The sequence below is a fragment of the Salvia miltiorrhiza genome, chromosome 6 (assembly GCF_028751815.1).
Source record: "Salvia miltiorrhiza cultivar Shanhuang (shh) chromosome 6, IMPLAD_Smil_shh, whole genome shotgun sequence".
NCBI lineage: Eukaryota > Viridiplantae > Streptophyta > Magnoliopsida > Lamiales > Lamiaceae > Salvia > Salvia miltiorrhiza.
In genome coordinates, this window is record NC_080392.1 from 4,497,046 (window position 1) to 4,610,978 (window position 113,933).

The 113,933-nt window shown below is 34.1% G+C and overlaps 10 protein-coding genes, 1 long non-coding RNA gene and 2 pseudogenes across 23 annotated transcripts; 6 read left to right on the forward strand and 7 right to left on the reverse strand.

Moving 5' to 3' along the window:
• Nucleotides 1–1,989: 1,989 nt before the first annotated feature.
• On the reverse strand, nucleotides 1,990–3,848 carry LOC130988082 (uncharacterized). The gene is made up of 5 exons (XM_057911839.1): nucleotides 3,398–3,848; nucleotides 3,199–3,328; nucleotides 2,788–3,111; nucleotides 2,581–2,664; nucleotides 1,990–2,502 (listed from the first exon to the last, which is right to left on the reverse strand). Exons 1-5 carry the CDS (start codon nucleotides 3,817–3,819, stop codon nucleotides 2,098–2,100), a joined length of 1,365 nt encoding a protein of 454 aa, XP_057767822.1. The 5' UTR covers nucleotides 3,820–3,848; the 3' UTR covers nucleotides 1,990–2,097.
• Nucleotides 3,849–5,597: 1,749 nt separating this feature from the next.
• On the forward strand, nucleotides 5,598–6,480 carry LOC130988083 (early nodulin-like protein 12). The gene is made up of 2 exons (XM_057911840.1): nucleotides 5,598–5,832; nucleotides 5,905–6,480. The coding sequence occupies exons 1-2, from the start codon at nucleotides 5,667–5,669 to the stop codon at nucleotides 6,273–6,275; spliced, it is 537 nt and encodes a 178-aa protein (XP_057767823.1). The 5' UTR covers nucleotides 5,598–5,666; the 3' UTR covers nucleotides 6,276–6,480.
• A 4,408-nt stretch (nucleotides 6,481–10,888) lies between these two features.
• On the reverse strand, nucleotides 10,889–12,893 carry LOC130988084 (protein PELPK1). 2 transcript variants are annotated; one of them, XM_057911842.1, is made up of 2 exons: nucleotides 11,355–12,795; nucleotides 10,889–11,306 (listed from the first exon to the last, which is right to left on the reverse strand). In XM_057911842.1, exons 1-2 carry the CDS (start codon nucleotides 12,597–12,599, stop codon nucleotides 11,070–11,072), a joined length of 1,482 nt encoding a protein of 493 aa, XP_057767825.1. In that variant the 5' UTR covers nucleotides 12,600–12,795; the 3' UTR covers nucleotides 10,889–11,069. The 2 variants fall into 2 exon arrangements, with proteins under 2 accessions (XP_057767825.1, XP_057767824.1); XM_057911841.1 differs by having other exon boundaries at nucleotides 10,889–12,893.
• A 916-nt stretch (nucleotides 12,894–13,809) lies between these two features.
• On the reverse strand, nucleotides 13,810–18,344 carry LOC130988086 (transmembrane 9 superfamily member 9-like). The gene is made up of 7 exons (XM_057911843.1): nucleotides 17,946–18,344; nucleotides 16,141–16,305; nucleotides 15,872–15,981; nucleotides 15,683–15,788; nucleotides 15,477–15,589; nucleotides 15,249–15,399; nucleotides 13,810–15,155 (listed from the first exon to the last, which is right to left on the reverse strand). The coding sequence occupies exons 1-7, from the start codon at nucleotides 18,066–18,068 to the stop codon at nucleotides 13,998–14,000; spliced, it is 1,926 nt and encodes a 641-aa protein (XP_057767826.1). The 5' UTR covers nucleotides 18,069–18,344; the 3' UTR covers nucleotides 13,810–13,997.
• Nucleotides 18,345–34,469: 16,125 nt separating this feature from the next.
• Nucleotides 34,470–36,108, reverse strand: LOC130990072 (sucrose transport protein SUC2-like; annotated as a pseudogene).
• Nucleotides 36,109–41,278: 5,170 nt separating this feature from the next.
• LOC130988087 (transcriptional regulator STERILE APETALA) lies at nucleotides 41,279–47,670 on the forward strand. The gene is made up of 3 exons (XM_057911844.1): nucleotides 41,279–41,720; nucleotides 45,050–45,584; nucleotides 46,753–47,670. Exons 1-3 carry the CDS (start codon nucleotides 41,532–41,534, stop codon nucleotides 47,337–47,339), a joined length of 1,311 nt encoding a protein of 436 aa, XP_057767827.1. The 5' UTR covers nucleotides 41,279–41,531; the 3' UTR covers nucleotides 47,340–47,670.
• Nucleotides 47,671–49,063: 1,393 nt separating this feature from the next.
• On the reverse strand, nucleotides 49,064–53,354 carry LOC130988088 (leucine aminopeptidase 1-like). The gene is made up of 10 exons (XM_057911845.1): nucleotides 53,121–53,354; nucleotides 52,251–52,662; nucleotides 51,966–52,160; nucleotides 51,594–51,819; nucleotides 51,348–51,474; nucleotides 51,125–51,220; nucleotides 50,269–50,346; nucleotides 49,932–49,992; nucleotides 49,507–49,694; nucleotides 49,064–49,396 (listed from the first exon to the last, which is right to left on the reverse strand). The coding sequence occupies exons 1-10, from the start codon at nucleotides 53,352–53,354 to the stop codon at nucleotides 49,268–49,270; spliced, it is 1,746 nt and encodes a 581-aa protein (XP_057767828.1). The 3' UTR covers nucleotides 49,064–49,267.
• Nucleotides 53,355–53,628: 274 nt separating this feature from the next.
• On the forward strand, nucleotides 53,629–56,146 carry LOC130988089 (uncharacterized). Of its 2 annotated transcripts, XM_057911848.1 has the most exons (5): nucleotides 53,629–53,769; nucleotides 53,935–53,995; nucleotides 54,516–54,620; nucleotides 54,860–55,187; nucleotides 55,722–56,146. In XM_057911848.1, exons 1-5 carry the CDS (start codon nucleotides 53,629–53,631, stop codon nucleotides 55,741–55,743), a joined length of 657 nt encoding a protein of 218 aa, XP_057767831.1. In that variant the 3' UTR covers nucleotides 55,744–56,146. The 2 variants fall into 2 exon arrangements, with proteins under 2 accessions (XP_057767831.1, XP_057767830.1); XM_057911847.1 differs by having other exon boundaries at nucleotides 54,860–56,146.
• Nucleotides 56,147–61,593: 5,447 nt separating this feature from the next.
• LOC130988090 (uncharacterized) lies at nucleotides 61,594–64,581 on the reverse strand. 8 transcript variants are annotated; one of them, XR_009089972.1, is made up of 7 exons: nucleotides 64,440–64,581; nucleotides 64,101–64,241; nucleotides 63,542–63,619; nucleotides 63,388–63,471; nucleotides 63,198–63,304; nucleotides 61,995–62,515; nucleotides 61,594–61,911 (listed from the first exon to the last, which is right to left on the reverse strand). It is a non-coding gene; the product is annotated as an uncharacterized LOC130988090 (long non-coding RNA). The 8 variants fall into 8 exon arrangements; XR_009089977.1 differs by adding an exon at nucleotides 63,767–63,828 and having other exon boundaries at nucleotides 63,542–63,647; nucleotides 64,101–64,455; XR_009089975.1 differs by lacking the exon at nucleotides 64,440–64,581 and having other exon boundaries at nucleotides 61,995–62,084; nucleotides 62,356–62,515; nucleotides 64,101–64,433.
• A 472-nt stretch (nucleotides 64,582–65,053) lies between these two features.
• Nucleotides 65,054–67,178, forward strand: LOC130988091 (uncharacterized). 2 transcript variants are annotated; one of them, XM_057911850.1, is made up of 5 exons: nucleotides 65,054–65,747; nucleotides 66,009–66,066; nucleotides 66,215–66,268; nucleotides 66,345–66,486; nucleotides 66,695–67,178. In XM_057911850.1, exons 1-5 carry the CDS (start codon nucleotides 65,597–65,599, stop codon nucleotides 66,947–66,949), a joined length of 660 nt encoding a protein of 219 aa, XP_057767833.1. In that variant the 5' UTR covers nucleotides 65,054–65,596; the 3' UTR covers nucleotides 66,950–67,178. The 2 variants fall into 2 exon arrangements, with proteins under 2 accessions (XP_057767833.1, XP_057767832.1); XM_057911849.1 differs by having other exon boundaries at nucleotides 65,069–65,747; nucleotides 66,185–66,268.
• Nucleotides 67,179–69,246: 2,068 nt separating this feature from the next.
• On the forward strand, nucleotides 69,247–71,428 carry LOC130988094 (probable purine permease 5). Of its 2 annotated transcripts, XM_057911856.1 has the most exons (3): nucleotides 69,288–69,445; nucleotides 70,157–71,218; nucleotides 71,321–71,428. In XM_057911856.1, the coding sequence occupies exons 1-2, from the start codon at nucleotides 69,421–69,423 to the stop codon at nucleotides 71,212–71,214; spliced, it is 1,083 nt and encodes a 360-aa protein (XP_057767839.1). In that variant the 5' UTR covers nucleotides 69,288–69,420; the 3' UTR covers nucleotides 71,215–71,218; nucleotides 71,321–71,428. The 2 variants fall into 2 exon arrangements, with proteins under 2 accessions (XP_057767838.1, XP_057767839.1); XM_057911855.1 differs by having other exon boundaries at nucleotides 69,247–69,445; nucleotides 70,157–71,428.
• A 751-nt stretch (nucleotides 71,429–72,179) lies between these two features.
• Nucleotides 72,180–73,875, forward strand: LOC130988093 (probable purine permease 5; annotated as a pseudogene).
• A 4,227-nt stretch (nucleotides 73,876–78,102) lies between these two features.
• Nucleotides 78,103–81,292, reverse strand: LOC130988092 (probable LRR receptor-like serine/threonine-protein kinase At2g24230). Of its 2 annotated transcripts, none has more exons than XM_057911853.1 (2): nucleotides 81,141–81,292; nucleotides 78,103–80,961 (listed from the first exon to the last, which is right to left on the reverse strand). In XM_057911853.1, the coding sequence occupies exon 2, from the start codon at nucleotides 80,833–80,835 to the stop codon at nucleotides 78,259–78,261; it is 2,577 nt and encodes an 858-aa protein (XP_057767836.1). In that variant the 5' UTR covers nucleotides 80,836–80,961; nucleotides 81,141–81,292; the 3' UTR covers nucleotides 78,103–78,258. The 2 variants fall into 2 exon arrangements, with proteins under 2 accessions (XP_057767836.1, XP_057767837.1); XM_057911854.1 differs by having other exon boundaries at nucleotides 81,145–81,277.
• Between the last annotated feature and the right edge of the window lie 32,641 nt (nucleotides 81,293–113,933).

Genomic DNA, 113,933 nt, shown 5'->3' on the forward strand with positions numbered 1-113,933 from the left:
TATAAATAATAAAGTTTAGTAACTTTTTAAGAAAGTAATTAGTGCCATATAAAGATTTACTCCAATTTGAGCGGATTTTAAATTTATTCGAGGTGGATATGATCATGTTTCGTGTGTCCCACTTGTTCCTTAATAAAAATGTCTGATTTTTGGCTTTAAAAATAAATAAATAAATAAATCCGTGCGTTTGAAATTCTTTAACCCAAATGCTAAATTCAGCGTATATCGATCATCTACACTACGTTGATCCAACTCATGCAAGAAATGAGCCATTAATGCGCCTACATACTGTGATTCGTATACTAGATTACTTGAATTTCTTACGTGAAGAAATTAATTATGGCAATTAAAGATATTTCTATATTTATCTTTTTCTTTTTTGGATGGTGATTTTGATTCTTTCATGCTCAACATTATGTCTATTAACGTGAATAGACAATTATTTTAAGTCGTGTACTTGAATGCGTGCTTGTATTGGCCTAATGATAAAGTGATTGATATATCTAGTCTTAAATTCGAGAATATACCGAAAAGTTAACAAATTAAAATATCTTCTTTTCATTTTTTTATCCCACTTCAAGCGTTCTATTCCATTTTAGGAAATTAAGAATAAATTTGTGAGGACGCATGGTGACTTCATCCTAATTACTCCCTCCATCTTCAATTCAAATAAGTGTCATTTTGTGAAATTTTAAAATAAAGTTGAACTAAACTTTCAATTCTACTCATATCTTAATATTAGAACTAAATGCATTCTCTTTATTTTCTTCTCCATTTAATATATGTAAAGAGGATCTGAAAGAGTAAAAAATTAAAATCTTAAAATTAGGAAATATAAGTAAGGGTATAAAGGTAAAATATATATATATATATATATATATATATATTTATATTTTACATAAATAAATAAATAAATTTGAAGACCGCATGACGGAGGACTCAAACCCAAGACCTCAAGTATTGGGCATTAACCTCCTACTACTAGGCCAACTCACACACAGGTTATATCTTCTTTGGTATGTACATCTTGTGTCTAAAATCAATAATGTAACTAATTAATTACACTACAAAAAAACACACGATTACCGACGACATTTTGCCATCGGTAACGGGGACACGGCGGTCGGCAAGTGGCGTGCCGACGGCATTACCGACTGCAAAACGCCGTCGGCATACGCCTCGTCGGTAAACACGCTACCGACGGCGGTCGGACGCCGCCGGCAATACCGCCGCCTTTTCTCGTCGGAGTACGACGGAGCTTCACTGAAACTTTACCGACGGTAAGAGCCACCGCTAATTAGCAACAGTGTAATTGACGTCGGTAACACTCGTCGAACGGGGGCGGAGCACTCACCGGAAACCACCGTGACTATCGCCGTCGCTAATTAGCGGCGGCACCAATGCCGTCGGTAACACGCTGGATGGTCGCCGGAGACTCGCCGTTGAATTTCCGACGGCGATACGCCGTCGGTAATATTAATTATTTTATTCTATTTATTTGTATGTCTACAATTTTTTTTCCGTACTTATACAGTATTGCATAAGTTAGACGAACTTCCGAATCGGTCACCCAACTTCCCAGTGGGTCACCCATTTTACTTGTGCTCTGTGTCAAGCACGCTTAACTTTGAAGTTCTTTTCGAGTGGTCACCAGTACAGAACACTCGTATTATTGATATATCTATACCTATTAATTCATTTAAAGGCTATATACTCACTCATATATTCATAATCTTAGAATATGTGGAGATACTACCTGAAAGATGTTGTTAATTACTAATCGGGTTCGTTCCGTCCTTATTTTTATTGTCGGTAAAACATTTATTTATTAATTAATTACTTTTTTTTAATTTTTTTTAAATTAGTGTAGTTTATACACCAAAAGTATTTTAATTTGGTAAGTGTAATGTGATTTGAATTTATTTGATTACGTTAAATTCAATCATCATCATCGGCATAAATATATAAAACATAGTTAAAATAAAACACTTGAAATATTTAGTTCAATAAAACATAAATGTGAAAATAAAGTGCAAATGTAATTTTGTTCGAAAATATAAATATAAAAGTCTAGCATCATCATCATCGGAGAGAGACCTAAGCAGCAGCATCATCATCATGATGACGATGAGTAGGGGATGGAGCTCGATGCGAGCTCCATCCATACAGCTTCATTAACTGCTCCATTTGGGCAAAGCGCTCCATGAAGGCTTGACGTTCTGCTTGCTCTGCAGCCAATCGTGCCTCTATTGCAGCCCTCTCTACAGCCCACTCCTCTTCTTGCTGTTGCATGCGCTCCTCCAGCGTGGAGATCCGTGTCTCATAAAGCTGTTGAGACACCGCAGAAGTGCCCGTGCTGCGGGTAGACCCCCTACTAGCCTGGCTCTGCCCGACACTTCCGACGCCGTAGATCCTTGACCTGTCCGACTGTACCACCTCCAAATACACCTCATCTAGCCGGTGCTCTCGTCCTGTGGCAGCGGCAAGTCGATGAACCTCGTGCTAATTCATACATAACAATGCATAATTGTTAGAAAATAAATACATTCACTAAATATTTGAATAAACTTAAACACTTACATCAATTCTTGCGTCTCTCTCCGACGTATAACTTCCATCGGCGTACATGTGGAGGCGGAGGAAGGTGGCATAGTTCGGCGCATCCTGGGGGAAGTCAGGCTCCAAACTCTGTTCATGCATGTATTTAAGATAAATAGTAATTATATTATTTGCTATAATATATATATATATACATATATATACATATATATATATATATATACTAACCATATACTGCTGTAGGATACGAGTCGACTGAGATCCGTCCACGTGCCTACTGACCCCTGTACCCTGCCCATCGTGCTCGGACATCCGGTTGGCACGTGCTCGCGCAGAAAGTGCCTGAGCCTCGGGACTCTGCCAGTATTCCTGGAGTCCTGTCCAGAATTCTGGACTCATCCAGGCGGGTCTAGACATCTCTTTCCCTCTGTCCAGGCTCTTCATGAGATCTGACTTGTACTCGCTGATCATGTCGAAGTACCTTTTGCGGGCATTTTTCTCCCACATGTCCCTCACTTCCTTCTCATCCTCGGGCGCCCAAGAAAACTCTTTCTGTTGAAAGAAAGAGACTTAATTTAATATATAACATTTGAACAATATATAATGATAAATTTATGTGTACAATAAATTCAATTATACCCGTAATTCATTAAAATACGCCGTCTTAATATCCGGGTGCGTCTTCTTCCATGTGTAACCGCCTGGGTTATCAAACCTCTTAAATGAAGCAGTGCAAGCTTTGGACAGGCCAAGCGGCTCCATCAATTTACTGTGACAAAGTAATTTGATCAATTAATCATGTTATACGAAAAATATTATTTTTCATTAAAATACTTACCCAGTAGCATCCCTCTCGAACCAAATCCTCCCTCCGTCTATAGCCGATCGGGCTCTGATCTGTGTAGCTGTAGGGCCCTTGGGCCTTTTAGCCCGTGAAGTAGTACCAACCTCTAGAGTCTCGGGAGTCCCAGAAACAAGCGGTCCGGACCCATCCGCTGTCGGCATATACAGTCGTGCTTCCCCGTGAGAAACCCAATTTGTGTAATTCAGAACAAATCCACACCTACCAACATGTTTTCTGACTGTAGGTACATCCAAATACGCTTGATTCTTGCACTTCTTACACGGGCACCTAATGTTACCCTCTCCATCTGTGTACGCCGTTTGATTTCTTGCGTACTCAAGGAAAGTCTCAAGTCCCATTTCAAATGCAAGACGATCATTGTATCTCGCGTACATCCACATACGATTATCACTCATTCTTGCAAATTCTAATTGAAAAAAACAAATAAAATATCATAAATTAAGTTTGTTGGGAGAAGATCCTTAAGAAATAATCAATTTATATCCCAAAGGGAGAAGATCCTTAAGAAATTGATTAAATCTATCCCACAATATATAATAACATAACATTTCATAAACACATAGCATATTTAAAATTCATTAATCATACTTTAATTTAACAAAATTATCCAACATATATAAATTATTCTAACAAATTCATTATATAGTATAAATTAACAAATTAAACTAATTGATTAAAATTAATCACGCTTTATAATTAATAAATTACATTAATAATTTAAAATTAATCATGCTTCATAATTTATTATGAACTAACAAACTTAATCATTCTTCATAATTAATTAACTAATCTAACAAATAAATCTATCTAATTAATATAAATAAATAAATAAGAGAAAAAGAAAGCGTACGGTGGTGGTTTCCGGCGGGGCGTCGTGAAGAAGGCAGCGTAACGGGGTTGTCGAACTAAGACGAAAATTAGTGAAAATAAATTAATTAATTATATATATAAAACGAGAGAGAGAGAGAGAAATACCTGGGCTGGGCGGCAGTCGGCGGCGGCGGCGGCTGGACGGCGACGGGGAAGGGAGGAAGGGGGAAGGGAACAGCAGCGGGGGAGGGGAGGAAAAGAGGAGATGCGGCGCAAAAGAAAACCTCCAACCTAATTTATTAAAACGCTACCGACGGCACTGTGCCGTCACCTTTACAAACAAACAGATTTGAAGTTGAAATTATGTGATAAACGTTCTTATATCCCCGCAAAAGATTTAGCCATTAATTACTTATTCAGCAATAATGAGTTTCATTGAATTGTTAATGCTCACTTCAAGAATATATATACGCATACACACATATGACATATATATTTGTAAAAAAATAAAACTAATTAATAGTACTATTTTTATTTAAAACATAAAAAATTAAATACATGAGTTTTATAAAAAAAATTGGCATATTAATTATGGCTGGCAATAATATGGCCAAACAGATGCAATGGCCGAGTAATAATGGTCATTCATGAACGTTTATCGTTCATTCCCAACATTTCGAAGTCAAATTTTCTTGGAAATATTTATCTTTCAACATTAAAGGCAATTAACATCCTTAAAATTTCAATAATGCTAAATGATTACCCGAAACGGCTCGTTTATTTTCCCTAATTACAAACCAACAATTAAGTACTATATACATATCCCATCCCATCCCATAAATCAAACGATAATATTATGGAAAATAATAAATCTATACAACCACATCGTGGCCATCTACAAACTAGTTAAATATAAAAAATTTGATTTATTTAATTTGTTTTTTAAATAAAAATAGAATTTAATTATTTTATTGTATTGTTTATATTGTACATATGTTTTTTTTAAAATTTATAAAAATAATATAAGAAATAACTACAATATGAGCAATGTATAAATAACTAAATATTTTTTTTATTTAAAAAAATAAATTTAAATAAACCAAAATTTTCTCAATTTAATGTACGAGTGGCCACAATATAGCTTTTTAACATCACTATATTGAAAACGAAAAAAAATTGAAATACTTACTCAAGATTGTGAAATGAGAACTATATATAATGCAACCAATATAATAATACCCCTCATTTTAGATTTTATAATATCAATAACACTAATAATAATTGAACACGTGGCCGCATTTACATATTTGGAGAAACCCTGCACCGAACCAAATTCTTGCTTCTTATAAATGGGGCTATCCTTCCTCAACAACTTCAACCCCATCATTTTGCTCAACAAATCATCTCTCTCTCTCTCTCTCTCTCTGTAGAAATGGCTTTCTGGAAAACCCTAGTTCTCTTCTTGGCTCTCCTTCATTCCTCTCAAGCTAGGGAATTTCACGTCATCGACGATAAGGCTTCATGGCAGATTCCCTCCTCCCCCGACGCCTTCGACAAATGGGCCCAAAACAACCGTTTCGAAATCGGCGATTCCATCGGTAATTAAACACCCTAATCACTTCTTAATCATCACTTTAACTAATTACTTATGCGACTTTTTCTGGTTCTAGTTTTCAAGTACGACGGCAAGGCAGATTCGGTGGTGGAAGTGAGCGAAGCAGACTTCAAAACATGCAGCGCTTCAAATCCCATCAAATCCTTCAGCGATGGAAATACCGTAATTGCCCTCGACAAATCCGGCCCCCTTTTCTTCATCAGCGCCGCCCCCGCTCACTGCCAGAAGGGCCAGAAGCTCCACATTAGGGTTCTCTCCGCCAACCACCACCACCACCACCGCCCCGCCGCCGCTCCCGCCCCGTCGCCAATCGCTCACCATTCCCCCGCCCCTGCTCCCGCGCCGCACAACGCCGCCGCCGTCGCGCTGCGAGCTGGCTTTCTGGCCGCCGCTGCGATGGCTTTAGCTTCAGCTGCTCTTGTTTAGGGCTTTCGTTAATTTGATGCTTAATTAGTTGTGTGCCCTATTTCAACATTAGTGCTTGTATTTCGTTTCTAGATTATGCATCGCATCTTATCATTTGTTGTTAATCTAATTTTTTCTTAATTTCATATTTCTAATTAATGTGCAATATATGCGTCATGCGCCACATTATTTTGTTATTAATTCAGTTCTTAAGAGGACGAATTATGTATTGTTATGTGTTTTCAATATTACTACAAATTTGGAGCTCATGAAATTTGCATATATATCATATACATAACAAAAAATAAAATTTGATTGTGATAGCTATGACGTTAAAAATGGACAGCAAAATTATATTTTTGCTTGGGTATAAATTTGGATAGAATAAACGATAATTTTATATATACAGTATTTTCAAAAATACACAAAATATATAATCTAAATAGAAGATTAAAAAATTATCTAGATTACCGTCGTTTCGTTTGTGTAACTTAAAATATGATATTTACTCCGTTTTAACAAAAAACTGTCAAATTGTGGATGAGACTAGTTTTGATAAAATATGAGTAGATTTGTTAGTATAGCAAGGGTTTCATTTATATCATTATATGTGAGTGGAATTGTGTGGACTCTACTTCTATAAATGGAAGTGATAATTTTTTTTATATATACATATATATGACTAACTTAAAATTGTAAAACTGTAAGAAATGAAATAAAATTAAAACATCTAATTTTATTTAAAATTCAAATTTCGAAGTCAGAGATTGGATTCAAGCTGTGGACGAGTTGGAAAATTGGAATATTAGTTAGGAGTTGATAAGAACAAACGTTAACTAGTACATGCCAAATTTAATTCAAATTGATTCTTATCTCTACCACGGAGATTTTGCTTTAAACATACAATCATTTTGCATTGCATTTCTCATTAACCAGTAACATGCCGTCGCAAACTCACAATTGACATTTTTAAACAAAAGAGATAAATATTTAATTATACATCTATTGAAATGAAAATACATGACTTTGGATATTATCATCTTTTTCCACACAAAAATAGAAGAAAAAATAAATTACGTACCTGCTATAAATGTATTATACTATACATTTTTAAACAAAAGAGATAAACATTTAATTATATATCTAATAAAATGAAAATACAGTTTGGTTATTAGTATCTTTTTCCACACAAATTAATATAGAAGAAAAAAGAGAATTACATACATGCACATGTCACATACTTATTAAATTGAGGTTTATTATAAAGTGAAAAGGAAAAAACATCCCTTGAAATCACAAGATGCAGACTAAGGGCAAAAAGCTTAAAAAGCAAAGGAGAACAACTCAAAAAGGAAAGTCAGGATCATTATCCAAATCATCCGACCAACGCCTATGGACGACATTATTCATTGCAATCATACTACGCCTATGCACATGTCACATACTATAACAATATATACTTGTTATAAATGTATCAGTTAATTAATTAAAGATGCACCCTGGGGTAGTAGGGTGTCCTTGTGCATTAAATTTTTCTTTTTTTGAAAACTAGTGTATTAGATTATTAGATATTATTAATACTAGTTAATAGTACGTAATATGTATATATGTCTATAGGTTATCATATTAACTAGTACAATTTTTTATGAAAATGTGAAAAGTTGTATCCAATATATAAAATTATTAATGTATTCGTCGTAAAAATAATTATACTAATAAATAAATAATTTTTTTCATCTCACATGAGATTCGATCTCAAGTGCCATTATCCATCAAGATAAACATTCACCGTAAATCTTAACGATTGAAAAATTGAAAATGGTTTTTCATTCTCACAATAATTATGATCAATTCTCGTCATTTTCTTTCTAATATGAGTGTTGTTGGAAATTTGAGTGAATAATAGTTATGTCTGACTATATATACATAAAAACTTGGGTGCAACCGGTTGCACCGTGCAATCGGGTTGCACTCGGACCCGCATCTTGACCCAAACTGTGTAAATAATACTATTCGATTACACAAATGACATTGTCTATAATTGACAATATTCGATTATACAAATAACACTATAACATTTTAAAATGTCATAGTGTTATTTGTATAACCAAATAGTGTCAATTATAAACAATGTCATTTGTCTAACATAATAGTGTCATCTGTATAATCGAATAGTGTCGATTATATACAATTAATGTCATTTACAATGTTATAGTATCATTTATACACAATGTCATTTGTGTAATCGAATAATATCAATTACAGACAGTGTCAAAATGTGAATTTGGGTCAAGGTCTGGGTCAAGGTGCAACTCGATTGCACGATGCAACAGACACGCAAGACCACCTCCTATATATATTGTTATTATGTTTTCGTGTATATTATTGTGTCGAACACTTTGAATCTAAATGTTTATAACTATGGAATAATTCACATTTGTACATTATTAAAATAAATATATAGTACTCCCTCCGTCCCCAAAATAAGTTCCTCTTTGGGGACGGCACGGGTTTTAAGGAAAATGGTAAAGTGTATTGATAGTGGTAAAAAATATGGTATTGAGAGTGGTGAAAAGGTGAAAAAGTGTTATAATTAGTATTGGGAGTGGTGAAAAAGTGAAAAGTAAGAATAAATAAAGTATTATTAGTGGTGGGGTAGTTGTCCAAAAATAGAAAAAAAGAAAGAGGAACTTATTTGGGGGACGTCCCAAAATGGAAAAAGAGAAACTTATTTCAGGGACGGAGGGAGTATATCAGAAAACATATGGCTCTCGTAGTCTCGTGAAGCTTCACTTCAAAATTCTTTTCTCCTAAAGCTTGTATGCTACGGCCTCAACGAAATCTCACTCATACAATCCCTTCTCCAATTCATAGAAAATATTTTTACTAAAATAATTTTTTTAAATACGTTTATTAAAAAAAAATAAGTTGCAAAATGTTTAATTTTAAGAATTTATTTGATCTTCACTGAAACCTCCAGAGTTATTTTTATACTGTTATCCATTGAATTTTATAGTATTTGTTAATTAGGGGGGAAAAGGTGCTCTTTTTTTTTTCAAACGACGTTAGAAAAACCATCTAATATTCTAGGGGATCTGCACTATTTTTCGTATATCAAGAACAAAAATGCATAAAATATATTGGGAATATTTTAGCTGTGCTTGACCATTAAAATTTTATCCCAGCCTACGTACGTCAATAGGACATAGAAAAATAATACTCCCTGAAAAAATAATACTCCCTCCCTCCGTTGTTTTAAGAAAAATTATTTATATAGTTAATGAGTAGAGAATGATCCCATAAATTAGAAAAGATTGAGATAATTAGTGAGATTATTTTTAAAAGTGATGAAACTATTAGTGCTCGTTTGGTTCAAGTAAGAGGAATGGAATCAAATAAATGAGTAAAATGATAACAATAACCATTACTTTTATTGTGTGTTTGGTTAAACAATGAAAATTAATCATTAATATTCTCTTTCTTTTGTTTTTCCACTATTTTGAGGGGTAACAAATTGGGTGATTGAGTTACCCTCAAATAAGGGTAATGGATTCAATTAATTGAATCCATTTTCAACCTCTAAAAATACCCAATTAAATGTGGGCTTAGTGACAATGTATGTAAATATATGAAAATTGTAAAAGTAATAATTAATGAAATTATTTCTAAAAATCGATTAGTAAAATGTTTTGTGGATGGAAAAAATAGGAGTACGTAGAGAATATTAAAATGGAATATATAGTGAAGAATTTGTGGAACCAGAACAAATTGGGGAATGGGGAGTACTACTCATCAAATCATAACAATGAGTTTTTTTGTAACTAACTAATTATTGTTTACAAGTATATCACTTTTTATACTAAGCGTGCATGCGCTTTTACTCAAAAGAAACGACTATCAAAATGTATATGGATCATTCAGTTTCAAGGAAAAATGAACGGTGCAGATTGCTTGGCTCTGTTACGCTGCTCCTTTATATAGCAATATGAATATATGATTCGATGACATGAAAGGTTCTACTCTCTCTCTCTCTCTCTCTCTCATACAAACACAGCCATCTCTCCGAAGCCGTTTAGATGATATGGCAGTGAGGTCACGGCATGCGCAGCTTCCACATTTACATTTTGGTTGAGTATTTTGCAACAATGCTATACTCATACTCTTCTTTACTATTGTGTTTTACTGCAAATTTTGAAGCTTCAAATCACGCCATGTATGTTTTCTTAATGAAGAATTAGGTTGTGGATGTTTGGGGCTCAGTTTTTGTAAGCTAGAGTTGAAAAATAGGGCTAGTTTAATGGGCTGAGGTGAGGGTGTGTTATTTTTATTGTATTTCTTGTTTCTGCTGCTTTTTGAAACAACAGGAGTGGAAACAACATGGATGCTATGGTAAAGAGATGTTTGAATTCTTGTTTGTTTTGATGATGGCCATTTAGAAAGCCAAGAATTATACAGTACTGTTCCAAGTTTGCAACTTTCCTCTATGCTTTCCATTTATGCCTATCAGGGATCCGATTTTTGGTTGTTTCTTCATGCTTGTTTATTTTGTGCGATGTGAAGTAGAGAAGGATCGTGTCACTTCTTTCAAAAATGATGGTAGAGAACAGGAAAAGTGAAATAATGTTGATTATAACTGAAAACCTCAATCAATCATGGATATATATTAAATGACATTAACAAAGAAATACAAAGTGAAAACACTCGGAACATATAATCTTACAAATAATAGGTGGACAAAGTGGAAAACAATGAAAAAAGCAGATAGCAAGCACTATGTAAATCAATCATTCTAGAGAAGACAAGGGCCTGATAAAATCAAGGGGATTTGGGTCCTTCTGGCATAGTTGGTTTAGGCAGTTCTGGAATCTTCGGAAGTTCAGGCAACTTAGGCATTTCTAGCTTTGGCAATTCTGGCAATTGAGGCTTTGGTAATTCTGGTACCTCAGGCTTTGGTAATGCCGGTAGCTCAGGCTTTGGCAGTGGTGGCAATTCAGCCTTTTCGACTGTTGGTTTAGGTAGAGTCGGGACCTCGGGTTTGGGTAGTGTTGGAACCTCGGGCTTAGGCAAAGTCGGGACCTCGGGTTTGGGCAGTGTTGGAACCTCGGGCTTAGGCAAAGTCGGGACCTCAGGCTTTGGAAGTGTTGGAACCTCGGGCTTAGGCACAGTCGGGACCTCGGGTTTTGGCAGTGTTGGAACCTCGGGCTTAGGCACAGTCGGGACCTCAGGTTTTGGCAATTCTGGGAGCTTTGGTAGCTCTGGCACCTTCGGTTTTGGCAATTCTGGCAATTGAGGCTTTGGCAATTCTGGTACCTCAGGCTTTGGTAGCTCTGATTTTGGCAATACTGGTGGCAGTTCAGCCTTTTCTAGTGTTGGTTTAGGCAGAGCTGGGAGCTCAGGTTTTGGTAGTGTTGGAACCTCGGGCTTAGGCAAAGTCGGGACTTCAGGTTTTGGCAGTGTTGGAACCTCGGGTTTAGGCAAAGTCGGGACTTCAGGTTTTGGCAATGTTGGAACTTCGGGCTTAGGCAATGTTGGAACCTCAGGCTTAGGCACAACTGGGACCTCAGGTTTTGGCAACATTGGAACCTCTGGCTTAGGCACAGCTGGGACCTCAGGTTTTGGCAATGTTGGAACCTCGGGCTTAGGCAAAGTCGGGACCTCAAGTTTTGGCAATGTTGGAACCTCGGGTTTAGGCACAACCGGGACCTCAGGTTTTGGCAATGTTGGAACCTCGGGCTTGGGCACAGCCGGGACCTCAGGTTTTGGCAATGTTGGAACCTCGGGCTTGGGCACAGCCGGGACCTCAGGTTTTGGCAATGTTGGAACCTCAGGCTTAGGCACAGCGGGCACCTCAGGTTTTGGCATTTCCGGTAGAGCAGGCTTTGGTAGTGGAGGCAATTCAGCCTTTTCTAGTGTTGGCTTAGGCAATGCCGGTACCTCCGGTTTTGGCAGTGTTGGAAGCTCTGGCTTAGGCAAAGTTGGGATCTCAGGTTTTGGCAGTGTTGGTACCTCGGGCTTGGGCAATGTCGGAACCTCAGGTTTTGGCAGTGTTGGAATCTCGGGCTTTGGCAATGTCGGAACCTCAGGTTTTGGCAGTGTTGGAACCTCGGGCTTTGGCAATGCCGGGACCTCAGGTTTTGGCAGTGTTGGAACCTCGGGCTTAGGCAACGATGGCAGCTCAGGTTTGGGTAGTGGAGGTAGCTCTGGCTTTGGTATAGATGGGATTTCGGGCTTGGGAACATCGGGCACAGGTGAGTCGAGGAGACGGCGTGCCTCTGCTTGGCTGGTTATGGATGATAGTGTGATGAGCAAGAACATGAAAAGGGAATGGTGGCGATGAAATGCCATTGGAAATAGCTGAATCAAGAAGGCTTTTTGTTTAAGTGAGATGTTTACTTTGTTGGATTGGATGAGTTATGGAGTTTGGGGGTGCATCACGGTTTATATAGGCATTTGTATGAGGTGGAAACAACACTAGCTTCTTTGGTTGTTGAGAAGAAGAGTGTGTTAGTTCAACTTCCTAATGGCGTTGCCTTCTCTCTCCCTCACTAGTTTCCTCTAAAACTCGTATAAGGCTTATTAAAATACAATTCAAGAGCAGGTTAGGTCACCACTATTTATATTTGAAGAAAGCAGTTTGATTAGTGTGAAGCCATAATTTAAAATTGGACTTGATTTAAAACTTGAGCATAGTAGTTATGTGCTGTGACTTTCCAATTTAAGATTGTCTAAGAAACACGTATATATTTAGTAGATTAATATTGGTCATCTGTAGGAAAATGACTTCACCAATTCGTCGGCGGGTTCAAAGAGGTTGGTAAGAAAATCCATTTGACATTTCACAATGAAATCAAAAAAAGAAAAAATGTACATATTCTTATACCATACGTACTTAATTTTGGCAACGAGCAGTCCACCAAACTCTATACATTGTCGAATATATAACGTTCAGAACAAATAGTTTTAATGCTTTAATGTTTCAAATTAACTTGTGTTACCGGAAAAGTGTAATAAAACATTTGCAATTATGTCTCCAGCTTGCTGTAATGGAATCTAAATGATCACAAATTCAATTAAGGATTAATTACCGATAAGTACATAAATTATATCCAAATTTTAAACTTTAATCAGATTTATTTTTTTTGTTAGAAAATATATAAATTTTTAATTTTTTAGAATTTGACCCGACACTAAAAATTCGTTAATAACTTGATTTTGTTTGAAATTCGATGGACAATTCAAAGGTGCCGTTGGACACATCTTAATAATAGCTCTCTAATGATGCTCGTATTATTGAATTTTGGTCACTGAAAATGCTCGGGAAAAACAATACTAGCATGAAGTTTCATAACATCAATTTTCATGTAATTTTTTGACCACTTTCGATGATCAAAATTCAACACTATAAGTATTATCAGAAAGATAACGTCAAGAGCTATTCAGATTAAGACAATCAAATTATTAGCCGACGAACTTTAGGCTCATGGCAAATTCCAAAAAAAAAATACAAATTTATATATTTGTTGACCAAAGAAATACATTTGATTAAAAACCAAAATGATATAATTCGTGTATTTATAGGTAATTAACCTTTCAATTAATTAATTAATGAAAAAATCTGTGTGTAGGGTACATGACTAGCTCAAAGAGGACTACATAATAAAATTAGAGGAGCCGACACAGTTGAGCCTCTGCTGACTAGCATGAATCAAAACAATAGAGTCAAATAGGTAAGCTTTTCACTATCTAGTCGATCTTCACAGACGAGTAAATGAGCCTCGTGAAGCAGAAACACGCGTAGAAACCGATTGTACCAGTCAGCACAAAGAAAGCATACGAAGCGATCAGCATATACCCGAAATACAGAGCACCCGACACAGCGTTGGTGATGCTCAGCCTCGTGAAGAAGTAGAATGTTGCATAAAGAAAGAGGTAGAGTGCGGATGAACCTGCGGTAAGGTATGACCTCCACCACCACAGGTAGTCCTCGCTGCATAGCTGGAAATAGCAAAGCACCATTGTGATCTCAACGCATGTCACAACCAGGATGATCAGCACGAGGAACAGGAAACCGAAAATGTAATAGAACTGATGCAGCCAGATTGATGTCAGGATGAAGAACAGCTCGATGAATACTGCACCAAAGGGGAGTATGCCTCCGATTAAGATGGAGAATATAGGGCTCATGTACCAGGCCTGCTCGGGTATTTGCCTAGGGATTTTATTGGTTTTCACCGGATGCTCGATAGCAGGCCTCCTAAATCCTACATAACTACCTACAAAAACCAGTGGAACAGAAATTCCAAACCACAAGAGGACCAAAGCGAACATGGTGCCAAATGGCACAGCCCCTGAGGACTTCTCTCCCCAAATCAGTGCATTCAAAACGAAGAAGACAGCAAAGAGGATTGCGGGGAACATGAAAGCTGTTTGGAGAGTAATTTTCTTCCACTCTGTTCCTTTGAACATCTTGTAGAGACGAGCTGAGGCATATCCAGCAAACAAGCCCATGACAACCCAAAGCAGAAGCATTGCTGTCATCAGTCCTCCTCGGTTGGAAGGGGAGAGGAAACCAAGCGCAGCAAAGAACATCGTAACTAATATCATTCCAAAAAACTGAACACCGGTTCCAACACAGACACAAAGCAAGTCTGAGCTTGTTGGGGGCCTGAAAACATCCCCGTGAACCAATTTCCACCCAGTTTCTTCTTGAGCTTCTTCCTGGGTCTCCAACTGGTTGTACTGGGAAATATCACGGTACAGAGTCCGCAGCATAATCATGGCCACCATTCCCGAGAGAAACAGAACAATCATCAAAGAGTTCACAATTGAAAACCAATGAATTTGGTCATCAGGCATGTAGAGATAAGTATCCCATCTAGAAGCCCACTTGACTTCACTCTCCTATAAGGCAGGTGGTGGAGCAAGAGGAGTACGCCATGAGAATCAATTGGTACCTTAAACACTAAACATCAACCCTTAACAAGAAGGATTTACCTGAAAGTCCACATCATAAGTGAAGATAATTTCCATGTTCTCCTTTACCTCCTGAGGAGTTTGGGAGCTAGTTATAGTGTGTTTTGCATGAGGATCGCATGTTGTTAAACGCTTATTATTATTCCATTTACCCTCGTAGCCATGCTTTATACTGAAAATATAAAAAGTTCATGATCAGTTACAGGACAAAGAAGTGGCAAAAGCATATCCAGCACAGCACCAAGTTACCTGAATGGCCTTACTTCAAACCCAACAATTCTGGCAGCATCCATTTCTTCATCCTTATGGTACTTCACAGTAAATGACAAGTGATTGTAGACGAAGTACCTCTTCTCTGAGCTCTGTTAGCAAACAATTCACAGGAATGATAAGATAACAAGATTAACTCACTATTTAAAAGGAACTTCTCAACCAACAAGCAATCTGCTACTTACTCCAGTATATTGCCCTTTGAAACCAACATCAAAACCATGCTGATAAACCATGGAGTCTGTATCATTTCTTTTGTAAGGCACAACCAGAGGAAGATTATCCAAAATCCTGGTCATGAAATAATATAGAGCATTAGGCAGTTCATGGAGGATAATGATTTAGAATCCAATAAGGTCCTGAACACAACTTACATGTACACTCGGTATGCATCATCAATCTTCTTTTTGAATTTTTTGGCATCTTTGGCAGTCAGTACAGCACGGCAAACAGAGTTGCAAATCTGTGGCTCTCGCATTTTAAACTGTAGAAATGGATTTCAGAAAGAAAACAAGTCATACTTGATTTTATTCGTCAAATGTATGACCACACTGGAGAAATTCATGTTCTTAGAGACAAACAGATCAGAAAATCAAATAGGAAATCTTGAGGTGTCATATGGAGAGCTAAAAGGGCGAATTACCACATAAGGAGAGTTCTCAATACGATCTCCGCGAAGAACTTCTCCAAGATTTTCAGCACTTTCAACTATTTTCTCTGGTTTACAATAAGGTAGAGAGTAATAGGAATAAGGAAGCTGTGTTTTTATTGAAGTCAATTTGTTCACTTTCACCTTGAGAAGATCACCCTGCATCCAGGGAATACCAAAAAACAAGTCAACTCATTGCAAATCTATGGAAGGCGCGTATGCATAAAAAAAAGTTAATATCATCAATTTATCTATTGAGTACAATCTGGGGAAGATCACATTTTTCACTATTAGTTACTAAATTATTGAACTCCCAACATACTGTCATGGATGTCTTCTTTTTCTTTTTCAAAGATGGAATTAAGGGTATGACAAACAAGTTACATGATAAAAATGTAAATTAGCAATTTAAAGAAACATATAGTCTGCAGACCATGGATATCAAAACTTCTGACAAGAATTATATACTGCTCATTATATAATTTCCCAAGTTTTACTTCAATACTGCAAGTAAACATAGAATCTTAAATCACATGACATGACACAGTTACACCATTACATATATGTTTCGACCATTTCTGCAGTAAATGTTTTAGTCGTACATTCTTTTCCTATGCAGAGCACTTTCAATACCATAGCCTTACTTCTCCAAAACATCCACAAGTATTACAAATCTGAAGCTTAACACTGAAAGATGATTCACTCTTTTTTAATCAGCTTTTTCAAATAATATATATGGTTCCTAAGGGCTTACCAGTTTTGGACAATGATCAGAGGTATATAAAGGAAAGAGAATTCAGATATCAAAGAAAGCATATAGATTAGCTGGTTTTACCAACTATGACTAGGATAATTGGAAGTTCAGGGTTCAAGTCCTGCCCCATTCCCACTTACCATTTCTCAGGAGTTACATACAAATTTTAGATATGAAAGTTGATAAACTTGTGCTATGATATATTGGGCAGTCAAACATTGATCTTCTAGAGATCCATTTTCAGTTTTTCTGACAGTCTATTACATAAGAAACCACATGAGGCTGAAACGCCACCATATGAATAACTTGGAAAACAGTAGCTAAAAACTAAGATGGATTTTCCACATTGAATTGTGGAAACATGGAAAACTGTCTTGATCCTCCATGGTTTTCTAGAGAAGACTTACATTATAGATAATGATGTAAAGGAAAATTAACAGATCAGTTCATGGTATAGAAATTTTCAGAATTTTTGAAGTCGTTGTAGATTAAGAATCAATGTGATTTGTTGAACTTTAACCATTATAAATTCCACCCATATTTAGCTGAATGTATTTAAAAATGATTGTTCAATCTTTTTGTGGTTTGATTTAAAGTGGCTGACATGTCACAACATGATATATATGTTTCTTCGGTCAGAATACTAGATGAACAATATGAGAAAGATAGAACTGGTGAATTATAATGTTCAGATTTCTTATGGTTGAAGTGTAACAGATTCAAAGATCAATATTCATCTTACATAAAACTCAGACCCATAGACCGCACCTACCTTAATAGGAGCCAATTAACAACTAAAGAAATATCAATTTCGAGCATTCAGAAGTTAGCCATTGTGAAAGTATAAGAACCTAAGAGTCGTCACAGAATTAGCTTCTTAGGATATCGAAGTGTAAGAATCCCTAACTCAACCAAATCACAAATGAGAATTAATCAACATGTACTTCCCACTTACCAGTTATTTCGAACGCGATCCACACAAAATTGCAATGCTATACAAACGCAAACAGCTCTAGTAACAGCGTAGGCATATATGTAACGGTACCTTGAGGAAATCCATGGGAGCCACGCCGGGAAGGTAGAAGGAATGAGCGACGGTGGCGACGAGGAAGAGCGTGATGTACATACACATCTGAATCGCGTGAGACCTTCGCCCGATGACCTCCATCTTAACACCGGAGCAGAAGATCAACAGCCGATCGAAGATCCAAGTCCAATTAGATGGCCTCTCCCACTCTGTGTGTGAGTAGAGAGAGAGAGAGAGAGAAACGAGAGAGGAAAACGGAGGCAAAATAAGGGTGATCCGACTACGTATTGACTTACAACTATAAGCTAAGCTTCTTTTTGCAGAATAATAATCGCAATATATTCTTAAATTATTTTTTTGTCTGGATTCGTGCTTGGCATAGTTTATCTCTTCTAAAAAGTGCTCTCCGGGTGGGGTGATGGTTAGTCCGAAATTTCGAAAGTCTTTTACTTTCTTAATATTCCTTAATGTTTTTTCCATAGGATTTTCGTTAAAGAAGGTTTTAACGAGGTATGACCTTTCGTTGCTCTTATGCTTCTTAGATTTCTTTTTTCCCTTTTATTAATAAAGTTATATTAATAATAATGCCATCCGATCGTTATGCCTAGTATACTTTGACAACAATTAAATTGTCTTCAATATTTACTTTTATTTTGATGGAAAAGTAAATAAAAAATAATTTTTCATCATTTTTAAATATTTATTATGATAGAAATTTTTTTCAGAACATGGTGGAATATTTTCGCGCACAGCTCATTTTCACTTTTTTTTCTCTTTAATATTGGAGTATTATCTTAAAGTAGAAGTGTGAAAATATTTTCTATATCTTTTTTTTAATAAATATAATAATAAAAAAATATAATATTTTTTCATCTTTTCTAATCCATTCTTTTCAAATGAAAATTTTACTAACCAAATTAAGCGCACCATTACGTAGAAGATACTTTAGCATGTTATTTGTAACTTTTTCGGTTTGGTCAGTGAAATTAGTACAAGATATTTTATATTTTTTAACATTTAAATATGAGTAAGTTTAGAATTTATGATTTAGAATTACTTTATCAAATTTATCTAAACATAAATGAATTTTAAATCATACTCGTTAAATAGTTAAATTATATTGGGTTAAGATGCAGATCCACCCCTAAAGTGAACATCCCTAGAGCGTTGACCCCCCCTCCCCTTCTCGATCTTGGCGCAAAAACACCCCCTATTGTCCAGAAATAGGGTGCAATTAAACTCAGACCTCTAACGCCGTTAAGCGCCGTTAAACATCCGGCTTTAATTGCACCTTCTACCCACCTTAACTTTTTTCTTTTTTTTTTCTTCTAAATTTCAGCAACCCACCTCTGGCATCAGCTTAGCTGCCCCCGTAGTCATCGGGTTCGATTTGCACCTTGTTAGCTCGCACGCGCCCAATCTCATGGTCGTTGACTGCCCACTGCCGAGTCCCGACATGCAGTAGTGCCACAATAACCAAATCTGATCCTGAATCGGATTTGTACATATTAGGCATATAAAATCAAGCACTAAATAATATATTAATAGTCCGTCTCAAAAAAATAACATATAATAGTAGAATAATGACATGCACACTTATTTTAATAGTATATGTACAAAATGGATGAAAATTAATTATCATATCATTAAAATCAATTTGATCTCTAACTTCATCACAATATTAATTAAGTAACAATGGAATAATGTGTCTTCTATTTTACATGTAAAAAAGAAAAATAATATTATCAATACAAATAAAAGATATAATAAATAAATAAAATTTAAATATATATTATATATAGATAGATATATACACATTAATATCATAAGATAAGCATAAAGAGTTAAGGTGTTGGAGGAGATATGTTGTGCGGGGCAGTGAAGAAGCTAGTGGCGCTGCTGCATGTCGGCGGTGGGCAGTCAACGACCAAGAGATAGGGCGCGTGCGACAAATCAGAGCTGATGAGTACGGGGGCAGCTAAGTTGATGTCGGAGGTAGGTTGTCGGAAAAAAAAGGTTAAGGTGCAGATCCACCCTTAAAGTAGAGAGTGCAATTAAACCTAGATGTTTAACGGTGCTTAATGAGTTAGAGGTCTGGGTTTAATTGCACCCTATTTCTGGACTATAAGGAAGGTTTTTGTGCCAAGGTTGAGAATGAGGGGATTAACGCCACTTCATGGATGGGTTGCACCTTAACCCAATTATATATAAAAATTGAGTCAAACGTTGTGATTAAAGCTATCATTAACTAATTTAAATACGTATAAGTGACAATCGGCCCGGCCCAAACAGTTTTAGGAAAAAGAAAAAGAAGAGGGGGGGCCAAAACGTAAGTCAACTCAATATATTGCATAAATAAAATAAATAATCAGGCCTTCATGGTAAGAGGTTCTATCAAACTTTTAAATAGGGTGGATCGGGCCTAGCTCTAAATTTAGAGTGTATATTAGGTCACAATTTTGTTTTGAAAGACATTTAGGTCATACTAATATTTTATTATTATAGCTTACTGGCTTTGTGTTTGTCATATAGATGCAAGCTATATGTGAACACAATGAAATTGTTTTTATATTGTTTAAAATATCGTGGAAACAAAAAAAGATGAAATTTATAATTCTATATTGTTAATAGTACCTGAGATTACTTCATAGTACACACGCATTGGACAAATATGATAAGAAATGAGAATAAACTTAAAATGTTAGATTTACCAAAAGGGACGAAATTTTACCTAAGTTCGAATTTTGAAGGGAGCGAAAATTTTATCAATTAACTGAATATATACCGTTATTTAACACTATATATTGTCTTATTCAACACTATGTACTGGTTTATTCATTATTTTTATTTCTCACGAAAAATAACATTCTCATTACAATTAATCTAATCCTATATATATATCGAATAGCTAAGCATGTTTTGTATCTCAAATCTTAGCGTTTGTTATAAAATGTTCATAATTTATGTTTTTTTTTTTGAACGTTTTTCAAAAAATAGTGAATTACCTCAAATGAATTATTAAGTGACATTTTTTATACACAAGCTTTAGTTTGGATGCGCGGGTGACGTCTTTGATACACAAGCTTTAGTTTGGAATTCGTTTTGTGTCACATGCTAATTAAAAATAAAAATAAAAAATTACACAGTGATATGCGTGACATGTAAATTAAAAATAAAAATAAAAAATTACATAGTGGCATGCGTGACATATTAATTAAAAAGAAAAATAAAAGATTACATAGTGATATGCGTGAGCATCATCAAGATTTCGAAGGCCGAAAAATAGACGCAACACATTTTTTATACAAAACTTGATAGATTGGAGTTTAAATAAATATTTTTTATAGGCGTTTAAAGTGTGATGAAGATGGTATTAGCGATTCCTTTTTTTATAAGAAAGTTCAAATAAGTTGCTTTAGCCCCATCTAAAACCCAATTATATAAGTCTTACATATATAATTTCAAATAAATTATTATATTTTTGCTATTTTAATATTGTCACAAGTTTAAAAACTACACTCGGATAGATCTGGAGAGCTACTACAAATCAAAGTTCAACATAGCTAAGTAATATAATTCGACAGAGTTGTTGCGAGAACCCAAAGCCAAACTTAATTAAAGGCCAAAGTTAGATTATAGAAGATACATAAACACCGAAAGACTCAAAAATTGATCAGAGGTTACCACGATTACTAGATCTTAAAGATAGAAAATATATGTAATTTGAACTCTTTTATTTAGACCAAATACTCCTTTTCCTTTATAGGTGTTTTTCCCACTGAATTTTCATCATAAAAGTTTTAACGAGGCTTGGATCAAGGGTCCTTTGTTAGTGGGCCCTTAATATTAGATTAAGTTAGGTTTAAAAGGTTTAGCCAATAAATAATAAGAAATATTCAAATGTAAGGGTATTAGCTCTCTATTCTTTCAAAAAATGAATATAAAAGGAGAAAATCATCTCTTGTTTACTATCTTTCACAATTTCTTAGTTTTTTGCTCGATTTCTATCACTTTTTATAAATTTGTTGGTGAGATTTAAACCCGACTCAATCAAAGTGATATTCGATTTAAGTCATGTCATTTAAAAAATAAAACAAAAATTAAACAGTGGCATCCGACGAGCCACGTCAAGATTTTGAGAGCCGAAAAATGGATGCACGACATTTTTAATATAAAACTAAGATGGTAATTATTTTCGACATTTAAAATTGATATTCTCTTTGTCCCACTTCACTTGACCTATAGTTATTTTCGATATAGTTATTTAAGATGGTAAGATTATAATGAAAATGTGTGTGGACCAAAAAAAGAAATAGGTCAAATTAAATAAGACAATCTAAAAAGAAATACATGCCAAGTCAAGTGAGACGAAATGAGTAATTTTTGTAATTTATGATATTTTTAATAAAATGAATATAATTTAAAATTTAAAGTGACATTTACCCTTATATTAATAATAAGCTTCAGGATTTAAATTGCACCATTTTCCTTCCACAAGTATAGCAAAAGTAAGAAGGTGTTTAGCTAAGCTTATGTTAAAGAGTTTATAAGTTCTTGTAGCTTATAAGATGTTTCAAGAGTTTATAAGACTTAATTTCTTAAGTGCTTATATGTTTGTTAAAGTGTGGATAATTTAGCTTATAAGCTAGAAAAATAATTTTTAGTTAGAGAAAATGTTTGTTAGAAAGAGAAAATCGAAGAAAGATGAAATTATAATAATTAATGATGAAATAAAAAATCATAGTTGAGTTATTTTTATAGAATGAGTGTTGCTTACTTGCTTATAAGATAATGAGAAAACAAGTTGGAATAGATGAACTTATTGTTTAGAGAACTTATGATCTCTTTAGAGCTTATTTTTACAGTATATAAGTTATTTCAGAGATTATTTTGTCAAACATTTTAAAGAGCTTAAAATTTTTTAAACAACTTATAAATTATTTTTAATGGAGAAAATGACTCACCATGTGATAGAATGCTTTTAAATATAAAAATGAATTAATTTTTGTGAACGTCTCAAAATAAGAAAAAGATAGTAATTATTTTTTGTGGACACAGAGAGAGTATTATTTAATAAAAAAATATTTTATTGATTTTTTAGAGAAAATTATTTTTTTGATTTTTTTAGAGAAAAATTAGTTTAATGATTAAAAATGTATTGTAGGTGTATGTATAAATAATTAACTGTAATAAATAAAAGAAACTGGTAAGATATAACAATTGATAAGCTTTGTTTTAAGCAAAACGAGTGAAATATAGGGACAGACTTTCCAACAAGTATAGGGTTTCAGTAGGACAAGACATGTCATCCAGCCAAATCCACCACATTTAATTCGCCTAAATTATTTCTAATTTATTTATCTTTTCTTTACTTATCTCATCACGTATGCTAAAATAGATTTTTTTTCTTTTTTAAATTTCATTATTATATATAGGGGTAATATTTTTCAGTTCCATAGTGTATTAGAAAACTACTCCAATAATTTTTTCGAAAATCCACGAGAGACTTAAATTTTAGTTAAAGTAGTTTTATTAAAACTACCAATAATGTTATTTGGACAAAATTTGTCCGGACAAAAATAAGGTTAAATTTTTTTAAAAATTAATTAATTTAAAATTTTTGATTCAAGTTTAAAAGGATTTAGTTAGTTTTATTGTTTTCTCCATATTGTAATTTTTAATAATTTTTTTAATTATTATTTTTAAAGTATACAAACTACAAATAAAATAACAAAAATAAAAATAATTGTTAAAAAATTACGAAAAAACTACAATATGTAGAAAGCAATAAAACTAACTAAATCCTTTTAAACTTGAATCAAAATTTTTAAGTAAATTTATTTTTTAAAAAAATTAACCTTATTTTCGTCGGGACAAATTTTGTCCAAATAACACTACTCTAAAACTAATATGGCCTCCTTCAATTACATAACTAAATTTTAGGACTTGAAATTAATGCATTCGATTATATTATGTTGACAAAAAAAATATATATAATTTTATCTTTTTCTTATTAGGATTTATAGCGTCAAATACACAAATTTTGGACCAATTCTAGTTTGTTACACAAACTTGAAAAAAGTGCCACAAATACATCAATTTATCAAGTGTAATAATTTTAACACGAATTTTTTTTCCGACCAAATAAAATTGACTTGGCACGCCGGAATGCTGATGTAAAAAAATCTTACGTTTATAAAAAGAGTTATTGGTGCATAACAAATTTTGGACCAATTTTAATTTTTAATACGAACTTCAGAAAATGTCAAAATATACACCAATTTATTGATTATAATAATTTTAACACGAATTTAAATTACCGAATTATGTTAAATTTTAAGATATTTATTTTGGTTCGTCCTAAATTATATCTATGCAAGTAAGTTGATAAGACATTTAACACGAACTCGAAATGTCAGATAATGCATCAATTATATATTACAATGTATCAATTTATATAGTTGAATCGTCGTTGTCTTTAGTTGCTATTCATTCATGCCACTTTACTTTACAAATGAAGTTTATGTATTTTTGCGTCAATAATTCTTCTTATTATTGTTATTGTCCTTTTCGTCTTGTCGTCTGCGATCTTTTTTCGCATTTTTCTTGTTAATTGTGTATACGTAATATTAGAGTGGTTATAATGCATGAGTTAAAGATTCAATAAATCTATGCAGTCAAATTGTGGTCACCCACACACTAATATAATAAGGATAATTTTGATTTATTTAATATATTTTTTTAGGTTTGAACTTATCATGATACACTCCTATTATTAAGACGCACAAATTTTAATGCATTTAATGTTAGGAAACGTATTAATAAAAGAAACAGAAAAGCAGAGCCCACAAACTGCAACATGCATGCAATGCAATATAGTAGTATTAATTAGGGTTCATCGTTTAATTAAGAACATACACCAATTCAAGTCCTTTTCTTTGTCTGGGTTTGCGAAAGATCCCCGCCGCTGGGCCCGCCTTCAATATATATCTCTCTCTTTTTTCTATTTCTAAACAAAACCGCCATCACTATCGACTCTATATATGCTTGTATCATGTAAATATAGATATTGCATATTATGGGGTAATATCGTACTAATTATTTTTTGAAGGAAAAGAGAGAATTTTATTAAAAACACTAACATTGAATATAGAGATGAACCTCCACAAAAAAAGAAGGTTCATTTCAAATATGTAGTGTAGAAATGTGTCTCGTAATTTTTGCTAAGCTATGAGCAATAGCATTTTGATTTCTTTTAATATTTTTAGGTAACATCGTAGTAATTAAAAAACACTTTTACTTTATTCGAAAGAGAATTCATGATTTATAATTTTTATACATGAATTCATTATAAAAATACATAAATTCGCTATATGTATAAATCTAAAATATGAACCATACAATATGTATATGTGAAGTCAGGAACATGATACGTGGTAGATGTCTTCCATGAGCTTTCAAGACAAAATACACGCATGGGTAAAATAGGAATAAAAAATTTGAAAATTAAAATATATATATATATATATATATATATATATATATTACCGAATTTTTTTTCCACGACCGCTGTCAAAATTATGTATATAATTGAATACGAATATACATAAACACAATATGCGTAACGTTTGGATAGAAATATGCATGAGAAAGAATCACTATGCGATCCATCTGGTGCCTCTCGCCGCTCCTCGTCGCTGCCATAGTTATGCATATAGTTGAACACAAATATGCATAACGTTGGATAGAAATATGCATGGGATTATATAACCCGTCACTTGCCTCTCGTTGCTGGTCACTTGACGGTCGAATAGTGCTATGCATATTTATGTGTAACGTATGCATATTTGTGTTTACCTTTATGCATATTCGTGTTCAACTCTATGCATAGTACTATGTGACACCGTCAGGTGGCTCTCGTCGCTGGTCACCTGATGAGTCGTGTATTTTCATGCATAATTTCGACGAAAGCTGTGGAAAAAAATAAATTTTCGGTAATATATATATTGTTAGGTCTGGAGGGTCTCGAATAGGTGTATGGGGGGGAATACACCTATAGGCTATTTTTCAAACGAAAACAAACTGACACAACATTTTCAGTTAAAGGAGTTTAGTAAAGTTTAGGTTGATGACTGATACTGAATACTCTTCAGTAAGGAGTTATCAGTTAAGTCTGAGACGTTAACTGATACACGTAAAGCTTTAGTCAAGTTTGTTGAATAGAGAGATGTTATGAATCTTACTGACTATCAGAAGATTAATCAGTTAGACTAATAACACACGCAGCGGAAAACTTTTCTTTCGAAATAGCCTGTGAGATTAATCACGTTGTCAGAGATTAAGTTTATTTTTGCAGATAATCAGTTTTTAGTTGGAGAAGATTTGAACACAAGTAAGAAGGTAAAAACTGAAAGCTATAAACAACACATAAATTTTTACGTGGTTCGAAAAATACTTCCTACATCCACGGTCAGTCGATCACACTGATAAACTTCACTGGGCATGTGCTTACGGGTGCACAACAAACCTAGACAAGTGAAGATCCTAGCTTCAGTACCAACACACCTGGTTGGATTTCTCACTCTTAGCGCACATTGGGCACTAAGATATCTTCGGAGACAGAGCACTGGTCTGAACTCCTTTACAACTCAAACTCTCAATTCGGTCAGTTGAATAGAGGTTTGAAAACTTGCCAACTAGATTACAAAGAACAAGTTCTCTACAATCAGTTATACCTAAGCTTTGGATATACAATATTTGCCTAAGTTCTAAGAGAATGTATGTAATCAGCAGTGACTGATTTTTGACTTTGTGATTCTCTTCTTCGATCCAAACTGTGGAATGGCTTTGAATGCTGAGTGACGAATTCGGCAGCGTTTCAGCTTATGCAGTTGAATCGGTGAAGATTGAAGTGATCCTCGAGCTCTATTTATAGGAGACGTCTTGAATAAATCCGTTGGCTGAAATGGTCTTCAAGAATTCATCCGTTGGAGATAGATTTGAACTTTGCTGAGGCTTCAATTTTCGAGGTTCCTTTGTTTGGTGAGAACAGCTACTTTGAGAGCAGGAGATTGGACATCTCTGAAAAGGTTAACCACAAAAAAGAAAGCTCTGCAGAGAAATGACGATCCTCGAAATCTCTGCATTTAATGTGGATGTACTTCTGGAGTGTGTGGCTTCCTTTAAGCTTTGAAGCTTCAGTCCGAGGAAGAATATTTAACTGATACTTGACTTTAGTATCAGTCCGCTGAATCCACGTGGCTCGCATTAAATAATCAGTCGTAACTGATTCTTGGACTGGTTAGTCAAATATCAGTATTTGACTCTGCCTTAAATCGTCAACAGTCGCCAACTTCAGTCTTCAATCTTCAGTCCTCCAGCTTCAATCTTCAGTCTTCAGTCTTCAGTCCTCCGTCTTCAGTCTTCAGGACAACAACTAAACTAGTAAAAAAACTACTCCCTCCGTCCGCCAAAAGTGGACCATTTTTACTATATCGGGCGTCCGCAAAGAGTATACCACTTTCCTTTTATAGAAATGGTCCCACCATCCACTTTAATCTTTTATCCTTACAAACACTTTTTATTTACAAAAAAACCACCTCAAATTCAATCTCAACCACACATCTCATAAAGTGGTGGGACCCTTTCTCCACTACACCAAAATTATCACCAATTTTATTAAATCCCGTGCCCAGCCAAAGTGGTCCACTTTTGGCTGACGGAGGGAGTATAACACTTGAGTTCGAACAGTTCTAGTCTATTACAGAGAAGGCCTACAGATTTTGGTATCATCAAAACAAGAAATATGATATTTCATTAAGTTCCCAACACACATATACATATATACATATATATATATATATATATATATGGGAGGGCTATACAGAAAACCCCCCTTAGACTATAATATAACAACAAATCTGGACCATTCATATCAAATATTTGACGGATCAGATTTACTTGTAGTGGGACGTTACATTCGAAAATGATGCACATATAATTCATCACTAATTTTGCAGAAGGGTGTGTTTGGTAAGTGCATTTTCATCTCTCTCTACATTGATTCTCCAATCCCGAAATTAATGCCCAATCTTTTAAAAAATAAAATGATATCACTGACGTAAGAATTCATACATTACTTACAAATATACTTGCCTAATAATTCATACCGTACATACAAATATACTTGCCCAATAATTCATACAGTACGTACAAATATACTTGCCTAATAATTCATACCATTTAAATCATATAATTAATAATTTATACAGTACATTCAAAAATACTTGCCTAATAATTCATACGCATATAATTTATACAGTTGATAATTCATAGAGTACATTCAAATATAATTGCTTAATAATTCATACAGTACATTTAAATATAATTGCTTAATTGCTTAATAATTCATTGCACAAATTTAATTCATGCGAGTTCTTGCTAGCTCATAAGTAAAATACATAATTCATGACAGTTCAACAATAAAATAAATATTTGATTTAATTCCTACTTGTTTATATTAGTTCAACAATAAAAACATAGTGTAGTTTGAATTAAAAGGCGCAATGAATACCATCTACAATGTTGATTATGATGTAATGAATAACACAATGAATATGATGTCTAATAATTGTGATTACTATCTTCGCATACATGAATTTTTCATTAGATTTATGAGTGTGTTCTTCAACAGGGATAACACATTTTTTTTCTTTGTTTTACTTAGAAGTTTGCGAAAGATTTGTATGTATGGAATTTTGAAGATTTGCTGATACGTAATCTGGTTTTTTATTTATGGAAAAGATCATTGTTAAATAATGAAATTGCTGATTACGATTCAACCGTAGATCTTGATGATCTAAGGGCTGAAAATTATTCTTATTTTATATCTTAAGAAGTGTACTTATTTTAGCCCTCCCATATATATATATATATATATATATATATATATATATATATATATATATATATATATACACACACATATAATTTTTCTTTTTAATTTTGAAAATTTTTATTTCTATTTTATCCATCTGTGTATTTTGCCTTGAAAGGTTTTGAAAGCATCTGCCATGTATCATGCTCCTAGTGTGCCTCGTAGTCAAATTGTGTGGTGTGTATATATATATATGGTCGCGTTCAATGAAGAACACGAAAACGCCCACGTTCATCAAATTATATTGAACATATCAGTCATTTCATTGAACGTTCATCAAATTATACTTAATTTTTGGGGGTTCTGGGGTTTGACCCCTATATGTTCAACAAAAAAATCTGTTGAACATGGCGTGAATAGATGTTGATCGTTAGATTAGATAAGATCAACAGCTGAGATTCGTTCTCTGTTATTTGAATATTTAGTGTTCTCCACTGAGCGGCCACACACACACACACACACACACACACACACATATATATATATATATAGGGGCGCGTAGGGCTGGCAAATCGTGCGGGTTGGATCGTTATCGGGTCACACCTGATCTCGACACGACCTGATATCGGGTCTCATTGGAGCGGCCCCATATATATATATATATATATATATAATTAATTAATTAGGACGTAATAAGAATTTTATACTCCCTCCGTCCCATTAGTAGTGTCTTATTTCTTTTGGGCACAGAGATTAAGAAGTGTGTAGAAAGTAGATAAAGTGAGTTTGTGGAAATTATTTAAATATTAGGTATAGAGATAGAAAATATTACCATAAAGTGAATGAGACACTACTAATGAGACATCCCAAAAAGGAAAGTGGTACACTAATAATGGGATGGAGGGAGCATTTCTTAATAAACGAGAATAACAAATGAACCAATGTAAATCTATGAATAAGTTATTTGTATTGTACGAATAGTCGTGTTCTATTAATTACTCCCTCCGTCCCGCAAATCTTGAATAAATTCTTTTCGGCACATGAATTAAGAAAATACTACTCCTCTGTCCCAGCCGAATATGCTCGTTTTCCTTTTTGGGACGTCCCAGCCCAATAGGCTTAGTTTTAAATTAGAAATAATTAGGGCTCATTTACATTATAATAATGGAGCTAATTAATTAGATGTTCCTCCTAATTATTCCTAATTCTATCGGCCCCTTTTCATTTCATTTTCAATATTCCTCTTCTCTCTCTCAAGCGGTGCAAACCCTAAATCATCTCTTCTCTCTCTAGCGGCGCAAACCCTACCGATTCTTCAACCTCCGCCGCTTACCTTCGCCGATCAACCGCAACCCACCCCTGCGATTCCCCACCGTGATGAATACTCACAAATCCACACTGATTCCTGCGGAGTCCGACCGATCCTTGGTCGATTTCGTCGACCAAGAGTCTCTGAGTGGCGGATACGCCTCTGACTCTCAATTTTCCGATGGAGCTTGCTCTACTGTAGATCTCAATCACTACATTCCATGTCTACCTCTAAAGGCTCGACGGAAGGTGGTTAGAGAGGCTCGAAGGAAGGTGGTTCGAAAGGGCGCTACAGTTTCTTTTACCGATCTGTCGGAGACCTTTGCCCCGGAGATCGAACCACCGGAGGTGGTGGTAGCTGAAGAAGAGGAAGAGGTGATGCCTGTTGCAGAGGAAGAGGCGCGCCTCCGCCTTACCAATTCCAGAGGGTCGTTGATAGGTTCATCGCCATCTATTTTTCATCCATGATACAGGTGAGGACTTTCTAATTGTGCCTCGGCATCTATGATGCTTTGTTGTTTGTGATTTTTGGTTGCATCTGTGATGCTTTGCTGTTGGTGATTTTTGGTTGCATCTGTGATGCTTTGTTATTGGTGATTGTTGGCTGCATCTGTGATGCTTTGTTATTGGTGATTGTTGGTTGCATCTGTGATGCTTTGCTGTTGGTGATTGTTGGTTGCATCTGTGTTCTTCACTACTTGATTTTTTGCATGTTTAATTGGCAAGAGCATAGGTGGCTTTGTGTTTATATGGCTAATATGATGAGTTTTTGTTTTTTTGTGTGGAATTAAACCTTAAATGAGTTGCCAATTTGGCCATGAAACACATTGATGAATCTCCTTGATGAGATGTGTTTGCGGTCGCCGATCGGTGTAGCCCCTTAAGTATGTCAGTTGTTATTATCTGCCTTGTATGCTTGTGTTGGTTGCAATATTGTTCTGATACTTTTTTTTTACATCTTCAAAAAACTTTACAAAAGGGAGCCACTGAGCTACTTGGCTTTTTTACATCTGTGTTCAATGAAACTTTACAAAATGAGCATCTTCCCTTTACAAAACGATGTGAATCCTTTGTCATGTAGAACCATTTCTCATCACGTGAACTACGCTATGCATTGTCTTAAATTTCAGAATATTAGCAATCCTATCATACTCTATGGCTTGTAGAGAAAACCTTAACCTGAGAAGCTTATTAGGGGCTGTCAGATCTGGCTTTAAGGCACTTGTATGCGCTCTGATTAACCCTAAATGAACCCATCTGCCCAGTGTGCTCTTGCTAATTTGTATGCCTCTTGCTAAACTTCTAATTGTGCCTCTTCTACAAAGTTTCAATGCTTGTATTTGTGCTAGATCAATCTGGACTCTCTTCGTGATTCGTGGTGTGAATCTCCTCTTTGTATTTAAGTTGATAACTTGACCTTGTTGCTTTTGTTTTTTGGCTTCAGCCCACAAATGAGTGATTGTGTGCCGCCCAAGGTTGAATTTGGTGCCGGCTTCCTTCATCTTGCCATATGCCGGTTTGCCATCCTTGGAGTTTTGAAGAAGAAAGTGCACGACAGCCATCTTTTGATCATCTTGAAGATCCTTCAAATGCACCATTTTGTGCAGTGTTTGATTTTAGAAATTGTGTTTAGATATGGTTAGGGTCTGCAGCTTTATAGAGGAGCTGTATTTTTTTTTTGTATTCTACCGCCATCTTTTAAATTTGGCTCAAAATGTAAAAATTTGGTGAAATGCAAAAATTCTGGCGCCATTAACATTTTTAATTCCAAGGCTGTTGAAACAGTCGCCTTTTCCCATTGTGTGACTTAATTTTAGCCGCCTAATTTTTAATCCAGCCGCACAGTACCATTTTTAATTCTGCATATTTTTAATTCAGCAGCACATTACCAAACAATTTTAATATTGAATGTTTAAATGACCAAAGAAATAAAATGGGATTAAGAAAAAATAAGGGAACACTTAATTGCTTAATTTTGGGTGGACCACACCATTTACCTACCAAAAAGTGATTTTTTTAATCTCCGTGCCGAAAAGAACTGGGCCTATTGGCCTGGGACGGAGGGAGTAGTATTTAGTGTGTTAAGTGTGATAGGTAAAAAAGTGAAAAGGTGAATAAAGGAGAATTTTTTTGCCATAGAATGAAATGACTCAAGATTCATGGGATGACCGAAAAGGGAAAGTGACTCAAGATTCGTGGGACTAAGGGAGTAATATGTTGAAATTTTCATCCTCACTTAAATTCGAACTTAAGTGAAAATAGTTATTCATGCGTTACATTGATTTCTTCGTAAATTTATATTGATTGTTTCGTTATTCACATTTCGCACGATAAATTCAAGCAAGTATCAACTAAACATCTAACGTTCCAAATTCATTATCGTTTTTCAATATATTTTCAATGAATATTTTATACTCCCTCCGTCCCACTGTATCTGAGACTATTTCTATTTAAGGCGTCTCACTGTAAGTGAGACTCTTTCCTTTTTTGGTAAAGATTTTACCCTTTAAACACATTCTTACTTTTTCACCTATAAACAAAATATACTTTTCTTAATTTTCGTGTCCAAAAAAAGGTCTCACATACAGTGGGACGGAGGGAGTACACATATTCAAACATAATGAATTCATATATGTTGACTACGTTGCAAAAATTGATTAATTAAAAAAATAGATTTATTTTTTCAAATTTGTTGTTTCAAAATAAATTTGTATTTTGCCAGATCAATATATTCCCTCCGTCCACAAAAGATATTCCTATCTTTCTTTTTTGGGACGTCCACAAAAAAACTTTTACCTATTTTTGGATTATATCCACCGGTCCACTTATAATTATTATACTCGTACTTTTCATTTTTCACAACTCTCAATATTAATTATCACATTTTCACCACTCTCAATACACTCAATTATTTTTTCTCTACTCTTAATACATTCAACAATATTTTTTTCTTAAAACAAACGATGTTAGCGCCTTAGCCATGCGAAGTAGGCGAACAATAATATTTTTTCTTAAAATTCGTATCACTCTCTCTTAAGAAGTTGTTTTATGGACGGAGGGAATATATAGATAAAGTCATCTCTCTAGATCTATATATTCTCTTCTCTGTAAATATCGAGCAGCAACGGGTGGCAAAGAGTAGGGCCTGGGTCTAATTTTATGACCTAATTGACCTGAGAATTTTGATCGAAAGTTTTGAATGGGCATGTCTGTTTCAGTGTCAGAACTTATTTGTACTTTGATTTTTAAACAAAACAAAGCAAAAAGTTGTATTATTATTATTCATAAAAATTACTAGAAGCAAAGCCTTTTTGATTAGACGTTAGCATGCTCTAAATTTTGCAGGCCAACTTCCCTTCGGTCAAAAAGGTACGGCGCTTTTCTATTTCTTTATTTTTCCACATAAGTACACTATTTAATATTTTTTCAAGAAGAAACTTCATTACTAATGATCGCGACGTCGATTCAACTCCAAATTTTATCATATTTTTGCTATTTTGAAGGTTCGCATAAATTATATACTTCCTCCCCTTACAAATGTTCGATTTTTCATTATAAAATACTTTTTCTGTTTATAAAAGAATTTTCTATTTTTCTTTTTTGAGAAGTCCACAAAAAAAACTTCCTATCTATTTTTAAATAATATCTCACCACTTATAATTACTTACTTTTCATTTTTTCACAATTCTCAATATTAATTATAACACATTAATTTTCACCACTCCCAATACATTCAACAATTTTTTCTCTACTCTCAATACACTCAATAACTTTTTTCTTAAAACTCGTGCCACTCTCTCCTTGAAAGTTCTTTCATGGACGGAGGGAGTATGTCATTATAAATGTCTCATTTTTTTTTACAATATATTTTCTCTGTATATTTATCTAAATAATTTTCACCAACCTACTTTATCTACTAATTACATATTTTTTAATCTTCGTGCCCAAAAAAATAACGAGATATTTATAATTATACCTAATATGATCTCAGATATTTTGCTCATTTTTATGTATTCTCACAAATAGCCCTTCTCTCTTATATAAAAATCACCACCGATTTTACTTTACATTTCATGTATTCTCCTAAAGTCTCCTTTGATACGCGGTATGTGATAAAGTGGTGATATGTTTGACTATATCTTTTACTATATGTTATACTGATATCGTATTTGATAGAATATACATTAAAATATTGGTAATAGTTATATACAGGGTTAATTGCATGATAATACACGAACTTTAGTCACTTTTTCATTTTGCACATGACTTTTGAAATTTACATTTTAAATCATGAACATTGCATTAGTTCCAATTTTTCCTTAAAATTGAGCTCTAGCCATCGGAAATCTGATGTGTCTTTAATTAAAACACGTCACCAGTAGAAAAGGGAACCACGCAATCCAGTTGAAACACATCATCAGCAACAGGATCCACATGGGCTTAGGGAGGTCCTTCAGCGCACTGAATAACTCATCAAACACCGGGATTTTTGCCTTCTTCACCGGCTCCGCCGCCGCCGCGGCAGGCTTCTCGCGGACGAAGGTGAGGGCGAGGACAAGGACATTGAAGATTAGTAGGAGGGCGATGGAGATGAAGAAGCAGCTCTTGAGATTGGCGCAATAGATGTTGCAGGCGTGGGTTTTCAAGAAGGGAAAAATCCTGTAGAGGTGGGTGTAGGAGCCGGAAGCGTAGCCGAGGATATTTCCGACCGCCATGAAGAAGGAGAAGAGCGCGTTTGATGTGCTCATTCTCTGAGCTTCTCCGCCTGATAAATCCGCCAGCAAAGCCCTACATGGCCCATGCAAAGCATCACCGATTACATTAACGACATAATCCATGCTCATCAATCATCATTAAACCCTAAAAAAGGGGAAAATTTTACATAAATGCCAGCGATCGTTGTCGGCGTGCCCTATATCAGCGGCGAACCCGATGAGGAAGATCGCCACAGCGACGAGCGCTGCTCCGGCGACGATGAAGGGGCGGCGCTGTCCGAAGCGGGAGGTGCAGTTGTCGCTGTAGTATCCAACGATGGGCTGCACAATCAGACTTAAATTTGGGCCGCACAGCCAGATGAAGGCCGCTCACGTATAGGGGATTCCCAGCAGTTGCACGTATGAAGTCAGGAGGGAGAGCTGTAGTCGCAGACGAAGTTGTCATTTGCGCCAATTTGATGAGGAACCCTAATATGTGAAATAGGAATGAAATGTGATGAAATGGGAAAAATTGGTGACATTTAAACCTAATTGCGTCAATTTCAACGCTGTTTTTCTCTTCTAAAAATGACGGCGTCTAAGTTATTTTCCGGCGATTTAAATGGCACATGCTCGGCTGCCACATAGGCGCCACATCAGATTTCCGATGGCCGGATCTCAATTTTAAGGAAAAATTGGAACGAATGCAAAGTTCATGATTTAAAATATAAATTTCAAAAGTCATGTGCAAAATGAAAAAGTGACTATAGTTCTTGTATTATCATCCTATTAACTGTTATATAAATAAAATCACTCTAATCTATATAACTTTTTTATACTTTTGATTTATAAAGGACATGTGATTCGTATTATTTATTACCAAATAAGATATTGATTAGAGTATCATATGTATATATACACCCTAATCACCCCATACCAAACGAGCACTTATTTATTGAGAATATTAGCTTTAACATCGTTTTTATATGGGTTACTAGCGTCTAAATAAGCCAACTTTGAAGATAGTTTGGTTTTGCACATGAACTTTGAAAGGGTTCAGAAAATATATGAACTTTAATGTTATAACAATTTTACCACAAATTTACTTTTTGCTCAAATTAAAAATGACGTGACAAGTCATAATATTGACGCGTACTAGTCGGACATTTTAAAAAATGACGTCGTATATATCTCTAAATGACGTCGTTTTGAAAGAATTTATAAAACACTAAACATGAACTTTTATTTAAACCAATTTTATCTGTGTTGTTTATTTGGCATATATGATACTCACTTTGTCCATCATTTTTTGACCTATCATTTCATAATAGCATGTGTTTCGAAAAATAATGAAGTATGTTATGAGTTAAATAAGATGCCCATCTTATTATGAGTGAAGTATATATTAGTGGACGAACTAAAATGACAAAATTGTTAATAAGATTAAGTGGACGAAAGTAATATCTTGGAGATATATTATGTGATTATAATAATTATTTTTAGCAATAGTGGTTATTACTATTGTTAAAACGAGAAAGATGATTAAAAACTTAATTTTAATAGGTAAAAATGCACATTTTATTTAATGTTATATAAAAATGCTTATTTTTATAAATAAATTGTGTCTATGTTTAAATATATACTTGATGTTGATGGCACAACTTGGTTGTTTTGCAATCGTAATTGTGTAAGAAATTGTAAGAAAAATACGTAATTATGACATATAATTGTTGTATTTTTTTATCGATAATTATTTAAATTTGTGAGATTTTTTTAACTTTAATTATGAAATGATGTATTATGCCATTTACTAAAATATTAAAGTAATCCAAAAAATATATCTAAAATTTTATATTTTTTACAATGAAATTTTATTTTTCAACCGAAAAGTATAAGGTGGCTGTATGAGACGACTTATTTCATAACTTACATTTGAAATCTTAGATTAATTTATTCAAAAAATATACTAACATACTCAATTGATCATGAACTATTTTAATTTAAATAATATTTGAACTAATTGAATTTAATCAATTAACCGTTTGATTGTGAGGTGACCTCGAATTCAAATGTGAGTTGCGCGTTTATCACTTTATGTACACTAAATTTAAAAAGCTCGATCAACATAATGGATTTTACAAACCATTGGTTGAAAGATTATAAAAATATAAAAATGTGTAAAACTTTTGTCTTACAAATACAATTAATTGTGATATAAGCATTACAAATATAATATTTAATCAATTTTAAAATATATATATTAGTTTTATAAAAATAAATATTTTTCACATACAACTTAACAAAATAGATATTTTAAAATTTCAACCAAAACTTAAAATAGTGCAACTTTTTATTTGAGATGTATTCTGAATTAAGTGACTTTATCGTTTTTAGCTATATTTAGGTATATGCTATATATGCTAGGGTGATAGGTTCGGAGCCTAGCTAACTGGGGGAGTTGTAGATAAAAATTAATACTAGGTGGTTAGATAATTAAATGAATATTAATGAATCATCATCAATATTCCCATTCTCTCCAATCATAACTAAGCTGTATCAATAGCCACAAGGATACAAATTAATTGTGATATGTATTTTATTGATACTAAATAGTCACATTGTGGCCACCCACAAATCACTTAAATAGAAAAAAGATTAATCTATTTAACTTGTTTTTTAAAATAAAAATAAGGTTTTAGTTATTTTATTGTATTCTCTACATTGTAGTTATTTTTTAATAATTTTTTTGAAACTTTTTTATTTAAATTAAAAAATAAATTAAAAATAAAGATGCAAAAAAATTATAAAAAAATAACTACAATATCCTATTTTTATTTAAAAATATAAATTAAATAAATAATTTTTTTTCCTATTAAACTAGATTGTGGGTGGCCACAATGTGGCAGCATAGATTTATTGTATAATATTTTTAGAATTACGAGAGATATCTATTATATAATCAAATAAATAACTCGCATGCAGACGCAAAGGTAGAAAAATAACTGCAACCAATACCCACATAAAAGTGGAAAAATTACACAACATCCAAGCGAGATTGAACCTAACAGGTAGAAAAATAATCTCATGTAGGCGAGAGCCGCAGGACCAATATCCACATACACAAAGATGAAAAAATAATCGCATGTCGACAGAATCAATACGTACATAAAAGTGAAAAAATTACACAACATTCAGGCGGGATTGAACCTAGTAGGTGGAAAAATAATCGCAAGTAGACGAGAGCAGCAGGATCAATACCCACGTAAAAATGGGAAAATCATAATTCAGGTGAAATTAAATCTAACACTTCTTACAAAGGCCTCAGTTTTTTCATTTGAGTTGAGCCTCATTGACTGTGATATGTATTTTATTGTTGTGTTTTGATTTATTCTAATTTTAATAGGGCGTAGCCACATAAATCCAAGCGATTTCAATTTGTATTTGCTTTTATTTTTCATACATTTTTTTTGTAATTGCTTTTAGTATATTGTATTATATATATATATATATATATATATATATATATATATACTTCCTCCGTTTTTTATTTAGTGTCCTATTTTAATGTTTACTTCAAAATTTGAGAGTATAATTATGACATTCTTCTTATTTTATTCTTATTTACTATTTATTACTAGAATATAGTAATTAGTTGTACACATGCATTTATTATGATAATTAATAAGATTACAAATATAAATTTTTTATTTTATTGATATGTGTATTTTTGATGGCTGTGAACACTTAAAAAAACGGACGGAATAATATTTTTTACAAACTTCAATGTGAAACGAGAGTTTGAATTAAATACTATTTTGAATTTTAGACCTATATATTCTGTAGTTTCTTTGCATCAGATGGGGATGCCATAAATTAGTTTGTCGCGCGCATTTAAAAACATGCCATTATTTTAATAAATTGATGAAGGTTGGCTTCTCAAAAAAAAAAAAAAAAAAAAAAAAAAGATAAGAAAAAGAAAAGAAGAAGATGAAGATTGCATTTAACTCTAGTTGTGAAGAGATTGAGTCTCTCACTCAACAATTGGAAATTAATGCCAATTTAAGAACGTAGATTTCGTGACAGCGAAATAAGCGCGAATAAATGCTTTACCCACTTTGGAAGTAATTGATTAATATATCATATAAAAAACGTTACTAAATCAAATTACATAATAAATTAATAATTGAGGTGAATTTAAAATCAATTCCCTCGAGTCAGATGGATTTATTTTTAAAAAAACACCAATTTTATACATAATGGTTCACTATTTTTGTAATATTATCGTGCAATGCAAATTTAATATAAAAAATTACGTGATATGTCGAATTTAATGTGAAAAATATACGTGTAATATATAAAAGCAATAGGACAAAGATTAGTTCGTGAATATTTATCATAGTTGGAAGAATTATCGTTGTCTCAATGAATATGCAACGATGTACGTTACGTTGTTATTTAGAATATCCAATTACATAATTGTTTGTATGTTTTAATATCAACGGTGCAGTGAAATAATATAATTAATTGGTTTTGTCAGAACATATCATCTACCAGCCGTGAGCAAGCATAACGTGGTCATCATTAATATAATAAAATTACGAATTATTTCGAATTTGCAATTTTAACATGACTTTTGAAATATGACGAATTAAATCACCATCTTTTCAGTATTTACAATTTCGTCCCCTATTTTTTTTTCGATTGCCACAGTGTTGAATTAATCGAAGCTTATGTGGATCAATAAAGATGACGTCATTTTTGTGAGGCATAAATGTACCGTTTTATACAATTTCAATTAAAAAAATTCAATATTAATTATTTTTTTGGAGCGAAATTCCTATATTAATTACTCTCTCTGTCCCACGAATTTTGACACATTTTCAAATAAGGTAATAATTATTATATTCTTTCTCCTACTTAATCACTTTTATACTTTATTAGCTACACACTTAAAACACTAATCTACAACTCCTTAATTCCCGTGGCGAAACCAAACATGCCAAGATTCGTGGGACGGAGGGAGTATAAAGGAACTGTATCCTGCATTTGTTCTATATATAACTTTCAAATTCAACAGTTTTATTGCAAACGATATCGTGACATGAATATTACGTGGATAACTAATCCACATAAATTCCAACTCATCAATCCAGAGACCATGAAAATTGGAGGGACAAAATGCAAAATTTGAAAAAAATGATGATTTCATTCGCCATATTTTAAAAGTCACGTTAAAATTGCAAATTCAGAATAGTTCGTGATTTTATTTGTTAAAACCCCTTTAATATATATTGTGAATTTTTTTTCGAAGCAGCATTTTAAAATTAATTAAATCCTAATTATAATTATAAATTTTAATTAAGATTAATAAATTCTTATTACGAATTAATATTTTATGATTAGAATTGAATTTAATTAAACCTTTATCGAGAATTAGTCAGTAAAATTCTATAATTATACTGAACTTGTATCATGTAGATATTATTACAATCATATTTTTTGTATCAACAGATATATACCCGAACTAATATTTATAGCAAAATAGTACCGAACCTATATTTCGAAATTTTGCTATTATCTTTGCATCAAACACGAAATACGTAAGGTGGCAGTTCTAGTAGAAATTAAATTTGAGTTACACACAGACTGTCACATTTATTTGTTTTCATCATCAAACTAATATCTGGTTGACACATATATATCAGTACTAGCTCGTGAATTATTTGGGATCAAATAGGAATTCTTTAAACTCCGTTCGAGTTTCTCGAGTAGGTTTCAAGTTCAAGTTCAAAAATACCCTTATGTCTCATTGATGTTAATTGAGCTTCAATATTTGCTATTTTATCCGAATTAATGTTTAGTAACAAAACATGCTCAAATGATGCAGCGTATTTATAACTAGGGATAATTGCATCAAAATATACGAACTTTCATGATTTTTTGCGCATAAATTTAAATTTTGCTTTCAAATATACGAATTTTCATTTCTTTCTGATTTTGTACACGATGAATATATTTTGAGAATGATGCGTTATATATTTTTTTATCAATGTCCAACTACGTTATTTTAGGAAGTCTTCTGGTTAAGAGTCACGTAGACAATTTCGACTTCTACCTCAATTTTCATTCATCGAAAATGTTCATCGGGTGCAAAATAAATAAATAGAAAATGAAAATTCATGTACATAGAGAGCCAAAATTTGAAGTTGGTGTGCAAAATCAAAATTATACGAAATTCATGTATTTTGAGGCTATTAACAAACCATATGTTTAGCAAAACTGCTTCAGAGATTTGTCTTACAACTAAAACGTTGAAATTGAGCTCGAAAAAGTCCAAAATATTTGACGAATACAGTGGATATGAAAGTACTAAAATCAACTTTTTAAAAACTTGTGCAAATAGCTCCAAAATCTATATCTTAACATTGACCCACCCACAACTCTCAGCTGCTCATTTGGCTTTGCATGCGGAATTTTGTCTTTCTATTTTTCGATATTTTCTTTTTCCCTTTTTTTTATTACTAGTATTTTAGAAAGATATAACCAAATCAAGTCTCCTCTGCTGTGACATAATCTTCAAACACTCAAAATCAGTCCCCATTTTTGGGCCCCCTCACTTTGTGTCTCTTTCTTTTTATTTTATCTCCGCTTAGTTTGTTTTTCCGTTTTGTGTCCATTTTTCGCGGTTTCTTCGGTTATAGCTGATTGCTATTGCCCTCACCCCATATGTCAACATCATCCTCTTCAAGCAGCGGCGGCGGCGGCGGCGGCGGGTCTTCCCGGAGAAGGATGAGATCAAGAAAGGGTGTTTGGCCGGAGCCATTTGTGGAGGCTCTTGCATTTCAAGTCGCCATTGATGCATCCCTCCATGCTGGCCGACTTGCTGCTGCTCAAGCTCTCTTCAACATCTTTCAAGTACTCTCCCTCTCTCTCTCTCTCTCTTCTCTTTAACACATACAAACATATAGCAAATGCAATGTATGAAAATGAATGTGGGTTTTTTTGGGTGATGAGCCTTTAATGATTGTGGGCTTCTGCATTTAATATAAGCAATGCCTTCAAAATTGTTTCAAGATAGTGTAGTTAGTACTAGATTAAGTTGATACTCCCTCCCTCTAATATATTCATTTTTATTTTGATACAAAGATTAAGAAATTTACTTCTTAATAGAAAAATGGTGTGATCAACACTAATTAGATAGTACATTTTTTTACTCAAAATGAAAAAACGAGCCTATTCTAATGAGATATTCAAAAAAGAAAACAAGCCTATTAAAATATTAGCTAGACATGTTTGAGCAAATGACAGGAAGAAAGAGTGGGGTTTTTTTGTGAGTAAATTAACTAATAAAGGTTAATTAATTAGAGTGGGATTAATTAATTAATTAAGGGTGCATTTGAAGAGTGGAGAGGGTGAAAGGGTGAGTGGGTTTGATTAGCCAGACAGAGAGAAACACGAAGCATTAAATAGTGGTCTCACTTGAAAGGCAAAAGAGCTGAAAGTCTTTCTCTAGTGTGACAGAAAAGAATGGATATTTTAAGGGAGGGGGCTTTTTTGATCGGATGTTTACATGGAAAAGGGTTATTTTGTTGGTTTCTCTTTCTTTAGGTGAGATCTAGAAATCTAAAAAATGGTTTTGACTAGCAAAATCCCTTTTTTCCCATTGCTGCAAGGGAAACTCTGATGGAGACGCGTCGAGGCCAACCCCTTTTGTAAATTGTACAAAGATGCTATACTTTCACCTTTTCACTTTCAAGTGATTTTTTTTACCCTCTATTTTTGGCAAGTCAAGGCGCACACGCATATAGTATATACTTATATCATGGATCCCAGTATATATTGCTCATTATTTCTTAATCCATCTTCTTCTAATTAACTCTACCTTTCCACTTGTTCTATTGCAATCATGCTTTACCATACAGAATCATGTTTATGGTGATGATTTTGTATTGTCACGTGACTTGAACCGTGATAACAAAAATATTAATTAATGGGTTGATGAGGCCATAGGTATAGATTATACAAATCTCTCTCACTCTCTCACTCTCTCTCACATATGTATATGTCTGTGTAAGCATTGAGTTCTATATGCAGAAAAACACACACTAGTATTAATATAGCTAGGGGCGGCGCGTGGGGTTTTTTTTTTTTTGATAAAGTGAGACTTTGCCTGCTTTGATCAGACATTCTTGGATTTGTTGAAAATTTGTGTTTCATCACTCAAATGTAGTAGTAGTAATTTGTTAATTCAAAAGCATGAGTTTGGACGAGGGCTGCGTTCCTTGAAATATATTTAAAAAACTGCAACTTTAATTCATTTTCACATACACTAGTTGGGTGTTGTTGCCATTGATAATTGGTTTGCATATGCTATTATTCAATTTTTTTTTTTTGGAAAATGAATAATTGCATGGGGTTTATCGCAATCTTTGTTCTTTAATTTCGGGCAAATTGCATGAAAATACCCCACTTTAATTCAAATTTGATTTTTTGACAATCTTTTTTTTTGTTGCAAAAATTTGAACGAGCTTTCAATTTGTTGCAATGTCCGTCCGGAGATACCTTCCTGTAAGGCTTTCATTTCATTGCATCCATGTAGTGATATGATAGACATTGCAACCAAAAATTACATGGAAGGTATCTCCGGACGGACATTGCAACAAATTGAAAGCTCGTTCAAATTTTTGCAACAAAAAAAAGATTGTCAAAAAATCAAATTTGAATTAAAGTGGAGTATTTTCATGCAATTTGCCAATTTCCTATATATATATATATATATATCATGTAAAATATGTGTATTTTAATTCATATGAGAATTAGCGTACTACACATTACAGTAGTGTTATTTGGACATAATTTGTCCAGACGAAAAAGGTTAATTACTTAAAAAAAAATTGATTCAAATTTAAATAGGATCTAGTTAGTTTTATTTTTTCTCCATATTGTAGTTTTTTTTTGTAATTTTTTAATATTTTTTTCTAATTTTTATTAGTTTTTGTACTTTAAGAATAATAAAATTTAAAAAATTAAAAAAAACTATAATGTGGCGAAAATAATAAATTTATTTTTTATTTTGAACCAAAAAATTTAAATAAATTCATTTTTTAAAGTACTTAACCATATTTTGTCCGGACATATTTTGTCCAAATAGCATCATTGTTAATTTTATGATATTACCTTCGTCCACGAAAATAAATGAATGTTAAGTGCTTTAATTTTCTAAGGGAGAGCGCCACAGATTCTAAAAAAAATTAGTTGTTTATTTAGTAAGTGGAGAAAAAGTTTCATAAAATAAAATAGAGAGAGTTAATGAAAGAAACAGCTCCACATTTAACAAGTGTTGGATCCATGAAAGACAAAAAGGGTTATAATATGTTTTCGTGGACAAACGAAAATGATAAATTATGATCTTTTTTGTGGACGGAGGAAATAATTAACTAGGGCTCATTCCATTCAACTAGGTTATATAATTATTTTTATTATTTAATTTTACTTTGAATTCATTATTAGAATTACAAAATCCTAAAAGTTAGGGTACATGTATTTTATTTTAATTTCAAGTAGAATTTTAAATATTATTTTCATAGAAAATATCTTTAAAATAATAGATATAATAATGAAATAAGGAGACATATAAAATTGTGGGGCACTCAATCCCAACTGTAATTAATTATTATTGTTGTTTAATTACAGATAAGATCTAATGTACCCCAATTTTGTGTTAATTTGCCACAATGTCCCATTTATATATCACAATATTTTTTATAAAAATAAAAATTTATTATAATATCACAAATTACACTTAACTTTATTTATAACAATTAGAATTCAAAATAATTTTATATTCTAACTCTAGATATATCAAACCTAATAATAAATTAAAAGTGAAATTAAATGATAAAAATAATTACACGCCACAATTGAATGGATTGATCATAAAATTATTTTATTTTACTTGGGGGAGTTGAGGAGGGGGAATAGTGAGGTTTGAACCTGAGATCTTACTGTTCACACACAGAAGATCGCACCGTTTGGTATCACCTTGGGAACATAAAATTAAATTAATCATATAGAATTGAAATTGAGAAAAAAAGATGCCAAAAAGATGTTGAAAATTGAAAGTGAGATAAGAAATGGGAAACCAAGCGAGTTACATTTATTCTCAAGCGGTTTAATCTTGGTAATTAATCTTTTTTTTGTTTTGATAAGTCTTGGTAATTAAACATGAGCTATGATTATTGCAGGTTTGTTCGACGTGGAGAGCCATCTCACGCTCCGAGCTTCTATGGCAGAACCTGACGCGGCGGATTTGGAACGCGGAGCGTCTCCGCCGCAACACGTGGCGGGAGGAGTACATTAGCCGCCACCGGACCGCCGCCAATTTCCGGCAGCGGAGCTACGTGCACACCACCCTCCCTTATATCCCCGCAGACAACATTAACAACGGCCTATCCTGTCGGCGGCTGGCACTCTCCGACGACCACCTCGCCGCCGGTTTCTCCGACGGCGCCGTCTACCTCTTCCACCTCCTTAGCAGGCTCCACCTCACCACATTCTACCCGCACCACCGCGACCGCCTCGGCCGCTTCTCGAGCTCCGTCTCTGGAATCATCCTCTCCGACGTCCGCCTTGTCTTCGCCACCCTCGACGGCGACATCCACGTCACGACGATTAATGGTGGGATGCCTCTGCGCAGAGCGCACATCGGCGATGTCGTCAACGACGGCGCCCTCGTCGATTTCACCGGTAGTAACCGGTGGTGGGTTGGCCTTTATGCAGGTGCTTCCAATTTACATTTCTCTCACTAACACCACTTATCATATATCCTATGCGAAAAATATCAAAGCATGAGAACTCCTTTTATGGTATTACAATAGAAAGGGTTATTAGCATCTAAATACATAAATTTTAGGGTAATATAATTTTATATATGAACTTTGAATAGAGTAATTAGAAAAATATATGAATTTTAATATTACTAGCAGAAAAAACGTACGTTGTACGTGTAATTAATGTTATTTTAATTGATAATTTATTATTTACAAAAATATATTAATTCATTATTTTTATTGGATGAATATATTTATTTATAAGTCTTATCAATAACTATAGATACAAAGTGTTCTTTATAGATTTAGGTGACAAATAAATATATATCAAAATAGATTTATATTTGATAAATATAATAATAAATATATAACAGGGGTAAAATAGGCAATTCACAAGTTGTGTTTTATATTGCCTTAAGCTCTTTTATCTATTAGTATAGATAGCAATTTTACTACAAATCAATTTTTGTTCAAATTAAAAATGACGTGACTAGTCGGAATGTTGATATGTATTTATCGAACGTTTTAAAAAACAACATAAATGATGTCGTTTTGAGAGGATTTACATAGCATTACAACTGAAAATTATAAGATTTTTGTAGAGTTCGAATATCTAGAAATTGAATTCGTAGTAAAATTGTTACAATATTAAAATTTATGTATTTTTTAAATTACTAATTACAAAGTTTATGTGCAAAATCAGACTATACCCAGTATTGTGTATTTAGATGCTAATAAACCTAATAAAAAATCTCGAGTTAGGTAATTGGATTTTACAAGAATTAATATAACCTTTAGGTATGTTTCCTTATTGTTGCAAAGACACATGTGATATACTCCCTCCGCATTATTTTTGGTGGTACATTTTATTAAATAAAATGTTAAATGAGTGTATTAGGAATGAAAGAAATGATCCATTATAAATTAAAAGTAAGAAATAAGAAGTTAGCAATGAGATAGTATTAAAAAATAGCAAATACACGCTCGCTCTTAGGGGACAAAGGAAGTATATGGTATGTTGAAAGTACGGAGTATAATTTTCTAGTAAATTAGTATGTGTTTTTTGAGAATTTGTGATAAAATAATTAAATTAAATGAAACATAAATTAACATGGCAGGTGTCCCGGGACGGGCGTTCCACATACGGAACGGGGAGACGGAGGAGCTGGTATTCGTGGGCGGAACCCTAACGGATCCCGAAGCCGTGATGGGGTGGCACTTGCTGACGGAGATGACCGATCTCATCGGCAGAGTCAGGGCCACCACCCACCAAAACGCGGTGGCGTGCACCAGCTCGCGCGTCATTCTCTTCGACCTACAAAATCAAGGTGTGGTCGTGCATGAAGAAGAGCTCCGAAGGGGAATCATGGTGGGCTGCTTCGACGCCAACGGCGAGGCGGCGCTCATAACCGACGGCCGCGGCACGGCCAGCGTGCGGCGGCTGGTGGATCTCGCGGAGGCCTGCAGGTTTAGGGTGCGAGGCGCCGCGCAGCAGCGGGGGCGAGTTCTCGGGTGCGTCAACGGCGGATACGGCGTGATCATCAGCGGCGGAGTGGTTAGGGTTTGGGAGATAGAGCGCGGGGAGTATCTGTACAGTTTTAGAGAGAGAATAGGAGATTGCAGCGCCATTGTTGCAGATGAAAGGTATGTTGCAGCGGCTGCGGATGGTGGGATTATCCATTTATGGGATTTTGGGGGTCAATGACAGGTGATGTGTGTACGGAATTGGAGAGGGGTGCCCTAATTTTTGAGGTGCAGAAAAATTGGAGGGTAAATTAAATTAGGGTTTGTAATTGGGGGTGGACAGTGATGGAGTAAAGAAGCTTTTTGTCTGCATTCATTTGGAGAACAAAGCGTCGAGCTTTCACTTTCATTCAGCTGTACATTTCCGCATTTGTCGTCATAAGAGATGCTCAAAATAGTATTTCATCTTCTGTCTTAATTTGTTTTTTGTATCTATATATATATATGTACTGGTATTATCACGGTAGGATATAGATATAATAAAAAAAATATTTGTTTACTATATGTATAAATCTTTTGCCTTCACTTTTTTATTTGAGGTAATTAACACACTATTTTAGCTAAAAGCAATATAATAAAAAGTAATTGTATTAATGTGGATAACAATATGGAATTAGTATCCAACAGTCATTTTGTGTTAAAATAATTCCTAATGCTTTTACTAATATAATTATATGATTTTATTTTAAATTTTGAAAATTTTCAAATAAAACAAGGAAATAAAAACGAAGATTTAATATTTCGGAAAAACAAAGATTTAGGGGTGAAGCCCATTTTCTTCCCCAATCAGCTCGACGACCATCTTCTTTCCGACAAGCTTCTTCCGGTGAGATGTGAGGGTGCAAATTTTTGGCGAGTTCTGCCGGTGAGATTTGAGATGCAAAATTCCCCACTAGAAATATCAAAATATATGTAATCTAGAAAAATCCTAGAATGATTTAGTAGAGAATTTTAGATCCCTCAAGTACTGGAATGAATCTAGAATAATAGTCTAGAACCTATAAATTAATAGAACTCTTTTCTAATTATTTGTAATAAGTCAACAATCAAATCTAATCTATTATAAATTCTTTTGGAGACAAAAACTCCACTCTAAAACCACTCAAAAAATGAGCAGGCATGCCTTTACACGATTTATAAAAAAAATTCACAACACTATTACATGAATTAGAAATATCAATGTGTGCATGTGTTGGCCAAACGATAAGGGGTTAATGTCCAGAGCCAAAGTAAAAAAGTAATGTCATGTAATTTGTGTAATAAAGTTATGAGTGCTGCTATTTGACTATACTTGACCATATATGGGTCTCCATATTAGCTTTAAACTCAATGTATTTAAATATTTTGTTCAAAATAAAAATAGAATGTTGCTAGTTTTATTACTATTATTTTGTAAGCATTTTGTAATTTTCTTAGTTTTTTTATTTAAAAAAAATGTGAAAAATATAAAATTAACTAAATCCTATTTTTATTTTAAACATAAAAAATTATATACATGAGTTTATAATTTTTTTGCCATATTATAGCAAACAGTTTTTTGTATGCATATTTTTTGTATAACCTTCAAATTTTCCAAGATGCATACATATTTTCCGTGTAGCCAAAAACAAAATCGCAAATTGACTGCTATTTAGATTGATGTGTTGACGATGTTCCCTTAAAAGAAATGTAGAAAGTGTTGACATAAACTGAAAAAAGAAAAAAAAAAAGAAAAAAAAAAAAGAAAAAAAGAAAAAATGAAAACAAGTGTATTACTGAAGGGTTACATCATAGAAGAAATAGAATTAATGTAAAACCAAACTCATTGTGCAGTGTGTTATGTACTATATGTTTGCATACCTTGAAACCCACAATATTAAGGCACATGAGTTTCTTTTCCCCCTCAAACATTAGAACAAAAAATGATTCTTTTAAAGAATTAGATCCCTTCTCTCAATTATAAATAAGAAACACTGTGTAGTAGTGACATTACACACCTGAGGTAACTAAGATACAAAAATAGCTACTACAAGTTCATTCCTACAAACTGGCTTACATAGCTCAACCAAAAAATAGAACCCAAAAAAAAGGAAACTTCTTCATATAGTTCCAACATAATTATTCACCAAATTATGAAGAGTTGTTAAGTACCCATTCGACCAGTGTTGAAACCCCAAATCCAGTGGCGCTCTTCTTCTTGCCATTCCAAACAGGGCCAGCCATGTCGATGTGCATCCATTGCACCTTCTCATCAACAAACTATCCCAGAAAACAATACAACACTCTTAGCAAAGTTTGGCGTTCGTATATTGTTAGATCGTTCGTGTTTGCAGGAGATGGAGCAGGTCAGCTGATAATGAAAACATTACCTGTTTCAAGAAAAGAGCTGCGGTGATGGCACCGCCTTCACGACCACCAGTATTCACCATATCGGCCACTCCTGACTTCATGGACTCCCAGTAGGTTTCCTCCAACGGCAGCCTCCAAAGTTTTTCCCCACCATTCTCTGAGGCTCTGAACACCTCTTCTGCTAGGTCATCATTCGTCGTAAATACACCTGTATTTTTAAAAATATTGAAGAGGCAGATTATTTTGTATTTAGGTCTGAAAGAATATGGAAAGACTCCAACGATTTTATCTCAAAAGAAGGTCTTGCATCTCAAAACTACTTTATGTGTATATTACCAAAATGGAAACAATTGACTCTATCTGCTCCAACCGCATGCAATGATGTGATTCCATCACACACAAGCAAGAAATAAATTCTGACAAAATGTAGACTTATAGAATCTACCTGCAATCGAGGGTCCAAGTGCCACTATACAAGCCCCTGTCAGTGTAGCCAAATCCACTATCTGCACATTACAATGCTTGCTATAAACTACATAATATAACATTAGTAAAAGTATATGGAGACCCTGTGTGTGTGTGTGTGTGTGTGTATGTAATTCCATACAAAAAGGATATGGAAACATCTAATAAGCATTTCTTCCAGAAGTACTCCCCGGGGAAATGTTTTTACTTGATTTGAACATAAGCCAAGCACTGTTGGTTAATCAAGTCTTAGGTTGCCTGTATCTGTGAGAAGATGTCACTCTGAAAGCATGATAAACGGTACCACCTTAGTATACCTTCTCTGCACCTTGATTACAGGCATATATCAAAGCATCAGCAAGTGTAAGTCTTCCTTCAGCATCAGTGTTGTTTACCTACATTGTTGGTGAGGTCGAAAACCATTAGCAAGGATATGAACCTTATTGAATGCTTACAGAAGAGTGCTTCCTTCCCAGATCTATATCTGGGACGGTTCAGATAGCGCTGAATGAAAACGAGATGATGATGATGAGTGCTATTATTGGTAAAGGGAAGGGAGCTGCTTAATAGGCCACAAAAACCTCCGCCTACTGCTACCAATGACCCAAACTACAAATTCAGGATATGAAAGCTTCTTGATTTTATTGGATTTTTCTGTCTTGTTAATCATATTCTATATTATCTAGGTGCGTTACCCATCATAAATTTGTAAATATCTTCTGTAGTTCATGCTTTGTAGTAGAACATACTTTGTCAGTTGTCTTTATTCAAATTAAGAGGGGTGCTAAGAGAAAAGATCTCACATGACAAAGGAAAACCAAAACAGAGAGATCGGTCCGTGAGGAACATGTAAGAACCAAATGCTAATGCAAAACAGAAAGAGAGGCTATCATTTCACATGCAACACAACACACCCAAACAAATATTATATTGGAACAAAAAACAGGTTCATCTCGTTTATTCCGGTAAAACCATTTCAAATTCTATTTTAGATGGATGTAACATGACTTTTTAAATAGATGTCTACTCAAGACACATTGAGACTCAAATAGTGAAAAGCGATGCTTCTAACACAAAGTGGACAAAGAAGCCCAAATGGAAATACAGCATGATTCAGCAATGAACTGGACAGAGAAGAACAATAATGCACAAACTGTGGAAAGGAGAAATTACCTCAATCGTTTTCCCATTTGAAGCAGTAAGGATGTCCCCAGGACGCATACCTGATCCACTAATCATATTCTCGCAAGCGGCAACAATGAAGTGAACCTGCATATACATAGTCAATTGTCAAATTCTCTTATAGTCTGCTATAACAATTAACTGACAAAGTAGTTAGTCAACCAAGTCAAGCAAACAATGCATATCGAAATGCATCAAGAAAGAGCAAATCCACCTCTACTCCATCAGGCTTGATTTGGCCTAGAGCTTTGGCAGCACCCAGTACTGCTGCTGAACCTCCCATGTCAAATTTCATGAGTTCAATCATACAGCCTGGTCCTGTCTTGATATTGTAGCCACCACTGAATTGTAAAGAAAATATCAAGATAAAAAGATCTGAAAACCAGATAAAGATGTGTCTTCTCTTCTTGAAATTTAAAAAACAAAAGATAAAGACCCTTTCTTTGGGTATAAAAGTTACCAATCAAAAGTCAAGCCTTTTCCAACTAAGGCCAGCTTCTTTCTGATTGTTCCACCCGGAGGTTTGTAACATAAATGGATAAAATGTGGAGGATGGGAGGACGCTGCTGCAACAGCTAAATAGGATCCCATCTTCAATTCCTTGCACTGCTCTACATCCAATATTTTTGCCGTAAAAACATCATTGTGCTCTGATGCAATTCTTGTGGCTTCTTCAGCTAGCACTCCTGAATAACAGCAAAATCAACAAAACCAGTGAGATAGGCAGAACATGACATCATAGAAGTCTAACTAGCAGATCGAATCTCTTGAGAATAGGGGTACGAAGAACAAAAAGCAGATAGGATTGAAGAAAACAAACAATATGACAAACCAGGGGTGAGTACATTCGCTGGAGCATTCACAAGCTCTTTTCCCAAAATGATCCCTGAACAAACATCTTTGGCATATTTGAGTTTTTTCTCAATCTCAGGTCCAGTACCAAGACCAATGATGTCGATTGATTCTAGAGCAGGTTTCTTTGACTCTGATTTGAATCTGTTATCATCAAACATCCCCAATATAGCTCCTGTTCCATTTTCGAAGTTCCAAGGAGCAATCACATTAACTAGAAACAAAGACAGCAATTTTAACCCAAGATATCCTGAAAACTACATACCAGTAGCTATAGCTGAAGCAGTACTTGGCTTCAGTTCTGCAGCAATTCCATCAGAAGAAGCAAGTGTGATACCGACACTACTAGCCTGGGAAGTCTTTGCTGCAGCAGCAACGGACTCACCAAGACTACGGTAAGCCGTTCTTGCTGATGCTGCTCCGAGACCAATTAAACCAACCCTTTTCAAACCAACACCAGCAAGCCTGAGCACTGTTGATTGTCCCGCCTTCCCAGTGAAATCTTCCTCAGACGAGGCTTCAGATAACAATCCGCCCAAATGCAAATCCAGCTTCTGCAGTATTACATTCTTAAATGCCAAATTTTCATCTTTCTCCATGTCCTTCTCGGTGACGCCCACAGCAAGTATGTCCCCTTTCCATTCCACCAAGTCAATCTCTTTTGCAGAAAATGAGATCTTACATAATTCCAGCAACACATCAAATTAGTTCAGCTGCGAGAGCTAACATCACCATAAAATAAAAAAGCCAAATACATCTGGATACAGATAGGAGTCCTATTTTATCCAAATCAACGCCAAGCACTCAGTCAAATCACTTGAAAACTGAAGTGAAATAATATCACAATCAAATGAACAAAGATACAGTGTAGAAGGAACTAACATGAAACTCATGGTCTAATAATCATTGAATACAAATAACAAATTTTAGAAACATCAATCAAGATACAGGAAAAGGTCAAAATTTCCAAAATGTACAGAACACAAATACTAACCAAATGCATCCTACTATAGAGTTATACTCTCACTATAATCTTAACTCATTATTCCAATTGTATCATAATTCATAGCTCCAAAAACATTCCAACAATTCCCACTTTATCTCATAATTTATCACATAAACATAGAATGAATACCTTTGGTGGATCGATCTTTTTGGGTTCGGTGAGACCAAGAGCTGCTCGAGTAATGGAATGCGCCATGCGCTTTCCTCTCGAAAAAGACAATGGTGTGGCCGCATAGGATAGACCGAATCCGAACTTGGTGAAAACAGAGGGGCAGAAATTGTAGCAAGAAGACGAAAACGAAGACGAAGATGAAGTCGAGGCACGAATAGTAAAGGAAGTAGAAGCTACTCTAATGGCGGCCATATTTAGCGTTTGAAGAAATAAACGGATGCTGTTAAATTTATGTCCATTATCTAAGTTATTATTGACATATCTCCAAATTTTAAGGGAGGCAAATGAGATAATTGGAAATTCAGGGGTTGAAACGTAAAAACGGTGAACTCATCACCAAGCTATCTATCTCTGACCCCTTCCAGAAACTACTCTGATTGAGCACTCGCAATCATAAACCCTAGTAGAAGTAGTAATCATCACTTCTCAGCTGGCTGATTGATCGGAAATTCAGAACACGGCGAAGATGGTGGCGACGAATCTGAAAGCGGAGACGATGAAACTGATGGAGAAGCGGAGTGGAATAGAGGAGGAGATGAATGTCATCATCGAACGCCTCTGCCAGCCCGGCGGCCCTGGCCTCTCCGGCAACCTCGTCGATTTCGAGGTTTATTTTGTTTCATTTGCTTCTCCGTAGTTGATTATTTCTTTATTTAGCTCATTCAGTGAAAAAAAAAATTAGCATTGGAATTTGTTACTGCACCAGTAAATTGAATCATGCTAGAGTATGAAGATTTTGTAGCGGCTTGTTCTGAAACTTGAGGTTGTGCAGGGGTTTCCAAGGACAGATATTGACATTCCGACTGTTAGAGCTGACAGGCATAGGCTTGCTGGTAAACTACACTTGTATTTTGTGATGATGAAGTATTCTTGTGTTAGTTCTGATGGAAATTTACGCTAGTTTTGTTTGCTTGTGCGTTTAGGAGATGATGTTTTTTGTGAAGATGACAAAAATGTGATGTTTTCTTGATATATTCATGAGATTGTGCGAGTAAACAACAGTTTACATCGTTTGCTAAAAAAAGCGAGAATTGGTTTGAAGCACTGTTTCCTACCTTTTTTGCAGCAGAATCAGGTGTCTGCAATGCTCATTTCTGCTTTTTTTCAGCCAAATATAAGTTTCTCTGATCTTTTAAGTTGTTTACGGTGCTTATATTCGTCCTCAAGGTCTGAATTTGTTCCTTATGATTTGAGGGGTAAGTGGAACTTTTTTGGTGAACGAGGACCCCTCGGTTTTGAATTCTAAACTATAGAATGTATGTTGGCTTTATTGTTACCTGTTAGCTGTTAGCAAATTGATGTGAAGTTCTTGGAAAAGCTCTCTCATTACTCACTTTGTTTTTCCTGTTACAGAGTTGCGTAATGATCACAAGGATATAACGGAGAAGATGAGTCAAAACATTCAGCTTCTTCATTCTGCAAAACATACTACAACCACTGCATCTGTTAAAGATTCAGGTTAGCTACTCATTAAACCCATAATTCCATGTTGTTTATTGGAGTTTGTGATATGTGAAAGGTGAGTTATACACACGATCAGTTATTATGAGCCTAACAAAGCGATGGACATGAACTCAAAAGTTAATTGATACTTTCACAGAACACGCACTGGATTTTGTTCCTATTGTTAAAGTCGAAAGGTTCATATATAGTATGTTAGTGGCATAGATTAACTGAGTTCGCATTTGATGCTGCAGGGTCAGATGCTGGCATGTCTTCGTCCCTTGGCAATTATGTTGCCATAGATGCTTCTAGTGCCATGGATGCAGATTTCAATATCAGCAGACCCTTTGCAGTTGTCGATGAAATTACTGAGCTATCTCCAGCTGCAGAAGATGGTTTACAACTGGGGGATCAGATTTTGAAGTTTGGGGATGTGGAGAGAGGTGAGAACTTGCTGCAGCGGCTTGCTGCTGAAGCTCAACAAAAACAAGGTGAAGCAGTTCCCTTGGTTGTGACGAGGCAAGGTTCTCTAGTTAATCTGACTGTAACTCCTAGAACATGGTCGGGTCGAGGTTTACTGGGGTATGTTCTGTTCTACCTTTGCTCTTTAACATTGTCAAATGTTTTCTCTTTGGCTTACCTTTCATTGCTGCAAGTATGGCATACATCCTAACAGATCATTGAAAAACTGTCGTTACTAATATATTAAGTAGGATATTTGTAGAGTTTTTGTCATCTGTGAGTAATCCTTAATCAATATAGTATAACATCAAAGCACAAAATATTTTTATGGATCCTGGTGAGATTCGCGAGAAATGATGAACAGGTTTAAAAGAGCATCAATTCAAGCATTTGTAAGGAATATTTCTCAACTCTTTAGTAAATTTTACATGATATTTGTTTTCTTGATGTGTTGGCATAAGTAGAATCACCATCTCTATTTCCACATGTTAATCCCGTTGCTTCCTTGAATTGTGAGTAATATTACTGTCTTATCTGGGTACAGTCCTTATGAGCAATCTCTTATGTAGGATCCTTATATTGTTTCTTTCATATTCATCTTCCTCAGTCTTCCGCTGCACTCTAGCTAGGGTTCTAATTTGTGGATTCGTGCAGGTGCCATTTCCGAATCTTATGATGACGTGTTTTCTGTACCACCCCGTGATAGTCAGTCCCGATGTGCCTGAATGGAAAAAGAATGTGAGGTTAGGATGTGCATTTCATATAATTCTGTAACTGATACTTACAAACCATTATGGATCATCCTGCTTATGTTATGCGGCCGGGAAGCATGTGGTCATATTGCTTCGTTTTTTTTTTTTTTGGTTTTGTTCCATTCTGAAGATCGGTTCCATATCGTCACAGCTCGAGGCTCGAGGGCTATGGTTGAGTGATCACTAAGCTATTTTGTTCTGATTAGGCAGCTTAGATGGAGCTACTTGGAAGGCATATATTAGTAGAAGTTGAAAGTAGTGATAATCAAACAAAAACTCACTTCTAATTATTTTTCCTTACATTATATAAAATGGGTTCTTTCGAAACTCGCCAGTTAGTTGCAGGTTGGGTTAGGTGTCATTATTCATGGATTGATGGTAGTGAAAAAAGAGTGCTATTATATTTATTAGTGTGTAGCAAAATGCAGCCTTTTGAGAATTGGGTGTAAAAAAAAGGTTTTCATCTTCCATGGTGGGACACTAATTGAAAAACACAATTGTCTGCTTTGGAGTTTCAACAGTATCCTCCCAAGATGAGAATAATGAATCCAAGTTGACATCTGCTCGACCAAAATTGCTTTTGCTGTTTGTGAAATGATTTCGAGATACTGTGATTGCAATTTTTATCTTAGATATATGTATATAATGTGTACCCCTCCTGTTTTCGAACAAAAATCTTTAGTTGGAAATGAAATCTTCTTCTTTAATAAGTGTCATATTTTAGGATTTATTAAAAAATGATGTCAAACTTTTCAGTTTATTTTTGTTATACAACGTTGCAAATTTGAGGTAGATTTATGTGCGGAACGGACTTAAATTGTCACTTTTTCAAATTCTTTAGTATTACTCCATATTCGTCTTACAAAAATATGAATATTTTATTTTTTTGGACCATTTATAAAAACATGAATATTTCTATTTTTGTTCACTACCCTTCCACAATCTCTTTGTTTTTCATAAAGTGAGACATTTTTTCCACTCAAAATACATTTTTATTTAATACTACTATTTTTTTAAAACTCGTGCTATTTTCAAATATTCATATTTTTATGAGATGGATGAAGTACTCCCTCCGTCCCACTTCAATTGGCACTTTTACTTTGGGCACGGAGATTAAGAATAAAAGGTTAGGTGTGTAAAGTGGGTGAGGACCATTTGTTTAATATGTGTAGAGAAGGTAGGGACCACATGTTATTTTTGGAAAGTGTCAATTGAAATGGGACAAACAAAAAAGGCAAGTGTGCCAATTGAAGTGGGACGGATGGAGTATTATTTTAGTTACTTGGTTTTCTAGTGCAATAATTAAGATTTAATAAAATAAATTTACTAATTTTATTAATATATAATTTTTTTACGTGTATTTTCTGTAACATTGTATGCTTACTCTCGTAGTTGTTACTACAAGTAAAAAATGAATCTTTAATGTTCCTGAAACTCTTTAAATATACACAAAATCTTGGGTACAATTGGGTGTACTTTACAACCGAGTTGACCCATGCCCAGAATAGTACTCCCTTCGTCCTATTAGAATTGACACACTTGTATTTTTTGTTTGTCCCACTAGAATTGACACTTTCCTAAAATCTACATTTTCTACACACATAAAATAAGTGGATCTTACCTACTTTACACTCTTAACCATTTATTCTTAATCTCTGTGCCCAACTCAAAAGTGTCAATTCTAGTAGGACGGAGGAAATATTATAAGTTGGGTCAGGATGCGGGTCAAAATTTAAATGAAAATGTAACCTGGTTGTACGATGCTCGGAGGTACCTCTTAAATATAGGGGGAAGAATTGACGAAGAAAAAGCAATTTCCTTTCTCATTTAATAAATAAGATAATAATTGAGATAATTAAAATGGAAGTTAAATCATACTCATAATCAAGAAAACGACTGACAACCTTCATGTGGCAGAAATGATTAGATCTTTATATGGTGGATTATATCACTTTTGAAATGCTTCTTTTTCTCATTAGATCTGTGGATAATCCTTTCTCAAAAGTGTAATTAATTCGGTAGGTAAACGAGCAATTCGATTTACAATTGGTGCACATAACGAAGTATTTTTTGAAAAGAAAATTAAAAAAAAATATGATATCAAGTAATTGTAAGAAGTGATTAATTTATAGGAAGAGTACTATTAAGAAATCTTTATGATTTCTTAATTTTTGTCATTTCATTGTCGGCGAGAAGATTTATAATCATATCGTTGGGTATTATGTTTTGGTACCCAATTAACTTCATCAGTATTTATTTTCGGGCTGTTACAATTAATTTGATCACTTTCTTTATATGATATTTTTTTCTTTTATTCACCTTTTTACTTTTTCACTTAACACACTAAACACTAGCTCTTTAAAAATTCGTATTGTAAAGAAAGTGATCAAGCTAGTTGGAACATGAGGGATTATTTGATACTCATTCTTACTTCAGCCAAATCATTTAACCAAATTGCTAGAGAACTCATCTCTTCATAATTGTTTTATAAAATTTGTTAGGAAAACACAAAAAAAAAATATATATATACTTAAATGAGTTATTGTAGAGTAATAATGTTGTATTAATATGTGGTATTAATATTTTTTAAATTGGATGAACCGCCCTTTTCTTTAATTGATGTCTTTTATTTTCAGTTTTTTAATTTTGGAAGAAGCGCCCTTTTCTTTTCAGTTTTTTATTCTTGAACTTAAGTGGAATCGAAAATATTGGAATTAAAATGACTTTGAATTGATAACAGTGAATAAAAAAAATTTAAAATCTGGATAAAAAAATTAATTTAAATAAATTAATTAAATTTTCGAAATTTAATTATTTAAATATTTAAAATATAAAGTCAAAACTTAAAATAAAGTCAACAAATTCATTAAACTTCAATTAAGCAAAACACTAATGATGTGGGCCACAACACTTTATCATCTAAACTACATCTCCTTCATCTCCGTGCCCAAATGAAGTGTGTCTTCATTATTGGGACGAAGAGAGTATATTTTAAACTAGTGTATAACCCGTCGAAATTCGACGGGTCATTATTTTATAGCATAGTTTATAATAAATTTTAATGTTAATTATATTGACGATATATATATTATTATTTTAATTTGATATTATCTGTATAAGTTTTTGTGTGACGTATTTTTTTATATCTTTGTTCTATTTTAGAATTAATATTTAAACAATTATTAGTGTTATATACGACATATAAGGAAGCTAAATCGTACAACATTAGGCAATAACTTAGTTACGAAAAGTAAAGTTAACGGTACTCAACACAACAATTCATTAAACAGGCTATTGACCACATCTTCAAAAGCAAGCAATACAACAGTAATTTTCAATTCCTCACTTCAAACCTGAATCTACAGTAACCTTCATAAGCTTTTGCTTGAAGATGAAGTTTCCAAATCTAAAATTGTAGATCTGCATATAGCCTCTGCAAGTAAAAGATACGATATACATAAGCAATTTTCATACATAGAAATCTAACACTCATTCTCATCCATCTAGAATAGCAATGTTAAGTAAATAGCATTATAAATGTTTAATAAATGCTATTGGTCTATAAAGATATGAATAAGATGATCAAGGTTATATCGTTCTTACCTTTCAATCTATCAAAAATTTCATTGTATACCACGTTAGTAGTTGTGTTGCTTGTCTGACAATTTTCATCATAAATCAAAACTTTGAGACCTTTTTTGCTAGTGACTCGTGAGATCGCCGCATACAGCTGGCCATGACTGAATACGGGTTTTGGTAGGTAAAGTCCTACGTTTGAAAGAGATTGTCATTGGCTTTTGTTTATAGTCATAGCAAAACAAACGTTTGTACAAAATTCAACGGGGCTTTAAATTTTGATTTAAATTATTTATATTATTTTTAATTAATTTAACTTGATGTAATAGAGTTTACGTTATATTAATTTCAACTATATTCGTCAATTAAATGTTCATTTTTTGCTAGAATAATAAAAATACTCTTTTATATAAATTTTGTACAATTTTTTTATATTGACGGATAAAAATTAATTTAAGATCTCATATGCCATATAAGCATCATCTCATCTCAACTCTATAAGACCAGATGATCATCAAGAACTCGAAAGACAATATTTAACTTTTGCACGCCAAACTTTTGAGGATTATCTCGTCTGGACCCTAAAACAATATATATGACTTTTATACGTCAATCGTTTGAACATCACTATTTGATACTTTAAATACCATAACTTACTTCTAAACATTATTTTCATTAGGAGCTTGAAAGACCATTTGTGAGATTATACAATCTGAAGCTTATAAGATCATAACTACCTTTAAAAAATCATCTTGTATGGAGCTTGGAAAACCATAACATGATTATGTGCATCATCTCATTTGGAGTTTAAAATACCATAACTAACTTCTAAACATCATCTTGTATGGAGCTTGAAAAACCATAACATAGTTAGTGCATCATCTAACTTGAAACGTGACATTTCATTTATGAGTATCACCATCTGAAGCTTGAAAAAATATAACTAACTTTTGAATATAATCTCATATGCAACTTGAAAAATAAGAACTGACTTGTGAGCAATATCTAATTTGGTTTGGAGCTCGTAAGACTAAACTGACTTGTGAGAGTCATCTCATGTGGAGCTTGAAAGACCATAATCGACTTGTGAGCATCATCCAGTCCATAGTTTTTATAGAACGGTGCTGAGTTCTAAGCATCAGTCATTTAGAGCTTGAAAAATCGGAGTTGAGTGCTAAGCATCACTCATTTTGAGGTTAAAAGGTCGAAATTAAATTATGAGCATCATCTCGTTTGAAGCTTGACAAACTACTTCTAACTTGTGAGCATCATATTGTTTGGAACCAAAACTGAGTTCTGAGTACGTCTCGTGGAACTTGATAGACCACCTCTAACTTTTTAAGATTATCTCGGTATGAAGTTTGAAATACCATAAATGAATTTTGAGAATCATCTCGTCTAGAGCTATAAATAAGCATATACCTAGCTCAAATGCTTATCAATTGATTAGTCAATTTTGTATTGTTCTTAATTTAATACAAAAAAATAACTTTGTCATGTTGAACCAATAAAAAACTTATGCTGACATGTCAATGCGAATTAGTTTTAAATATATTAAGCCGATTTTATCATATTTTAATTTATTTTATATGTAAATATTATGTTTAGAAAATCATCTTATATTAAGCACTCTCATGTAATATCTAATAATAATCCACAAAAGGATAATAATGGATTAGTATGAATTGAATATTATAAAGAGGATTTAATATTTTATAAAAAAATAATTTATATAGTATATGGTAATCCATATACATATAAATCAAAAGAACTTTTAAGTCAAGGTAAACAATGTTTATAATGAGTTATCGTGATGAATTAGTCATACAAATTGATTTAAAATACTAATGATTATCTTAATGTTTATATATTTTCTAAAAAACATTTTAAATGATTTACGGTACACTTCTAGTTTATAATCTTTATTTGTCATTTTAAAAATATATATACTTAAAGCAAGTTGTATGTATGACTAATTCATCATCACATAACTGAGACAAAGACATGTGAATAATCATTTTGTAAGATTGATTTTTTGTTTTCAATAAAACAAAATTAAAATTGAACGAAAATAATATGTTAAACAAAATTTAATATCTAATTGGCTATTTTTAAGGTTTGATATTTGGTGGCATTGGCCATCTTGACAAGAAATAATAAATGAAAGTGAATTAATTTTAAAAAATTTAAGACCAATCTCGAGGCAAATTAAAACAGTATGCTAGCAAATATCAGCATTTCATGATCAACTTCCAGGTAAATGTACATTCTCTGTGCTTGTATTGGCAAGGAAACAGAGAGATGCTATACACTCTCAGTTTTCTAAAACTACTCTTATGAAATTGCATTGTTACCTTTGTATGGCACAAAGTATATAACTCCCCTTGGACCAAGTAAAACTCCTTTTCAACATCAGGTGTTGCTAATCCATCTTCATAGTTAGAAGCAGTTGCACCGATTAACGCCAAGCAAGCTGTGATTATCCAGACTTCACGCATACAAAATGGCAACATACTCTGAGAGAACCCAACACATAAAAGGTGAAAAATTCAACACAATGCAATTAAGATAAGAATCCATCAGAACTCAATGCTAATACCTCATGCAAAGCTAATGCCCCTGAGAAGCTGATTATGAACGAATAACCCATTGATGCAACCTCAAATGGACGTTTTAATTTAAAGAGAAGCTGAAGTCACAGAAACCCTTTTTGGAGCATGCGTGAAGGTTAAAGCAAAGGATAATGAAAGCAACAATAATTTTTTTCAGAAAAACAGAGAGAATATGTCACATAGAACAACCAATTCATTGAAATATCCACAACATAATTCTTAATGTAAAAATATTGTAGTAGAAAAACATAATAATAGAAGGGAAACCTGTATTATAATAGAGCATCATGGCATACATGACACATATTACGAAACAAACCTAAGCATGTTTATGATTAACTTTCATACCTTAGCTTGACAGGCAAATAAATACTGCTTGAACTCAAACTCCCTAAAAGAGTCATCTTGAAAAATCTGAGCTAATGTTTTTTTCCAGGATCAAGCCGTGTAGCCTGATCATCTCCCTTCTCCACTCCTCCAAAGTCCCTCTGTTTTCCTGCCATATTAACTGGAATTGTATTCCAGGACAAATTGCAATGAGGTTAGGTTGTACATTTGGACCCCTAAAAATAAAAATCTAGTGAGGTCCGAAAATTAGAGAAAGCAGCAGCATCTTTTCCTCCACCCTAAAAAAATTAAAGGCAGAGAAATCATGCAAAATGTGAATACAACTACAAGAAAATTCAAACAAACAAAGAAAAGAGAGATATCTATTTTAGTAAAAATAAATAAATCTGCACCGAACAATCCTAGAGCAATCATTGAAGAAAAATAAACCTCAATCGAATAGAACTTCCACAATCTAGCACGGGTGAAAGAAATTCCCGAGACACACACAATAAACCCCAAAACATCTCATTAATAGTTCAGCTCTATCGTTTCTAATTCCAAAGTTAACAAATTCCCAACTCAATTTCCACCGGAATTGAAAATACAGTCCCATCAAATAAGCTTCTAAACAGAGCATACATAGCTTCACATAACCAAAAAAACAAATTCTTAATTTTCACAAACAAAATCATCCTATTACAAACAAAGTGCCATCACCATTCTCACATATTCCTTTTGCATAAACAAATTGGAAACCACTTCCCCCCAAATGCAGCTCGCAACAACTCCAACAAAATCAACTCAAAGTATTTCAACAATTAAGGTGTTATAATAAAAATAATAAAATAAAAAAAGTATACCAAATATCTTCAGGAAATTCGTATTTGATGAGCTCCTCGTTCTCGTACTTGTCGAGGCCCATGAATATGGTGAAATCCCCAGCCTCCGGCAGCGCCTTGAATTCTTCCTATCAATCAATCAAATTCATCTTCGAATCAAAACTACGCAGATAATCAAATCACATTAAAAGAGTATGATATTTCTGATTACCGGAAGATAATCGAAAGGCAGTTCCCTCGCCCTAGGCAGCCCACGACCCTAGCATTATTCCATCATTTGCTTACATGTTTCCTACTGAATTAGCCAGAGAACACAGACGGCATTATGTATAGAATTTCCTTATAATAAAGCAAGCATTATTTACCTTGACTTTTAAGGTTCTTCGGGTCATTCGCGCCACCATTATCCAGGTTAACACCCCCGATCCACCCAGCACTTGTATCTGAAAATACAAGATTCAACAAATAAATCTAAAAAATGCACCGATCAAATGATCAACCACTCAAAATATCCTAAGATTCCAAGTCTATATGAGCAGCAAATCAGCCAAAATAATTTGAATCAATGGAAAAATACCATGAACCATTACCAGGAGTGATCAAACATCGATTTCAGCCTACTCTGAATACAATACCAATAATTCGTTTCCTACTATTATCAGAACAAAAATTATCAGAAATCTCAAAACTTGCATAGAACAAAAATTATCAGAAATCTCAAAACTTGCATCAGCTTTTGCTCTATATGAATACTCTTGCGTTTACAAATCACACTCAATTAACTAAGGAATTTATAGCTAAAAATCTAGGTTATAAGTTTCCATTGTTAAAATTCTTTCCAAAATTTGTTCTTTCTAAAATAATAATCATTCTATATCTAAAATAGGACGCGTTATTAAATTAGGAAACTAATTTAATACTTACCATGGCTGTGTAGGAAGAATCACGGCGGATCCGGAAATGGAGGTATCAAAATAGAGAAGTCGTCGGTGGTGGTCGACGGCGCGGTGGACGAACTTCAGGGCTCAGCGGTGACTCGAGGCCGGACGAGCCGCAAGCACATCCCTAATTTGTGAAAGATTGATTGAATAACAGAGAAACTTGAGAAAAGAAACGGTTGATTGCTTGATATTGTGAGAGAAATCTGAGAAAAGAAACGGCTGAATAATAGAGAAATCGACACCAAGAAGCTTTTAGTATCGGCTGAATATAATTTGTGAGGAAGAACCGCTAATTTGTAAGAGTCAAGGGTCGAACTCATACCTTGTGAGGAAGAACCGAATTTGGCTTTGAAAAATTGTGAGAAAAAAGGCTTTCAAATAGTACAAAATAAAGCCCTGTGAGTGTGCCATGTAGGAGAGAGAAAGAATATGGGGGCTTTAACATGTATTGCTTTATAGAATTGATAGATTGTACCTCTTGAATGTCTAAATTTAAAGTGAGGAAATCTACTCAAATTGTAAATGATTATTTGGCGGAACAATGAAAGTCTACTTGAACTTGTAATTTGCGCATAGCTTTTTAAACGCCGCAACTATATATGATAATGTTTTGCAATTTTCTTCGTCAAAATTTGTGTGATGTACTCCCCGTCCAATTTTGGATAATAATTTTACAATACAAACCAATATGATTTCATACATTTACACATTTTTACTATACTAATTTAATTCTCTTTAATATCTGTGTCCAAAAGCAACGGGACAAGTTCAGTGGAACGGAGGGGGAGTAGTTGCGAAGGTATTTGTACGAAACCCAAAGGAAAGCTCCCATTAATTGGTATCTCAAAAAAGACAGCGATGATGTTTCATCAAATGCAGTAAATACTTTTACTGCAGTCGAATCCAACGTAAGATGAAACGTCACATTAGGATCTCTCAAAATCCACTTCCTGTCTTGTTTACTTTTGGGTTATCTTAATTTTGTCACAGTGAAAAAGGTGAATTCGCAGCCCACCTCTCTAAGCAAAGCAAATGCCTCACTGCGTTTTGTTCTTCCTTGCTTTGCTCCATAAATTTATAATTCATCAGCAGGGTGAAATAAAGATTGAATTTTTAACCATCCAATGCTCAATTCTTGAATATCTGTGGTCGCATTTCTCTTTCTTCATTTAATTTTCCCACAATTTTTTCTTTGGCCACACTGACACATCTCATTTTCATACGAAAAAGTCGTCAGCTTTAGTTTTTTCTGGTTACGAACATCAATTAAAGCTCTGAAAAGACAAAGCTGCGCTTCATTCCCTTCGTAGCTCATCATTTAATTTAAACCACAATGGGGTTGTAGTTATTTATGCAAGATTTCAGTGGGTTTTTAACAGTATCATTGTTTATAGGATCTGTTTAAGTTATCCGATTTCTGTCATAATTTGGATTGTTGGAAAAGCTTAGGCATTGTTTGGATGATGTGATATAGGAGAGATGAATAGTGGTGAGAGGTTGATTGATGATAAGAAGGCATTTGGGAAGGTAGAGAAATCAAAAGGGGAAGTAGTAAACTCAAACCCAACAAATAATGCTCTTGCTATTCAACCCAAGAGAAGGTGTGCTTGGGCTGTTTCTCTTAACACCGGTGAGTTTCGTTTTTGTATAATGTTTTGATATCTATTCACGCGTATGCTTTAAGGGTGCGTTTACTTTGAAGGATTAACCTTGATAAATCAAAATAGTAAGACTAATCGTTTGTTTTATTTAAATGGATTGAAACTTCAAAAATCAGAAGAGTGGAATTGGAGAAATCATACTTTAAGGATAAAATTACTAAATCATGTGTCTTATATAAATCAATTATGCAAAGTAAACGTCTTTAAATATCAGTCGTATATGATATCAGATCCATCTTATGTCGCGTTTCATGATGAAGAATGGGGAGTCCCGGCACACGATGACAAGTGAGTTACATCAAATTCATGAAAAAACACTTCAAACCATCAAGTTTCCAGATCTAAAAGAATATTCAAGTGAATTTACTTTTTTTCTTGAATCATGTTGTTTGTGCTAACAATGCAGAAAATTGTTCGAACTTCTTGTCCTTTCCAGCGCGTTGGCTGAGCTTGCATGGCCTGCTATTCTGAGAAAAAGGCACATATTTAGGTACATATATCCATTTAGCTTTCTAATTAGCTGTTATTTTTGAATGCTGCTAATAGTGTATGTAATTCTTTTTCAGACAAGTGTTTGCTGATTTTGATCCAATAGCTGTTGCAAAACTGAGCGACAAAACGATAACAACACCCGGAAGCCTCGCCACTTCACTGCTATCAGAGCTCAAGCTGCGATCCATCACTCAAAATGCTCGTCAAGTTTTAAAGGTACTATATATATATATATGTTTCTCCTCGTACCAAACAAGAATCCTATCTGATAAGAAAATAAATCCCTTCTAATCCTATCATAAACGCTAGGAGCTAATATGAATGTCACTGACAAACAAACACATTATCATCTAATTATTATAAAGTCGCGAGTCTCCCACTCAAGGTAAGCTAAAACTGGACGTTGGTCTGTACGAGATTGCAGGTGATTGATGAATTTGGGTCGTTGGACAAGTACATGTGGAGCTTCGTGAAGCATAAGCCGATAGTCAGCAGCTTTCGTCACGGCCGCCAAGTGCCGGTGAAGAGCCCCAGGGCGGAGCTCATAAGCAAGGACCTAGTCAGGAGAGGCTTCCGGGGCGTGGGGCCCACGGTCGTCTACGCCTTCATGCAGGTCGCCGGCCTTACCAATGACCACCTCATCACTTGCTTTAGATTCCATCACTTGTACCACACCTGAACCAGAGGAAATCACACATTTGAATATCACTTCATCACTTTGTATTTAACCTAAACCTTCTTGCTAGCTTTTTTACTACACACACACATATATATACGTATATGTATGTGTGTGTCTACCTAGCTAGGTTATGATCAAGGGCATATTTAAGATTTGTCATTAGGGGTTTCAATTTATTGAAGTATGGCATCCGAAAATATTTGCACAGGGGCCGGGAGCTCCGGAGCCATTTTTTAGTCCAAGTAGAATCTTAATGAGCTTTTGATTAAAACTTAGTCACTTATACTCCCTCTGTCCACGAAATGAGTACCCATTTGTGGACGACACGAGTTTTAAGAAATGTATGGAGTGTAGTGTGAATAGTTTAAGGGTCCCATTTTTTGAGTGTATTAATTAAAGAGATGTGTGGGGTACACTTGCCAAAAAGGGAAATGGGTACTCATTTCGTGGACGGACGAAAAATGAAATATGGGTACTCATTTCGTGGACGGAGGGAGTAATAAATAATTGTTCGCATTCTATTACACTACCGGAATGTGGCTTTAACCGTTGAATTTTCGGTCGTTAAAACCGAAAAGACAATCGTGAACACCATTAACGATCAATTTAATCGATTGTTATTTGCATGGTCGTTCCAAAGGTTACATTCGTAAATTCGGTCTTTAAGTTTAACGATCAAAATTTTATTTTTAACAATTGAAATTTTGGCTGTTAAAAAAATACGAGTAATTTTTTTTTTTAAGTATAACAATCTAGCTTTTTGCCCCCACAATTATTTTAGTATTTCTAATATATCTTGAACTCAGTGGAGTACGCTTTCACGAACTTCTCAGTAGGCAGTAGGTCACCCATCTTAGTAGTGTTCTAAATTAAGCACAATTGATCTTGAAGTTTCTTTCGACGTCACCAATATAGAACATACGTATTATTGATATAATTAACACCTATTAATTCATTTAAATTTTATTTCACTATACTAGATCATTCATGCATAACCTTAGAATATGTCAAGAGGATATCTCAAACTTGTGGTGTTGGCGTAAAAGTAACGCTAAAAATAACAATCAATTAAAAAAAAGATTATCTTTATTTTATTAAAAATTAAATTTTATTGTTAAAATATAACTATCAATTTTAAGAAATTCTCAACAATTTTAAAATAATAATAAAAAAAATAAAAATAAATAAAAAATAATTGAAAAATAAAAAAAAATTAATATTAACGACAGAAATAACAACCGTTTATAAAAAATATTTAAAAAAGTAATATTAATGATCGAATTTTTGGTTGTTAAAAAAATTTAAAAATATATAAAAAAAATAAAGATATTAACTACCAAAATTTCGGTCATTAAACAAATAAAAAATATTTTTTAAGAAAATAAAATAGTAATAAAATTTAAAAAATTATTAATGGCCGAATTTTCAATGTTTAAAAATAAAAAAATTATTAATGACCGAAATTTCGGTTGTTAAAAAAAAATAACGACCAAACTTTCAATCGTTTAATTGAGCGAAAATTGATTTGTGGCAAAATTACTATAACATTAAAGTTAATATATTTTTTGATTCCTTTTAAATTAATGTGCAAAATCAAAATCCAAAATAAAATGATCATAAAATAGTTGTAAAATTGTATGCGTATGCTGACCAAGCGGTAAGGGGCTATATGCCTAAAGCCAAAGGTCTTGGATTCGAATCCTCTATGGCGCGACCTATTTCTCTTTATTTAATATTGTAAGTTCATCAAATAAAATAGTTGTAAATTGATAGTTAGAGCCTCTACTTTAACAACCGAAAATTTCAGTTGTTAATTTCGGTTTCAACTAAGAGGCATTTATTTGATGCGAAGAGCAATAGAGCATCAACTTATTTTCTTTATATTTATTATAAAAAATAAAAGGGTTAATTGCATCAAAATACTTGACCTTTTTCCCAAAATTTAGTTTTTTGACAAACTTTTTAATTGTAGCAAAAATTTTAGCTACGTTTCAAATTATTAGTGTCCGTCCCGCGTATATTTCCGGCCAAATCCATGCTGAGGTGGACCTCCGTAAAGCTTAGGTGGCATGTCGTGTCGGGTAATGAAACATTATCGTCTCAAATCCATTGCAATAAATTGAAACGTAACTAAAATAAATTGGCCGGAAATATACGCGGGGACGGACATTGCAATAAATTGAAATGTAGCTAAAAATTTTGCTACAATTAAAAAGTTTGTCAAAAAACCAAATTTTGGAAAAAGATAAGGTATTTTGATACAATTAACCCAAAATAAAATAAAAAGTACACTATAGTATCCACGTACGTGTTATTTTCATGACCACATTCCAAAAGTCGTTTTCAACCCGTTTGGCTTTTGCGACCTAATTTAATTACTCTCTTTATGGAAAGAATTATTGTATCTTGTTTGTGCTATGAAATTAAAGAGTTATTTACTTCTAATAAAGGGGGTTTGATCTTAAGAAAGCATGCAGCAGCAATTATTAATGTCAGGTTAGCTCTAATTCATCAACTGGTCTGTATATATGAGAATTGGGCTTCAAGGATTTGAAGTGATCTTTATTTGTTTCTGTGTTTTTTTTTTCGAGAATCTGTACTTTTGTTTGTTTTTGTACCCTTTTTTTTTTTTTTTGAGAGAGTTTGTTTTTGTACTTACAGTCTCTTTTAATGAATGGTGTCCTCTTTCTTGATGCTGTAAATTCATGAATTGGGGGGAATTCTCACTGCAAATCCATGGTGTGGGGTGGGGTTGGTGATGGGTAGGTGGGAACTCTACTGTTTGAGTGATGGAGTTTATGATAGTTGGGATTTGAACATCAAAATTAAGATGATTCTTGATTTCAATGGGAGAGTGTATTACCTAAACAATGCCCCTTTTTCTCTCTACTTGGATTGGTTGATAATTTCCTCTGCAGATTTCTGTAATTAAATGCTGAATTCTGCCTTTTGTAGTTTCACATCATGACATTCTGCAACTACTTAAGGATTTTGGTTGATAGTGGAGGGTTGAGTGATATGCTTGCTATAGAAATGAATCATCACTTAGTAAAAATGTTCAACAAATTCTTGAATTTCCATCATTCATACTAAACTTGAAGAGTTGTTATTACCATTCGAATCAGCATTGTCACAATATATATGTATGTATAGCAAAATATATTTCATTTGTTTGCTGCAATGCTAATCATATATATTTGAGGGAAGATATGGAAGATCCAAGGCCAAAAACCATTAAAGAAAAGCTCGAGGCTTACAAGGCTGTGGCATTGAATACATTCAACACCAAGCCTATCTCACATTGGATCCTCTTAGCTCTAAGCAGTGGAGCAATGCTCGTGGCATTCCCCGCCTCCTCTCTACTGTCGCGTGTTTATTACTCCGATGGTGGGGAGAGCAAGTGGATAATCTCATGGGTGGCTGTTGCCGGATGGCCTATCCCTGCATTGGTCTTGATTCCTACGTATTTCGTCTTGGGAGTGTCTCCGACTCCTCTGAATCTCAAGCTCGTCGTGTCCTATGTTGTTTTGGGCTTCCTAAGCGCCGCTGACAACCTCATGTACGCGTATGGATATGCTTACATGCCTGCATCGACTGCTTCTCTGTTGGGATCAACGTCCTTGATCTTCTCAACGCTCTTCGGGTGCCTATTGGTGAAGAACAAGATCAATGCCTCAATCATAAATGCGATTGTGATCATCACTGCTGCAATGGTGATCATAGCCCTGGATTCGGATTCTGATAGGTATGGGAGCGTGACGGACAGGCAGTACGCGATGGGGTTCATATGGAACGTGCTGGGGTCCATGCTGCACGGCCTCCTATTTGCTCTGTCCGAGCTCGTCTTTGTGAAGCTGCTCGGGAGGAGGTCCTTCCACGTCGTGCTGGAGCAGCAAGTGATGGTTTCTATGTTGGGCTTCGTGTTCACGACAGTGGGCCTCGTGATCAACAATGACTTCCAGAACATGGCGTCCGAGGCCAAGAGTTTCAAAGGTGGTAGGAGTGCTTATGTCTCTGTTCTCATATGGGGTGTGGTTACATTCCAGCTAGGGATTCTTGGAGCCACGGCCGTGCTATTTCTGGCGTCGACTGTGCTGGCCGGGGTTCTCAACTCGATACGGGTGCCCCTCACGAGCATCGCGGCCGTTGCCATACTGCATGATCCCATGAGTGGTTTCAAGATCCTATCTCTCATTGTCACCTTCTGGGGATTTGCTTCTTACATATATGGGAATTGCACTCTAAGTAAAGACTCCTCATCATAAGTAGGTATCATATGCATCTTCTTCTTTTTTTTGTGTGTGTGTGTGCAATAACTTGCAAACTACAATTTAAAAATCAGACCTTTATCTCTTGTGTTATGATGTACAGGTATCGAGTATTTTTTTTCTGCAGATCAAATGTACTAAATTTCAGCCTTGTTTAAAATGGTACTATTTGATGATTATAGATTATAGTGAAAGGTTTTATACAAATAAATAATCTTACTATGTGCAATGTGTTATTTGCAACATGACAGTGTTAGCATGTTTAAAATAATGAATCATACATGCCCTAATATCACATTTTGCATTTATTTAGTTTTGTTCAATTAATCCTAGGATTCATATTTTCGTCCTAACATCTTCGACAGTTTGGATTGGGCCTTGAGGATGAACACTATTAATCCCCATTCAATTTTCAAACAAATTAAAATAAAAAAAAATTGTTTAATGTTCTTTGATAAACATAATTTATATGCAATAAAGCTATTTTTCCTTTACTTATTGCTCTACACATTATTTCCAAAAATATTGAATAATGTTAAATTTAATAAAAGAATGTTTAATATAATTTCAATTAAGAAAGTAGACTAATTTTTTAGACATCGCAAAAAAAAATGACTACTTTTTTGAGATGGAAAGAGTAAAAGAGAAGAAATGAAACCTGAATTAGTATATCTCATCTACCCTTTCGCCCAAATGGCCAACAACCATTCAAAGAATGTGGGAGTAGGTGTTTGATGAGACAAAAATAACGTAATTTTTCTTTCTTAGTTATAAAAGTAATTATAAAATAAAAACCAAAAGCCAGCCATAAAGCAATAATTTGAGAATGATTTACCCTTTTGTTTGGGAAAAGTTGGAAATAAATAGAACCAATCATGTGATAGCAAATTATCATGTGATAGCAAATTAGTACTACTATGCTACTTCGATTAATTTATCTTTTGTTATTAATATTTGTAAAGGGACACATATCCGTGTCAAAATAGACGCTGTCTGCACCTATCTATTATTTGGAGAATAATACCCTTCTTGTTCGAGAAGAAGAAGAGGTTCTGCAAATCATGGAGCAGCCATTGATAATGCCAGGTAAGCTCAATGCAAATTTATCAAAGAATCTGCCTTTTCTTGTATTTCTCTTTATCTACGAGGAGATCTTGACTTAATGTAGAACTCGTTCTTTGTTGATGATGAATTTGGATTATATTTCTTGATTTTTATTGGTAAGTGCAACATTCCCACTAAAAATCAAATATGTAGTGTATATAATTATATGAGTCAAGACTCTTATAGCTAGTGCTTTCTCTCTAGTGGAATTAGCTGTGTGGAGTATAGGTTGTTGGAGTTTTAAACATCCTTTTAAGATTCGAATCTTGATCCCTAGCTAGACCTATAACACAATGTTACACAAGTTTTGTGTAAAATCTTTTATGAAGTTGAAACTTTGTTTACATAAATGTATGACTAAATGAGCTTGTTTTATAATGGAGGAAGAAATGGAAGATCCAAGGCCCAAATCAAGTGGAGGAAAAGTAAAGGAATACAAGATGATAATTTGGGAGACATTGAAGAGCAAGCCAATCTCACATTGGATTCTCCTAAGTTTAAGCAGCGCAGCGATCTTGGTGGCCTTCCCTGCTTCCTCCCTTCTTTCGCGCCTTTACTTCTCCAATGGTGGAAAGAGTAAGTGGGTCATATCTTGGGTGGCCGTCGCCGGCTGGCCTATTCCGGCTGCGGTTCTGATACCGACGTACTTCGCCTTTGGGATCTCTCCGACACCTCTCGACCTCAAACTCACCGCGTCGTACGTTGTCTTGGGATTCTTGAGCGCCGCCGACAACCTCATGTACGCGTACGGATACGCGTACATGCCGGCGTCCACCGCTTCTCTGCTGGGATCCTCATCCTTGATCTTCTCCGCGCTCTTCGGATACCTTCTCGCCAACAACGCGATCAATGCTTGCACGTTGAACGCCGTCGTGCTCATCACCGCCGCCGTGGCGATCATCGCGTTGGATTCAGATTCGGATTTGGACGTGTATGCGGGCGTCACCGAGGCGCAGTACGCCGTGGGGTTCTTGGGGAACGTGGTGGGATCCGTCGTGCACGGCCTCATCTTCGCGCTGTCGGAGCTCGTCTTCGTGCGGTGGCTGGGGCGGAGGTCGTTCCACGTCGTGTTGGAGCAGCAGGTGATGGTTTCTCTCTTCGGGTTCATGTTCACCACGGTCGGGCTCGTGGCGAACGGCGGCGGTTTCGGGGGGATGGCGGCGGAGGCCGAGGCTTTTGAAGGGGGTAGAGGGGGGGTTATATATCGGTTCTGATATGGAGCGTCGTTACGTTTCAGCTGGGGATTCTCGGGGCTACGGCCATCGTGTTTCTTGCATCCACCGTGTTGGCCGGTGTGCTCAACTCAATTAGGGTACCGCTCACGAGCATCGCGGCCGTCGTGCTCATGAACGACCCGATGAGCAGTTTCAAGATCATGTCGTTGCTCATCACCGTCTGGGGGTTCGGATCATATGTCTACGGGAGTTATCCTCAAAGCAAAGACACACTTGTATAGGTGTATTTAATAGCCAACGATATAAATTCATCAAGTGTAACATCTACGATACCCGTGTTGGGGGTTGGGGGGGGGGTATAAGAGTGAACAAATTGCAAGCTTGTTTGATACCGGGCAAATGGAAAAAGAGAGGAGGAAACACAAGGAAGCTATGTAAGATAAACTCTTCACTCTAAGGAATCCACCAAAGAGGTTAGAGAGACTCGTCACCTTAAGGAATCCACCTAAAGGCTAAGAGGAAAGTAAGAAGAAATCCTTCTTCAAACAAGTTTAGAGACTCAATTTAAGTAATTGTATTTCAACTTGATGCCTCCCACTCTCACTTACACACATATATATACTAATCTCTTACAACTCTTCACTACCTCACATTGATTACAAATCCACTCATATTCCAAAATACATGAATAGCTCATAAATTCAAGACTAATGATATGAAAAGACATTGACTCTTCAATTTTCGGACTGTACTGCTACCCTCTAGTAAAACAGCCATAACTCCTTCTAGAAAACTCCAAATGACCTTTAGTTTATTCCATAAGAAACTAGACTCATCTAGCTTGGAAACCATATAAGGCTCATGGGCTAATTCATTTTCAATCACAGTCGGCTGCTCTTCAAAGTTGACCCATCTGCTGCAAATTCATGCTGAAACTCTGCATCATTGTTAGCAGTGGCGGAGCCACACTATAACTTAGTGGGGCAATTGCCCCTCTTAAACTTTTAAGTATACTTAATATACATACGTATAATTACAAATATATATATATATATATATATATTTGCCCCACCAAACTTTGAGAAAAAAGGGGCAACAACTAACTACGTGGAGTTTGATAAAAAATTTATTCCTTCTTTTTGTCATATACCTTACATATTAATTGGAGAGACCGAGAGAGTAAAAAAAAAGATAGAGGAAAGAGAAATTATATTCACCTTTCTCCACAAGTTTTATGAAAAGACTTTTTTTGAATTACCGTATTTTCAATTGGTGTATAAGCTTATTAAACTTGTATTTGTTTTACTTGTAACAACTGCAACGACAGAAAAAGCTTTTTCAGTTATTAAGATTGTTAAAAATCGGCTTCAAAATTGAATGAGTGATCGTTGAGAGAATGATTGTTTAGTTACTTATATTGAAAAAGAAATTTTTGAGGTAATTGACAATGAGATGATAGTACGTCGCTTTCAAAATATGAATAATCGTAGGGAATTATTGCAATTATATTTTATTATATAATTTTTGTAAAAGTTATTTAAAACTTTCTTTTATCATGCTTTGCCCCCCCTGTCTTTAGGGGCTTGGCTCCGCCACTGATTGTTAGTATGTCTTAAACTTTAACGAAGGAAGAGAAAGTATATTAAACGAACAAATTGCAAGCTTGTTGGCATTTCAATAATTCTTCTTAATGAAAAGTTGGAAAAGTAGTAATTCTATACTACCATAAAACATAGTAGTATAATTCTGTGAAAATCAGAACATATAAGAAAAATGAGTAATTAGATGTCAGCAGCTTATAAGCAATTAACGTTTAACATGAAGATCCAAAAGTCCTATAATGATAGGAATCAAGTCAAGGAAACCAGTTCACCATCTAACAAAATATGAAACTAAAACACTATAATTATACGTCACTTTTTATCTTTGTAACACTAAAATTCCACTGTTAATCAATGCACGCACTCATATTTAGCAAAAAACAAAATGGTTCTAATCTGATCCCAATCATAGGAAAAAACGCAGACACGCAGTGAATTAGTTGACTAGATTTAAGGGAGACCGAAAATAAAGCCTTTCGCTTTGAGATTTTTGAACCAAACCCGCTTTCAATGAATACAAGAATTAACAAATAAAGTAAATAACGCAAAAATTCTGCGGCGATCAAAACAAATTGCTACCTAGTTTGTCTTTTGCTGTTTTTGTTTTTTGATTTTGATTTTTTGTGGTTTTCGGCATGTAGTTAGGTATTTTGGCCCAAAATAATAATATTATCTGCTACCATTTTGAGCCCAAGCTGAAGCCCAAATTCAATGAGCCGGTTGAATTTTCAATGAGCCCAAGCTGAAGCCCAAATATCATAAAAATATTAATATGGGAAAATATGGGCTCCTTAAAGTGGTGCCCACCATTTAAGAATCATTTCCTCATAATGGGAGAACCTTCACCCGGACTTTTAAATTTTCATTTTTAGTTGTAGGAAAATTGGTGAATGCACGGCCCAACCAATTCAACTTGTGAGCCTGGAGCGGAGGAGAAGGCCGAGCGCGGGCCTCTGGGGCGCGGCATGGGGGGGAGGAGGGGGTGCGCGCCGGCACCTGAGCCTCCCACTATGGATGCTTTTATAATTTAAGATAATTTATCATGAATTAGAGTGAAAAAAAAAATAGAAAAAGGGCCGTTGGGGAAAGAATTTCTTCTTATGGTGTATTTATTTTGATGGAAAAGCAGTGAAAAAAATATATTTTTACCTATTTTTCACTAGTTTCACATGTTTAATATGATGGAATTTTTTTTTCCGAGCATGATGGAATATTTTCTCGACCGCCCCTTCTCACTCATTTTCTCTCCAATGTTGGATAATATTATCCTAAGGTCGGAGTGTGAAAATATTTTTCAACATTTTCTAATCTTTTCATCTTTAGAAAACATAGTATGATAAAAAAGAGAAAAATATAATATTTTATCATCTTTTTTTATTCATCATTTTTCAATAAAAAATTTACGATCAAAGTAAATGCATCCTTTAATGTCTAAGGTCAAAATTCGAATCCCCTTTGATATAGCTTTTAAATTTTTTTTATTTAATACTCCTATTAATTTATAAAAAAATCCAACTAAAATAAATAAAAAATATATGTGTATTCCTATTCCACTCTTTTCAATCGAAGAAGATGCACATAGTGACAGTTATTAACTAGAAGGGCACATCGTCAACCACATGAGACTACTGATGCCCAATTATTTGATGTTCTCAAATTTATTTTATTTTATTTTATTTAATCTTGGGAATGTGTGATGTTTCTCCATCCCTTCATCATGCAGTGAAAAGGAATCAATTCTTTCTTTTTCTTTCGAGAAGATAATAAAGAATCCCAACATGTATACGCTGTAGAACTAAACAAACTGAATAAATAATCAAATATTTTTTCCATATTGCAAGGATAATTTATTAAATAGCCAGTCTATATATTAGAATAATTAGAGCTTGATGGAAACCTAGCTATTTCAAGAGTGTAACCACATGTCCATAATTAAATGGAAAATCTTCTAAGTCTCACCTAGAGCTAGCTAGAAGCCAACTTTGGTTACAATAATCACACATTAGTATACAAAGTAGCCCACATTAAAAAGTAATTGTTGAAAGACAAATTTTGGTAGCTTATAGTATGACATAGCATTATTGGGTAATAAACAACCCAAGTATTCTTGTCCTAAAAGCAAATCTACAAAATAACTAGCAATTGTAGGCTGTCAAGTGTCAACCTTGCTTCTATTGCCTACTATCCAGCTAGTAGTCCCATTATTTCTAATATTATATTATGTCCAATATTTTTAGTAATCTACTGATTTTGCTTAAGAGATGGCGAAAATTGAGTAGAACTATAGAAGAACATATCACATCAACCTTTAGTTTTATAAAATACTAGCAAGTATAACCTATATGACATTTTAAATAAAACCTTGCATTTAGGGAAAATTTAACACTCATATTTAATCTTCTTAGTTTTTAGAGACAATGTCAAAACAAAGATCATACCATTTCTATTAGCACGATATTCTTGTATATCAAAACCTTATATCATACTCTCCCGTCCATGAAAAGATGATCTAAGGGAGGGTGGCACAAGTTTTAAGAAAAAATTGTGTTGTTTATTTAGTGAATGGAGAAAGGGGGTCTACAAATTAAGAAAAGTGGAAAAAAATAATTTAGTGAGTGTAGAATGAGACCCACAAATGACAAATATATTTTCGTGAACGGTGGGAGTGCTATTTAGTTGCAAATAAGAGTTTGTAGGATGGAAAGAGTGGTGAGCATTAGGTCCCTCAATGTGAGGTCATTTATATGTTTGTCTCATCTGCAACTCACTCTTTTGAGGGTCCTCCTTTCTTGATTTTGCAGAATGTCTCCTAAAAGTGACATTTTTTAGGAGGTCCACCAAATCTACTAGTAGTAGATAGATTCTAATCCAGAGTGATTGCAATGTGTGACAACCTCCTAGTTCATATATGCACACAAATATCTTTTCATGTGTATGAGCTTAGTTCATGTCTACTAATCTAGTTTCTTTTGCTCTAGTTTGAGCAAAAAAAAAAGGAAAAGATAGAACATAACATTTGATATTTTTAGCCACAATCACAGAAAGCAAAACTCAGGCTGCTATACAATCTAATCATGGCAGCATAGAGCTCATGATACTAAAAATAAACAAAAGAAGGAATTGAAAAAAGAAAAAAGAGCATGATTTTGTTCAAATGTCTTTCACTGCTGTGTAATTTGTTCAAGATCCTTGAGCAGGCCAACTACCTGTTGCATGCTAGGCCTCTTGGAAGGGATTTCAGCTGTGCAAAGGTATCCGATCTTCAAAGCCTCGATAATCTGTGCATCGGGAGCTGTCCCACGGATCTTGGGGTCGATAGCTCGTGATGCTTGGTTCCTCCTCACTAGTCCCCTCACCCAACTAGTCAAGTTTGCATCTTTCTCATCTTGATACACGTCCTCGACTGGCTTCTTCCCGGTGATGAGCTCGAATAGGATGACTCCGAATCCGTATATGTCTGATTTGGGCGTTGGAGCCTTCGGTGAGCTGCTCTCTGGCTCGAGAAACTCTGGTGGCACGTACCCTGGTGATCCACGAGCAATCTCATCTTCAGCTCCATTGCCAAAAATCTTTGAAATCCCAAAATCTGACAGTCTGGGCTCTAAGTTAGAGTCCAGATAGACGCTGCTTGCTTTGACGTCTCTATGGATGATGGGAGGCGAGCAGCCGTGGTGGAGGAACGCAAGTGCACGAGCAGTGCCAAGAGCGATCTTGTGCCTAAATCTCCATGTTGTTGGTGACCCTTCGGGACCAACATTCTGTATCCCATTGTTCTCATCTTCCCATGTGTCTGTGCTCCAATCTTCCGTCGTTTGAATCCCAAGTGGCAGATCGTAGAGCAATTTCTGCAAGTTTCCATTATCCATGTAATCATAGATAGCAATCCTTTGGTCACCAGCCAAGCAGTATCCAGTTAGTGGAACAAGATTAGGGTGCTTGATTCGACCAAGATACTCGAGCTCTCTTGCAGCTTCGTGGTCTGTCATCGTGGAACCATGGACCAAAACCTTAACGGCAACATGTATCCCCCCTGGCAACAATCCACCATACACAGGGCCGAATCTCCCTTCTGCCAACAATGTGCCCCGATCAAAGTGAGAAGTCGCGGACAACAAGTCCGCGAATGTGAAGTTCAGCAAAGGCTTCTCAAAGATGACCACGGGGACTGATGTTGCCTGCTTAACATCAGCCACCCAAGTGGTTGAATCCGTCTGGAACGAGAAGGGCCCTGAGATTGTCTGCTCCTCCTTGTAAGAATCCTGTTTCACAGCCCACATTCTTGTTTTCCTACGACATCTAAAGGCTAGAACGAGCAACCCCACGAGCAAAAACACCATGGAGATTGTCAGAGCAAGAGCAATCTTGAGCCCTCTATGCTTTGGAGGTTTTTTCTTGAAGAAGTCCGGGTTGGCTGCAATCGGGCAGCTATTAGTCGATCCTATGAAAGAAGCTTGAAGGGTTTTGGGGGGGAACCGGGAAGCACAAAAGCTAAGGTTGTTATAAGAGAAATTGAAGCTATCCATATCATGGAGCTCATCAATCACAGCCAATGGGATATCTCCTGTTAGATTGTTGTGTGAAAGGTCAAGAAATTTGAGGCTCTTCGACACGAGAGGGGGAATGTGGCTGCTGAGATGGTTATCAGAGAGATCAAGGGTTGCTAAACTAGTTAGGCGTGAGATGTTGCTTGGAATATCACCAACCAAATTGGTTGCAGACAAATTCAGATACTCTAAATGTGTGAGCACATCAACATTAATCAAGAACTGCTGTTTGGTGAATCTGTTGTGTGCAAGATTAAGGTGTCTAAGATTCACAGGGTTATGCAATCCAGTGAAGAAAAACTCACCACTCAACTCATTCTCCGACATATCCAAATACAGCAAATTCGACCAACTGAAAGTGGAGGTGAAGTTTACCTGAGCAATGTGGCCTTGAAACTGATTCCTGCTCAAATCCACCACCTCCAACGCCCCTTCAAACACACCTAAAACAGAACCCTTGAACAAGTTGCCTGAGAGATTCAGATACCTCACCGATTTCATCCCAGTAAAGTCTGAATCCCGACCAAGAATATCGTTTTCTGCTAAGCTCAAGAACTTGAGCTGCGGCAGTGCAGCACCAAAGCCACTAGGAAGAGAGCCATTGAGCTTGTTTTCAGACAGATCAACAGAGACCAAATTTAAACACTGCAAGATTCCTAATGGGACACCGGATTCAAACACATTGTGACTGAGATTCAAAGCCTGCAACTTGGTTAAAGAACTGACTGTTTCTGGGATGCTCCCACTAAATTTGTTGAATGAAAGGTCCAAACTTTGAAGGTGCCCAAAATTTCCTATGTTACTAAAAAGACTCCCAGAAATTTGATTGTGTGAAAGATTAAGATTTATGAGAGAGCCCAAACTCCAGAAATCAGAAGGCAAGGTAGTAATCTTGTTACTGCTAAGATCCAAAGATTCAAGCTTTGTCAATTTCCCAACAGTTGTATCTGGAATTACACCAGATAAACCCATCCCAGAAGCTTCTAATTTGACAACATTTTCCCCCTCATCATCACAAACCACACCTTTCCATGAACACAAAGAGCCAGAAAATCCATATTTTTGGGGTGGGTTTAAGCCCATTTTTGCAAAGAATTCAAGGAGAAATGACTCATCTGTGTTGGGCTGTTGGCAAACCAAAGGCCTAAATAGCAGAGTCACCACCAAAAAACAACCAAATATTGCAACACCCATTTTATGAGAAATGGCTAAACCACAAAACAAAACCAAGAAAAATCAAATCTTTCCCCCAAAAAGGCCTGGCTTTCCCACTCTCAAGACCAAGAATCTTGCACCATCAATGCCTCTGTAGCCATTTTTCTGCCACATGAAAAAACACCAATAAATCCACGACCACCGCCACCGCCACAAAAACGGATAAACAGTGTAGTTGAAGAGTTTTATTACAGAATGTTATCACAAAATACAACAGAATGTAGAGATAGAGAGAGAGAGAGAAATTGTTTGGAGAGTGAATGCAAATTGAGTACTAAGCATACCTGCCTGTCAGGTGGTGGTTTTCTTGCAAGAAAGCAAACAGCTCTAACTGACTGAATTTTATTTTTTTGGGTCAGTGAAAAAGAAACATCAAACCTTCTCTCAAATCAAATAGGCATTTTTTAATGCAATAAAAAAGGTGGGTTACAGTCTAGTTTGTGTGGGGTTTGGTGTATTAAACTTTACAGTCTCATTTATTTATTTTTCTTTCGGAAATGAATTTACTGTGTCTGTGTGTGTAGTCGCTAGGAGTTGGGGTTCATAAATGCTCAAATATCAAACCAAAAAACACATCGTTTTCTGATTGGAAATCAAAATTTATGAGATTTTTTGGGTGGAGAATTCAATGATTTCTGCAATTAATCATATGTTTTTGCGTCTCTTGCTGATTCTGTCTCATAGTTTCCTTAATTAATGAAAATTGTTAGTGTAATTAATGGTCTTGAATAATTAGGAATCAATCATACATTCTTTAGAGTAGATAATATTATCACATCAGTGATGGATTTACGTTATATTTATATTTTGGGAAAAGATTTTCTTACATAACATGTATATACATAATACCCTCTAATTTTAAATCGGACCGGACCGGTTTTATTTTTAAACCGGTTTTTTATTAATTAAATAATGTGATGACTAATCTGGCCTTATTACATATTTTTGGAAGTGATAATATTGTATGATTCTTTTCCATGTATACATTGTAAATTTAGGAAATAAATATTCTTTAAAAATCTTTTAAACATCTATCAAATAAGTGTGAATATTTTTTAGAGAAATAGACTACCGTCAAATTTTTTCAACTCATAAGAAATAAAACTTTCTTTAAAAATCTTTAAAACATTTAACAAATAAGTGCGAGCCGTCACTTTTTTTCCAAATTATAGGAAATTAAACATTGTTTAAAAATCTGTAAAGCATTTAACAAATTAGTATGAGGCAGTCACTTTTTCAAAATTATAAGAAATAAAATATTCTGTAAAAAAAATCACAATAGATACTAACTCAATTAAATTAGATCCCAATTTTATTATTACTAACATTTGTATTGTATAACGAACGAATTTATATATATATATATATATATATATATATTATTTTAAATATAAAATAGATACTAACTCAATTATCATATAACAAATTACAATTACAATAAAAATATAAGTTTTAGTTGAATGGAATATATTTCAGTTGGACATAGGAAAAGAAATAAAAAAATAAAGAATAATTCGCAATAATAAATTGATATTTCAGTTTTAACGAGGCTCGGCCCTTAGTTTGCTTCTCTGTGCTCTCAAGGGTGTTCCCGTCTTTGTTTTTCCTTTTCTTTTAATAAAACTCTATTTCATTCATGAAAAGGTAAAAAAAAATTACAAAATAAGTTAAACAAAAAATTATAAATATAAATAAATTGAGAAATGGACTAATTAAAGAAAAAAGGAGAGAGGGGAGAGAATATTTTTAAGTTTTAATCTTTAAACAAATATAATTTTTAAATCTTAAATTCATTATCTACATAAAATATATCAAATTAAATTTCTTGTCGTGAACTTTAATCTTTAATTTGATATGATATCAAATATATTAAAATTGGGCGAATTTCACAAGTTTAGAAAGAAAAAAAAATAATAATAAAAAGATGAACAAAATAAAATAAATATAAAAATATGCAATTCATGGATACATAAGAAAGAGGAAAAAAATATAAAATATAATATACGATAAAACCTTCAATTCTAGTATAATATATTAAAAAGTCAAGATTTTAATTTGAAATTAATTTCAAATTTATTTCAATGTCAATTTTGAAAAGAGTAAACTTGTGAGATGGTCATATTGAGCAATGAAACTCAATATTTGGTCTCCCATCTGAAAAACAAAAATTTTAACCATTTTTTACGGTTTAGGACTGTTTTGCCCTTAGTTAGAGCGGACTGAATTCGGGTTCGCGTGTGGGTTGGGCTTCGAGATGGGCACACAGGTTATGATGGTACAATTGGTACAAATTGGTAGATTCGGGCCAATTGTGTCATTCATTAAGTACACTAGACACAATTATACACATTTGTGTCAAATGTGACTGAAGATTGAATGATGACACATTTGGTACAAATGGGTAAATTCGTGTCAATTGTGTCATTCATTAGGTACATTTGACACAATTATACTCATTTGTGCCAAGAGCGGGCGGAGAGAGACAGAGATAGAATCACGTGTACGTGGTTGGACTGGGTAGAGTAGGATCCGCGGGGTCATGGATATTTTGGACCAAAATTATAAAAATGGTCATAAATTATGTTTTTCAGATGGGTGACCGACAATTGAATTTCATTGCTCAATATGGCTATTTGAATGCATATTCTCTTTTGAAAAAATGTATAATGTGATGTTTACAATATAAATCAAATCAAGTACTCTCTTTCTTTTCATTTAATCATCTTTTTCCCTTTTCTTTTTCTTATCTTTTTTTGTCTTTCCTAAAAATCGTGCACTTTAGTTAATAAAATATTTTATATGTAATTTTTGAGCCTCCATTGAGACGAATAATCAATTATTTTGATAAATTATATTTATATATATAGATACATGTAGATAGTTAACATGTATTGCTGTACATTTTTGTTACGAGAACAGTAGTAAAATCGTTATTTATAAATTTTATTGTTTTTCTATATTTTTATGTACTTTTGATTTTTGTGTTTTTCAAAAGGAAAATAATTAGATATTGAGTTTTGTGTTTTATATTGGTTCATTTTATAAATCATTAGATTTAAAAAAAATTATATTTAATAGTAAAATTTGTATTAATCGTCATTATCAAATAATTTTTATATTTCACAGATAATGATAAATATACGTTTACATATTCAAAATTATATTCAATTAAATTATATAAAATTTGATCTTTTAGGAAAAAAAATATACGTAATTAAATAAGTATGTTTCGGGATAGCACTTAAATTAATCTAAATATTTTATTCTAATTTTGTTGGAGTTCATTTTTCGGTATATAACACTTACTTTATTTTTTATTAGTATTTTTAAAAGATGTAATAATATGATTTGTTTTCCTACTGGCCAATTTAAACTTCACTAATAAGAAAACATAGTTAAGTAATGAGCTAGTCTTAGAAAAAATAATTTTATGCACGGTTAGCTCAATTTTTTTAAAAGGACATATTTTAATGTGAACATGTTTTTACTCATCCCCTTCAACATTAATGATGTGTTTCTTCTATTATTTATGAAAAAAAAGGCTTTCTTCATATAGGAGAAAAATTAAAAATGATACTTTAGAAAGAAAAAAATTCATAACTCAACTATGTTATATGCCATTATGAAAATCTTTACAATACATATTTTTCATAAAAACTAAGTGATTTGAAGTCACGTAAATATTGAACATATAAGTATTATATCTGGTTAACATATAAATATAATTTTACTGTATTTATCTGAATATTGTTTATAAAATATTTAAATTATTTAATAACAATAGTTATCATTACATTTTATATAAAATTAAAAATTTATGTGTTTTCAGAGTCAAGTTCTTTATTGAGTAATTGATGTGGATTACTTTATTTATTTAAAAAATTCAAATTGAAGTATATGTGAATTTTTTCAAAAATAATATTTGAAATATAAAAATATTACATATAAATATAGCTTAAAAAAATAATCTGAAATACATATAAATTTTATGTGGAATTTTTTAACAACAAATCCTCCTACTTTATGTACTTATACTGTATATATAATAAAATAACATTACTAAAATTTTTTAAAAAAATAGGAGGCCCAAAGGTGGCTCCGTATCACTTGCTGAACTAATTTGATTATTCATGTTTATATTGATTAATTTGTTTGTTAATTAAGCTTTAAATAATAAAATATTTAGATTTGTTAATGTTCCATCAAAAATCGTAAAAAAAATACGTAAGGTTAATTATATATATAAAAAAGAAGAATCTTCTGTTATTAAGAGAATATTATAAAATCAAATTTCAAAATTTCAATATATCTTTTCCTTAATTATTGCTAAGGCTAGTTATGTAAACTGCTAATTGCATTAATTATCGATTTTTTAGTTAGATTATAAATTGACAAATTTACCCCAATTATGTATATACATATTATGTAAATTTATCACTACTCATATATTTTATAATCAATTTGGTAAATCGGTATCAAGATCAATAATAAAAGTTTGTTTAATGTTTTTACCTAAAATATATGAAAGAAAATGAATATTACATAAAGAATCAAAGAAAATGGAGGGGTACACTTTCCCTTTTATTTAAGATAAAAAAGATGGAATCGGAAAGTTAGGTTGACCTTGCTTGAACATGTACTGAATTAGGCAAATCAGAAAAACTGCTTTTTCTATTTATTTCATTTACTTTCCATAAAAGTTCACAATATATTCCTACTTGTTTTGCACCAAAAAAACTGTTCATTTTGTTACATAGTACTCCATCTCTCTTTAAATAAGTGTCATATGATTAAGATATGGGTAGAATTGGAAGTTTAGCTCAATTTTACTCTTAAATTACACAATATGACACTTAAAAAGGGACAAAAAAACTCTACATTAATTATAACACTTATTTAAAGATGGAGAGGGTATATTAAGTACTAAGGGTGCGTTCTTTTTTGTTGTAAATTTATCATGTGAAAATGAATCCTCCTTTGTAGTGTAAATGAGAATTGAGTAAGGGTCAAGTAGGAAATGTGGAAAAAGAAAAGAATGATCTAAAGGGTGAAATTTTGTTTATCCTTCATTTTTCCATGATAAATTTACAACCAAATAGAACGCATCCTAATAGTAATGAGTAATACTAATACCGACTTGAATCAAATATTATTCATGATATTTTATTCTTTTTATAAGAAAAATAAACCATTTTATTAAACAATTTTCAAAATAACAGTATCAGCTAGCTACTTGGGAAAATATAATCATCTTGATTAAATATGAATATTTAACCATAAATTGAAAAGATTCAAGGATGCAATTTTTTTTTACGAAATTCAGTTTCAAAGGAATTATTTACCAACGTATAGAAGTAATCAAATGTATCTTGGGACGTCTTTTTGGTTGTAAAATCGGCTATCCTATATGGATTTGGTGCATACTTTTCAAGAATTGTGATTTATATGATTTGGATACGATTTCAACTAGTATTTAAATTTTATACTCCATCTATTCCATTATAAATTACATAAAAATTGTGAATACGTAAATTAAAAATATATATATATATATATATATATATATATTACTTAAAGGTGATAGGACCTATATTTTTTTTTTAGAATTAGGACCTACAATTTTAAAAAGAAAATTTTTGTGTAAATAACTTTTTTTATCACATGCGTTAACACCTTTTTCGGGAAAACTTTATGCCAACAAATACGACATTTTCCGAAAACTTGAATGTGCTTTGACTTGTGTCTTGGAAAAGTTTGTATGTTTGACCCCTAATTGTTCTCTTTGCCACCCTAAACATATGTTAGAAATAATTAGAAAAATGGAAAGAGTGATGCTAAACAGCCACATTGTGGCCACCCACAATTTATTTAAATAAAAAATAATTTAATTTATTTAACTTATTTTTTAACATAAAAATAAGATTAGTTATTTTATCATATTCTCTACATTGTAATTATTTTTTAGTAATTTTTTTATTTTTATTAAAAAATAAATTAAAAATAAAAAAAATAAGTACAATGTAGAGAATATAGTAAAATAACTAAATCATGTTTTTATTTTAAAAAATAAATTAAATAAATTAAGATTTTTCTTATTATACTAGTGTGTGGGTGGCCACAATGTGGCTGCATAGATTTATTGAAACGGAAAATACAATTCACTAATTAATGTTGTATCGATTTGTTTTATTTATGTCCAATTGGGTTCAAGTATAGCACGTTTGAACACGTGCATTCAAGACATTATACGCTATAAGTGAGATTTCTTTTAGCTGGTAAAATGGGTTTTAACTCCTCACTGTTCGTAGATAGGAGTTCGTACCGCTTGGTTTACCCTTGAGGACAAATAGATTTTAACTTTTAAATACTTCAAATAGGAGAATTTCGGTGTAGACATCCGCATAATCATTTATCAATTAATAACTATAATTCTAATTAAAATTTAAATAATAATGAACATCATGATTAATCACAATTAAAATTAATCAAAAATTCTTATTGAAATTACAAATATTTAATGAATTTTGTTGTTCCCAATATATATATATATATATATTACTCTCTCCGTTCGCGATATCGTTTTTACATTGTGGACAGTGCGGATTTTTTAAAAAAAGTGATGGATAGTAATGGATATTGTAGTGAGAGGAGTTTGGGTCCCACTATTATTGTAAGTGGAAGTTTGGCGACCTACTTCTATAAATGGAAGTGGAAATGATTATTGCGGACGGACCGAAATGACAAATATGGAAATGATATCGCGGACGGATGGAGTATTAGAATTATGAAATGCAAAATATATAAATTAAAGGGTAAAAATATCTTTTTATGTTGAATATTGAATATTTATTGCATTTGATTCAAATCAAATTGATCCGAATAGCATTGTTTCAATAAATCTACGCAGCCACATCGTGGCCACCCACAAACTAGTATAATAAGGAAAATTTTGATTTATTTAATTTATTTTTTAAATAAAAATAGGATTTAGTTATTTTATTATATTCTCTACATTGTACCTTTTTTTTTACATTTTTTTAATTTATTTTTAATAAAAATAAAAAAAAGTTACAATGTAGAGAATAAAAATTGCAAAAAAATAACTACAATGTAGAGAATATGATAAAAATAACTAAATCTTATTTTTATTTTAAAAAATAACTTAAATAAATTAAATTATTTTCTATTTAGGTAAATTGTGGGTGGCCACGATGTGACTGTTTAGTACAGATCAGTCTAGTGTTTGGTATTATTTAGTAATAATACGGATGACCCGGTTTAATCCTACGATCCAGTATTATTAATTCAGATTTATTAGGATTAATAATACCACCTCCCCCTAGGATTAACTTAAACTAGGATATTCTGTATTTAGCCATGATAGCAAACACCAACTCAGTATTAATAATCTGTCATTATCCACGCTAGCTAAATATCCTGGTTACAAATTATCCTACATAATCCTTTATTAAAAATCAAACGAGCCCTAATTATACAAAGTAATGAACAGCTCCTAATTATCTAAAAAGAATGTTTGTTAGTCTTCCAAAAATTTATGTTTGCGGGGACCAACCAAACCATCAAAGCTTCATCTACTTTAAAGTCCATGTTTGAAACATCGTCTTCCTCAAGAAGTTTCAATCCAACTTGATCTCATCATTTCCTTTCACTCTTCTTATTGCATCATCCTCAACTACTATTTGCGACTTTTTAATCATTCTATGTTGCCACTTTTATGTATTTTATTTTATTTTTTATTTTGTTCAAGTGTTACCTTTTCTTCTTCTAATAAATATCTTTAGTAAAGAAGTGTTACACAGCTAAGTCAATAAGATAATTTTTCCTCAAATCAATGAATTGAAGGTTCAAGCTCACCTAATGTGTAAGAGTGCAGGTGTACGTGAATTGTAACTGTAAAAACTTGAATGCTGTTTATACTAATTTTTGCATATATAGTGACAGGTGTACTTGTATTGTACGAGGTGAATAAAACAGTAAACAATGAAAGGAAAAGTTCCAAAAAATAATTAATTAGTCTTTAATTAATTGCATATATTTTTAATTGTTCATTAGTATTATTATTTTAGTACATAAATTGAATTATAATAATTAATTCTTTTTATTCTTAATTATATAGTTGGAGTTTATTATTTCTAACTTTTTTAAAAGAAATTTTATACTCCCTCCGTCCCACCATTTTAGTCCTCTCCCACTTTTCACACATATTAAGAAAATGCATTTAATTTTTATATTTTTATCTTTTATACCCTTATTTATTATTTTCACACATCCTTTTCACATTTAAGTGAAGCATTAAATAAGGTTAATTTAGTAAAAACAATATTTTTATATAGAATTAATTAGAAAAGTGGACTAACTTTTTGGGACATCTCAAAATGGAATAAGGGACTAAAATGGTGGGACGGAGGGAGTATTTAAAATACCTATGTATACTAAACGACGGGGCTCAAATAATATGATACATGCAATTAGAAAATTTAATGAGAAAAGTCAAATTCTTATTTATGGAAGTGAAGTGACTATTTTTACCCGACAAACAAACCATAAGATCAACTCGTTTCTATTATCTTATCATTAATCAATCTACGAAACGACAAAAGACATACACGACACCTTCAAACCGAGTACAATCCATTTAGTCAAAAACTTCAATCACAGACTTATTTAATTTCCATTATCGAACTTAATCAATTAATCCAATTGGAAAATATTTATTGCAACGTGGATTCATGTATACCGCCAATACAACTCCGTTATGTTATGTGGAGAGTTGGCCCAATGATCTTTAATTCCCCAGCCCAAATCTCTCTCGGCCCATTCCCAAACCCTAAGCCCACTGCCCTTCAGATTAACTCCCCTCATCCTCACTGATCTGCGCCGCTCCACCTTTTTCCGCCGCCCGTCTCCTCGATTCCCACCTCCGACTTCAATGCTCCTTCCTCCTTCCCAATGACCTTCACTCCTTTTTATCCCTGCTGCAAGTCTTTCAATTGCAAGGAAGTTTTCACACCGTCTGAAATAGAAGGCTCTGCTATTCCTTCTTGAAGTGTCGCCGGATTCCTGTTCGTGGTTTCCTGAGTGGTGACTGTGGGTGTGAACTTCGCTTCGATTGAGAGCTTGTATCACCGGATTCCTGTCCATCGGTTTCCTGGTTTGGTGATACGTTGTGAGTGTGCGAAGCCATCGGAATCCTGTCCATCGGATTCCTGCTGTTGGTGGTTGTACTACTGAGATCTGGGTGTTTACTTGTTCTACTTCCACCGTGCCGTGATCATTGAGCTGCTGGAAGAGCCGAGCCTACTGTGGGAAAATCTGAGCCAAAGTGTCCCGAGGACACATTTTCCCACCCTTGAGTTCCCTCTGAATTTCATTATTTTTCTTCCCTCTGACTTTCCCTTGTTTCTCTTTTACTTGCTGTCTTTCTTGGTGTATTGCAGGGAAGTGAAGAGGAGCAGAGGAACTGAAGCTCCAGGCCAGTAGAATCTAGGCCAGAGGAGTCCAGGCCAGAGGAGAATCCAGGCCAGTCGAGTCCAGTCCAGAGGATTCGCAGCGAGCAGAGAATTCACCCCAAGAAGACGAAGATCAAAGTACTTGAGTACGTGTGGGGAAGACAGGAGGTTCGGGAACCAAAGTGGTGTAATCCTGGCTAGGCGAAGATACCCAACAGTGGTATCAGAGCCACGGTGACCTAGCCAGGGCACCCTCCGAACACATCTTACCCACCCCGCCGCCCTTTGGCTGCGCCAATTCGCTCCCGACGAGCAAGGATTGAGGTAGGTCCGGCTCTTCCTCCTGAAGAGTCCGGCTCTGGTAAAGCGGCTGTAACCTTAGCTCCTAGTTTTAGGCTTGGTCAAAGTGCTGCTTTTGTTTTCTCTTTTGGTATCTTGCGATCCTGTGCTTTCTTTTGCTTCCGCTTGTTGTTCCACATCTCGATAACCCCTGGCATTCAAAGCCAAGTGAGATCTCCCTTGTATTTGGTCCAGTTCGTCTGGATTCTTCTTTAAAGGAAGTCTCCTCGTGCGAGTATCCTGGAAATCAAGGGAGAAAGGGGGGCTATCTAGTGTGGCTGTGTGTGACTTTTGTCCTGTCTGCATCTGCATTCATCATGAACACTGTGCATATGGTTCCCTTTAATGGAAGGGATGACTTCCAGGACTGGAAAACCAAGATTGAATGCATCCTCGTAAAGGAAAAGGTTAATAAGGCTATTGTGAATAGATATGATGAAAATACTGCTGATGAAAAACTGAGGGATTTGAACGATAATGCAAGAGCTACAATTCTGTTAAATTTGAGTAGTTCTGTGGTAAGAAAGGTGTCTCATCATAAAAGTGCTAAAGATTTGTGGGATGATTTGAACTCCATATATTCTGCATCTTCTGAAACCCTTGCCTGGTCTTTGCAAAATCAGTTTATGTCATTTCAAATGGACTCCTCCAAAGATGTTGATTCTAATATGGATGACTTTAATAAATTGCTTCAAGACTTGAAACTTGCTGGAGATGATAACATTGAAAAATATGCTCATCAGATTTTGTTAAGTTCCATTCCTGAGTCATTTTCTGAAGTCAAGTCTGCATTAAAGTATGGTGGGTCTAAGGTAACTTGTGATATGATAGTGAATGGCCTAAAGGCAAAAGAGAGTGAACTGAAATTTCACAAAACAAAGCCTCTGCATGGAGATATTATGTTTGTAGACAAGAATGAACAGAGAACCTCTAATCACAGTTTCAATAAGGGTCAGTCTTCCAATGATACTAAATATGTTACTCCTGATAGACAAAGAGAAGAAAAAAGGCCTAATTTTGCTCCTAATCAGTATAGAAACCAAAATTTTGATCAAAAGCCTAAAAAGCTCTGTTGGAATTGTGGAAAGCCGGGTCATTTTTCAAATAGGTGCAAAATGCCTAAAAAGAATAGAGATTTTGTTCCTAATGAGCCCAGGCAGCATGCTAATAATGTCTATGAGGAAGATAGTGTCTACATGGTGCATGAACCTGATTTTCAGTACATAAACTACTCCAATGCTGTGTCAAAATCTGTTAAATCCAATGAGTGGTTAATTGACTCGGGCTGCACTTTCCATGTCACACCTTTTAAGCACATGTTTCACAACTTGGAGTCTGTCAAAACTGGTCATGTGGCTTTAGCCGATGGCCAAAAGTGTGATATTTTGGGAAAAGGAGATGTTTGTCTGAAATTTGAAAATGGGAGTTTGTTGACCTTGAATGAAGTCAGATATGTGCCTAACTTGAAGTTCAGTCTCTTATCTGTGTCAAAGATTGCTGATAAAATGCTTGATGGGTCTGTGAACTATCTGAGATTTCAATTTGAAAAAGATTCCAAACTCTTCTTTACTGCTCCTAGAAAAGGTGATTTGTATGCTGTCCAAGCTGAATCTGTGCCTCTTTCTGTGATTAATTTGGTGCATGATGACAAGACTGCATTATGGCATACTAGGCTAGGTCACATGAGTAACAAAGGTCTAGAAATCTTAAGAAAAGCTGGTGCTTTTGGCAAGGATAAAGTCTCAAGCATGCAATTCTGTGAACCTTGTGTGATGGGTAAGCATCATAAGTCTGCATTCCCTGTGTCCAAACCATACCCCAGAGAACATGTTAGTACGGAAATCCTTGAGTATCTACATGCTGATGTTTGGGGCCCTGCAAAGGTGCCCACTCATGGTGGAAATTCTTATTTCTTATCTGTGATTGATGATTTTTTCAGAAAAACTTGGGTTTTCTTGAAAAACAAATCTGATGTCTTTGAGAAACTTTCTAACTGGGTTGTTCAAATTCAAAATCAGACTAAGAAAAGAATCAAATGCTTAAGAACTGATAATGGACTTGAATTCTGCAATAATGCAATGGATAAATGGTGTTCAGAGTCTGGAATTGCAAGGCACAAGTCAGTCCCTTACACTCCTCAACAAAATGGAGTTGTGGAGAGGATGAACAGAACTCTCCTTGAGAGAGTAAGAAGTCTTCTTGTTGGATCTGGATTGTCTAAACATTTTTGGGGTGAAGCCCTTATGACTGCTGTATACTTGATAAATAGATCACCCTCTGTGCCTTTGCTTGGTAAATTGCCTGAATCTGTTTTCTCTGATAAACCTGTCTGTTTGAACAATCTGAAGGTGTTTGGGTGTGCTGCTTATGTGCATCAAAATGTGTGTAAACTTGAACCTAGAGCTAAGAAGTGCATTTTCTTAGGATATCCTGAGGGGGTTAAGGGGTATAGACTTTGGGATAGGTCTGTACCTGGTTTTAAAACATGCATTAGTAGGGATGTGGTTTTCAATGAACTTGTTTTTCCATGCTTACCTGAACCCTCACATTCTGTCACTCCAAGTGAGGTGGAGACAACTAGGCCTTTTGACCTAGAAAGATATGAGTTCATGATCACTCCCCCCATTCCTTCTGAGGTGGACCCAGAACCAAACACTGAGCCTGAGCATATGCAAGATCATACCAATAACAATAGCACAGAACCTGAACCTCAACCTGAACTAGAAACTTTGCTTGATTCTGCTCCAGAACCTAGCTCTGATAGGAACACTACTCAGAATGACTACCTACTGTCTAGAGATAGAGAGAGAAGACATGTGAGAACTCCTGCTAGGTTTGATGACTTCAACCTGTCCATGTATGCTTTTAATGTGTTTAATAATGTTGAGGTGTCTGAACCTAGTACCTTTTCTGAAGCTATGAACTGCCCTGAATCTGAAAAATGGTATGCTGCTATGGAATCTGAAATGAACTCATTGCATGATAATAATACTTGGATTCTTGTTGAAAAACCTGATAACTGTTCTTTGGTTGAGTGTAAGTGGTTGTTTAAGATAAAGAATGAGGTGGACCATGTCAGATATAAAGCTAGATTGGTTGCAAAAGGTTTCACTCAAAAAGAAGGTGTTGATTATGATGAGATCTTTGCCCCTGTTGTGAAATTCACTACTGTCAGAATTATGCTTGCTTTATGTGCTCATTTCAATTGGGAATTAAAGCAAATGGATGTTACAACTGCTTTCTTGCATGGTGATTTAGAAAACAACATTTACATGAAGCAACCTGAGGGCTTTATTGATAAAAACTTTCCTAACCATGTGTGCCTCTTGAAAAAATCTCTGTATGGTTTGAAACAATCACCAAGGCAATGGAACCTAAAATTTGATCAATGCATGAGAAGCATGAACTTTACAAGGAGTAAGTTTGATCATTGCCTGTACTACATGAAATTTGGTACTCCTGTTTACTTGCTCTTGTATGTGGATGATATGCTGATCCTTGGTCCCTGTCTGAAAACTATTAAGCATGTTCAGAAATGTTTATGTGAGAGTTTTGATATGAAAGATCTTGGTGATGCTAAGAAAATTCTGGGCATGTGCATTGAAAGAGATAGGGAGAAATCCACTTTACTTTTGCATCAGTCTGATTATGTGAAGCAGGTTCTACAGAAATTTAATATGGAAAATTGCAATGCTGTCAATGTGCCCCTTGGTTCTCACTTTGAGTTAAGTAAAAAACAATGCCCTCAATCTGATCTTGAAATTGCAGAGATGCAAAACATTCCTTATGCCAATGCCATAGGTTCTGTCATGTATTTGATGATAAGCACTAGACCTGATATTGCCTATGTCGTTTCTTGCCTTAGTAGATATATGGCTAATCCTGGAATGCCACATTGGGAAGCTGTTAAATGGTTGTTCAGATATTTGAAATCTACTGTGAATTGTGGTCTCTCTTTTGATAAATCTGATGATGGTGTCAAATGTGTTGGTTATGTTGACTCCAATTTTGCTAATAATAAGGACAATAGAAAATCAACTACCTCCTATGTGTTTACTCTCTGTGGTTCTTGCATTAGCTGGAAATCTCAATTGCAGGGAATTGTTGCTATATCCACTACTGAGTCTGAGTACATTGCAGCCACTGAGGCTGTAAAGGAAGCTATCTGGTTGAATGGAGTGCTATCTGAACTCTAACACATTGATGATAAACCCTTGTTATTCTCTGATAGTCAGTCTGCAATCCAATTATGCAAAAATCCTGTGTTTCATGATAGAACAAAACATATAGATGTTAAGTATCACTTCATTAGGGATGTTGTTGAGAGAGGTGAGATCATTCTTGAGAAAATACCCTCTGAGTTCAATCCTGCTGACATGGGTACTAAGTGTCTTCCTGTTGCCAAGCTCACTTCTTGTCGAAAAACCTTGCATATGAGTTTGTAGTTGTCTGGTCCTGCATGTATTTCTTCTTGTTTCCCCTTTGCATGTTGTCTCTGTTGTTGATCTTTTCTCTTGAGTTTCGTGTGTTGAGTTTTGTGTGTGTTTGCCTTGTTTTCTTTTCTGCATGTCGAGTTTTGAGCTCTGCTCTGCTCTGGTCTTTCTGTCTGCTCTGCTCTGTATGTTTTGCCTCTGCATGTGTGTGTCCTGTGTGTTTGTGTTTGTTGAGTCTGGTGTGTCTTCAATGATAACCCTTTGGGTTTGAGAAATGGTGATTTCCCCTTGGGTTGGTCTCTGGTGTTGAGACTGAGATTAATATGCATAATATTTTTCTCACCCTCTATTGTCTTGTCTTTGTGATAGGATGATAGTAAAAATGGCTGTGATGATAAGCTCAAATCAAAGGCAGGCTCTTCCCTGGTGACTTAATGATCATCGTGCCAAAGGTGGAATGTGGAGAGTTGGCCCAATGATCTTTAATTCCCCAGCCCAAATCTCTCCCGGCCCATTCCCAAACCCTAAGCCCACTGCCCTTCAGATTAACTCCCCTCATCCTCACTGATCTGCGCCGCTCCACCTTTTTCCGCCGCCCGTCTCCTCGATTCCCACCTCCGACTTCAATGCTCCTTCCTCCTTCCCAATGACCTTCACTCATTTTTATCCCTGCTGCAAGTCTTTCAATTGCAAGGAAGTTTTCACACCGTCTGAAATAGAAGGCTCTGCTATTCCTTCTTGAAGTGTCGCCGGATTCCTGTTCGTGGTTTCCTGAGTGGTGACTGTGGGTGTGAACTTCGCTTCGATTGAGAGCTTGTATCACCGGATTCCTATTCATCGGTTTCCTGGTTTGGTGATACGTTGTGAGTGTGCGAGCCATCGAAATCCTGTCCATCGGATTCCTGCTGTTGGTGGCTGTACTACTGAGATCTGGGTGTTTACTTGTTCTACTTCCACCGTGCCGTGATCATTGAGCTGCTGGAAGAGCCGAGCCTACTGTGGGAAAATCTGAGCCAAAGTGTCCCGAGGACACATTTTCCCACCCTTGAGTTCCCTCTGAATTTCATTGTTTTTCTTCCCTCTGACTTTCCCTTGTTTCTCTTTTACTTGTTGCCTTTCTTGGTGTATTGCAGGGAAGTGAAGAGGAGCAGAGGAACTGAAGCTCCAGGCCAGAAGAATCCAGGCCAGAGGAGTCCAGGCCAGAGGAGAATCCAGGCCAGTCGAGTCCAGTCCAGAGGATTAGCAGCGAGCAGAGAATTCACCCCAAGAAGACGAAGATCAAAGTACTTGAGTACGTGTGGGGAAGACAGGAGGTTCGGGAACCAAAGTGGTGTAATCCTGGCTAGGCGAAGATACCCAACATGTTATACTCCCCCCGTCCACGATAGAATTTCCTATCTTTCCTTTTTGGGACGTCCACAAAAGAACTTCCTACCTATTTTTGGACTATACCCCACTACTTATAATCCTCTTACTTTTCACTTTTCACAACTCCCAATATTAATTATAACACATTTTCACCACTCCCAATACACTCAACTACCTTTTATCCACTCTCAATACACTCAACAATATTTTTTCTTAAAACCCGTGTCACTCCCTCGTAAGAAAATTTTTCATGGACGGAGGGAGTATATTCCATCTCCCTCTGTTCCATCTCACTTGACCTATTTTTTTTAAGTATTAATTAAAAAAGTAAGATCATATTCATTCAAAATACACATCCCCTTATTGCAAACCTATTTACGTGTGTGTATTTATATATGCCATATAATTTTTTAGTACATAGATTAGGAACAATTCAAATCATTGATCAATATTGAATGAAAGAAGCATGATTGCAATGTAAAAAAAAATGATATATTACCATATAAAAGCATGGTTGCAAATTTGCAATACAAATATCATATAAACGCACGACTATTAATTAATGCATTTGAAAGTATCATCTTATAGAATCATTATTGTATTTATAAGTATATCTTGATAGAATTTTATACTGTATATTTAATATAAAGAAACGGTAAATATACCATTATATAACTTTTCATAACTTAATTGATAAGATGTTTCTCTTTTAATTAATAAATCAAAGATTTGAGTTACTTAAAAGATTAATATGTGCACGAGTGTGTGTGATAGTTGTAAGAAAACCTTATAAGATCAAATTTAAGACAAAGTGGAAAGCTAAGAAGAAAATGTGAGAATAATTTAACGTGTGCAAGTGCACCGCACGCCAACACCATATAACCGACAGCTAAAAATATAAAGAAAGTGATGATTTGCAGTCATTGTGAAGAGTGGATTCACTCAGTCTTCAAACTTCATACAAAATCAACCTCGCCATAAAATTTATTTTAATAATATTACTTAATAATGGTGAGAGATGAATAAATTAACCACCACTCTCTATGTTCCTTTCATTAGCTATATCTCACGATCATTATTTAAAAACACACTAAAAATAATTTAATAATATGTGATTTGAACATATAATCTTTCGACCACGAATTGAAGGTAATAACTCGTTGCACCAAACTAAACAACCTAATAAGACAAACCACATGCACTCTTATGTCTAGTCCTCTTCGTGACGACCAAACTTAGTCGCAAGTAAATTTTCTGGTTGTAGAACTAATGAAAGTTCCTTCAACAAAAAAAAGGAATAATAATAATAATAATAATAATAATAATAATAATAATAATAATAATAATAATAATAATAATAATAATAATAATAATAATAATAATAATAATAATAATAATAATAAAAAAATAATAATAATTGTTGTGTCTGAAATAACTAAAAATAACGGTTATAACGGAAAGCTAAAAAATGCAAGAATTTACGTGGTTCGATCGTAAAGATCTACATCCACGGAGGGTTACCCAAAATATTCACTATTTGTGGTTAGAGTTTGCAATTATAGAGTTGTGTGTCACGTGAATAATGAATATATGCTCATAGGCAAAATACCAAGAATAATAGTAAGAATTTGACTCATTTTATAGTTATAATAGAGCTCTAATTCTTTATGTTTATCCTTTCTTTGTGTTAATCTCCTGATATGTGATGGTCTTCAAGATAGCTCTAAATCTGTGTTAATCTCCTGATATGTGATGCCTTCAAGATAGCTCTAAATCTCAGGAAATCAAGGCTGCTAGGCTATCAACAGCGTTGTTATCGTTGAATTGGCTTTAATATTCCGGTCTTCAAGGGATGCATATTTTTATCCTCCTCAATAATAATAACTAGTACACTCTCCCGTGCGATGCACGGGTTACGATTACACTAAAGCATCAATATAACTAAATTAATAGTCGTCATTTAATATAATAATTTTGTCTCGTAAAAGTCCAAATCGTATATTATTAAATTGTTATATAAATAAATAAATAATTTGTACACATAATTAAATTAATATATATAATATTTTAAATTCTAATTTTAAGATATATATAACTAATATTTTATTTACAAATTCATATTAAAATTAATACAAATTTCCTCCTCCTTAATTGCATTAAAAATTATTGTAGTTTAAATAATTATATTTAAAAATCATGTAAACTTTTTTAAAAGAAAAAAAATGACATATGCTTATGTTTGTCACCGATAAACGAAAATACAATGAAAATAGAGTACGATATTCAACATTATAGATAAATGAGAGCGAACAAAAATCAATTTTAATATTTTAATCGATCATAACTTAATAATCTCAAATTTATTTTTTATAATTTTTATATCAAATTAAAGATCTTTTCACAATCTTTAATTTAACATCCATTTGTATTATTTTTATAACAGAAATTAATGATTTTTTAAAAAGAAATAAAAAAAGATATAAAATTTGGAGGGAAAGTTTATGAGGCGAGAGAAAAATTGGAGGTAAACAAACTCCTCTTTTATACTCCCTTTGTCCCAATGAAAGCGGTGCGTATTCCTTTTTAAGTCGTCCCAACGAAAGTGGTGCATTTTCTTTTTTGGTAATAATTTTACACTATAAACAATGTGGCCCCACACACCTTTACACATTTTTACACTGCAATCTTATTCTCCTTAAATCCCGTGGCGAAAAGAAGAGCACCGCTTTCGTTGGGACGGAGTGAGTATTATATATAGATTATTTCAATAATGGTGTTATTGATGAGTTGTAAGTTTATATGTGCCAAGTAATTTGAATAAATATGACAATTTTTTTTTTATCAATCGATTAATGGAAAAACAGGGGTTGAACATGATATAATTGTCATTCATTTTTAAATAATATACATGATCTTTTTAAATTTAAATAGACGTGCTACTATAAAATTAAGCAGTTTAATTTATTTTTTTATTTTTAAATAGTATCAATATTGATTCTCCAATTAATAATTTTTCAGTGAGCCATTTTGATGCTTAATATATAGTAAATGTAAATCTAATATAATATTTAATTAAAAATAGTAATAGTAGATATGTTAATACAAATAAATATAAAAAACAATACAAACATAATTAAAGATTTAATAAATTTAAACCATATCTGAAATATAATTTTTAAGATGATATAATTTATTATTCAGCTATAAATTTATATTAAATTAATTTAAATTCTGCTTTAAAAACAATACTTTTAAATTGAAGAGCTTTGAAATGAGCTAATATGATTTAAAAAAAATACTACTAACGTGACTTCAATGTTAAAAAAAAAAAGTGGAGAGTGGAGAGAGGAAAGAGGAAAGAGGAGAGAGGAGAGAGGAATAAATTAATTTCATGGTTTCAAACTATTATAACTTTTTTGTGTCAACTTTTTTAAATATAATTTTTACATCAAATTAAAGATATTGTCATGATCTTTAATTTAACATCCATATTGAATATTTTTCATGAATCAAATTTGATGATTTCTAGAAAATAATCAAAAGAAAAAAGAGAAGTGAGATAAAATTTGGTAAAAATAAGATGGTGAGAGAACGTGTGAGATGAGAGAGTTAGGAGAGAGAAAATGTGATAAAATGAGTGATAGAAGGAGAGAGAAAATTTGGCGGCAAAAAGTTAACGTTAAAAACTGGTGTTTCATATAATAATAATAATAATAATAATAATAATAATAATAATAATAATAATAATAATAATAATAATAATGTTATTGTTATATCAAAATTGTATTTGAATATTCAAAGATGATTCCATATTTGAATGGCTTTGAGCCTTGAGCGGTGATGCCCCAACTTTGTTGTTGTTTTCTTGGAGGCTGCATTTATTTGATTTTTGTGCACATTTTCTCATGCATTTTGAGCATTTTCATTATAAACATATTCGGGCAACAAGAAAAGGACAAGAAGCCACAAACCTAGTCCATTATATATATGCCTTAAATTATTTCACTCAGATTATATAGTATCATACAAATAGATTATATATTATTTATTGTGCTATTTTATGCATGTGATTTTGTCGACGGTATTAAATGCATTAGGCTTTACATGAACTTGTCCCATGGTTATCAAAACCAGAATTTTCATTTAAATCATCCCTAGCTAACAATTGGGTTTGTTTGCAAATTGCAATGGAAGACCACGTTGAACATGCATAAAAGTTCTACAAATCATTTAAATCTTATAGATGAAATTATGATTTCGTAAAAAAAAACAAAAAACAAAAAACAAAAAACAAAAAAATTATAGAGCCAACAACTTCCACGCATTTGCTATTCGGCCCATTTGTTATTGGGCCTTCCTGTTATTTCCAATGAGGCTATCATCTTTCCCTATTAATTACAAAGAATTAACATTAATCTTTACCCCAAAAGACTAGAACTTTGAAAAAAAAATCTCCTTCAAATTGCACATGCATGGTTTTTAAGCTTTAATCCTTTTTTATAGTTAGTTCATTATTGCTTACTAGCTGTTTTTAAAGCAATATTGTAAACGAGAAGAAAATAAGTAAACATCTGCTTGTAGTGATATCACATAAAATCCAACAAACATGAAATTTACATTTTCTGCAAAATTTCTCCAAATGCAGCATATAAATGCAATAAAAAAGCAACAAATTTAAATGAGTTGTTTCTAACTTTCAAATGCAATAAAAAAGCCACACCCAACCATGTTGATGCATACTCCAATCTTCTCCATCTATAGGATCTGCAAGAAAATCAAAGTGATGTCATTCTTGAGAGAAAGGGGGGAAATTTTGCTTTCCTTGACCATTTCAACACCAAGTTTAAACAACTTTACCTGATATTTTTGTGACCTTCCCTACAGCTGTTTGAATATCCTCAATTATTTCATCCAGAGGCTTCTGCATATTTAAGAGAACAAAATAACATTAGCTCAAAATTAAGTTGAAATTTGAGGCAACATTAGTAGGGGGACTGACATCTCTTCATTGAACAAATCAGAAAATGTCTCGAACAAACGGTTAGTTGTTGAGCTGGTCACCAGAGAAAGGATCATAGACCACCAATTGGTCCAATCGAAGCAGCAGCTCATATCTCAAACCCATCGATCCCTGGCAAACCAACGAGTCGAAGCTCATCAACAAGAATATATCAAATGCCAAGAACATGCAAGCTTGTTTTACCATATTGATATGTCAATATGACCAGGGGCGGATCCAGGATTTGAGGTTAGGGGGGGCTGAATATATTGATATGCGACGTGTGTAGACATTTACACGGGGGTTCGGGGGCGGGAGCCCCCGAAGCAAATTTTTTTGAACATTCCGTACACTTAATTTTCATGCATTTTTTTAACAATCACTTAATATAATAGACAATTGTTTGCAATTTAATTAATTCAGCGTCAAGTAGACTGAAGTATACAAAACAATACTTTTATGCATTCTTTTAAAAAAATATATTTCATTTTCTAAACAAATAAACTAACTTTCATTGTTAATAATTAGTAATTTTACTTTTAACTTTAGAATGGACTCAAATTCAACATTAAAAATTAAATAAGAAAAAAAAATAGGATAAAAATAACATAAATGTAACAAATCAATGTACAATTTCAAAGAATTAATATGGATAGTTGGATATACTATAAATAATGTATTATATTTTTTCTTCTATTTCTTATTTATATACACATATATACAAAGTAAAATAAATTTCTATATTAAAAAAAAAAAAAAAACTCAAAAAATGGGAGGGGGCTTCAGCCCCCCCTAGCCCCCCCTGAATCCGCCACTGAATATGACAATATCGATTCTTCTCCTTCAGAAATGGGTTCATCTTCCATTCGATCAACACACAATTCTTTGATGAGTTTACTCATGATTAGTCTGTTTCCAAGATCCGAGATGATCACTACCACATAATTCTCGAAGCTTGTTGCTTTGCCTTCACTCAAGGCCGGCCCTCAAAAAAATGAGGCCCTGGACGAAATTATAAAAATGGACCCTCAATATATTAGCGCATCAATATATTGGAAAATAAAATAGTCCATTACTTATAAAAAATGACTTCATCTAGCAATTTTACTTGCAAAACCATCTACGACATGTTCAAATTTATGTTATCTAAAATCTCTTAATCTCTTTTTCTACATAACTAATATTACTCCCGTGAGATGCACAGTAAAAAAAAATTAGAATATTATATTTAGAAAATAAAATTTTATAAGTTACTTATATTATTATACTCTAATAAAGATGCGTTAAAATGAAGATAAAACCATCTTATAATTGAGGGAATATAAAATGAATGACCAAGATCTTGACAAAAACTTTTTAACTAATGATTATTATTATTATCTATTTAAAAATTTCCACCAAAATATCTAGATATTTTTCTTTCAAATTTTCTATTAGTTTTGAAAGGTTTTTTTGGAACTTTTAATTACTGTTTACTGATTTGCATTTCATAATATATTATAACAATTTAATGCAATTACAAAGATTAAACTTATTTTTGTTCATTTTAGAACTCTTTATCATAAAAATAGAATTTCTAATATGATTTACATTTATTAAATTTTTAGTATGTTTTTGTATGAATTTATTATTATTATTATTATTATTATTATTATTATTATTATTATTATTATTATTATTATTATTATCATCATCATCATCTAGAGTAGACGAAATTAATAAAAAAAAATAGAAACAAAAAATCATTTCCAAAAATAGTAAGATGATTTTTGGCGGAAAAACATAACTTACTACTTTTGAAAGTGATTGAGCTTATATATATAAGGGGTGGATATATAAGGGGTGGGCTACCGTGAGAGCACATCTTAAAATAAGAAATAAGAGCAATTTTTAATGTATGAATTTTATGTAGAACACGTATGAATTCGTTGTATAAAGGTATGAATTGTGAAAAATAATTTTTTGCTACCTTTGTGATTCGAACTCAGGACCATAAATCCATCCAACAAGATTACGAATCAACCGTAGATCTTGATGATCTAAGGGCTGAAAATGATTCTTATTTTATATCTTAAAAAATGCTCTTATTTTAGTCCTTCCCTATAATAATAATAATAATAATAATAATAATAATAATAATAATAATAATAATAATAATAATAAGATCATTTCTTAAGATATAAAATAAGAATCATTTTCAGCCAACAAGATTACGAATCAACCATAGATCTTGATGATCTAAGGGGTGAAAATGATTCTTATTTTATATCTTAAGAAATGCTCTTATTTTAGCCATTCCCTGTATATATATATATATATATATATATATATATAGGGGAGGGCTAGAATAAAAACACTCTTAAGTGTATAAAATATGGATGAATCTCAGCCCTTAGATCATCAAGATCTACGGTTGATTCGTAACCCTCCTGGACGAATTCGTGATCCTGGGTTCGAATCCCAAAGGTAGCAAATATTTATTTTTCACAATTCGTAATCATGTTGGATGAATTCGTAACACTGTTGGATAAAATTCGTAATTTGAAAAAACGTTTATATTTATACACTTAAGAGTGTTTTCATCCTAGCCCACCCCTATATATATATATATATATATATATATATATATATATATAGGGTGTGGTTCTAGAGAGAACTACATTATTTGTGAGAACGGGAGAACCATCAAATCTAATGCATCCACTGTAAAAATTAATGCATTTGCTGTTAAAATTAATGCACTAATTTTTTTTTTTAAATGCTCCCTTCAGGATTCGAACCCAGGATCTGCATTCATCCAACAAGATGATACATCCACCGTAGATCTTGATGATCGAATGGCTGAAAATGGTTCTCCGGTCTTCTTTTATTTATGGTTCTTTCTTGAACCTCTCCCTATATATATATATATATATATATATATATATATATATATATAGGGTGCGGTTATAGTGAGAACCACAATTATCGTGAGAACATAAGAACCAATAAAATTACTGCATCTGTTATACAAATTAATGCATCCGCTATTAAATTTAATGCATCCGAAAAAATAATTTTTTTGCTCCCTTCAGGATTCGAACCCAGCACCTGCATCCATCCACCAAGATGATGCATCCACCGTAGATCTTGATGATCGAATGGCTTAAAATGGTTCTCCGTTCTTATTTTATTAGTGGTTCTTATTTGAACCTCTCCCTATATATATATATATATATATATATATGGAGAGAGAGAGAGAGATTGTCAAATCATTCAATCTCTCTAGGGACATTGACGATCTCAAATACGTTTTCAACAATTTTAAATTTGAGAAGCTCCTTTAAGAACAGTAAGTCAGTTGCTGGCAATGTCAGCATAATTTTATATTTTGATTTGAACTTTGAAGTTTTAATATACTCCCTCCGTCCCTTAAATAAGTTCCTCTTTGGGATGGCACGGGTTTTAAGGAAAAGTGGTAAAGTGTATTGATAATGGAGAAAAATATGTTATACTCTCTCCGTCCGCCAAAAGTATTCCACAATTACTATATTTGGCGTCCGCAAAAAGTATTCGACTTTCCTTTTTAAGCCATGGTCCCACCATCCACCTTTATATTTTATCCTTACAAACACTCTTTATTTACAAAAAATTCACCCCAAATTCAATCTCAACCACACATCTCATAAAGTGGTGGGACTCTTTCTCCACTACATCAACATCATCACACATTTTATTAAACTCCGTGCCCGGCTAAAGTGGAATACTTTTGGCGGACGGAGGGAGTAATTAGTATTGAGAGTGGTGAAAAGGTGAAAAAGTGTTATAATTAGTATTGGAAGTGGTGAAAAAGTGAAAAGTAAGAATAAATAAAGTATTATTAGTGGTGAGGTAGTTGTCTAAAAATGGAAAGAAAGAAAGAGGAACTTATTATCCCAAAAAGGAAAAAGATGAACTTATTTTAGAGACGGATGGAGTAATATAAATTTGACAATAAGTTATATTACCTAATATTTTTTTAGTATATATAAAGTCTATAATTAATGAGATATATTTAAAATTTTGGGCCCTCAAAATTATGTTACAAAATTATCATCAAATTAATTTGAAATTGATTTTAGGTTGAACTTTGAATTTTTGGCAATAAATTATGTTATCTAATATTTTTTACTATATATAAGCCTATAATTAATGAGATATATTAAAAAATTGGGCCCTCAATATTTTGGGGCCCTCGGCCGTCGCCCATGCCCGCCCGCCCTCAGGGCCGGCCCTACCTTCACTGTCTATGGCCAAACCGCTGTCAAGAATGGAGAGGATGGTGCTAAAAACAGAAGAGTGTGCCATCTCTAGTTGATGGAATACGACAACAGAGGATGGGATTCTCTTCACGGCATCCGTAAGTAGCAGGTCAGTGTAGCTGCGATACCTACAAAGTATAATCCATATATCATCATCAGCAAAGAGAGTAACAAAAGTCTATAAAAAATGAGAAACTTACAGAAAAAATGATCCTGCTTTTCTGCATTGGGATAAGTCAACTTGAGCTAGCAACTGCTTCCTGTCATCCATGACAAGATACTTCCGTAGACATTCTGCTAATCGCTTCTTACTCTTAGGCCTAAGACCTAAGAACAGGAATGATGCAACAGGCCCCTTCAATTGCTCATCCTCAGATGCTTGTAGGCGCCTCAGCAGAGCCTCAGTAATAACTTGAGTTTCTCTATGTTGTTGGTTTAACGATCTCTGCAATTTTCCTAAAACCTCTGCGTCACTGATGAAGTAATCCAATTGCACCTAAAGAAAAATTTAAAAGATATTCAATGTTTCACTTCGAAAACAAAAGAGACCACCTAATGTACGCACAAGTAACTCATTGTCATCTTTTATTTAGAGACTTTGAATCAATTTAAGGGCTTCCACAGATTCTGAATAAGCAAAACGATTAAATCCCTCAGGCTCTTTGCTTATCAACTCACAGATACTGGAGTGTATTGCTTTTAGCTTGATAATATTGCAGGATTGTAGCTTCTCTTGGTGGCATATGCTCCTCAGATTGGATATGCTTTCTTTAAATCTCCAATGAGCTGAAAATTTTTGCAGATGTCTGCCACTTTCAATTCTGAAAGAAAACTCCTTCTTCAAACCGACTAGCTGATCAATATAAATGATTAGCAAGTGCCCTTCTTCATTCCTTAATGTGTCATCCAACGCAGGCGTGTTACGCAATTTATACCAATCTTCATAGGCATGTGCACCAATCTAAAGAAGGAAAAATAACATGAATTAAGTCATGCTCAAAGTACTACACCGACATAAAATAGAAGACATGTCTTCAATAACAAGAGCAAAGCATACGTACATTTACATAATAGTCCAAATATCAACTTTGAACCCATAACTATATTTCAAGTTTTCATTCACGTGATGAAGGCTCCTACCATGAAGTGAAAGAAATAGTACTAACATGCTTATATTAAATTAGTTTTGAAACTCATAGCTTCTTTCTATGTTAGTTGTACAGTTAGTTGTTGCTGAAAAGTTGAACTATGGAATAAGCTAACATAAATATATTATCAGAAGCTTAATGACATCAATTTAGAAACATGGAATAAGCTAATCACGAGTTCAAAATTTTTGTAGGCCACTAAGTTGCGCTTTGCAAAATTAGGCCACGTTTTTTCCGGGCTTGTAAATTTGGGCCATTTATTATTAATTTTGACGTAAGTGAGCCACATTTCGGGCTATAATGTGGCTCACTTACGTCAAAATTAATAATAAATGGCCCAAATTTGAAAGCCCAAAAAAATGTGGCCTAATTTTGCAAAGTGCCATAACTTAGTGGCCTACAAAAAATTTTGAACTCAATTAAATTGGTGGCTAACATTTGATTTTCACTATCCATTTCGCATATTTCACACCATTAACACATTTGAGAATGTATATAATGAGAATAAGTGTAAATAAAAGAAATTTGAGAAAAATTCAAATAGTGAGATTTTAGATTGTCATGTAGAAGAGAAAATTAATATTTTCCTATTATATAGTACAAGATGTCTTTTTATAAATATATAAATAATTATTTTTATCTTGAAGAACATATATACTCCCTCCGTCCACGAAAAAACTTTCTAGGAGCGAGTGGCACGGGTTTTAAGAAAAAAGTTGTTGAGGGTATTGGAAGTGGAGAAAAAGTTGTTGAGTGTATTGGGAATGGTAAAAATGTGTTATAATTAATATTGGGAGTTGTGAAAAAGTGAAAAGTAAGTAATTATAAGTAGTGGGGTATAGTCCAAAAATAAGTAGAAAGTTTTTTTGTGGACGTCCCAAAATGGAAAGATAGGAAGTTCTTTCATGGACGGAGGGAGTATTTTTTTTACACGGTGCATTAGGATATCTTGAGGAACATATATATTTCTACAATTTAATTTTGACCCTCTCATGTGTCGTCGAGCAAAGGCAATAATTTGTATATTTTAATATATTTTAAAAATATTTTTTAATTCATTTTTTATTTGTGTTTTTTAATTTATGATTATTTTATTATTTATTTTCACATGTGTATAAATATACCAAATAAAAGAATGAAATAAAATTCCACATCAGCGTTCGGGCTCCAATTGTGAAGTCACGCACGTCTCACGTGCAAAATAGCTCGATCGGGCCCAAATGTGGCTCATTTACGCCAAAATTAATAATAAATAGCCCAAATTTGCAAGCCCCAAAAAATATGGCCTAATTTTGCAAAACGCCCTGAGTTAGTGGCCTACAAAAATTTTGAACTCAGCTAATCACATTAATGAGGATTTCAGAAACTGAGATTCATACAAATATTGAAGCTTACCCACTTATAGGATATCTTCAACATTCATAATGCAATCCACAACAGCATCAGATGGATAGATGATAAGTTGCGTGTTCAGTTTGTCGCACATGCGTTGTTCAGCAACATCCCTGAAGTGAAGACTACAAATGGCAATATGATCTTGCAAACTAAAGAAAGGGAAAACTAAAAGGTCGTTGAAAAGTTTCAGAAACTTAGAGTCGAACTGTTCTTTAACCTGAAAATTTGGAAAGTTCAACACAAAAAGAATCAAGTTACTGTTCCAGACCACTTTCTTTTTGGGGGGAAAGTAACCACCAATGACTAAAACTATTACCTTAGTGTAGAACTGTCCCAAACGACAATTACTGGCACCAATGATTCCTTCATGAAGAAGTGCAGGATCCCTTAAAATTTCTCGAAAAGGTAATTTTGGTATTGTATATTGAAGACATGCACAATCGAAGAACACTTCATGGCCAACATGTGATGAGACGAGAACTATATCATTAAAAAAACTGGCATATCCTTCTTAATCAACCAACAGAAGAATCACACTAGTGAAAGTACCGACATCGTCAATGTTCTTAAACATGACAGCATAGCCATTCATTTTTACCCTGAACAGAAAAGAAAAAGTGTTTTGGATAATTAGTTCTTGAGGTTTATACATTGAGCAATACACCAACTTTAGGAGGCATCAGAAGAAAAAAAACAAAAACTAATCTTATGTTAACCTTTTAACACCTTTTATGATTCTCCTGACAAGATCTGCCTCATGAAACGAGGATATATCCAATACTATAAACCTCTTCTTGTCTCCATAAATCTCCTCAGCTAGAGCTTCAGCAAGTTTTGTCCTTCCACAATCATAAGGTCCCACCAAGAGAAATAACCCAAGAGTAGGGCGGTCAAATCTAGCGGGCCGGGCCAGCCCGAACCAACCTAGTGGGCCGAGGTAATTTTTTGGGTCGGATCGGATCGGCCCAAAAATTCGGCGGGTCATGAAAATTGAAGCCCAGCCTAGCCCTACATGGGCCGTCAGATGGGTCGGGCCAAAACGGGCTAAAAACTGAACAAATTTGTCGTAAATATTCTACTTAGCTTAATTAGTTATTATTATTGTTGATTGTTTTTAATCTTTCCATTCATCAATTTGCCTAGATTAATATCCACTTGCAATTGATTGTTCTTGCCCTAGCTTACCTTCATTTAGTTGTCTTGCTTTTGACTTGTGATTATAATTACGGTTGATATGCTTAATGAATTTCATATTAAATGTTGAATGAGTTTTTGGTGTTGTTGACTTTGCTAGTTTATTGTGGTTTTAGAGGGCGATTGGTTTTATATTGACATTTGTTCTTATGATATATAGATTGCTTCATTGACCTTAATGAATATATTGGTGGTTCATGTTTACCTTTATGCATGAGCTTGAATTGTTTTCCATTTAGTTTAGTTAATTCAAGTAAGTTCTTTGTTGCCTAGGTAGTGAGAGAGTTACGCCAGACCCAAACTTGTGATTAGAGTGTTTAGGATTTATTGTTTTCTGTGAGTGGCATGACCAAAACCCTGTTTAGCCTTCCTTGTGAGACGACTTGGGTCAACTTACTATGCTAGGATGTCCTCGTGATATAAATAAACTTATATCACATTTCACTGTCGATCATAACTCCACTCACTCAACTCATATCACATTTTACTCTCATGTCCACCATCTCGTTGCGACCTCTCCACCCTCTTCGGCATAACTCCACTCACTCAACTCATATTACATTTCACTCCGTCCACCCTCTCGTTGCGACCTCTCCACCCTCTTCGGCGGCAGTGGCCCTTGTTACGTGGTCAAGATTTTAAGCGCAATGTTCAAAATTCTTGTACTGCACTCTTCTCTATAACGAGACACTTGAGGTGGTAGAAAACACTAGTATAACGCTCCAAATACAGTGTGTGGTGGATGATAGCGCCTCAAATGGAGGCATTTCAAGAACCAACTAGATGATTTGTCGGGCCAGATTGATGCACAAGTGGTGGCAGCTGAAGACATGTTAGAAAATAGTATTCTGCAAGCGACTAAAAGCTTACTTGCTCTACCAAATAGGGCCATTGATAGATTTTAGTTTCGACAGGCTGCACCTTATGTTATGTATTACTCCATCCAATGCAATCAATTTCTTAGATAATCTAGCTTTTATATCCTCAATTTGCAGCACCATCCTTAAATTGAAGGGCAGATAAAAGTATTTTTCAGGATGACCAGAAAGCTTATTTGCCGCCTACAGACAACATAGAGAAATTAGCTACGAATAAGAATGACAGAGTAAATGAGAAGCAGTTTGACTTCAACATATGTTCCATCTGTTGATCGTTTTGAAAAAGACTTAATCTTCGCGATTTCACGCGGACCAACAATGAACATCTCCATAAATGCAATGTGGATTGTATGCTCAAGACTATAAAAAATATTGTCGATTAGTGGACGCAATTTCGAAAAGTCCTCATCTGCAAGCTTTGACAATAGGAAGTAGCTTGTCGTTCAAATGTATTAACAATGCTAGTCTCTTTCTAGCCACATGTGTCCACTGTTCTAGCACGCTAAACCACTTATTTCTAAAGCAGTGCCACTTGCTTCTAAACTCGGTTAACTCTTTCATCCCTGATTAGGAAAGAAAACTCAAGGTATAAAACATAGACACTTCATCAAGAAAGCTTACAATCTAATTATAACTGTTCAAAGCTAGTGAAAGAAAATTTTATAATGAAATAGGCAACTCATACACATGAAAAGGCCTAAAACATACCCGAGACAGAGCATCTGTTCGGCAAGAAACGGATTTCTCTCTCCTCAATTCCATGACCTCAACAAAAGTGCGATCAAGACAGTAGTCGTCCCAATCCAGAAGTTCTCTTTCTTCACGATCAGGATCGATCATCTTGCAAGCTTCTTCCACCAAATAGGAAGCACCCTTCTCTAGAGATGACTCATTCTCATAGTCTGCGTAGAAGCCAAAAGAAACCACAAAAATTGTTGTTAAATAACATAATAGGAAGGAATGCGCGCGCACACGCACGTTCACCCAGTTCCCGTATCCAGTACTAGTTCACAACTGCAACTTAAAACGGCAAATAAATTTGGGGGAAGCATATTTCTCTTTAAAATATCAAAATCGAAACCTATTTCCAAGAAAGGAGTAACATGTAAACACGTAAATTAGATTTCATTACAGATTACATATAGGAATCCGTAACTTTCAGACGATCACTTGATACTTCACAAATTGGCGGGAAAATTACTGCGCGCGATGTTCATGCAACTACAAAATTCAACTGAGAGCTTTCATTTTCTTCTTTTTCATTTTTCTCGATCAGTTGTAACAGAATAAACGCAACAAATCACCAAAAAACACCCAAGAAAACACTCAAACACATATAGTTAGAGATCATAAATTGACTTACTTCCGAGAAGTTTGCTGGCGAAAAAGCTGAGCATCTTCGGCGATGAGAAGTTTACTTAGCTTCCAAATTGCGTGATGATTTCGCAGCATACATCGGATTCATCTCCGCTTACCAATGCTCAATCTGAAGTAGGAAAATTCCTTAAAGCAAAAGATTTTGCAGAAGTAAAACGGATTTGCAAAGAGAGGGAAATAGAAAATGAAAATTTGTATTCGAAACTAATCAGTCCATAACTGTAATATTGAGCTGAGTTTTACTTTTATCTTTGGCCCCTCGTCTTTATAGTAATTTCACTGGGCGTATAACTTCCTTTATTTTCATATTGTATATCTATGTGTATTATGTATACAAGGTGGTCTTGGGTACAACTGGTGTATCATACAATCGGGTTGATCCGTGCCTAGATTTTGACCCAAATCATGTAAATAATACTACTCCCTCCGTCCCAGTACAACTGGCCACATTTCTATTTTCGTCTGTCCCATTATTTATGGCTACTTTCTAAAATAAGGAAAATTTAGACTTAATTAGAACCACTAATTAAATACTTAAAAAACCCTAAACCCTCCTTAAATAAACACACACACACACACACACTCGCTGCACCCTCTCCCTCTCGTCTGCCGTCTCCGGCCGGCGGTGGCGCCGCCGCAGCCGCTGTCTCATCCCCCTCTCGCATCTCTCTCTATCTCTCCCTCTTTCACCCTCTGATTCTCTTTCTCATCTCTCGTTTATCCCTCTCTCTATAGACCTCTATCTGCCGCCGCCGCCTCCTCCCTTTCGTCGTCGCCTCGACTGCGGCGCCATCGGTGAGGCCCACGGGCCACGGCCACTCCCTCTTCTATGACATGTAGCAACAACAGTCACTGGCCTATGCTCTCCCCCTTTCTCTCTCATTGCGCACACATATCTGAGTGTGTGCGTGTATGGAGCGGCATCGCAGATCTCGGCGACGGAGAGTTGCTGGCAGATTGCGGTGGTTGTTGGCAGATTTGCTAATTAAGCAATTAAGATAAAGAAAAAGTCATTTATAAATATGGACCACGCATAACAAAAAATTTCTTAATCTCGGTGCCGAAAAGAACGTGGCCGATTTTAAGTTTTTAACGGGACAGAGGGAGTATTTAGTTATACAAATGACAATGTCAGTAATTGACACTATTTTGTTATGCAAATGACATTGCGTACAAATGACAATATAACATTGTGAATGACATTGTGTTAATTGACACTATTCAGAAATATAAATGACACTTCCTGTAATTGACACTATAAGATTATAAATGACATTATAATAGTTTAAATGACACTATAAGATTAAAAAATGACATTGTAACATTTTAAAATGTTACAGTGTCATTTATATAATCGAATAGGGTCAATTATAGGCAGTGTCATTTATATAATTTGAATAAGGATGCAGGTCAGGATTTAGAGGCGGGTCAACCCGGTTATACGGTACACCCGATTATACCCAAATTTTTGTATATGTATATATAGTATTTTCGGGGGGGGGGGGGAATACTATTGTTACACCCACTCGACGTATATATTAGCGATATTTTATAGTTTGTAATATTAAATATTTAAAATTTTACTAAAGAAAATGATAGATTTATTTGATAACTTTAAAATGATATGTGCATGAAAATCATAAAGTATTCCGGATGTTGGCACGTAGCTAACAGATCCGAGTTTCTCAACTGAAAATCAGAAAATTAAAACAGCAAAAAATGGGGAAGAAAGCGAAAAAAAGAAAAGAAAAAAGAAACATCTATAGTTTCAAGGATTCTATTAATCTATTTAACCGTTACATTTTACAGTTATAAGGATTCTGTTAGTTAACTAATTTGGTGATGTGGATTTATATTAGGATTGGTTTTTTTTTTCCTGTAAATTAATATCCTATATTTTCTCCTCTGCATTCTCAAGTCTCAATTGGTATTTTTCTTCAATTGATACAAAACTAGTCAGAATTCACGCAAAAACTCAATAATTGTGAAGAGAGAGCATGCAATCGAAATGATTTTCCAATTTTCCAATTTTTGTTCGAAAAATAATTCTCAAGATCTAATTGCAACTCAAAAAAGCATTTATTTAATTTGGTATAAGAGTAGTCTTTATTTTTTAGATTGCAAGTATTAGTTTGATATTTTGATGAAACTTGTTCATCGAATGGTATAATTGATTACAAAAATGAAATTCAAGAT

Bases quoted from the DNA above. Each gene is read 5' to 3' on its own strand.
- LOC130988082 (XM_057911839.1), bottom strand. From the start codon at position 3,819: ATGAGTGATAATCGTATGTGGATGTACGCGAGATACAATGATCGTCTT. The intron at 3,329-3,397 runs GTAAGTATTTTA...ACTTTGTCACAG, and splicing joins TTCGAGAGGGATGCTACTGG to TAAATTGATGGAGCCGCTTG. The intron at 2,503-2,580 runs GTAAGTGTTTAA...TGTATGAATTAG, and splicing joins AGAGAGACGCAAGAATTGAT to CACGAGGTTCATCGACTTGC.
- LOC130988083 (XM_057911840.1), top strand. From the start codon at position 5,667: ATGGCTTTCTGGAAAACCCTAGTTCTCTTCTTGGCTCTCCTTCATTCC. The intron at 5,833-5,904 runs GTAATTAAACAC...TTCTGGTTCTAG, and splicing joins CGAAATCGGCGATTCCATCG to TTTTCAAGTACGACGGCAAG.
- LOC130988084 (XM_057911841.1), bottom strand. From the start codon at position 12,599: ATGGCATTTCATCGCCACCATTCCCTTTTCATGTTCTTGCTCATCACA.
- LOC130988086 (XM_057911843.1), bottom strand. From the start codon at position 18,068: ATGGAGGTCATCGGGCGAAGGTCTCACGCGATTCAGATGTGTATGTAC. The intron at 16,306-17,945 runs GTACCGTTACAT...CCCTGGATGCAG, and splicing joins CTCCCATGGATTTCCTCAAG to GGTGATCTTCTCAAGGTGAA. The intron at 15,156-15,248 runs GTAAATCCTTCT...CCTGCCTTATAG, and splicing joins CTTATGATGTGGACTTTCAG to GAGAGTGAAGTCAAGTGGGC.
- LOC130988087 (XM_057911844.1), top strand. From the start codon at position 41,532: ATGTCAACATCATCCTCTTCAAGCAGCGGCGGCGGCGGCGGCGGCGGG. The intron at 41,721-45,049 runs GTACTCTCCCTC...TGATTATTGCAG, and splicing joins CTCTCTTCAACATCTTTCAA to GTTTGTTCGACGTGGAGAGC. The intron at 45,585-46,752 runs GTGCTTCCAATT...TTAACATGGCAG, and splicing joins GTGGGTTGGCCTTTATGCAG to GTGTCCCGGGACGGGCGTTC.
- LOC130988088 (XM_057911845.1), bottom strand. From the start codon at position 53,354: ATGGCCGCCATTAGAGTAGCTTCTACTTCCTTTACTATTCGTGCCTCG. The intron at 52,161-52,250 runs GTATGTAGTTTT...AAAATGGAACAG, and splicing joins TGCTTCAGCTATAGCTACTG to GAGCTATATTGGGGATGTTT. The intron at 49,397-49,506 runs GTAATGTTTTCA...TTTCTGGGATAG, and splicing joins CAGCTCTTTTCTTGAAACAG to TTTGTTGATGAGAAGGTGCA.
- LOC130988089 (XM_057911847.1), top strand. From the start codon at position 53,629: ATGGTGGCGACGAATCTGAAAGCGGAGACGATGAAACTGATGGAGAAG. The intron at 53,996-54,515 runs GTAAACTACACT...TTCCTGTTACAG, and splicing joins TGACAGGCATAGGCTTGCTG to AGTTGCGTAATGATCACAAG. The intron at 54,621-54,859 runs GTTAGCTACTCA...TTGATGCTGCAG, and splicing joins TGCATCTGTTAAAGATTCAG to GGTCAGATGCTGGCATGTCT.
- LOC130988091 (XM_057911849.1), top strand. From the start codon at position 65,597: ATGAATAGTGGTGAGAGGTTGATTGATGATAAGAAGGCATTTGGGAAG. The intron at 65,748-66,008 runs GTGAGTTTCGTT...ATATGATATCAG, and splicing joins GGCTGTTTCTCTTAACACCG to ATCCATCTTATGTCGCGTTT. The intron at 66,067-66,184 runs GTGAGTTACATC...CTAACAATGCAG, and splicing joins GTCCCGGCACACGATGACAA to AAAATTGTTCGAACTTCTTG.
- LOC130988094 (XM_057911855.1), top strand. From the start codon at position 69,421: ATGCAGCAGCAATTATTAATGTCAG. The intron at 69,446-70,156 runs GTTAGCTCTAAT...ATTTGAGGGAAG, and splicing joins GCAGCAATTATTAATGTCAG to ATATGGAAGATCCAAGGCCA.
- LOC130988092 (XM_057911853.1), bottom strand. From the start codon at position 80,835: ATGGGTGTTGCAATATTTGGTTGTTTTTTGGTGGTGACTCTGCTATTT.